Here is a 133556-nt window from a genome sequence, read left to right as displayed (position 1 = left end):
AGTCCAGGTAGGACATTGTGCTTTGCCTGAAAGTTGTGCTTTGCCTGAAAGTTGTTCTGCATTTTGCTTGTTAGAGATATTATCTGGGTGGCAGAAAAATTTCAGTGCAGTCTATTGTTGGGATGGTAGCACAGTCACTTCTGAGAGCTTTTGTCCAGATACATGTTGGAAATTTAGAGCAAAGAGCCAGTAGAGTAATGTAAACGTAAACATTTGGCCAGAAAGAAGGCTCCCGTGGAAATGTGGGTTGCAAGGATGAAACAGAGGAGAACATAGTTGTTTAGAAGAACAGGACAATGGAAAAATGAACTGAAGTCTTTTACCTGAAGATAAGAGTATATATATTTGAATTGCAGGAAATTCTTACATTTTAGTCTTGCCATGCCACATTAAAAGTTAATGGGAAGCAAGGACTGTGATTGCAATTGCGTTTAGTTTGATTTTAATGTTGTTTTTATATGTTTGTAACCAGATTAATTAATCAAAGTATTTTGTTTTAATGTTGAACCTTGGTCACTCTTTGAAATATTTTGTTTTTGGTTCAGGAATAAGTGTAAAAAGAATTGTATATATGTAATTGCTATATTAATGTAAATATGAATAGACTAAGACATATTAACTTTTCACAAATCTGCCACTAAAGACTAGTTTTAAGGAAATGTGTGTGGTTATTAAGTTGACCAGGGGTGGATTGCTGTGGATTAAAAACTGGTGGGCAACTTAACACTAGCTGAATTAAATCAGTATGGTGTTGCGTGTAGATGGCCCACCTGAGGAAAGCTGCCACTGTAAATAAGAGATGTGGAGGAGAAGAGCTAGGCTTTGTGGTTTCTTTAAGTGTTGCTGTTTCGAGCCACTGGTTCTCCTGGAGGAGCTCGTCATGATTAGCTTCCCCAATATGAGTTTGGCCACTATCATCAGAGGAGCTCGGGACCTTGTTGGTGAGAGTGGCTGTGGTTCAGTGTGGGGGACTCTGGTCCTTATATTGAGCATCACTTCCTGGCCCTGGAGGGGAAGACATGTGCCGTTGAATCTCCAGGAGAAGCTTGTCACGCTGACTTCTGGCATGTACTCGACTGTTCTCGTCATCCAAGAAGCTTGGGCCCTCCGTGTCACTGAGGATGGCTGTGGTGTTTTCAGGGCAGCCCTGGCCTTATTTTGAGTATTGTTTCTTGGCTCCAGTGTAGAACCCTCAACCTACCAGCACAGCTACTTCCACCACTGACCTTTGGGCCTTTCCAGCCAGATCTGTAAAGCAGACTGGCTTAAGTTCTTGTCATGGGCTCTAGACATGCAGTTGGAGTCTTGGGGGGCATTGTCATGGGCTCTAGGTTTTCATCTGGACTCACGCAGGACATTGCTGTGGGATCCAGGCCCTTGGCTGAATACTCTGGGTCTTTAGTGTTGTGGACAGATTTCCAGCACTTTCTTGTGTTTAATTCTGGGTGATCATCTAGAATAGTATACATTCTCTGTCCTGATTGTACTTGTTCTCCTCACAACCCTGACTACAATAATACTGAATTTTGTTTTCCCCTCCAGTGCGACCACAGCCTCCAGGCCTTGCCATCCAGCGTGGTCCTCTCGGGTGTCCCCTTCATTCTCAGTGACGTTCTCCAAGGGATTGGGTCATGTGTCCTGTTCTCGCTCTCTTTTGGAGTTGGTAAGGGAGCACAGGGCTGCGGGCCTGCCCTTCAGCTCCCCGCCTTGTCACATTTTTTTGTCGTCTAGCAGCAACATCTTGCTGACCTCGGGCAGTTGTGCTGGAGCCTCTGTGCCTCCTTCCTGCTGCCCAGTCTTGTGCCTGTCTGAGTGGATTCAGTGGAACAGATTAGAGCACATAGCTGGGACTCCACTTCCGGCCCTCAGAGGCAAGCCCATGTTCCTGTCTGGTTGAATGAAACAAAAAATCAAGTTTGGCCTACTGGGACACAGCGTGGGCTCCTGCCTGGGCCTGGAAGGACATTTTGCTGCAGAAAGGATCCGCAGATTTTATTTCTCAAGTAATTTAAAACACCTATTTGTCTTATAAGGGCCCATATGTTAGATGTGGGTAGTCAGGCCAGCCAAGCACTTGCCCTCCTGTAGCTTCTAGACTAATGGTGGAGACGTAACCCACCTTTCAGTGTTTTCTCCACAAACCATCTGAGTGTTCATTTAAAAATTATAAATCGGGCAACCCATTTGGGACCCCTTCTGTCTCTCTCTCAAACAGAAGCTTTCTTTCTCTCAATATTTCTGCTCTTAACCTCCATTTTTCCTAAAACCCATTCTTCAGTTTTAGAGAACACGAACTCGTTCCAGACATATAGTAGGCTGGGAGTTTCATTCCCCCAAATCATTTGGAGGTCTTCTATAGAAATCATTGGATGGAGACATGGCAGCTCAATGCCAAATCCCATTGGAATGCATTCTTAAGCACTGGAAGATGTTCGACCCTTGTGTGTTGAAAAAGAGCCAATTGGTATCTCTTTGCACAAATTAAAGCTGTACAGTCCCCTAAGGTGAAACTGCCTGGAGTCTATCAAGGGCCTTTAGATGGACCTCTGTAGAATACCCCTGTTCAGCCCGAAGAAGCCAGATTGGCCATTGCCCATTTCTCCCTCACTGCAGTTAGGGGTACTTCTTCAGAGGTGGGAATGTTACAGGCAGCTGAGCCGATTAGAAATATTATAGGCAGGCAGACAGGGCTGGGCCCTCGAGGAAGCTGGCACAGAGGATAGATGTCTGATGACCTTAGAAGAGACACACACCTCTTGGCTGTGGGCCAGATCTCAAAACAGACAGCAAAGCAAATGCAGCCACATCTTTAAGTATAATCCTTAGGGATTAAATCTGGGTCGCTTTGAGAAGCCAGGAGTCACCACCCCACCCCCCATAGGAGGAGTCCCTGCTCTCTTAGAATGCCCACTTTCTACTGACTCGCTTCCCCATTTGTTCCCAATTTAATCAGTTTTACCTGAGCTATTAATCTTATTGGCTAAACATAGCAAGTTCCCAGTTTTCCCCAACCTTAGACCCACCTCACCTCATGATTTTGCTCTATAAAAATCTCTAGAAAATACAGAATCTTTGGCAACCCATCCAGGACCCTTTCTGTCTCTCTCAGACAGAAGCTTTCTTTCTCTCATTAAATACTTCTGCTCTTAAAAAAAGTTATAAGTCAAGGACTGGGGTTTAGCTTAGTGGCATAAGCACCTGTCTTATAATTGTGTGATTGTGAGTTTGATCCCCAGTACCGAAAAAAAAAAATCAAATTGTCTCCTTTTCCTTTTAAAGTGGAGCAGTGCCTGCCAGTGACCCCAGCACTTTGAACCCTAGCCTGGACAATTTAGCAACTTAGTGAGGCCCTGTCTCAAAGAATAAAAGGGGCTGGGGATAGAGCTCAGTGTGGAGGACTTGGGTCCACTTTGCAGCAACACAAAAAGCAAGCCCACAGCCACAACCCACCACAATGGCTTGTGACCTATCCTTAAGCTAAAATTATCTGTCCTTGGTGTGGCCTGGGGCCCCCCATAGTTGGGACAGGCCGCCCTGTGGTCTTCATTCCACACTGCAGGGCCTGGGCCTGTGCCCAGCCTGCCTGCTTCCTTGGGGACCTAACTCTGCTGATCCCAACTGGGCCCTTTGCTTTGTTTCTTCTGGCCGGCGTCCCCTAGTGTTTAGGTCCTGTGCTCCAGCTAATGGCCTATGACCTTCTGTTCTTTATAGCAGCTGTCACCAGCTGAAACGATATTGCGCATTTCTTTGCTGAAAAGTCTGTTTTCCATCTCCTTCAAGAGACCATCTTTCTGCCTCATTTTCCCCAGTGTCTGATGTTGTGGTGTGCTCATCAGACATTCTCTGAATGTTTGACAAGGGAGCCGTTTCTGTCACTAAAGGAGTCACTGGGACATCCAGCCCAACTTCACTGTATTGCTAGACACTGCTGGCAAAGCACAGCTGGATTTTTGCTGACCCATCTGTACATTTTGTGGTGCTTCTTAACAGAATCCTTTTGCAGCACCTCAAGCCCTTATTCCAAGCTCTTCCCTCCTCCTTTTGGTCTGGAAAGCACATTACAGATGACTTCTGCAGGTGACCAGGAGTCATGAGTTACGGAATTATTGTACCCTACAAGCACGGGCAGACAGACCCTTGCATGTGCCTGATCTTGATCATAGCAGCTCACGACATTTCCCCTTTTTGAAGCTGTCCATCCTGTGGGGCCTCCAAGAAATGACTTTCTTTTTATCTTCTCATTCAGGAAGAATGTATGACAGCAGGTGTTTGTGGGAAGCAGGCTTTGATAATACTCATGTATGAGAGAGGAAGCAGTCACGGTGAAATTTTACTTAGTCACAGGCAGCTCGCTCCAGGGTTTCCATGGGGACCTGGAGGTTTAGAGGGATTCCTGGGAAGAGCACTGGAAGCCGACAGGGAAGAATGTGAAGGCAGTCTCGCCAGTCTTTTCTGCAGCCAGGGACCGGGGCCCGCAGGTGTGGAGCTGGGGATGGACTTCTAGGGGCCAGGGGTGACAGGATCTTGTCCCTGTGCTCAGATTACAGAAAAAATCAGATGTGAGTTCTTGGCCTCCATTACAGTTCTCCCTCTGCTAGTTATGGGACAGCTGTGGGACAGCTGTCCACCTTTCCAGGCCCTGGTTGCCTCAACTGATAGTTACATTGAGGATCAGATAAGATCTGTGTGTGTGTGTGTGTGTGTGTGTGTGTGTGTGTGTGTGTGACAGAGAGAGAGAGAGAGAGTAGATGAGAGTCATTGTGAGAGGTAGTTTTTTTGAGATAGGGTCTTACTATGCAGTCTAGGTTGGCCAAGAACTCATTATTTAGCCCAGGCTGGCCTCTAACTCTCAGTGATTCTCCTGCCTCTGCCTCCCATTGCCTGGTGTGTGGCACTAGTAAAATGCTTTAAAGAGCTGATATTTATGGCTAGTATGCCCTGGTTATCCCTTCTCAGCTCTTTACATGTGAGATCTCCTTTAATATTCTGAACAACATGGGTAGATGTTTCACCCCCCCCACCCGTTACAGGAACAGAGAGGAAATGCACCCCAAATCATACATGCATGAGTGGCTGAGAGAAGGTTTCAGTCCTGCTGTCCAAAATTCAGGTCACCAGAGAAAGGTTTTCTACGGCTGGGAGGAGCACTGGCTGGACTTAACCATGTCCAGAGCGACACGTCCTCAAAGCTGTACTTGAAAAGTTTACACAGGCGTTACTGCAGAGAAGCCTTCTGTGAGAGTCACAGACGCTGCCAGCATGAGATTCCTTGGGGACTCTGTGCTCTCTCTGGCTCAGGGTGTCTGTTGCTTGCAGGGGTGAACAGAACCTCAGCACCGGACACTCAGCGGCTTCGTCCTCCAGCAGATCAAGCATCAGCACGGCACCCAAGCGTCTGCTGTTCTGGCTCGGGGAGGCCATTGTCCACCCAGATAGTCCAGGGCGCTGGCATACTGACTCGTCCTTTTGCCAAACCTGGATTTATTGGATCCAGAAGAGTGTTGGAGCAGGCGTGGTGATGTGCAACAGGAACTTCAGCTGGGCTTTTCCTCATCTGTCCTAAGCTGTGCTGCTTCTCCCGATGGAGGTTTCTGGTCTTTGAGGGGAGATTCCGGTGGGGGACAGTAGTACAGAATGACTTTCTCGTACCTATGAATTTCAGCTCTTTAACTCTGACGCCTTAGGAGAAGGTAGTGGCCATCCCAAGAGCACACGTCAGCTGCATCCACAGTGCTCTCAGTGACTGTGACATCCATATCACGGGGCCCTGTGACCTGACACAATTATATCTTTGGATAAGTGCTTTTTTATCCTCCTGTTTGTTGTTGATGCTTTTGAATACTGAGGGAATTTACATTTTACAGGAATTTTATTTCAAAATTTGGAATGCAAAATGCACATTTTTGGGTAGATGGGAGTTGGTGTTGGTACCCAGGGGTACTCTACCACTGAGCTATATCCCTAACCCTTTTTGTTTTTATTTTGAGACAGAGTCTTGATAAGGCCCAGGCTGATATTTAACTTGAGATCCTCCTGCTTCAGCTCTTGAGTAGCTGGATTGTAGATATGAGCGCCTGGCCTACTCCCAGGATATAGATCTTAAATATTTAAGGCAGCAGCAAATAAAAGTCACAAAAATAGGGACTAGGGATTTGGCTCAGTGGCAAAAACACCTGCCTGGCAAGTACAAGGTCATGAGTTCAATCCCTGGTACAAAAAAAAAAAAATTGCAAAAATGTTGTATTGCAGGAAGCAATTATTTCTATCAGTTCTGAGCAATCCTTACCGGAATTAACAAAGTCTGTGTCACCGAATATTGAAGGAAAAGTCAGGAGTTTACATTGCCTTGGCACAAAGGATTATGATTTTATTGTTTAAAAATCTCTCTGTTGTCTCTGTCTATCTCTGCTCTGTCTCTCTGTCCTGTCCCCAACTTTTCTTTCTCTATTTCTTTCTGCTGCACTAGAGCTTGAACCCAGGGCTTTGCTGTGAGTATATCCCCAACCCTTCTTAATTACTTCGTGTTTTGAGATAGGGTTTTGCTATCACTAAGTTGCCCAGGCTGGGCTTCAATTTGTGATCTTCCTGCTTCAGCCTCCTAGAGTGCTAAAAATATCATTTGAAAAGGATCCTTTTGCTTTCCTGTTGTTTTATCTCTGTCACTTAAGGGACCTTACTACCTACTGAGCTTCTAGCTAGGCATCTTGGAAACTGAACAACAAATCAGCCAGGCATGGTGGTGCAGACCTGTGATCCCAGAACTCTGGGACTTGTCACGGGAAGATTGCAACTTTGAACCCAGAATGGGCAATTTGGCAAGACTCTGTCTTAAAAAATGAAAATTGGGCTGGCCATGTAGCTCAGTGTGAAGGCTCTGGGTTTAATTCCATGTCACACACACACACACACACATACCCACAAACACACACACACACACACACACACACACACACACACGCAGTCAATTTAGTTCAAGCATTGTGGGGGTTCTTTAGATAGTTATAAAAATGTGGCGTGATCATCCCTTTAAATTAGAAATTCCTCCCCTTGGGTTTCCCTTACAGACAGATGTACTGCACACACACCGAATGGTGGATTAGCAGACCAGTCACTCTTTTCTTGAGTGTAACAGAAGACTGGAAACCACCTACAAATTCATCCACTGGGCAACAATGAAGTTGTTACCATGGTGATGGGCTTCTGCATGAGTTTCCAGGTTCTTGTGTGCCAGGAACAAAAAACTGTGAACATGGAAGGCAACGGTAAGGAAAAAGTAGAAAAGTTTTGATCAGGTGATAGCACACGCAGGGCTTGTGCTGGCAGAGAGGGGAAACGGCACAGGGCTAGCCTTAGGGTTAAGAATTTGAGATGTGCTGGGTCTAGGCCACCTTCCCCTGGGGCTTCCAGACCCCTGCACAAGGCATCCTGGGGGGGCTTTGGAATTTTCCAAGGCAGACCCAGGGGCCTTTGTTTTCCTTATCTCTCCCTCTGGGTAGTAGGCCTTACGGCAAAGTGGTGGGGGGAGCTGGCCCTGGGGTATTGCCCAGGATCAGGAGAATGGCCCTGTAGCCCCAACTGTACTGTCTGTATTAAAATTATGATACAGCTGTAGAAAGTTTGGAGGAACACTGGAGGAAGTTCATTTGTTCATTCTTTTGATGGGGGGGGGGGTGCCTCATGATGTTGTCCAGGCTGGTCTTGAACTTGTGGACTCAAGCAATCCTCTTGACTCAGCCTCCCAAGTACCTGAGATTATAAGGGTGCAGCACTGCAGCTGGAGGTTTGTTTCCTAAGATGAGTAATGGTTTTTAAGTATATTTTTATCTTAAGATTATAAATATTCTTTTGTGTGTAATATTTAAATAAGGTTAAATTTAAAAGGCAAGTGAAAAATACGTATTAAAAGAGAAAATGTATGGTTGTCCCAAATGCCTGAAAGAATGGCCAGTCGGGGCTGGGGGTGGACACCTGTAATCCCAGTACTGGGAAAGCTCAAAACCAGCCTGGGTTAAATAGTGAGTTCAAGGCCAGGCTCTACGACATAGCGAGGCCCTGTCTCAAAAAACAGATACACACGCACACAAATACAAGCCCTAAAAAATTAAGAACAAAAAACAAATACATAAATAGCCCATATCTGACAAAAGAGAGGTGGGTGCTTAGCGCCGGGTCGGAGAGAAACTTCGCTGACCACGCCTCTGTGTTGTGAGAGGGGCTGCCGGCTGTGCTATCTTTTTGATAGAATTAAAATGGAATCAGAGAGACCAACCACATATTCCCTCACACACACATTTTTATTTTTTAAAGAAACATGTGCTGACAAGTGCAGCTTTACCTTTTTCCTATGGTCCAAATCACACTGAAAGAGCACAAGAGCCAGCAGGTCTTGTTTTTTCCTGTCACATTGCCTGCGCCTGGTTGGCAGTTGTTGGATATGGCTGCTGTGAGTCAGGGTGAGAGATTTACATAGCCAGGACCTGTCTGTGCACCAGCCACACGTGGCTCTGAGATGCTATTTGGTGCAGAAAACGGCTCAGGAGCCAGGAGCTTACGCAGGGAGGAAAGCTCATAGCAGATACATGAGATAGAGAAAGGAAGAGGCAGGAAGAAGGCAGGAAGAAGCAAGCAAGCAGAGGAGTCATTTCTATACTTTCCCTCCATGTTCTCAAGTTCCTCTGCTGGAGGGGCAGGGTCATCCCTGCTGGCCACTCTTCCAGCGACACCAGCAGCTGGGTCTCCTAGAATCCAGTCGACTCAGAGCCCTGAGAGTCAGGTCTCACAGGTGAAGGGCTTAGTACCCTATTTCAGATGCCAGTCCCAAGCAGTGGCTGTCACATAGACTTCTGACTGACCTACTATAAATTGGGGTTCTGTCCAGGACCCCCTCCTCAGGACTGGTTAACTTGCTAAGACTGCCACGGAACTCAGGGGAGCATTCTCTGGCTTACAGTGTGAACAGTGTGCAGAGGATAGGGATGAACAGACAGGCAGAGAAATACACAGGGAGAGATCTGGATATACGAGTTTTGTCCCCATGGAGTTGGGGTATGCCACTGCCTAGCACATGTGAGTTCACCAGCCCAGAAGCTCCCCAAAGCCCCAAGTTCAGCAGCTGTCCTGGAGCTGCATCATGTGGACATGGTCCACCGCTGGCTCCATTTCCCGCCTTTACCCCCTCTCTGGAGAATGGGAGGTCAAGGTGGACGCTCCAAGCTTCCAAGCATGGTCTGGTGATTGTGGTGACCAGCCCTACCCAGGACCCACCAGGAGTCACCTGTACTTAGGAATGCTCCTGTAGCTTAGGAATTCCCTGAGGTTCAGGAGCTCTGGGTCAGATGCTCCTATCACTAAGATCTCAGGAGCCCTGTGTCAAGAACTAGGGTCAATGACCAAAGAGGAGGACCAGATTTCTCTTAGTGCCCCTGTCTCCAAAGAGCTCTGTTTCAGGAACCTGGAGGATAGACCAAAGATTAGAACAAGTCTCTCCTAGCACTCTTACTGCTCAGATTACAAGAATTTTGTTAGCTTTGTGCCAGGAACTGAGGACAGAAACTAATATTTATGTTTCTTTTATTGCATAACTGATGTCTTTTAAAAAGTCTTAAAATAGCACCTGACAGTCTCTTGTCGATAGCTAACACTTGGGTACTCAGATTGTGTGAGGCACTGTTCAAAGCTTGTATATAAATTATTAATCCTTCCTCAGGGAAGGAAGGGAGAGGAGAAGGTAGATGGGGCATGGGGTGGGGGTGGGTAAAGAACATCAAGAGGCAGTGCCTTAAGGTACCATTTCCCCAAGATGAATGTAATTATTATGTATAACAGACACACTCATAAAAAAGAAAAGTAGAGGCATGGGTCAATGAAGGAAAAGCAAAAAAATTATTAATGCTTGCAAAAACCTTAGGAAGTGGGAATTACTATTTCCTCTATGTTTCAGATGGGGCAGTGGGCACAGCTGCTGCAGCTGAGGCCCTGCGTTAGAGCCCTGCTCTGACTCCAGAGTGACAGTCTCCTCAGAGGAGGCTGCAGCCACACTGGAGCAACCTGGCGGCAGGACGAAGGTGCTGTTTCACACTGGCTGTGGTCTGCAGAGTGGGACCGTGGAGAAATGAGAACTTTTGGCTTGCGGATGTTGTTACTGCTGGATGACCTCAGACCACGAATGAGATTTAAGGCAGAATCTTGCAGGAATAAAAGGGGCCACAGGAAGCTCTTAAACATGGGGCGGAGGTAAAGTAGCATTTTGCAGTGTCTACTGTGGTTCACAGGCTGGGGCTGGCAGAGCAGGGGGAGCATCTGTGCACACATGCATGGGGGCCTGAAGTAGTCATCACAGGGCGGGCGGATCTAGGAGGTTTTGTTTGGAGGACCTGGTAGAATTGAAATTAGCTGATAGTCACTATTATGGTTGACACATTTTTGTCAACTTGAGAAGTTTGGAAGTTTAGTTGGGTGACTCAGCAGGGGCCAGGGTCTTCAGCATACTGAGCCTGTGCAAGAGAAGGACAGGGAGATTTTGTAATTGCTACTTCGGGGGCCTGCTTACAATAGAGAGAGAAGGGCTTGCTTCCCCCCCTTTTTTCTCTTGCTGCCGTTGCTGTCTTCTGTCACCTTGAAGTGTTGCCCCAGTGCTGTGCACCCTGCCTTGGAGCCAGCTGATTATGGATGGAAACCTCCACAAACTGTGAACTAAATAAACCTTTCCTTCCTTCATTTTGGGTGTTGGGTGTTTTGTCCCAGCAATGAGAGAAAAGTAACCAAAACAGTCTCCAAGGAAGTAAGGAATAGTATGTGTGGCCATCAGAAGGGAGGCTGCCCCCACATGTGGGACATTAGAACTGTGAGGTGTTCTGCCCACAGGGTTTCTATCATTTGTGACCTGACCCTGTTCTCTCAGGTGATGTGACAGAAGCTATCATTCCCCCAACCTGTGCTCTTCTTTGCCAAAGGGAAACACCGAGGCTTGGAGAGGCTGTCCCTGGCCTGGGTACGGTGGAAACGTGGAGGGCTGATATACTCTGGAGCCGCCTTCTGCTGATGGGAAGAAGTAGCTAAATGTATGCTTCCACTTCCTTGTTCTTCAGAGGATCAAACTCAGAGCTGTACCATCTCCCAGGGTTCCCTCACTGGGTGGATCCCCAGCTGCTCACCATGGCATGCCCACCAGTCACCTACTTAGTGACTTGGCTGGCTTCCTTACTCTCCTGACTCTTTATATGTGTGCCCCAGGATTGCCTCCCAATAAGTCCTCTATTTCAAGGTGTGCTTTTAGGGAGCCTATCCCACAGCCATTTATAATGCTAATTAGGTCCAGAAAGGATATTTCACTCTCGTAGTATGTGGCTATCTTACTTTCTCTTAGCTGGAACAAAGTATACCTACAAGTTAAAGGAGGAAAGTTTATTTTAGCTCACAGTTTGTAGAGGTTTCCGTCTATAGTGGGCTGACTCCAAGGCCGGGCGGTGCAGCAGAGGAGAAACAGTCCATGGCATGGGAGGCAGGAAGCAAAGAAGTTTCCTTTCCCTTTTTATTTCTTTTTTTTTTTTTTTTTTTTTTTTTTTTGCAGGTTACTTATCCTTTATTTATTTCGCTGTGGCCATGGAGACCACCCAATTTCCGTAAAAGCTTTCCTCGTACTGCTGCAATTTTATGGCACAGAGGAACTCAAAGGCGCCAAAAGACATAAGGACCACAGGTTTTGTTTGTTAAACCACGACGCCGGTAATGTTTGAATGAGAACATTGGATGTGGATGGTCAGATGAAAGATACCAGAATGTCATCCCTTTTTATTTCATCGAGGCTACAAACCTATTGGATGGTGCCACCCATACCCAGGGTGGGTCTTCCCTCTTAGTGAATCCATCATTCACACCCAGAGCGATGCTGAACCAATCCATGGACTAATCCAATACCACCATGATCCAGCATCCACACACCTATGATCCAGTCACTCCTCAAAGCCCCACCTATGAACTCATAGGCTTTTTTTTTTTTTTTAACTTTTTTTGAGATAGGGTCACGCCATGCCATTCAGGTAGGACTTGAGCTTGCTTTGGCTGGTCTTGAACTCACAACAATCTTCCTGCCTCAGCCTCCCGAGTGCTGCGATTATAGGTGTGCACTACCTCACCCAGCCTCGTGAGGCTTTTGGGAAGACATTTAGATATAAACTGTAACGGTAGCAAATCTAGTGTTTTAACCCAGACTTCCTTGGTCCAAGCTATCTGTTCCTTTCTGCTGCATTGTGTGCCCTAATGCCACCCTCTGACATGTCTGATTTGCCTGCAAGAGTCTGGCCTATTAGCCAATAATAGGTAGATGCTGTGCCCTTGATGACTTTGTGCTCAAAGCCAAGAAGAACTAGATGCATCTTTCAAAATAAATGCTCGGTGGATTTGTCACAAGTAGGAGTTAGAGCAAGACAGAGGGTATGAAGGAGGGAGGGAAAGAGGTGCCAGACTCAGGAAGGTGGATGACAGAGTCACAGACAGCTCCACATAGGCCTGAGGGACTTGCCTGGAGGAGGCCCAGGTTAGAGTGCCAAAAGGAGAAAACCCAGGAGGTTCATGGAGGAGCAGAAACGTTGGAGGAGAACTTGAGAAGTCTATTGTCTTGTGTGAGAAAAGTCCGTTTTTAGTGTATGTATCCCTGAAGGGAAGTTTTTAACACTAGCTTTGTAGGAAAAATATTTAATGGGCCTTCAAGAGTAAAGTCTTGGGGCTGGGGATTTAGCTCAGCGGCATAAGTGCCTGCCTTGCAAGCAGGCAGTGGTGAGTTCGATCCCCAGTACCGATAAAAAGGAAAAAGACAAAAAAAAAAAAAAAAAAAAAAAGAGTAAAGTCTAAAATCAGATACTGAGAAAAGTAAAATAAGATCAAATCAGATAGTGCAGGACAAAGCTCTTAAAAACCTCCTCAGAAGAGATGAGTAGATACCAAGACTGATCTCCCAGCTCACTAATCAGACAGCTGCCGAGGCCCCTGTGAGTCCTGAGCTGCAAATCCTGCGCATCCTCTTTGATCCAGGTCCTCTTTTCATCTCCACTTCACACACAGAGAAGCTAATGCCGAAAGGGACTGCCCAGCCCAGGGCTGTCAGAATCCCCAGCCCTCCTCCCCAGCCTCCGCTGGACCACAGCCAGCACTCACTCTGGCCCGGGAGATGTGTGAGGGCTCAGGAACTGTGCCGGCCGCGTTGGCTGGGGACTCGGAGTGGAAGTTCGAAAAGTCTTCTCTGGCAGTCAGGGAGCCTTCTCCCCAGGAAGAGCATTCTGAAGAGTGTCTGATGAGTGACTTCTGCTGTCCCCACAGCCTGCTTGCTCTGGGAAGGAAGCTCTCTGGCTCCTTCACTCTTTTTGCTGCTCATGGTAAAAATACATTTTTTCCTTCCTGAACAGATTGAATGCAGGTTGCCCAGAGCCTGAGACTTCACCGTAAATACTGAAGCAGGAGTGCCTGAGAACAGAGGCATTATTTTGCCTAGTCTCTGTATTATTATCATGGCCAAGAAATACAACATCGATGCATCAGTGTTACCTAATGTGCAGTCCATCCTCAAATACTTGTTTCCAAATGTCCCTTTTTTAAAAAAAATCCAGAATCAATTTTGTAAATATTAGATTATTTTTCTGGAATGTTTTGGGTACAAAAATAGTGAAAAGATTTTTACTACTTACTCTTCTACAAGGCTGATTTGCTAGAATTTATTAACACATCTTTTCTTTGGTGGCTGTGGTTTCTGTTATGACATGGTATTGTGCGGGACTTTGCCTTTGGCAACTTTTTTTTTAATCGGTACTGGGGATTGAACTCACGACCACCTGCTTGCAAGGCAGGTGCTTATGCTGCTGAGCTAAATTCCCAACCCTTAGCAGCTTTGACTCAGGCACCAGGTGAGTAGCTAGGAGAATCCACAGCGAGTGTGAGGTTGACTGTCAAGTGTGGAAGTCATCAAAGGTTCCCACCATGCAGGGTCCCTGGAGAGCATCTGCTGGAGATTTGTATGTGAGAGGTTTATTGAAGAGTTTTTTTTGGGCTACACCTGTGGGGCAGCCGAGGCACAGGAGGGGACAGAAGAAGCTGGTGGGCTGTCAAGCCAGCTCTCAGGCTTTCAGCCAGGCTCCAGGGCTCTCAGGAGCTGGCATGGTCTTTGGAGTTGTCTTCCGTTGAGGCAGGCACGAGTCTCTGTTCTCTAGCAGGGACTAGTCACCAGCCAGGGTCCCATCTGGAAAGGAGTTAGGACCTTTCTGGCTCCCTTCAGCTAGAGCAATTTTCAGAGAATTTTGGGGGCGGACATGAGGGCTTGGTCCTTAAGGGGAGATCTGAGCTGTGACCTCAGCATTCACCACACTGGAAATCAATGATAAGACAGGAAGCATCACAATCCCTGACTTGGAACTATACTATAAAGCTACTGTGATAAAAACAGTATGGTACTAGCAAAAAAAAAAAAAAAAAAAAAAGACCCGAAGATCAATGGAACAGACTAGAAGATGCAGAAACAACTCCAGATACACTTGGCTACCTTATCTTTGATAAAGGTGCCAAACAAATTCACTAGAAGAAAGACAACCTCTTTAATAAATGGTGCTAGAAAAACCTGCTCTACACGTGCTAAAGATTAAAACTGGATACATATCTTTTACCATGTGCTAAGCTAAAATCAGAATGCATCAAGATCTTAATATTAAAATAGAAACATTAAATCTGCTGGAAGATAAGAGTAGGTAAAACTTGGTGTAGGCAAAGACTTTATGAACAGAACCCCTACTGCACAGGAACTATCACAAAGAATCATCAATGGGAATCTCACCCTACTGAAAAGTTTTTGAACAGCAAGAGAAATCACTAACAGAGTGAAGAAATAACCCACAGCATGGGAGAAAATGTTTTCCAGCTGTGTCTCAGATAAAGGATTATTATTGAAAACATACAGAGAACTAAAAAAAAATCACCCCTATCAGATTTAGAGACCCAATCCAGAAGTGGGCATCTGAGATGGACACACATTTGTCAGATGAAGAAGTACAAACAGCAAATAAATATGTGAAAAAAGTTCAACATCAATGGTCATTCATGAGATGCAAATTAAAACAACACTGAGATTCCACAGAAAGAATGGCTGTTATCAAGAAATTAACCAGTAACAAATGCTGGAGGGGCTGTGAGGAGAAAGGACCCTTCTCCACTGTGGGTGGGAATGTAGACTGGTGCAGCCACTATGGAAATCAGTGTGGAGATTCCTCAAAAAACTAGTATTGGAGGTCCCATTTGACCCAGCTATTCCTATTCTATCTTCCCCAAAGCAGTAGAAACTTCATACCAAGCGATATATGTATACCTGTATTCAAAGCAGCACACTTTGTAATAGCTAGATCTTGGAAACAACATAAAGGCCTATCAAGTGAGGAATGGATAAAAAAGATGTGATACTTTTATACAGTGGAGTACCACTCAGCCATAAGAATAAACTGGAGACTTTTATAGGTAAATGGATGCAACCTGAGACCATACACATTAGTGAAATAAAGAAGACACACATGTAAACATTGTACTGTCTCATTGGTGTGAGAAGCTGAAAGAATATTTGTGTATATGTATGAATATGTTTATAAAAATGGGATAATTATACTACTGATTTCTCTGAGTTCACCGAAGAGGAAGATTTGTGCTGGTGTTATTTGGACAATTGAATGCAGGCGTCTTGTGCTCTGGGTGACTGATTTGAGGATGACAGTGCACAGTGTATGTTGCTCCTGATTGATGTGTACTGACACTTTGTTTTAGTTTTTTTCCTTCTTTCGTTTTCTTTTTTTTTTCTCTTGTGATGAAATGCATTTAGATGGAACCACTTAGCTCTGTGTCTTCCTCCCTGTTGCGCGGGATCCAAGGCTGCCCAGCCGAGTGTAGGAGACTTGTGAGGCAGAGTGGGGAGGGAAGAGCGGTGTGTAGCCCCAGCGCCCCCTCACCGTCCTGTGCTGCCAGGCCTGGCTGAGAAGGTGAGGGTGAGGTGTTTTGAGTGCAAACTGATTATTTGACTAAGATAATGAAGTGATGTGTCAAATTCTGTCTGTGAAGAGCATGTTTGCGACTTGACATGGTCGGCACCGTCAGGATGGGAAGGTGACCACAGCAGCCAGTCGTGTCCAAGTGGGCTCAAGGACCAGCTGCTTCCCCCACACTGGTTCTGCCCCCACTGCCTGAATTGGTTTCATGGGATGATGGGAGAATAGCACCAAAATTGTCTTTTGATTATGTCAATATGGCAGCTACATAAATAGTTTGGAAGTAAATATCTTCCATACATAAACCAGTTTTCTTTTATAGTGTAATTTCCCTAGAGCAAATTCTGGAAATAGGATTAAGAGGTCAAAGCAAAAGGACATTTTTATGGTTTTTAAAATGTTATGTCACCAAATTGCTTCTCTGAAGGTTTTTGCCAATTTCCACTAGAAATTGTACTTGAGTTTTATCACATATTCAACAGCAGAGAATAGTATTATAAAATTGTGTGTGCATGTGTGCATGTGCACGTACATACGTGTGTGTGTGTGTGTGTGTGTGTGTGTGTGTGTGTGTGTGTGTCTTTTTAAGACAGGGCCTCACTATGCAGTCCAGGCTGGCCTTGAGCTCACTTTCTAGCCCAGGATGGCCTGGAACTCATAGCAATCCTCTTGAGTGCTGGGATTACAGGCGTGCACCACCATGCGTATCAGAAAATTGTAATGTGATGAACTTCAAATGCTATGTTGATGTTTAGAATAATTTAAAAAATATTTTAATAATGTAATTTTCCCACCAGGTCTTTTATCCGTTTCCTTAAACTTGGTATTCCTGTCTTGATGCATATTGTCGCCGAGGGTCTGATTTCATGAATTATTTGCAAAGTGTCCACACGCAGCTTCCAGGGGCTCCTTGCGGCGCTGGAAACAGGCTACGCCTTGTAGTTCCTGGAAGCATGCTGGGTACTGAGCCGCAGCGCCTACGTGTCCAGTTCCACCCAGTGGGGTGCGGTCCCCCAGGCCTTGGAGAGGAGTGCAGTGCGGGCCTGGTGTGAGCTTTGCACCCTGCTGTAAATCGCGGTGAGAGGAAGCCCATCTGGGAGGCCTGGTCCCTGCCCAGCGGGCCTGGCCTGGACTCCCAGGTGGTCGGAAGTGTGGCATTCGTTAGGACAAGGTGAACAGATGGCTGAGGCACGGACTTGCTCTGCTCGGGAGCCTCCGTGTGCTGCGCCGTGCAGAGGGTTCGTGTTTAGGGAGCTGCACACACTGCACGGCTGGGCAGTGCGGGGCACAAGGACGCCAGGGCCGGGACGGCCCGTCTGAAGCGGTGTCCGGGTGCACTCCGTTCTCCGACTGACAGAAGCATTTCTGGCGGTTCTGTCACCTGAACTCTCCATGCCAGAGACCGGGCACCGGGCAGCGGAGAAGCAGGATCACTTCTGCCAGGCGCGGACTCACAGAGGCGACCGGCCCGAGGTCCTGGCTTGGGGAGCAGGCAGTGTGCGCGAATCCCGCCCCTGCGCTTTGCAGTTACCTGGAGAGGGTTTTACTCTGCTGAGCTGGGGTCCTTTCCTAGCAGCTGGGCCCTCAGCCGTGTACGACCGAATTCCGTGGCAGAGGGGGCGTCGGATTGCGTAAGAAATCCAGCTGGTGAACAAATTATTTGTGTTTAAGCCAGCTGTCTGTTAACTGAATATAGGTCCCATTCCATGCATGCAGGTCATTTAAACATATCTTTTAAATCAACTTTTTACTTTGGGATATTTCGCAGGATTAGAGGGCAATTGCAGAGTTCCCACACATTCCCTTCCCCAGTTCTGTATTCCTTTAATGTTGAAATTTTGTTTTACTCTAGTACTTTTGCCAAAACAAACAAACAAAAAACCTAACACTGGTACATTGCTATAAGCTAAGCTCTATGCTTTTTTTGAATTTCACTTTTTTTTTTCCTATGACAATTTAATATTTTTGGATGTTCTTTTTTCCTTTTCTTTTTTTATTTACTAATAAAACTGTGTTTCCCATACACAATGGTCACATTCATATGCTCCTATCTAAAATGCCACATTGCATTTAGACATCATGTCTCTAATGCTAAAAAAAAAAACACCCAAACACAGAGACCCGTGGTCACTCTGATGCTCTTGTCCATTTTTGCTGAGGCAGATGGCTGGTAGCTGTTAACTGCCGGCTCCGAGGCACTTTCCTGCATCACCTCCTGTACTGCTTACTCTGTTATGTTCCTGCATTGCCATAGAAACAACTACAATCTTGATGCCTTAAAGCAACGGAAATTTATTCGCTCCCTCTTAGTTTTGGAGGCTGCAAATGTGAAACCAAGGTGTCCTCAGGGCCGCATCCTTCCTTATCTCTTCCTAGCAAGCCTTGGCCTTCTGTGGCTTGTCCTGAGGTCACTGAGTCCGCCTCTGTTTGGCACGGCCTGCAGTGTCCTCTCTTTTTTGGAATGACACAGTTGGATTTAGGGCCCGCCCTTATGTGGTATGAACTTAGTTATGTCTACAGATGAGGTCACATACTGAGATCACAGATGGACATAAGTGCTGGGGCACACACTACTCAGCCTGCCACACTTACTAAGCCTCTGTTTCTGAAGGGAAGGCTATAACTTACCTAGACGCAGAAGGGGGCTGAGCCTGGGTCCCAAGTCTGCCCTCAACCATTAGCTAAACTGTCTTCCTTCTCCCCATCTGCCTGTTCCCCTGCCTGCCCCTGTTCCTTGCCTTTCATTACTTATTGTCTCATTCGAGGAAACCTTAGATCTTAGTTTACCCCCACTTAAGTGGTCAGAAATGCCGGACAAGAGTGTCTTGTTAGTCACTGAGGTGGAGAGGTGGGGAGGTATGCAGGGGAAAGTCGCTCAGGCTCCTTGAGAGTTAGTTTTCTCTTTTTGCGAAGTGTGGAAAAGGAAACTTACCTCACTTAGTGACAGTGCACATGCAGTGAGGGAGGAAATACTTGGGAAAATCATCCATGGTAACCTGAGAGTTTTTATAGGCAAACTTTCTGAAAGTTAATGAGTGAATTATTCACCCAGAATATTGACTAATTTATTTCCTTGATTCTACATTGCTGATATACCTTAAAGTCCTAGGCATATGAACAAGGAACAGAAATAACGTAGCACAGATATTTAGTGTTCCCCATAATTTTAGGGGCTGTTTGATCGCTCCCCAAAAGTAGTAATCTGTTTTCATGTTCTCTGGTCAGGTTACAAGACAAATTGACATCACAGCTCTGTCATTTATAGAAATGTCATCTTTTATTTAATTTTATGCCTTCAGATAGGCCAAAGAAAAGGACACATAACCTCCTGGCATAGCTTATGCATATCAGCTTTTAAAAATCATGTTATTATTATTACTATTAATATTATAAATATAATTGATAGTCACAGATGGAATTATAAAGGCTTAGTTTGTGAACATATTTCTTATTTAAAAAACTTTTGAAATACTTTGAAATGATTTTGAACTTCAAAAAAAATTACAAAAATGGTATTATACAACTCTCACATATTCTTCATCCATTTCCCCCTAATGTTAGCTTATTTAACATAAGCACAAAATAATACTTAAAAAGAAATTTACACATAGCAAATTTAATTTGCTGTGTAAATAATCGATCTCTCTTCAATGTGCTGGTTTTACCATTAATGGTCTTTTGTGATCCAGGATCCAACCTTGAATCTCATGTTGAACTTGGTTATGAGAAGGAGTCTAACTTACTCTTCTCTAATTTAGTTCTCACTCATCATCTCTCAAGCTGGTCAGTTACTTTGGCACAGGTTTGAATTTTCTTTATTAAACAGCAGTAAACTCAGTTTTAGCACAAATATCTCAGAAGTAATGCAAGGCCCTTTCCACACCGTATCAGGAGGTACACATTGTCAGTGTATTTTATTACTATTGATGTAACCTTGATCTCAAGGTTAGAATGGTGTCTGTCAAGTTTCTCCATTGTACGCTGCTATTTTTCCCTTTGTGACTAACAAATACCTTCCAGAGATACTTTACGACTATTCAAGTATCCTGTTTCTCATTCCTTCATTTATTAGTCATAGCATCTCTGGTTAATTTTTGCATGCAACAGTGATTACTGTGGTGTTTGTCTATTAGTGATTTTCCTTCTCCATCCATTAATTGGAATTTTTCTGTAAGGAAAAGAATCCCTTTTTTCTTTCTTTCTTTCTTTCTTTCTTTCTTTCTTTCTTTCTCAATATACGTTTATGCATACTATTTTATTTTACTGTATAAATTATAACCTAACACTGTATTCCACTACTTAAATTGTTATAGTTTTGGCCATTAGGAGCTGAAACAAGTTAACTCCTGTATTCCTTTAACATACCCTATTATTTTGAGTAATTTTCTGCTGTTCGTCATTTTTAAATTTCAGATTTCTTGTTATGGTTTGTGTCTAGGTGGACCCCCCCAATCCTCATGCAGTCATGGCGATGGCTAAATCTAGCATTTGTGATTGGCTCATTGTCTAGCACTGGCATTGGTGCTGAGTCTGCACCTGGCCAGGGGTGGAGCTGGCATGTTATACAATGGACAGGAGAAGGCATGCTTTCCTCTTTTACCCTGTTTGCTCTTGCTGTTTGCAGCCACCATGGATGAGTGTCCCTCAGCCACACTGCCCTGCTTTGGAGCCAGCTGAGTGTGGACTGAAACCTCAAAAAAAAAAAAAAAAAAAAAAGTAAGCTAAATAAACCTTCCCTTCCCTAATTTTGGGTGTCAGGTGTTTTGTCTCAGTAATGAGAGAGAAGTAACCAAGACACTTTTGTTGTATTTTCTTTACCACAACTCTGGAATCAATCTTTTCTCCAGAGAGCTTTAATTCTTTTTATTGGATAAGAGATTTAGATACTGAGATCTTGGCACTCAGTATGCTATTGGAGTCTCATTGCTCTTTGGCAGGCAGAGTCAGGAAATACATACATGTGTGTGAAGACACCTAAGATATCTATATTCATTTCAATATGCAACTATATGAGCATTAGAAATCACATGAATACACTCTTTCCAAAGTAGAGGCATGATAATCTGTCAGGCATTTGTTTTCCAATAACAGAGAGAACAGATAATTTACAATATTGCAGGGCCATTCTTGTTTACTGGGGTCTGTGCCTTGACCCCCAATCTCCCAAACAAGTGCACAGCAAAGGCTCACATGAGTGAGACAAGCAGTATGATTTTTAGGGCTGCAGAAGGAGCAAAACCCTCTGCAGAGTTCTTAACTCTAGTGGCTGAGACAAACAATGTCTGTGGATGGCCCATGTTTATTTAGTGTTCAAACAAGGAAGGGGTTAGAGTGGAAAATGCAGGAAACCTGAGCAGGACTTTGGGAGGGGTTCAAGGACCCCTCCAAGCAACAGACAATGCTAATCAAGGAAAACCATCCTAGGAGAAAGTCCCTCTATAGGAATGAAATGCCTACAGCCGCAGCAATCTCCATCCTATTAATTGGGGTTGGAGCCAGGTGTCCCCAGCTGTGGCCTATCTTGTCCCCTGCAGTGTCTGCTTGTTCTCAGTTCAGCCATGCTTGGGCCACGCCACAGCCCTGCACATATACCCAGCTTCAATGGCTCCAACACTTGTTTACTTTCAAGTTTTATATTGTGATTCAGATAGACGAGAATGTTGGAGAAGACATCTAACCTCATGTAATCCTGGAGGCAGAAACTGAAAAAACTCAAAGAAGCACCCAACTTACATCTCCTAACTGGTGCTCCACGGAGGACTACTCTGGAAGGTGTTAATAGGACTCTGTAATAAGTGAGTCCTATGGTTTAGAGTGTTCGAGGACTCAGCATTTGAGCTTCTCCACATTTGGGTAGCGTTGCCCATGGGTCACTAAAGCAGTTTCAAAAATCGCGTTTACTTTATGGAAAGACTAAGAATATATGTGTCTAATCTATGCCTTGCTTAGGGCTACATGTTCTGGGAAAAGCCCGAAAACATTCCTGGTGGGTGTGACCACATTCTTTATTAAAGGAAGTTGCCATAAGCTGTGTTTTCAAGTGACTTTTACAAGTTAGGGGGAAATTGTAGTCGTATATCAAGGGGCAAAGAATGTCTTAAAAAATGTTCTCAGCTCCAGCTGTTGAAATATAGTTTCGGGGCTGGGGATTTAGCTCAGCGGCATAAGTACCTGCTTGCAAGCAGGCAGTCGTGAGTTCAATCCCTGGTACCGATAAAAATGAAAAAGACAAAAAAAAAAAAAAAAAAAAAAAAAAAAAAGAAATATAGTTTCACGGGACTTATTGGAAAAATTAAAGAGAAAACCAAAAGAATCCTGTCTCAAAGTAGTTATTTTGTGGGCAAAGGTGGAAACCTATAATCTCTCCTCCACCACAGCCTTTCATATTTAAACATTCTATTTTTAACCTGATGGTGGGACTCAGAGTTAATGCTTATGAGAGCTATGTCTAGACAGTCGAGAAAAACAGGAAATGAGTTACACTGTCATAGTTTCAGAGAATTTAACCTTATGTCTTTTGCTCCAGGCTGGACTTTCTTTTTTAAAAAAATCTTTCCTTTGCTCCTGAGAACTTCAGGGCATTTGAGGAGCTATAATTGTTAGGGCTGACGCCGCAGGGAAAGAGACCCCAAGGACTCAACTCTTGGTGAGGGAAAAAAGTTTATTTCCATGCGCATGGGGTCCCCCAGGCAAACAAGTGCGGAGGGCCCCGAGGGGGAATTGTGCAGGGTTTTTAAGGGCGCAAACGGGAGGCAAGCGAGTTTACAGAAGCAGATTGCATTGGTTAATTTTGAGCAGCATAGGATTTGGCAGAAATTGATTGGAGGGGTTTGGGGTTGAGTAACCATGGAGACTGGGGGTCTTAGCCCAGTCACTATGTGCCCAGAACAGAACAGTTACTTGTCTTACTTATCTCGTTGAGACAGAACAACCTTGCAGGTGCATTCTTTCTTTTTTTTTTCTCTGCTCTGATAGCTCTGGGGAGTTAGGGAGTTAACCCTTTCATTCCCCGCTCTGGGGAGTTAGGGAGTGAAACATTCTTTGCTGCTTTTTATAACTCGGGGAGGGGGTTATAGCAGGGGGGTCAACTCTCACATAATAATCCAGGCCTCTTCGGGGAGTACAGAGCTCTATTTTGGTGGAAGAGGAAATGAGAACATGAGTTTCCTGTGCTTGGCCCGTCGACCAAATGCAGCCATTGAGAGAGACCTGTCTCCCCTCCTCTTCTGAAGCCCCGGTGTGTGCCTGCAGCAGGTTCTGACTGCGTGCTCCCCGGTGAAGGAGCTCAGCCTGCTGACTTTTCTCTTGCTGTTTAGTGTGATGGTCCTAGAAGACAGACAGGCAGCAAGCGCTCACGCAGCACTCTCTATGCGGCAGCCGTGGAGCAAGCACATCATGTGTATTATCTCATTTAACCTTCATAAGAGTCCTGAGTAGGGTCACCACTATATCCCCATGCTCCAGCTGAAAAGGAGCAGTTTTTTTTTTTTTTTTTTTTTTTTTTTTACGGAATTTACCAGAGTGGGAAATCTGGTGCTTGACTCCATGCGGTGTAATTCTAGAGCCTGTGTTCATGGTTGTTATGCTTCACTGGTGAAGGGCTGTCATGAAGATTAAATAAGACAAGATACCTAGCAAATTACCCATAGCCCTGGTCCACAATAAGTACCACAGCTAACCTCAGTTACTAGTTACCTGTAAAAATAAGAGAATGTTAAGCTTCATTGTTAAGTAGCTGATGCTTCCATCTTCATCCTGATGTGAGGTACAGGGATTTACTGCCACTAAGAATCTACTGAGTTGAAATGGACTGAATATGGTGGTAAGGTTTGTGCTCAATGCTTTCTTGCACAGAGCAAGGTGGTGGAACCGAAGACCAAGTGATGCTGTCATGGGTCAGGTTAGAGAGTTTATAAACTGATCACACCAGGGTGAAATCTACAGCATTGCAGACTTAGAGTCTGTGAAGTGGTCCTGTCACATGTGTAAGAAGTGGTATTTCTAGGTGCCTGCTCTTCATCCGATGCACTCAGTATTTGTAAAACATCGCTGTCGTTTGTAGCTAAGATGCCCCACAAGTCTCCTGTGTTTGATGGGGGGGCTTTGGAAGGTGATGGTTCATGAGGACTTTGGCTGCATCAGTGGATGAATCATCGATGGGTTTATAATTTGATGGCCTCATTGGGGGGTGGTAAAGACTTAGGAGGTGGGAATTGTTGAAGGGCATGGTCAGGCTCATGTTCTGGGGAGTGTGACCTTGGGGTTATATCTTGTCCCCTAGGACAGGGAGCTCTCCAGCTCTGCCCTTTGCCCTGCCTCCTGCCTGCTGTGCTTTTCTCCTCTACTTCCTTCTCGTGGTGTTCCTGCTTCACTCAGGCTTGTAAACAGTGGAGCTGGCTGACTGGGTTGAAGCCGCAAGCCACAATAAATCTTTTCCCCTTTAAGTTGCTATTCTCATGCATTTTTGTCTTAGTGATGTAAAGTTGACTAACACAGACATAACTGTACCTTTTTGTTCACGGAATTTATAGTCCAATAGGGAATCTATAATGAAAAACTATGCAAATCTGTGTCAAGCATTGCTAAGGAGATAATAAAAAGATTATGATGCAAAATAATGGATTTGGGATATGGTCCAGGTCCTACCATGTGAGGGGTAGGTAGTAAAGGAAGGCATTCTTTTTTTTTTTTTTTTTTAAATTTAAAGAAAAGGAAACAAAAAAATACATGGAGATAAAAAAGGGTAGAAATAATACAAAATTACTGAAAAACAAATGGTAAGAAATCGCTGGTTGATAAGTTACATATTGTCATCTTAGAAATAGCTGTTCAGGTTACAAAATTAAAGTATTTAGAATGACATTCAAAAAGTGACACTACAAACAGTTCTGCTCAATGATCAAACAAAAACTCAGTAATATGGTTATCAGTCCTACACATTTGTTTTACATCTCAGAGAGGGTAAGATTAAACATATCAAAACAGAACAAAACAGCTAAAAAAAAATTTAAAGAAATACAGATTTCAAAGCAAGTCCACTGGAGATCTTCACTGTCCATCTAACTGTCTCTTGTTTCTTACAAATAGTTGTTCCCATCTTCACCCACTTTATATACTTATTGCATATTATAGAACTAATCAAATCATTACAGGATGATGAAGGCTTTTTAGGTCTTTAAGATCCAACATTAGGGAAGACAATAATAACCACCATCGCATCTCTCATTCTCTTTGTGGTAGCTGTCCCCATCTCTACATATGCTGAAATTGAACTCAAGAGACCAGACCAATGTCATTCTAATCAGCGAACAATAGTATTGCTAGAATTCATATCATAATGCTACAAAATTAGCATTGGGTTTCTTAGCGTCTCTTCTTCAGAGTATCTGTTCATTACATCTTGCATTATATAATGGTCCCATAAATAATTAAAAAAAAACCCAAAAAACAAACAAAAAACTCATGTGTGAATTTCTACATATATATTTATCCTCTCTGTATTATAGGGAAAACCAAGTTGTAACAAGACAACAAAACAAATTCCTAGAAAAACATGCAATGGATAAGACATATAAGACCACAATATAGGTGATCTTCCATAGTTACTATGTTTTCTCTTGTTATTTTCAATAGATTTGTCCACAACACCGGCTTAATATAGTTAAACATAGTATTACCTATTTTTATAAAAACACAACTTTGAAAGCATTGTAGGATTTGAGAGCTGTTAATAGTTAATACCAGTATGGATATCCTTTACATCTTGTCATCTTCAGAGTAGTTGCCTCTACTTTTAGGGTTGATACTAACAAGCATACCAAATTCAAATAAAATCAGCCAAAGCCAACCCATGGTCTTATGAATCAGATTCAATTAAGATCAGTCATAGTAAGACAATGTAAGTAATACAGGATTTCAGTTTAAGTTAATAGGAAAGTAAGGATAGTTACCATGGTATAACCTGCTATTTTTGGGTCAGATGTTTGTGCCCTCAAATCTGACATGAGTGGACAGACCAGAACAAATTAAATTCAAACTAAATATGGCGATAAGACTACTGCGTCTTTTAAATCCTGATACACTATTAACAATGACCTCTGCCTTTTTTTTATAGTGTTTCAGAACTATCTATACTAAAGACTATAGCTTACCGTCTCTGCCTCATGTCTGCTACTCCATTTTTCTGCTATAATTTGTCCACCTTATTCCCTCATTCCACTGTCTGCCCCGTTCATTGAGGCCTCTCTGCCACTGTTGCTGGAATCCTGGTATCCCTTTAAAGGAAGGCATTCTTGAGTAGGGGTATATATTTTGAGGCAGGATCTCACTAAGTTGCTCAGTCTGGATTTGAACTTGATCCTCCTGCCTCAGCCTCCCCAAGTGCTGGGATTATAGGCCTGCACCCTTTGGCTGTCTCAGTAGTGACATTTAAGAATTGATGATGACAAAGAGCCTAGCAAAGGGGAACCATAGAGACAAAGACTCTGAAGAAGAAAAAGCTTGACAAGTTCAAGGGCTTTGAAGAGGGTAAATGTGGGATAAGGATGAACCAAGGCTGGACAGACAGGCAGTGCCAGCTCATGTAGGGCCTTCCTGGCTCTTCACAGGAAACTGGGTTTTATTCTGAGTTTAATGGAAACCCTGAACAGCTGAGTGCCAAGCTCTGATTTGCTGCTGTGTGGAGTCCGGTCCGGAAAGAACGAGAAAGCTACTGAGTTTCCTTACACCTGCCAAAAAGTGATGGCTTGGACCACACAGCAGCTACGGAGAGAAAACAGTGGGTGCGTGGAGAACTGACAAGACGTGGCCCCCAGGACTAGAAACGGGCAGGGGAAAAGTTCAGGGGGACTTCTCCGTGTCAGCTTGGGCAAACACAGCCCCAAGGGTTACAGTAAACCAGTGTGCAAAATTATAACCACCTACGATAGCTCTCTCCGGGTCCTGTCCCAATAACAAATTGACCCCGCTTCTCTGTGGTTTATACAACAAATGTTTTCTTCCCATTTGTGCTGTGTGCTCACTCCAGTCTGCCGTGATTTCCCCAAGTGGGATCCAGGCCGAAGGAGTGGCCCTTGTCAGGGACGTGAGAACCCGTGACAGGCAGAAGAGTGGCAGTGGAGACTGGCAGGAGGATTCCTAACTCTCACCAATGGAATGTTCGATGCTTGTGTTACCCTGGCAGGGAAGCTGTAAGTCCGAGTCTGATGTCACTGGGGCAGGGAAGTATTCTCACCTTCACAAGGAGAGCAATTACACCATTGCATACCCTATTGCATCCTATGGGCTCCATCACAAGACATCTTGCTAGGTTAGAAACTAAGGAAATAGTACATTTTCAGGATTTCTATGTGCCTTTCCTAAGGATGGAAAGATGGTACACAGGATTTGGGAATTAACATTTTTTTTCAGATAAAATCATCATTATTATTTTTTGAGACAGGGTCTTGCTATGCAGTACAGGTGACCTTGAACTCACTATGAGGCCCAGTTTAGCTTTGACCTCACAGTGATCCTCCTGCCTCAGCCTCCCAAGTGTTGGGATTACAGGTGTGTTTATCACATTTGGCAAGGAAATCACTTAGAAATATTTTAAACAAGTTATCCATTTACAAGACATTAAGATTTAAAATTACAAGATGCCACAATGAAGAGTCCCTTCTTACACCATGTCCCAGCCAGTGGGTCACCCTCCTCTGCAGTGAGAGCCTGCATGGGACCAGGGAAGCTGGCAGGTGAGCGAGAAGCCGGGAGCAGTGTGGTTCATGCTGTCAGTATTTCCAAGTGAGCAAATCAGTGTAAATATTGGAAGATTACTAAAGACCACCGTAAGTTCAAGAGTAAGTCAGACTGCGGCCCTTCCAGGGGAAGAACCACCAGTGTCTCCTGAGATCCACACCATGTTGGAACTTAGGATGCTGGGAAACCAAGCAACCAGCCTGCCTCCCTGCTAAGCAATAGTGAACCTACTGGTGCACGGGCTTAGAGTCAAATATCCCACTTCCCCTACCCTCCTTTCCTTTTCCCCCGTTAGCAAATGGGAACCAGAAATCTGAGCATCTTTGGGAGGTTGACCATAGCTAATAAGGGGGATTTCCTTCTACCATCTCTTTGAAGGCAAATATTTTTATTAGTGTTTTGCTTTATTCTGATTAATAGTATTGCTCTATTCAATATTCTGTTTTGATAAGTTCTATAATGTTCTGTATTTCATTTTATTTTGATATACGTGATTGAAAGAACAACTATTGTAAAGATAATGAAATATACTATGATACCTATTACTGTTATCCTGGTAACCTGCCGTGAAGTTCTGTACCTATTTCACTAAAAAGAGTAAGTATTATATACAAAAAACTTTATTTTTCTTTTCTATTGTGTTGAAAGAGTACATCGACTGCCGGGGATGTAGGTCAGCGGCCCAGAGCCTGTCTGGCAAGTGTGAGGCCCTGAGTTTGATTCCTGGTTTAAAACAACAACAACAATAACAACAGCAACGACAACAACAGCAGTAGAGAGTACAGAGAAAGGAGAATGCCCTGAGCAAAGATGTCTTGATTCCGGTGGCAGATGGCGCGGGCCCTCATGACTGATGCAGATGTAGAGAGAGGGGTGAGGGTTAGGGTTGTTCCCAGAGCTCCTGCAGCTGCTGCTCAGCCATGTGCTGATCCACAGGGTGAGAGCCTTGCAGCAGATTTCACCCTGGTCTCGTCCTTTTTAATCAATTCAGTTGCCAACTTGAAAAAAAAAAAAAAACCTGCAGGAAAGGTACTTTGCCAAATCTAGATGAAAGAGGACGACAGAGACAAGATCTCAGAAAGTTTTGAGAAGAAGAGATGGAAACTAGGATAACACACAACAGTGATGAGAACGGAGCATCCTAAACCTCGGTGGAAAGGAGTTTGGCCGAGCAGAGCTGGAAGTTCGGGCTTCTCTGGTGACAGGAATCGTGACCTGCCTGGGGCGGGACTAGGTCATTGCTCTACTCCACATTTAATTCCATCTTTATGGGTACATTTAAATATTACACAGTGGAGTGTACCGGGGTGTACAACACATTGGGGTGTCCAGGAGAGGAGGAGGGAATGAGTGGCCCTGATTGGGCCCATTCGGGGTCCCAAGCTTAGAGGTTCTAGAATGCTTTTGGGGACAGAGAACAGGACAGTGCAGGACCCAGAAACTCACAAAGCTCTTGGAGGAGCTTAGTACGGTTAGGAAAACACTCAGGGCCCAGAGCTTGAGGGCTGCGATCATGCATTTGAGGGCCGGAAGTACTGAAGTGGGTTAGCACTATGTCTGTGGCTTCTGGGGTGAGAGTTAGACCTGTGAGGAGCCGCGCAGAGAGGGAGGGGTGTGCGTGGGCCCAAGAAAAGCTTCCTCGTGGAGCTGTGAGCTTCTAGTCATTGGCACTGGTGTTGCCTGGAGCAAAGCAGAGCCTGGCTGTCTCCGGGGAGGTGTGGGGGTTAAAGTCTGCCCCTGAGTGTGAAGGAGGCGTTTCCACAGGGCTGGTCCTGCATGTATGTGTCGCACAGCTGGTCCCCCACGCCCTCCCACGCAGCTCTCGTGTCCTGTGTTGCCAGTGCCCATGGTCATGTTACTCAGCTGTCACCGGGGCTTCCCTTCCCCTCAGAGGTCTCCCACAGTCTCTGTGACTCTGGTTTCCTTCCTGATGTGGAATTCCCGCCCGCAATCTGGATGTGAGGCAGATTTGCAGGACTGTGGGGATGCAAGGGGCTGGGGCATAGCTGAGCCTGGAAATGAGCCCAGTCTGGGCCTGAGTTCTGAAGGAAAATCAGGACTCCAGTTGGGTAATTTATGGGAAGTGTAGTAAGTGGAGTATTTACAAAGGAGCGGGCTGGGTCAGGAGAAACAACAGAGGAGGACGCAGTGAGTAGGGCCCCAGGCTCCGGAGCGGGACAGCTGGCAGCAAGACAGCTCCTCCAGCCTGCAGCCCCAATCACCTGTTCCTGTGACCATGTCAGTTTACATAGCAGCAATGTCTTTATACACGTGATTTCAGGAGAGTGAGGTGGGGACGTGACCCTGCACTGTCCAGTGAGTCCAGGGAGCTCCCATTGCTGATGGCCTGGCATCCTCACGGGTGTAATAGAAACTTTATTACATAGATTTTCAGATTCCCTAATTGAGAGACAGTACTACCAGGAATCTTCATTTACTCAACACTCAGATTCAGTGACGGTTATCGAATGATTAGAAACACAGAGGAGATACACGTACATGTGAGGTTTGGAAAGATTTTTAGAGCAGCAAAGTGGGTGAATGTAGGGTTCGCTGAGAGGCTGAGAAACAGGGGGCAAGTGATGCTGCCGGCGCTGGTGGAGGCAGACAGGAAGCGGACAGAATGAGGCTGCTGAGGGAGGTGTGTAGAGCGGAAGCGAAGGACCACAGGTCTGTGATGCACCGAATCTAAGATGCTTCGGGTTATAAAATGGAAGAAGAATTAAAAGATAATGAAAAAGAAGCAAATGAATGTTTGTCCTAGAACTGGTGAAATGCAGCGGCTGACCCCAGCCGGGACCGCCAGATCCCCATGAGCATAGAGACAGGACCTTAACATCGTGTGAGTGTACCGGAGGGTCAGGTTTTGATGTCCGGTACCCTGGTGGACAGGATGAGCTAACGAAGTCCTGCCGTCCTGCATTAAATAATGGGTTGGGGGTGGGCTTTGTCTGGTTGGGGACAAAGAGCTCCCCAGATGTGATATCGTTTATGAGGTCACGGTCATACTCAGGTTTGTGACAGCCAGATTCATTCTGTTCATTTAACAGAAACAGATGTTTTTAGCAGTGCTGCTCAGGGACCTGGCATGATGCTTCCTTTTCCAGATTTCCTGGGCTTCAGAGCAGCTTGGATTTCACAGGCAGATGGAGCTGTTACCCGTGCTTTTCCTCTGTGGTGCCAGCCTTGCCGGCCTGCAACTGCAGGGTACAGACATCTCGTCTGGGAGCTGGGATAGTTCTAGAAACACTGTGGGCAAGCACTGGTGGCCCAGAACCCACTTGGAGGACCCTGCATTGCCCTTTGGACAGTGTGGCACCCAAATCCAACCAGCCAGCATCTGGAAGGGCAGGACTCTGCTCTCTGCAGAAAGGGGGGCAGAGTTGGAGATCAAATGCCAGGGTGGGCCCAGCTGACATACACCAGCCAGCCCATGTCTGAATCTCCAGGACCCCAAGATGGAGTTTTGTCTTTTCTAATTTGAATTTGAGTTGAAAACTTCGTGTGAATTTTTTTAAAACTCTAGGGCCAGACTTCTATACTGCGACTTGTTTTATTTATTTGGTACTGGGAACTGAACTCACAACCCTGTGCTTTCCAGGTAGGCACTGTGCTGCTGAGCTAAATCTTGGCCTTACAAATTGTTTGAAAACAACATTTTGTCAGTTGCTGTTTTGCAAAAAGTACTACACATTTTGGCTTTGCATTCTTTGAAGGGCTCAGAAAGACCGGCTGCTCTTCGCCTGGTGACCACATGGGGCTGTGGGCTGTGGGTACAGACAACCCAAGTCTGAAACCCAGTCCATGCTGTGTCCCTGGGAAAGCAGCTTATCTTCCTGTGCCTCAGCTCCCTCCTGCAAAGCAGGAGTAATAAACTGTCTCTGTTTTGTAGAATTGTCAAGAAAGCCAAACATCAACTGTGTTCGGCAGAGTGCTTCATCACACAACATAACGTCAGTGACGACACCTACGACAGGAAATGTGAGCATCGGCCATGACACTTTTCACGCTGACTTTCTCACCAATCCCAGCAGCCCTCTGAGTACATGCTGTTTTCATCTCCACGTGGTAGACGAAGACACTGAAACACAGAAAAGTAGCTCTGGGAAATTTATCTATTTAACCATGTGCCTGCTGGACTTGTGCATACGTGATTATGGAACAGGGTCATTATTGCCTTATAAGCCTGGCTGTCCCCATGGGGATGTGTGTCCCTTGAATGTCACCACTGTTGCTGTCCCTTTTGACTTGATAGACCTAGTGCCAGGCACTCGGCAGGTAAGTAATGGAGAATAAACTGGAAGCAGCTTACTGAGAAGTGTCAATCTGGAGTGCAAACATGAAAAGATCTTGTTATTTTTCGATACTGGCTTCCAACCATGCTGTAAGGCTCTTTCTGAGGTTCTATGGCAATAGCTTCCCTGGTAGCCTTCAGGCCACATTTTGCAGCTGTCTGGTTCCTGAGACCTATACCACACTATATGTAGCACTGCTGGGGCCTGAAGCTAGGGCCTTGCACGTAATAGGAAAGCAGTCTGCCACTGAGCTTTTTAAAAATTTTGTACAGGATCTTGCTAAATTGTCCAGGATGGCTTTTAAATTTTGATCTTCCGACTCAGAGACCAAGTAGCTGGGATTACAAGTAGTGCCACTATAAGATGCACATTTGGCTTGGACTTAAAAAGAGTTTCCTGCAATTTGGTTGGAGAACACTGGCTTGAAGAATAAGCCACAACTCTTATTGTGGGCGTCAGTGACAATCATTCAGCTTCTCTTCAGAGACAGGGAAGGCTACATGGTTGCTTTTGCTTGTTCCTTTTTTCTTTTCTTACCCTACATAAAGGCAGACAAAACAGATGAGGACCCAGTGAATAATTATAACATTTCTTCTTGCTCTGTGTTGAGCACTTTTTAAAAACCCCACTGAATGGATCTAATTGGCCTTGACTCAGTTTCTTCTCCCAGCAGTTCCATACTGGGGCACTGTCATCCATGCCCATGGTGTCAAGGAATGATAACAGTGAAAGTGTCATCCTGGAACTCAGGGCTTTGGAAATCTGGGCATCGTTCTCCCAAGTAACATCCCTGACCCCCCAATCTGAGCTCTTGGCTACTACACTACACTGCCTCCCTGAGGGAGCCAGAGGTCCCTTGAAATGATTCTAAAACTAAGAAACAGCTCAGGGTAAAATATAATTAAAACAACTGAATACAAGTTTTAAAAGCACAGGAAGGGGAGAGCCACCCAGACACATTTATGTGGCCAGGAATGCCTCTGTTTGCCATCTGCCAAGTGTGCTTTCTCAGGCTGTTGCTGTCGGCTGCTGGATTCTGCCCTCCTCGGGTTCTCTCTTCCCTTTGGCCCTCTGGAGCCTTCTTTAGACTTTCCTGGCCCTTGTTCTCTTTCTAGGAGTCTGTACTAGGGCTCTGCAGAGAACAATCAGTAGGGTGTCTCTCTGCATCAGTATATGTAGAAGTACACATATTGTATAAAATCTCTACCTACCTATATCCATAGATATTACAGATCAGATATTTACTGATATATATTTATTCCTTAAATGTTTTGTTACTTAGAATCAAATTTCTTAAAGAAAAATTTTATTCCTTCTCATAAATATTGTGTTGTCCGTATATAACCCATTGCTCTTCCTGTCTGTGTTTGTGTTAGAAGCTGGCTGAAGCAGCTGAGGGCCGGGGAGCATTGTCTACGGTGATCACAGTAGGCCGGCAGGCTGCAGACTCAGAAGCTGGCTGACTGCTGGCTCAGGTCAGTGGGCATGGAAGCAGAATGGCCTTCTCTTGCGACGAGTGCTGCATCTTCTGCTTCAGGCCTTCAACAGACTGGGTGAGACCTTGCACCTTCAGGAGAGTCATCTGCTTCTCTCAAGGGTTGATTGAAATGTTCATCACATCTAAGAAGTGCATCTCAGCAACATCTAAACTGACTTTTGGTTGAACAACTAGGTACAACGGCTTAGACAAGTCAGCACTCATGGTTAACTATTGCAGACCTGCCTGGAGGGAGCTGGGCTCATCTGGACTTAGATGAATGTTTTAGGCTTTGGCACTTTGAGGGGACAGAGAGGCTTCAGCTTGGAAGGGGAACCTGTGCAGACTCAGGTGCTCTTCAGTTCTAGGACCCGCACATGTCTCTACACTGAATTGGGGGTAAATGTGGGACTCTGGCTCTTGAGTCACAAGCCCTGACTTCTGGCTTCCTAAGAGGGAGCTTGGCCTGTGCTGCCTCAGAAAGGCTGCACCCCACACCACTGTCCTCTTCAGAAGCTCAAGTTCAGTCCCAACGGGACTCTTCCAGCATGCCTCACCTAACCCTGGGCACTGGGAACCTTGGGTCTCGCATTATAGAAGACACACATTTCCTCACTGTTTGTCCCACCCTGCAGGCAAGTTCCTGGAGGCCGGGCCCAGCTCAGATCCTGGGCCCTGCTGCATTGTGCTCACAGCTCACTGGAGAGAATTTGCATTGCTGACTGACTGTGACATTTCTTAGGCAGGAAGATGACTGATGTCAGAAGCCATGAGGTCTCTGTTAAGGCAAAAGGGGAAAACTGGATCTACCATGGACAGAGGCTGCTGTCTGTGTAATGTTTGAAGTTCTAAAGGGCTGGGGGTAAAAGAAAGTCTTGCTTATATTGTTAATCAATTTTTCATGTCTGTATTTTGTCATCTGATCAACTACTTTGAAGGAAATATGTCAACCATTGTTAATTTCCTATTATCTTGATATGAAATTCTGTATCATTTTTATTGTTTCCTCTAAAAAAGGAAAAAGAAAGTCTTGCTGCTAACTTAGGCTGTGAAGACCACTATGTTTGTTCCCTGCCAGAGCCTTGCCCACCTTGGGCAGAGGCCATGCAAGGTAAGCCTGGGGCTGGGCCGGGAAGAGTGGTCATATAGGTTTCTTAACATGCTGGAAGAAGTTAGGGTTAAGACAACATGAACACACTATTTTAGAGTTTCGAAGGTCCGGTGGCACTGGTCTCCCCAAGCTAATGCCGGGAAGTGTAGGGGAGAATCCCTGCCCTCCCTGTGGACTCTGTGCTCACTCTCAGCCTCTAGACCTCTTCATACTGTCTTTGAAACCATTCTCATTTCTCTCCCTCTTTCAAGGACCTTCATCACCATTTAGCTCATTCAGAAAGCTCACAATAATCTGCCCACTTTAAGATGCTTAACTGATCATATGCACAGTCCTGGTGGAGTTTACAGTTATGTTTCTTCATTTTTGTATGCCTTCTACGTCATTTCCTGATGGAGAATGAGCAGCAGGGTCAGGGTACACTCCAGTGAAAGTACAAGTCAGGCCACAGTAAGAACCTCAGAGAATCACAGCCAGCAGAACAATGCACTTCCCAGCCCAGGCTTAGACTCTTGATCCCCGGGGATATAACAACGGTTAACATTTATGGGCTTCACCTGACGAGTGTATTCGATCTTCACAACCAGTGCAGGCAAACAGATGAGATGGAGAGGCATGAAGGTGGCATCACACAGCCAGCAAGTGGCAGGAGGGTGGTTTGAACCTGGTTCTGGAATGTTCTTATCCTAACTCCTCTGAGGCGGGCTGCTTAGCATGCACCCACCATGCTGCTTTCTCAGCTAGCTTCACTCAGCCTTCCTGAAGCTGGTTCCTCTTGTATTTTGCACCTCAGTCTCTTGCATATTCTTTTCCTAACACTTCTTACAAATTATTTGCCTGCATTTTGGGGTCCTTGTGAGTAGAATCTAAATTCCATGAAAGCAGGGACCATTTTGGTCTTGTGTATCACTCTGTTGTTCTTGGTACTTTGCAGAAGTCTAGCATCCCTGTTTGTCAATGCCTGCTAAGTAGATTTCACACTGACTACAGACTTTGTTTTCCCTGGTCATTGCACAAACAGTGCAAGGAAAATTTAAGTGTAACACTGCTCTGGCTACTCTTTAGCAACAAGCTTACTTTCTATGTATCTCCAGAAATTTTATGAAACTATAACAGTAACAAGTTTGAGAGAAGGCATGTAAGTCTGGATTGGCAAAGATGAACACATTCATTATGATAGAAACCTTACTTAAACTGACATGCACCAAAAATACACCAGTGTGTGTTGTTGGAAAAACATTTATTGCAATTCAGTGTCAAAAATTTTTACAAAAATATGCCACTGTCTGGTACAAACAACTGTAAAAATCAGTTCATCATGCAAGAAAAGTGTGCAAGTAATTTACACAGGACTCGGCTCACACAATAATACACATCCTTGAACGTAATTGATTTAATCGTATACTTTTAGTTACAATGTTCAACCCTGTAGTGTTTCTCATTTAAAAAGTACGTTAAAGCCTCTAAGCCTAGGACATGGACCACAGTATGCATGCCCTTTAGCCAGGGTGCCTGGCATTTGGTAGGATAAAGGTGGTGCCAAAGGTTCTTAAGCTTAGAGCAGGGATTGCAGCATTCTGTTTAATAGACTAGTGTATCTCTAACTAAACACACAGAGCTGTACACCAACGTAAGGAAAGTCACTCAAACTCCACAAGTGACGTAGCAGGTTCAACAAGTTTGGAGTCTTGGAACAGCCATCCACTTCTTGGCCAAATGGAGGAAGGCCTAAATTTTCAGAGGTTTGCTGAGGTCAAGGACACTTTGAGAAATGCCAGCAGTCACCTTGTTGCCTCGTGGAAAAAATCCACTGCTTAGTGAAGATGGGTTTAGCAGAGACTGAACCCACTGGTCTCGCAGCTGAGGTGGCACCAGAGGGAGACACAGGGTGGATGGATCAACATCCCTCTTCATGTAGGCAGAGAGGAAATGTCTGCTTGGCTATTAGAATCTGCTTCTAGAAAACAAGCCATTTGCAGCTCTTATCTCTTTATAGCAGGGCTATCTTGTGATTAAAATATAAATACCCAAAGGAAAATGAATTTGTCCAAATATGCTATGTACTTTAGCAGCTGTGCTCACTAGAACACTGTACTCCCATCGGTTACAGATCCACAGAATGTTACTGGTTCCTTGATGCCAAGGAGAATCGGGGACTGCGAGACTCAACTGCCAGATCACTGGGGGCAGCCTGCCATACTGAGGGTCCTCGGCCATGCACATGTACTTGCAGGTGAGTGACATGCCATGGGGCTAAGGCAAGGCCCCTAACCTTCAAGACATACTTCTTTATTTTGAAAGGCAGAAGTACTAGATCTGTTCTCTCTAACCATTCTTCTGGGTCTACAGACCGGGTTGGAAGTTTGATTTGGAAAACCATAGTTTACCTTCCTTAACAAGGCCAAGAATACCCCCCCCCCCCGCCCCGCAATGTTTAAAGGAATCTTGTTTGTTGGAATCACTGGAGGCCAGGACACATCCCAGTGCGGTGTGTCTGCCTGTGCCTGGAGGTTTGGGGATTTCTGAGGTCCATTTAAGTCTAATCCTCTTTCAGGCCAGCATCCAGGCAGAGAAGATAGTTCACAGACACAAATACTTGGAAACAGATTAAAAACCCCAACAGATGTCAACAGAGAAAATGATGGTAGAGTTTAGTTAAAAAAAGGCACACATAAAATTAGTTAAAAATTTCCCATGTAAAATATAGTGTCTGCACACCAAGAAGTTATTACCCTATAGCCGAGAAGAAAAAAAAATATAAACTCAGATGCTTATAATAAACATTGTATTGAATGCTAAGACAGACACACTGTTGAGTATCTCTTGCCATGATTAAAGTCCTTGTAAACCTGACAACTTGCTTAGACAAAAGAAATTCCAAGCTCTTTCTGTTCTTCTATATAAAAACAGATGCAGGAACCCAGCATTGACTGCAAGCTCCTTGTGGGACAGAGTTTGTCACCCTCACAGATATGGGCTGTGGCAGTGACACATTACATACCTGGTACTGTACTGCACAGTTCCAAGTAGAATCCACTTGTGTTAAGATTTTTGCAGAGTAAACCCGATCCACCTCAAACTGACTCAAGTCCCTTCAGGGTGAAACTGACCATCACCACCAAAAACCATCTCACCACTGGGGAATTTCTAACTTTGTAATTTTAGTTCCTTTTTATCACCAATTCAACTGATTCCTCTGCTCTGAGTAACAACACTGAATAATGTGATCTCATTTAAAATGTCACTGGAATTATTTGCTAGATCTTGCCATAAAATGAGCTCTTCTAAGCTTGATACAGTCTCCTTTCCCCAAAGGCTGGGCATTTGTCTCAGGAGAATTCATGCTTGCTTGCAGTGAACTCTGAATCCCTGTGGACTTACCCACACAGCTGGGCCGGAGCCCTTCTTTCTCTGGAAGTCTGAATTCCTGCACAATGAACACCCATTTCTAGATCTCCTTCCACAGGGTGTAGGACGGGGCAGGCAGGTACAGTAGAGGATGGTTCTACCTCTCCCAGCCGCTTCCACTGCTGTGCCCTGGCTTGCTCTCACACCAGCAGTTCTGAGACAAAGCTTCCTTGTTTTTGTGTAGGCCGGCTGCTCTGGATGAGACGGCAAGGAAGACCTCAGTGCCCTGGGCTGAGGCTTTGCTAGCTCTGTGCTTACAGGTACTCACACACACGAGGCTCTGGCCACGCCTAACAGAAACCACACAGCTGAACACCACACTCTGCCTGCTCTGCTTTTTCCACTGTCCCCACCCAAACCAGTGCCAAAGACGCCATCTCCAGTCTGCTCCCGCTCCCTCTCCACCTGCCGTTTTCTTCCTTGTGGTCCTCTTCCCATGAAAGGGGCCTATGTGTGTTGGCTTTTTCTTTTTCATCTTCAGAAAATTTCCTTGCCTCGTTCACACAGCACATCCAATAACACCTAAGAACATGGGGAGCGTATACAGGCACTATCCTGGTAGAAATTTCAGAAAGTCATATGCTACCCTAGGGTAGGGGCCATTTTGCGAAGATGCGGGCTGTGGCAGGGGTCTGGTGTAGAATGCATGCTGCTCCCACCCTTTGAGACTGGTGTGCCAGCCATATTGGGCTGGAGGCCCCCATGGGTGAAGCTTCTGGGACTGCAAACCAGAAGGTGCGAGCTAAGGACTTTCCATCCCTGGATCAGCACCATGGAGCAGAAGTCATGATGCGGTGGGAAGATGTGAAAGGCCATGAATCCCTAAACTAAAAGCTTCCAGAGTTTTCCATGGCAATGGCAGACACAGCTCTGTTACATACTGTGAGGGAAGAAGTATTAGAAAACCTGAAAATTACAGGAAAAGTAGCTTCCTATTTAAGAGTCTGAGCCTTGAATTCTCGACATAAAATTGATTCAGATAAGAAAAACAAAAACAACCAAGCCAAACAAAAAACCCAGAAATACCCCTGAAATTCCTTAGCGATGACAGGTTTGTGGCCTTCCAAACTCAACCTTGGTCAACAAAACTGTTTTTCACATTTGTTTTTCTCATTAGGGACAATTGAAATGCAATTTAACTTTTTTCTCACGGTGATGATCATGAAAGACGTGGACTCTGCAGGAACCCTGCACAGGGAGGGACCCTGAGAAGTCTGCCTCTCCCCTGTGGCTGCTACAGCACTGCAGGATGTGATCGCCAGTTGCACCTTCCTTGTTCCCCCACACGCTTAGCTGTCCCCGCTGCGGGGTCCACACTCATGGGTTTACTCTTCCTCAGGTATAAATGCAAACTGAGTTCCTCTTTCTGCTTCACTTACTGCCTAGGACATGCAGGGTGGAAACTTCATTTCGGGACATAAACCAAATACAATGGCAAATATACATACACTGTTATAGAAAAGCAACATTCTATAAAAAGAGTAAAGACACAAAAACCTTCCCCAGCCTCCTCCAGGCATGGCTGACAACTAACTGGTTAAATCCTGAGATTTCCTTTCTTCCACAGTGACCCACTAATATTTGCCTCGAAAGGTGCCCTGGGATCTGTATGTTTTAACTCTTTGCTTTTTAACTACCCAGCCCAGAGAGGAACTTATGTACCCACGTGGCTGGAACTGCAGGCTTTATTTTTAATCCCCTTGCAGAAGACCCTAGCTCATGTTGACGCAATTTTGATGCTGGACTCAAATGTAAGCTCCTTAGTTCTTCAGCCTGCCACCCTTGGCACAGTGGCTGGCAAAATGTTTTCTTGGTCAAGATGGAAAGCTCCTCTCACCGGCCTCTGTACCTGGGCTCCAGTCGGTTCAGACATGGCTCACCCGTGAAGATACCCAGGCAGTCTGGAGAGCTGTCACACCAGAAGAAGGAAGTCTTCACACCTGTGAGGTGTGTAACTCTGTTTTCTGCAGTATGAATTTCCCTGGAACGATTCTTAATCAGCCTTCTATATTCCCCAATGAGCTTCAACTTGAAGGGAAATAAAAAGGCACATGTACTTTCAGATTGTTTTAGGAAGGATCAAACTCCAGACAGGGCCCTCCTTTTGCCTAAAAAGGAAGTCTGAAGCAAGACGAGGATCGAGGATGGTTTCCAATATCCTTTCCATTTTAAATCACTTTTTATAGTGATAAAAAAACCTACAAGAAACACAGACACCACCTGCTGGGGAATGCACGCTGGCGGGCAGCGGAGCACGCTTTGCGTTTGGAGGTAGACCACTGTGTGGCTGGCAGGGTGAGCCGCATGCGGGGTGCACTGGTGGGCTGCTATTTCTTTGCCGTTTCAAAACACACTGAATCAAAACCAAAGACCCAAGGGTTTCTCATATGTAGTTTTGTCTGTCTTTCTTCTGTTTTGTCTAAACCGATTTTCACATTTTAAGCAAAGAGGATTCTACCTTGTATTTGAGTTTTGCTATTTCTTCCCAGGGAACAGCTATACAGGAGTGTCCGCGACCATCGAGAGAATTCTATTTCCCCGGATGACATAGAATTCTTGCCCTTATAGTCTTTCTGGTAAGTTGTTAGGAAAAAAGTTTATTTACAGTATTTCTGCTTTTCTCTACCAATTGTGAACTTCACGTTCTTAAATTCCCGTCAGCAAATGTATCGTTCCCCTCCAGCATCCTCTCGGTGACTGACCCCAGGAGTCGCAAGCCAAGGTCTAGAATGTACACTATTTACAGATGAAGTGTCCACACGCTGACTCGGAGCCTTCGGTCAGCAGGCCCTGGCAGGTGCCACTGCGTGCTGGGATCAGAACTTGAACAAGTTGATAAAGTCCTGGGGCGAAAGTGAAACAGAGCAGCTCTCCGGGTTGTTGGCTGTGCATGGATGGTCAGTGCCCTGCAAAGGAATGTTCTGGTCAGGCTCGAGGGTGGACAGGTGTATCATGCAATGTGGGTACCACAAGGCATCGCCCAAGTTCAGAACAATTCTCTAATCAAGCACACTATGGCGCAGGAAAGCTGCGGATGGGTATGTGCCTGGAATCACCCAGCGTCTAGAGCTGGAAGAAGCTAGGGTGAAGGACTACAGAGAAAAATGAGGAAAGGAAGGGTTTCTCCTCCTGTCCAGGCACTAAAGCAGTTTTACCCTTTCCTAGACCCGGGGCTGAGACAGAGGAAGTGAGGAAAGGAGCTGGCCTCTTAGTGCTGGCCTACAGCTCTTGGCGATGGGACCAGGGTCTCTGAGTCATGCACCATCAGCCGACACATACCTTCCAGGAGAGAATGTGGCAATGCTTGCAAAGCTGGAGGGTGTCTCCATATTGCTCTTTCCTTGGGTAACATCGGATAAGCTTAAAATACATCTTCTTCCAATCCAGCTGCCCTTTGTCTGACAAAATTAATCGCTTGCGGATCTAAAAATTAAAAATTGCAGGAAAATTTATCAAAGGGAGGGTCTGTGTTTTCTGCTTCCGAAAAGGTTTATTTATTCCCACCCTCTTCACTCCTCCCTTCCTTTTTTATTTTTTATTTTTTGGAGGGGGGTACTAGGAATCGAACTCAGGACCTTGTGCTTGCCAGGCAGGCGCTATGCTGCTAAGCTATATGCCAGCTCCGCCTCCTTTTTATTTTTGTCTTCCTTTCTCTTTAAAATCTCTACAGTAGTAGGGAGGAACACACTCAAGATTCACACCGGGGAAGTGCTTTCTCAGCTTCCCCGGTTACAGAACAGTTTCTAAACAGTCTTTAAGTAGGTGGCAGGTGACATCTCATTGGTGGCCTCTACTTGATGGTCTTGGATGGTTCTTTAAAGTTCAGATCATTTCCATTAATCACTTCAGTCTTCTTTAGCTATAGAGCTGAGTGATTATTTCTAGAGAGAGAACAGTAACTGCTTGGCAGTGTGTCTCTACTGAGTATCTAGATCTGTGGTTTCGTGAGCAGAACCTTCTGAATTCACACACCTGGATAAAGAAATTAGAAAACAAGCTCAGAGCAGCAAGCCAGGAAGGAGCAGTCCTTGAGCTGGTGTCTATCATGGTTTAGACCTGAAGGTCCCCCTAAACCTCCTGTGCTTAGAGGTGGCGCTTTTGGAAGGGGACTGGGGCACAGTGGGCTAATCTATGACTGTGTTTGTGTTGAGTATTCTGTGAGGATGTGGTCTGGTCAGAAGAGACAGTCACTGGGGTGTGAGTGGGGAGGGTGCATCTCCCTCCCTGGCTGTTCCCTGCTCTCTCTGCTTCCTGGTTGCCATGGCGTGAGTCACTTTCCTCTGCCAGACCCTTCCCTGACGTGGACCCCGCCTGGGAGCCGGCCAACTTCGAGCTGTCTCTGTGAACCAAAATAAACCTCTCCTCACTTAAGCAGTGGATGCTGAATATTTTGTCCCAACAACAAAGAAAATGACAAAGACTGTCTGTAGGCTCAGATTCAAGTTTAGCACCCATTACCTCACCCAGGAGGCTTCTTCGCTAGTGCAGACACCCATGTGACCAGTGGTTGCCTTACTGTCTTCCTGTGTTTAAAGTGAGTGTGACAATATCTATCTTTCCCTGGATTTTGTGAATACAATGAAATAATGTCTGCAAAAGCACTCGAACCATAAAGTGCCATAAAACATAATTATTTTTTAGAAAGCATGTATGTCTATGAATTTTTTGAGTTGTAAAATGTGATCAGGTTGAGAATGCAAGTTGTTTTAAAAATCAAAACGACCTGAAAACAAGAAACCACCTCAGCCCTTCATTTAGAAACTCTTTAGACCAATGGTAGTGAACCTACGACATGCATGCCGCAGCTAGGTGTCTGTAAAGCTCTAAAAGGTTCACCACCAACCACTCCTTAGACTGTCCTTCCAGGCAAGTGGCCCGCAGACACACTGAGAATGATGCCCTGGGGTGGGCAGGGAAGGAAAAGCTTCAAGCGGAGCTGCCGGGCCCACTGACCTGCCGCTCGGAGAAGTGGTACTGGCAGAGATTCTTCCACAGCAGCCGGTCCTCACTGAGCACGTGCAGGTCGGGGGCCACCTGGCCCAAGCTGACAAGGTCACGCCCATCGCTCAGCCTCTGCATGATGTTCAGTTGTAAGCACAGGGGCAGGTCTGTGAATGTGAGGCCTTTGAAGGCGGGCTGTGAAGAGGACAGTTAGCAGGGGTCAGAGAACAGCCTTTCTGCAGGTGACATCCTGTAAGGATCTACTACCCCTAGGCTAGCTTATTGATCGTAGGTCAAAGCTATGACTCTCCTTAGCCTACATGCAGAACCAGGTCCCACGCTGAGACTCAGGTCAGCCTGGTGTGGCATGCCCTGCAAGGCGCCAGAGGAATTTTCCTAGGAACCACAAAGCCTTTTACTTTCACCCTGAAACAGTCTAGAGATGGCACAAACTGGATTCTTAGCTTCACTCCGTTCAGTGCTCCATTAGCAGATGTGCTGCCTTCCCAGAGGCTTCACTCACTGCCCGAGGGCCTGGCTACCCTGGGACTCCTGTCTCACTGTCCCCGAGAGCGGAGATCCTTCCACTCCGGTTTACTCTCCAACACTGACACACCTGGCTCACCTGTGCACACGCACACATGCTGCTGGTCCCCTCCTGTTCCTCAGACCCAGTGCAAACCCAGTTCTCTCAAAAGCCTCTTCTGCCTCTGCAGTCTCCTAGACCTATTCATTGCACTGACCTAGAACTCCTACTAGCTCCTCTGGACACTTTCTGTAACATCTCTTTTTTTATGCAATTCAAACCTTTTCTAAAAGAAACCTGGAATGGAACCCTGCTGCTAGAACTTAAGGTCCACGAATGCAGGAAATTTTATTTCAACCCACTTCTGTGTTCCTAGTTTCCAGAAGGCTGCTTGGTGCCCTGTAAGGACTCAATAAATATGAACGAGCAGAATGAATGAAACTCAGATAATTAAAAAGGCAAAAAAGAACATGAAGACAGTGTGCCACGAGCATACTTGGTGTGTGTGCCAGCCCAGAAACCCCTGGCTGACCCCCGCTATGGCCTACTGCGGGAGCTGCAGCAATGAGCTGTCATGGCGGGTCCCAGCACCTAAGCCAGCCGTTCCAGCACCACATGCTCCATCTCATCACAGCGGGGGACCCACGGGAACCACAAGGTGACCTGCAGTCGAGGCCCTCAGCGGTGGCTGCTGGCTGACATGCCCCTAACAGCCCGGCCCTGTAGACCCTCATCGTTCTCTGCTGCTTTGAGGTGGGTTCTTGATTTTGATGACTGATATTTTTAGTTCAATGCTCTGCCACCTTTAAGAGGTCACAGGAAAAAAGGAAAGTAGGATGCCAACCCTTACCTTAGCTCAGGCGAAAGGCCCTGGGAATGGTATCAGTCTCTCTTGAGTTTTTAAGGAGTGAAACTCCGTAGCAGGTGCACCAAAGGGCCAACACGAGGAGGTCTGCAGGGCCACTCGGTCCCAGCAGTTGCCTGTGTTTCTCCTACAAGGCTAGACTGGCACACAGGGAGACAATGGGCAGCAGCAAGTGGCCCGAAGAAGGAGGGGTCATTGAGAGGGACTATGGGAGGCATGGGCAACACTGCAAGGACGAGCAGCAGATCCGGGTCCCAGGCATCCGGGGAAGATGGGACTCCATTTCCTGAGATCCAGAAAGGCCAGCTGTAGGAGACTGAAGGAACTTCCAGCTCTGACCACTTCAGACCTGAGCGGTTCTGGCCCCCTGTCTAGCGGAAGCGGCTGGCCCTGAGTCTGTCTGTCACTTACTTCTACCCCAGGCTACCAGGCCGAACTTTCACTGCTTCGACACACAAGAATATGCAGACCTGCGGAAAGCCTAGGCCCTCATGTCATTTATCATCTGCTGCCGATCACATGAACTAGTAAAACTGCCATGAGATTTTCTTTTAGTTTCTAGCACTTCAAAGCCTCTACTTTTTTGGTTAAAGCTCCCAGGCCAATTATTACATTAACTCCTATTAAAGGCAAGCCCGCTTGGAAGAGTTCAACTCTGTCAAACTTTCAAACCTGCACTTTTCCAAAATCCTTACCCAGACCCATGCCAAGCCTTTACTCCTGATAAGCAGTTAACTGCCTGCATGCTTTCTTCTTTTTGAATATAAACATGTGCAAGAGAAATACGTCACTCTTGCTCTTCCAGTCACATAGCTGGCCACAGTCCACTCACGCCTGCCCTGCCCCGCATTTTAAAACACTGCCCTGCCTGCAGCACTGCAATTATATTTGGTTTCCCTTCTGTAAACCAGTTCTGTTAACCTTCTCCTTGGCCCATTAGTATATGAATTATATTTGCCAATGAAAACTGCTTCCAAAGATTCAGGTATGAAAATTTTGAAGGAAAACAAGATTATGTGCTGGGAAGATACTGGCGGAACTCTGGCCCACAGAGAACCGAGAAAGTCACCTTACTGTTTCCACGGAATAACAAACTTTCCTTTAGGCCAAACTGTTCAAAATATGTTTGAAAGTACAGTTCAGCCTGGAGTAATTAAATCCTCACTCTCTCCTCTGCAGAGCTGGGCAGTTATGTGGACGGCAATTCGGAGCTCTGCGGGCTCCAGCCCAGCTCTCAAAATAACGCAGCCCAGTGCCTGGGAGGGCTGCGGCGAGGACGGCAGGGAGGGGCAGCAGTCAGAACCACAGCCTCTGCGGACAAGCCTGGCCCAAGCCGCAGCCAGCCCAACTGGTGTTGAGGCCCCAGATGAAAAATGACACTGGACCCTTGGATTCAACCAACCATGGGTAGAAAGTATTCAAAAACGTCGAATCTGCACTGAACACGCTCAGCAGTTTTCTCGTCATTATCCCATAAACAACACTGCACGGCAGCTATTCACACAGGGCTTCAGCTGTAGTGGGCATCACGCATGGTCTAGGGATGACTTACGGTGCATGGCAGGATATACACAGACTGCAAATACTATGCCACTCTACAGGGACTTGGATGTGGAATCTGGTGTTCTCGGGGGTCCTGAAGTCAGTCCGCTACAGACACAACTAAGCACGACGGTATCAACTACTCAGTCTAAGTTTCCTCATTTATAAAACAAGGAAATGCGTATCTTACAGTGTTGCTTGGGGGCACAGAGGAGAATGCAGGAAGTACTTAGCACAGTGCCCAGTTAATTTCAGCGATTTGCCTACCTACAGTTACTCACTAGATGAGTTCCCTAATACATGTGGAGGTCTTAAAGGAGTGTGTGCACAAAGCCAGCCCTTGGTAACAGGAACCCTGGGGGCTGGGGAGGAGCTCAGAGGCAGAGCACTTGCCTGGCGTAAGTGAGATTTTGGGTTCAATCGCCAGCCCTGCGAAATGACACTCAACCCATTCAGAAACCTACAACATGCCAGGCCCTGCCCACTGGTTTCTGGGGCTTAACTGGCATGCTCTCACCCCAGGCTGTCACTGTCCCTATTTTCCAAAGTGAGGCCTGGAGAGAGTGAATAATTTGCAGCTGGCCATCTACAATCCAGGGCTTTTCCACTATTTTCCTTAATGAGCACTTCAGCGGCAGGAGGAGGGTGGCGGAGCCTCATTCACTGGACTAAAACTCTCTAACTGCCTTGTGCTGCAGGCCGCCCCAGGGAAGGTGGGGCTATGGGCCTCCTTTGTGGAGATTACAGACCAGTGGGGGTGACAGAGAAGGGCGGGTGTGTGAGATGGTTTCACAGAACCTGAGGAAGTGACGACAGTGATAGTGACAGTAGCTTTCCCAGCCTGCATGGTCAAGGAAGCCTGGAAGGCTGGAGGCTCTGAGGCTCAGGCTTTGCTGGCAGTGCAGATGCAGCTGGGCTTGGCTCAAACACCTCGAGCAGGAGGGAGGGCGGCATGTGTGTTTGATCTCTTCAGGAGAGGATTTCAGAGGATTAAAACTGTTCAAAGAAAGACTGATCGCTGGATAAAGAGTTGAAAGAAAGCTAGACAGGAGCAAGGCTTGGAAACCACTGGGGCTAAGTGGGCTTTGTCACCTCAGTTCTAGTACTAGCTGCTGTGTGATGCTGGGAACCTTGCTGGGCTCCTCCGTGCCCATCACAGCCCCACTCCATGACGTGCGACAGTAGCAGCTATGCTACCTGCCAAGAATGTTTGCGGGTGGCTGAAGAGGGCTGAGAGGGAGTTGGCACATGGAAGCACAAGGTATGCATGCGTGGGGCCAAGGGGGTCTCTTACGAGATGGCAGAGGACACAGGGTAAGCACTGCCATCTAAATGGTGTCGATGGCTGCTGCAGGGCACGATGTCCCAGGGACAAATGGGACTTGCTCACTCTGTCAAAGGAGAGAGAATATTAAATCTAGGTCATAGAAAACGCTAGAAACCAGGTAGAAGGTACAAGTATTCCTGTGTGTGTGAGCCAGAAGCATGGAAATTTAGTCTCCAATGCCTATTGTCAAGCTAGGCCTATTCCTGAGAGATGGGTAGAAGGTAAACTATTAGAGTAGATCAGGTTACTGTCCATAATAGGTACATTCTGCTAAATAATCAAATCACTGAGACGGTTTCTAACAGGTGATCTGCATTTATGCTCTGTGCCACTTGCACACGTGTGTGTGTGTGTGTGTGTGTGTGTGTGTGTGTGTGTGTGTGTGTGTGAGACCTGGAGTCAGTGCCTAAGGGACTCAAAGGAAGTCATGCAGCTTGGACGCTTCTAATTCTGCCCATGGTTTCAGAGTTTAAGGAATCAAGGCATACAAGTTATTAACAATAAAATCTGAGGGTGTACATCTTGAAAACTTCATTATGAAAAAAGCCACTGACAAGGGGCCAAGGGGTTTCTGCTTGCTACTTGCCCTGATAGGGCACAGCCGTAAGGTTTATCAGCCTTGCTCCTGGGAGCCAAGTGAGTGAGGTGTGACATGAGCTGTCTGAGTGTGTCTGTCCACTAGTGAGGCTCCAGTGATTGCTCCAGCATCTTTTGCACATTTAAAAATTTTGTGTGTGCGCCTTAGTTTTCCTGCTCAGTAAGAGGACAAGAGCTGACGGTAAATGAGGCCGAGTTAGATTTTGAAGCCAGGAGAAACTACCAATACTTGCAGCCACATTTTGTTGGTAACCAGGGCTTTTTTCTCTGCTTAATAACTGCTCATCATTTCCCTACATGCATGAGCACAGTCACAGTCAGGCTTCCTCTGCCATCATCCTGGACACAGGCCCTAGAGCTCTCCATGACTGCCTGAGGTCTCAAGTACCAGTTCACCAAGTCCCCACCTTTACAGTTCAACCGCAGTCAAGGCTGCATCCCAAAGCTGCCAACAACTTGTTCTAGACAAGGGAGCAGGCAGAGAGACCTCTGAATGCCGCGTGCCCATGGCATTTCAGCTGGCCAGCACCTTTCACACACCTTGATCTCCGCTTGTCAAGCTCCCCCTTGCAGGAAGCCCCCAGCCAACCCTAGCACCAGGACCAGCCACGACATCAGAAGAGTGGACTCTTCTGTCAGCCATCATGGTGGTGGCAGGGAACCTAGTCCTAGCTGGGCTGTCCCGCCCCTGGACAGAGGAAGCAGCAGCTTGGTGAGGTGCCTTCCTGCTTACCCTGGTGATCTGGATATTGTTCAGCTGTTGCTGCCAGTGCAAGATGGCCTCCATGCGGTATACCCACATGTTGATGTTCCCCACCAGCACCGACTTGCCGACTCGCTGGACCAGGGTGCACAGGGACGTATAGAGGGTCTGCAGCAGTTCTCTGATTAGTCTAATGTTTTGCTGGTCTTCAAGGACTGAGTGGGAAAGAAAAAACACGAAAGTCAGGATCCTGGCACAGCGCATGTGATACAAGGGGCTCTTTTTCTGCCCTGCCTGCTCCTGTTTCCCAGGCCCCAGCTCCGGGATCAGGTTTCTGTTCTCAACACTTGGCCAGGCCTCTGCACTCAAGGCTGGTGGGTAGGGTTTCTGTTATCTAGGTCCCTCTTTGTTCTCTTCTCACTGGGTTTTTACAAAGCTCCTTTCTACTCCCATTGCTCTGCCAGTGCCAATGGTTCACCCAATCGGAAAGCTGCTGCTTTTGCTCCGCAGTGGTAGCTTTTAGATGGGTATGGGAGAAACCATGTGTGGCGCGAGGAGCTCAAGTCCTGGTCGTCTGGCACATTTCTGTGTGATTATGCACAAATCACTTGTTCTGGAGCTCAGTTTCCCTGTGTGTGCAGTGACCTAAAATTCTCTCTAGCTCAAAGAGTCTATGAATCCATTCTACCTTGAAAATAGTTCAATTTTCTAGGAGGCAGAAGGTTCAATAGCTGGATGGGATCTGAGCCCTCATCAAGACTCAGGAGACTGGGGGCAGACAGAAGACAACTGCCCCCAAACAGGAGTGCGATGGTTTCTCCCTGTGCCGTGGGCATGGATGGGATGTGTCCTGAATTGGACTCTGGCAGCCCCGATGTACAGCTGGAGTTACGCACTTCAATCTGCTTACATTCCTTTAAATCTCACGACATGCCTGCTCTGGAGAAAAGCCATCTGCCCACCCCTGCCTATAAAAAGGCTAAGCCAGTGCAAGGGAGCTCACCTTTCAGTACCACTTTTTCCAAAATGTTCATGAAGTTCTTTTGGGCGATGCCACTCAGGGATGTGAGCTGTGACTTTGCTATCAGTTCTAACAGCTGTGGATAAAAATAGAAGTCGCCAAGCTTAGAATTCAGAGATATTTTTCTCCTCTAATCTTCCCTTTGAGTCACATGACACGTAGATACAGGCTGACAGGGAGAGATAAACGGCAGGCAGGGCCGCCAGGCCATCAAAAGCAGATGCTCAAAGTGAAAGACAAATGGGGGTAACCCAAAACCTGGGAACTGGGCTGAATATTTAATTGCTTTTTTCTTTTATAATGTCGAGTTTTGACTTCAGTGGAGGCTAGTCCATCCTACTTGCCCTACTTGGGGAAGGGATGCTGACGGTACTCTGAAGAGAATGAAGTCTCTGTGACCCGTGAGCATCTGAGTTTCACAGTCACCTTGAGACGTAGGGAATTGTCCTGAACCCCCTGCAGCTTCTTCCTACCACCCCCCACTGTTCCTAAGCCTCCCACAGCTCCTGCTCGCCACGGTGCACCTTTTCCAAGAAGCAGCAATTCTTTTTGCAGTATCTCCCGCTTAGGCAGTGTGCAGAAACACGCCAATCAGAATCTCTCACGACACTCAATGGAAAGGCACAAGTCCAGGGAGAGAACTTAGGGATGTACAGCACATCTGTGTCTACTGTGGCAGTGACATTACTATGGCTTAGAACTAGAATCTCAGGGCTCTTAGCCTTGAGCAAGTCCCGTTCTGGAGACTTATCAGCTCTGTGGTGTGGGTAAGACAGCTACTTTCTGGGGGTTCCAGCTTCTTCATATCTACTGGTAATACCTAGAGTTCCCAAGGTTGCTATGGGCTTTAAATGAGGCAATGCATATACAGTGCACCCTCAGACTAGGTGCTAAATAAAAGTTGCTTTGCTGAAGTCCTATCACTACCAAAAAAAAAAAAAAAAGAAAGAAATGAAGATAAAAACTAGGTCGATACATCATTTTTTCAACCTTTCCTTCTATAGTAACATCCTAACAGGAATAGCATGATTTAAAAAACATCAAAGCACATTGTTGAAAATGAAATTTTATACTGCAAAGGCTCTTCAGATTGGCTAGCTCAACCCACTTCACAGATGAGCACAGTGAGACTCAAGAGGCCAAGCTTTACAAATACTCCGCAACCATCAAGAGGACTCAGCCATGCCCTTGGCACTGGAAAATAAGAGGGCCAAATAAGAGAGTCATTAAATGGAAGACTTAATATAAAGTGAAGACACTTTATTTCTTCAGAAACTAGCAGGTCTAGTAAAACTAATTCAGAAAACTAGACTAGAAAACCAAGACTCCTCATTTCTGCTGAAACTGGGATTTCTGCTCCTAGGAAAATTTCTAAGTGATTTCCACCTAGCCAGGCTTCTGCCTAACTTCATTTGGGGTCAATAATCACCACCTCTGAGCAGTGTTGGGTGCTGGAATACAGACTGAGGGAAGTAGCAAACTGAAGTTTAAAACCTGGGTTGCAGAGGAGAACTGGGGCCACGGACACGGAGACTGGGCTGGTCAGAGCGCCCGGCTTCCCAGGCTCTGGCTGAAATCCTCTGTGCCTGCCAAGCCCTGCAGCTGCCTGTCAAGCCACATACAGACATAATTTCCCCAATGTAATTTTACTTTAATTTGGAAAAAAAACCCCTAACTCCACTAAAATCCTTTTCCTGCCTGGCTTTTGTATCTCCACACACTGCAAGACACAACCACTGGCCTCTAAGGAAGTGGCAGATTGGTTTGCTGGGATTGGGACTGCTGATCTAGGTCACGAGTGGACAGAGCGTCACTAAGAGGCATGAAATCAAGCTTCAGCACAGGCCATGTCCATAGACAGTGACCACGCCAAAGCTCTCTGCCTATCTCGTCTACCTCTGCACCAGCCAGCATGTGACAATCAAGAGAGGAGTGATAGTGGCACAGGGACTGGGCAAACCTTGCATTTCTCTCCCTGACCAGCAGCACATCCAGGAGGCCGAGGTGAGAGTTTATTTATACCTGGAGTGTCCCATGACCAGTACAAAACAAGAGAAAGCAAACCAAAGCCTGGCCATGGCTGCTGTTGAAAGGGCTTGGCTCCCAGCCTGGGCCCATCACCGTGGTATCTGGAGAAGGGTGGAGGGTGGGGGTGGATGTGGGAGGAGACAGGTGCTCTGCCCCACTGCAAACCCAGTGGAGTCCAGGCGACCCCCACCTCCCAAGGGTATCAGTTTTAATCTCCTCTAAAACTGCACCAATCACAAGGGCAAAAAGTCTCTGAAGGCCATGGCTACGCATTTAAGGGAAACACAAACCTTTGAGACTGGCCTGGCTTATCTTCTCTGGCTCAGGAGGGAGGTGGAGGGACACAGCAGCATAAATTTGTCAACTAACAGCAGAAGGACAGGTCAGCCGCTCTGCATTTCACCTATCTTAAGAGAAAGTCTCTTTTTCCACTGCCAGCTGTGGAACAGGAGACCTGGATTCTCCAGCGCAGTGACCTTTACAACTGTCATTCATCTAGCAAGTATTTCTGAGAGTCTATACTGGGCCAATGTCATGGTAGGCAATAGGGCACAACATAAAGACAGCTGATCCCTAGACTCATGAAGTCTCTTTCTGGTCTTTAATCTCTCAGCTTCTTAGTTTGTCAAATGGCAATACTGTAAAAAGGAAAGATCATTGCTTCCTGCATCCTTATGAGAATCAAGGGAGATAAATCCATCAACATCCATGATCAGTTCTAAATCCCAGTCTTCCGTGAAGTTTGAAGTTCACATCGAGGGTTGGGAAACCTCTGTAAAGTGCCCCACGGTAAATATCTTCAGACCTCTGGGTTGTATGGCTTCTGCAGTAACACTCAGCTGCCAATGCAGCCACAGACAATGTGTAGACGGATGCGTTTCAGTAACGCTTCGTTCACACGCGCAGGTGGAGGGCCAGACGTGGCCTCTCCGTCACAGCGCGCTGGCTGCTGGTGCAGGTACAGGGCCAAAGGGTGCGTCCAGCTGCCTGCCTCCCCCCTCCAGTGTATGATGGAGAAGGGAGCTGATTCCCAAACCGCTGTGGAGCAGTCTCACCTGGCACCAAGAACCAGAGCAACACATTATTCCTATTGGCTTTTATCACACCACAGAGAATGCTAAAGATAAAATTATCTACAGGAAGAGAACAGTAAATGAATAGCTCATTTGAAGACCCTCTGTACTTCAATAGTATGTGCTGTTGACTAAACGCTTTCCAGTTTTAACACCCCTTCCTGCCTGCATTTGAGAGCTCCGGCCTGCTGGTGAAGAATGATGTTCCTAACCTTTATATCTCGCTTACTTGCATCTACCGCGAGGTCTCATTTTGCTAAAAAGACGGGGGTTTGCTAAGCACTAGAGACTGGGTCACATGCTTCACATCACGGCCTTCAGTCCTCAGCGACCCCCAGGAAGCAGGCTCCCCACGTGGCAGGTGAAGACACTGAGGTTCAAGTTAAGCATTCACCCAACTCGCTTATACACCAGCATTAGCAAGCAGGCACTCAAGACTGGAGCCTGGGTACACTTAATAGGGAATACAGATTCTGACTCCTCAGTGACTTCTGTGTGTCTAGGCCAACCCCTTTTTCATGTAAGCCCCATTCTTTCTCTAAAACCGGTAGTAACGATGTGTACTGCTATGTGTTGGGGAAACAGTTTGGAAATATTCCATCAATCTTAGGTAGTGGGCTTCTTACAATAGGGGAGAATCAATATCTAGAACATGCTCACAGTGTGCTTAGGAGGAGGGAACTGCGTTAGGTCTGCTGTTCCATTAGATCTACCTTTTCCAGCAGGTAGCACTGTGTGGGACCGGAAGTGTGGAGGGCAGATTAAGGAATCTCACTGCTGTGCCGGAGAGCCGCGTGTACAAGGGAGTAGTTTTGTATCTAGCAATTTGTTTACCAAAATGATTGAGTCCATTAGATTCTTCACCCTTAGCCTCAGAGAAAAAGAGAGCGGAGGAAAATGTCTCTTTTGGAAGACACTGCGTTCTGTGGAGCAAGTTTTAGCCAGGTGCCAGGAACTGGTGGCTGTGTTTCAAGAGACCGGAGGGTAAAGGGGATAGGGGAGGAGGGCTGCGGGCAGGGTGAGGATCTGGCACGTTCTGTAGGGACTCACTCACTGTGCACTAAAGAACAGTGCCAATGGGGCCGAGCCATGGGAGGAAGGGACAACGGCCACCGCGTGCTCAAGCCACATCCTGCCCTTTGGCTTTGGCTCACGCTTATTTTGGAGATGAGCTGGAGAAAAATGTAGTGGCAAGCGAAGCCACAGAGCAAATCTCCATCAGGCGCCTTTCGCAGGGATACGAGGATTCTACTCACATAAAAAGCAGTTTCTTCCCTTCCCCTCCCCTTTGCATGGTGCTCTATTTTAAAAATGTTACCAGTTCGTATCATTTTCTTTCTTAAAACCCTCCAATGGCTTCCCTCTGCCCTCAAAAGAAGCCCTGGGTGTCGCCCTTGACAGGTGCTCCCTTCCCCAGCCTGACTCTGCCCAGCGCTCCCCAAGGTCCGCTGCTCCGGGCACACAGGTCCATGAGCACCCCTCCCCAAAATGCAGAGGCTCATCTCCATGTGCCTGGCTCCATCCGTCCTGTCCCTTGGGTCTCTGTTCAAACAGTGCCTGCCTGGAACTCAGGAGACTGTCTCTCTCAGAGGGATAGGGAAGCCTCCTCGTGCCACCTCCACCGTTGCTCCCATGCCCGGCACTGAGCTGGGAAGCTGCCTGGGACAGCAGGGCCAGTCCTGTTTACCACTCTGTCCCTACCTGGCCCAAGCCATGCACCCAACACCGCTTTTGGTTTTAAAGTTTTAGAATCAAAGAGTTTACGGCTAGAAGGGACAGAGGAAATAGTTTGCCAGAATTTACTCCTGCTTTGGGTGAGGCAGTTTGTGAGGTCAGGTGACCCACTCAAGGTCAAAGATCAATCTTCTGGGCTATCAGGCTGGTGTGCACATGAGACGTGGGGTTAAACTGCCACTTTACGAGTAGCACAAAGACCTAGGAGTAAGTTATTTGCCATGCTCACCCATGGCACACACTTCCCAGCAGGGCGAGGAGCCTGGAAGTAGACCTTCAGAAGTGTCAACACAAACAGCAGCTTCCCCTGCCTGTTAGACTTAAAAGGTCAAACCCACAATGAGGTTAGCCACAAGGCTGTTGCCCAAGCATATGAGATATTATTAAGAACGTAATCTATGCCAGGTTCCTCTATCTGCTGGACAGTGGGGCTCTACAGCTCTATCAGGAAACCTGCCAGCATTGCCAGACAGGCCAGGGGCCCGGCCTAGGAACCCCAGCCCTGTCTCACACGCTCTGTGCCCAACCTGGGCCCTGTAGGAAGTTCGAATTTCTCCTGCAGCAAACCCTGGATTACATGAGGCAGGGCCGCTGCCTGCCCCGGGTGCTACCTACGTCCAAGACCCTTTTTTACTCAATGGATAAACAAATTTCAAACCTGGAAACTTCTGTGCTGCCTTTGAGCTTGAGCACTGACAGGCTGGCAGAGGAAAATGTCTGCGACATAAACCATCTTCGGGCATGTCAGATTGGGTAAATGTTATTTGTGAGTAAAACATCTAACCGAGGGAGTTAAAATACTGAAGAGGCCCAAGTGTACATGAATTACTTATCTCCTCAACTGCAAGAAACCTGCCTCTCCAGCTTTTTCCTGTCTCACTGCTCGCAGTGGTGCCCTGCGCCCTGTGACATCGAGCTTGGTAGCAATGTTGGCTTGGTAGTACATGATGTCCCCGTCTGCCCCAGCTCTCCCAACCTCCGCCCCATGATTATGCTGCATCCCCTTTGCCCCCACCTATCCTTGCTACCCTTCTTCGATTCTTTCCTGTGGCCAGGTCTCTGTCCAGGCCATCTGCCAGGGCAAAGCCTCCCATGTGCTTCCATCTGGCCCTATCCTGGCCGTCCTTCAAGGAAGCAGGATCACAAGCTCTGCCTGTTCCAAAAGACCATCTCCAGTGCTCCTCGAAGCCCCCAACACAGCTTGCTGGCTCAGTCCTTGTGTCTGGTCTCCCAAAAGGGCCCAGAAGTGCACCCAACACTTCCCCCAGTGGGGGGAAGGATTCTCAAGTGGCCAGGGCACATTGGGTAGGAGACGCCACACAGAAATGCCTATTCAGGAATTCAAGTATTTACTCGGAGCAATTTGCCATGCACAGAGACTACAGAAGGATGGTGGCAACTCTCCTAGATGTCGGAGACCCTTTCCCTATGGAATCAAGAGGCTGTTAGGTTCTCAGTCACAGATCCTTGGAGTACAGTGTCAGAATACCCTTGAGAGTATCCCTCCTCGGCAGGCCCAAGTCTGCTGACCTGGTACTGGCACTGGGGTACATACTCATCCCCTCAGTATTCTGGGAGTTGAGGCAGGAGGGTGGACAGTTCAAGCCCAACCTGGGCAATTTAGTAAGACTTTTTTCCAAAATAAAACAGGGCCAGGGTGAAGCTCAGTACAAAGGCCCTTGCATTCAGTCCCAAACCAAACCAAACCAAACCAAACCAAACCAAACCAAACCTCAACTCACCTGCCTGGCATATCTTTCTACCCTTACAAGATAGATTTCAACATAAATGCAATTCTGAGTCAGTTCATGGTAGTATGTTTTTAAGACTTTAAATTCTCAAGGAAAACATACAAAGGGAAAAAAAGGAATAAAAGGGGGGGGGCGCACATTGTGGTCCAGTGATCATTAAGGTGGGATAAGGAAAGAAACTCAGGTGGAGAAATACCATAGCATCACCATTCACAGTGGCATTTCTGAGTCACTTTCCAATGGGTCATAGCTCAGTTCTTTGGTTTTATGGCCCCTGCAGTGGCTGGCCCCTCTCCTCTGCTTCAGATACCATGTGCTAAAGACTGGTGGCAGAAACCACCCTTGCTCACAGGAAGGCCACCAGGCGTGCACAGCATTCAGTGACTCCAAGGTCACTGCGGCACATGAACCTGATGGAGAGCCAGGCTGTCCGTGCAAATCACAACCCGGTTGGGCTTGGCAGCGGCAGGCCCTTCATTTAAGGCGTTGGTTTTGAATCTGAATCATCGGGCCATATTCAGCCTTCTTTTTGCCAAGCCACCAGTCAACTTAAACTGAAACATGTTTTTGGAAAATGCTTTTCAGGAGTGGAGGGAATGCAATAACTTGCTGGAAATATTCAAATAGACTTAGGGCGCTGATGTGAAAAATAAGAATGTGTGTGCTGGTTTAGGCCGCAATGTTCCATGTTGCAGAGGGGCACAGAGTGGAGCTGCAAGTTCTGTTTGCCCTTTCGGATCCGTCAGCATGTGTGGGTGAGCTTCCTCCTGCCAGGAAGTGGCGCTTCAGGCTCTGTGTGATGCTGCGGGCTGACAGGAAGGGGAGAGAGGTGGCAGTGACAATCTCACAGCATTGAGCTGAAGCGGGCTGTTTGTTACACTGAAAGCTCTAAAAGGCCGCCATCACGACAGGTCATCCTGGCCGCAAGGCCCTGTTCCTTTCATGCATGTGACAGTATTTCAGTGAATGTAAGAGGCTGCACTCTGATTTCTCCATCCAGGCGCTGTGATGAAGGAGAGAACACAGGACTAGGAGTCAGAGCACCTTGCTTAGGTCCCCACGTCCTCTCCTCCAGAGTGACCTTGCACATCTCTCTGTTCCCAGGCCTCTGCTTCCTCCTCTCTAAAATGAGTCAGCAACTTGTGCCCACTGTATGGCGTGACTGTGCTCAGCATGGAAGCACAGGGATGATGTCATAAAGTACAAAGAGACAGACTTAGAATTTGACAGCTGACAACACCTGGGAATGCCAGATGTTAGCAATCACAACCATCTGAAACACTTTACCCATGTGCTCTGGTCTGTGTCTTTTCCTGGGGCTCCTTGTTGCCCCCAGGTGATGTCGCACAGAGCAGCCTCACACTCAGGGCTTCCTCTCACGTCTGTGCCCGCTCCTCACCCAGCATCACTACCGGTACCCGTGCATGCTTCACCTCCAGCTGCTCATCTCGGATCACGTTAGCGTCACCTGGTTCTCAGCCCCATGAGTGTCAGTCCCATTCAAAGGCAGCCCCGTGAGGCTCATTCAAGCCGGGAGCACCAGACGCACAGGCACTGGGTTCTGCTCAAGACCAGTTCAAACCCCACCTTCTCCCTGCAGTCTCTCAGATGCCTGTGGTGAGCTGACCTCTGACACTTCACAGGCATCTGACACACACGCTTAAATGTCACAAGGTTCCTCTTACACAAGAAGCCCCAAGCAGGAAAAATTTAAAGAGAAAAATAAAGATAACAGGAAACAGGGAATAGATCTTTGCAAACAGGAAGGGGACCAAGAGATGAGGGGGAGGATATGGGGAGAGGAGAAGGGAAGTGCAAAGAATTAAGATGATTTCTGTAGAAACTCCCCACGATGAATGTAATTATAATGTACCATAAACATGTACTAACAAATATTGTAAAAGTTAAAAAAACTTTCATAGGCAACTGGTTCTACTACATCTCAGCTTTTTCTTTTTTCTTTCTGTGGTAGTTGGAATTAAACCCAGGGCCTCTGCACTAAGCTACATCCCCAGCTCTTTCCAAAGTTTTTTATTTGAAGACAGAGACTCACTAAGAGTTTCCCAGGCTGGGCTGGGCTTGAACTTCTGATCCTCCTGCCTCAGCCTCTCAGAGTGCTGGGATTACAGGCATGTGCCGCCACGCCTAGCCTCAGGAATTTCAAACTCTTGTTTTATGGCATTGGCTTAGGTAACTTCCTTCCGTGCCAGTGTCTCAAGTTACCAATGAGATGGCAGAGCAGGGGTCACTGATCCGACCCTGCCACTTAGTGTGGAAAGAGCTACAGACAATAGCAAGGAATGAGCGTGGCTGGGTGCCCATAGGGACACTGAAATTGGAGCTGCACGTAATTTTTATGAGTTACGAAAGATATTTCTTTTAATTTTTAAAATATTGAAAACATGTACAACACATGTGGCCCACACAAACACGAGTGCTTGCTCAGGCCTGCTGGAGCCCTTAAGGCCAGGTCACATCCATTTCTTTCATTTCCCTCACTGGCTAGGTGCAGAGTCAGAAGAAACACAAGTCTGAATTCAGGTTGCAGCTGCTGTCTTTGCGTTGCACTTGATGAGAACCCACACTTGTCTATGTGCCTCTCACCCTTGTAAGTTCCCTTTTTCACTGGCCCTGCTCAGTGTGGATCTTCATTGTTAACCTACAGTGTTCTCAAGAGACTCACTGTGTAACAGGCAGTCACCAGGGAGATGGTAAGGATTTAAAAACTGTACCATAGTTTTGAGCTCCCGGAAGTCGACCTGCAAACAGGTGAGTCTCTGCCCGACCTGTATCAGGCCTGCACCTTGAGACTTCCTGTCCTGGTCACCTGGGAAAGATGGCTATGTACACTTACATCTTACTTCTCTCACAAAAAGAAGTTGCAGTGCATTTTGAAACTTAGGTGATATTTTTACATCTGTAACTTTTATTTTCCTTTTGGATTTTCCCATTCTTACAAAAATGCTTCAACTGGGGGCTGAGGATTTAGCTCAGCAGTGTAAGTTCCTGCTTAGCAAGCACGCGGTTATGAGTTCAATCCCTGGTATCACAAAACAAAACAAACCAATCAAATTTTTTAAAAAAGCTTCAACAGGTGTGGCTAGCCCTTTTCATAATTTACAGAAGCAAAACGACTGATTTGCACAATTTGTCACAGCTAGTAAGTTCTGAACTTTTGAGCTGGAACGCACACTCTTCCATCACCGTGTTCCTGATGGACTACAGGACATGGGGCAGCAGTAACATTCAAAATTTAATGCCTCAGAGTATTCTGTTTAAAAATTCATTATGCAAAATATAACATTTGAGTCCCAAGTCGTTTTTTGTTTGTTTTTGTGGTACTGGGGATTGAACCCAGGCCCTCTGCACCGAGCCACATCCTCCATCCTTTTTTTATTCTTTATTTTGAGACAAACTTGCCAGTTGCTAAACTGCCCAGGCTGGGCTCAAACTTTTGATCCTCCTGCTCTAGTCTCCCTGAATGCAGGGATTACCGATGCAAGACACCACATTAGGCTTTCAAAGTTATTTCCAAGGTAGCTTACAAACCTGAACATCCACTGAGGTCATTTGGCAGATATTCTGAAAGTAATACCCCCACCTGGTTTAACCAGAAGCTATAGTGGAGGCCTACGTACTCCTTTAGCATGCCCCCATGTGATTCTAAGGGCAGCCAGAGATCACTTTGTCCCCCTGGCCTCTCTGTGCTCTCTCAGTCCCAACCCACTTTCTCCTGGCTACCAGCTTCCAGCCTTCTGACCCGCCCAGCCCCTGGACACCTCTGGCCCCAAGGCCTTCCACAAACCACTGCTTCTAAACAATTTAAATCATCTTGAAAACACACAGCTCAAGTTGTCATTTAATTCACTGGAAATGAATAGAGAAAGGGGCAGGGCCAGTGCACATAGTTTGAAGTTAATTAAAAATAGTATATAAACGTTATTTGAAACCCTTCCCCAATCCCCTGCCATTTGTGTGCTAACTGATACAAAGACAGCATTCTGAGATGGCCCTGTTGGCTGTCTCTTGGTACTTCGACATGCCACCTTCTGAGAGATGGTATGAATGCAAGTACATTTTAAAGATGTGCTCTGGCCTCACAAAACTTTAAACCACACTCCTCCTCCCCGCTGGTTTAGCTCCTTACCAAAACCAAGCAATCAGGAGGCACTAAAGCATCATTAGGTCAAAGTAATGAGAAAAGGATAACACAGTGGCCAGCTGCAGTACTTTGTAGGGTTGGCTTAAGGTTAAGGACAATAAATGAGAAGTATATTGAGTTCCTAAGAAGAAAAACCTCAAAACGCACTGCCTATCATTAAAATGTTTTAAGTTCTCTATAAAAATAACATATTATTTCTCAAATTATAGAGTCCTCAAACAGTAAAGGGGGAAAACTGTTCTTTCCAAAATAGAAGTATTTTTTTCACTATTTCTAAACCTACCAATTTTGAAAGCATTCAGTAGCTTCCTTGACTTTAAGATGCTTTAAAGGAAAGTGCTCGTGATACAACTGGATGCCAGGAGGCACAAGATTTGTGTGCTGAGTCTTAATCGTGCTGGTTCCTGTTAACTGCTATATTTTTTAAGGTACAAAAACAATTTCATCAGCTAAACTAACAAGGCACCTTATGGGGACTCCACAATAGTTCTGGTGAGCAGGTAATACTAAGGATTCGTAGCTAACCTTCCACAGCAGAGCCTCCTTAGCGAAGCATGAGCGTGTCCCATGGACCCCCATATTTCCACAGCTGCCCCATACAGGTGGGGCCAGCCAGTCTCACCACAGCAACAGAAGGCTGAAACAGCTGGAAATCAGTGAAGCTGGGACCCCGTTTCAGGATTTTTTGATTGTGAAGAACTTACTTGATTGTACAGAACAAAACAGTTCAGGGTATGGACTCTACAACTGTCCAGGCTTCACTCTGTGTTTTTTGTCCCTTTTGTAGCTTTGTGACTTCAGACAAGTCATTCACTGCACTGCCATTTGTTTAAATGAAGATAATAAAATTATGCACACTGTGTAATGTTACTGAAAGGATAAAGGATGAGTGATAATTACATGAAAAAGATTTTTGCCATTATGATCCTTGTTCCTTTCCCTTATTTCTTTTGAAAGAAAAAGTCAGGAAGGAATAACACCTGAAAACAGGCCATTGTGATGATCAGTTTGTAATAAGACATCAGACTGAGGTGTCTTCCTCTAACAGAAGATGGAAACTATTTGTATTCTTAGCAACAGAAGTTTCCAGACCTCCCTGGGCCTGTTTCCAGCCTGCTAGACTAGTCTACAGCCCCTGGAGGATGGGGTGACCTCCTTAACCTGGCAGGGGCAGACTGAACGACTTGGACACTTTGCCCCCGAAAGGGGCTCTTTTTTTGCATTGTTTGGACTGGATTAGCTGGAGAGTGGACAGATCCGCCCCACGTCAGGCAGCCTGGGTTTTCCCAGGTCAGTGTACACAGTCCTGACTGCATCTGCCCGATGACAGGCAAATGAGCCAGGTCTCAAGGGGGCTTGAATGTCATCACTCTGGCTGAGCTTCTGCAATCATCTGACTGTAACATGGCACTGAGAAGCCCAACAACCCAGAAGAAAATAAAAACCAAATCAAGCAACACCCACACGGGGAAAATTCCCACCTACTTCACAGCCTAAAACCCAGCAGCTGCTACTCCCAGGACAAATCACCAACACAAAACACTCAAGCGGCCTGGGGCAGGTGGAGTAGGGGACAGGTCACTCGCCTAGAAAGAGCTTTCTCTCTTCATCATTAATATTCTGCTAAAGGTCATTAACTCTTCAAAATGAGATTTAAAACACAAGCAACAGGCCCCAGTGGACAGGTGGAGGCACAAGGTACACAGACCACTGAGCGCTGTTGTCATGTGGGCACAGAAGTGGTCGTGCTGGTGTGCTCTGAGCTCATCTAATGCATGGCCTAACCGAGAGTGCCTTGGGATCACCCAGAGTCGGCTGAAGCAGGATGAGGAGGAAAACAAGAACAGGACGCGTGTGTGTGTGTGTGTGTGTGTGTGTGTGTGTGTGTGTGTGTGTAGGCACACGCAGAAGGTTTTGAAACGAGTCAGTGTGCACAAGGGCTCACTTCCTGCGGATTTCTGTCTTGCTGATGTCTCTGCTCATAATACGTCCCATTTCCCCAGAGTAAGCGGGAAGTGGAGGCACTGGCTATCTGCAGCTTGTGGAGGCCCTGTCTGCTATGGTCACTCACAGACACAATCTCACAGGACCGACCTAACACCCTGAAGCAGGCCAGGGAAGAGGCTGGAGAGGTTGTTTCTACTTGCCTCAGAACCCAAAGGTTTTCTGGAGAGCTACTGTGGATAACTTGAACACACAATTCAATGCATGCATCTATTCGAGCCTTGGGCTCTTGAGACTTACCCGAACTACATAGTTGAATCTTCTGGAATCCAGAATGGCAGTGGAGAAGTCCAGTCTGTTGAAAGCTTCCCCCAACGTACAATAACCATGGCGCTGGATGGGAAACAGAGGCAGGCATGTGACTCCTGCCACATGGCAGCTATTCTCTAGAATGACCCAACCAGACTGCTGAATAAGCTGGAGGGCCATCATAGCTGACCTGGGCACTGGCTTCTTTTCTGCACTGAGTCCCTGGGATGCATGAGATGGGCAACAAATCCCACAGCTACTTTGATCAGGGTCAAACCCATGAAATGTCCCCTTTCCTGACCTGTACCATTTGGGTACATGCTCTCTGCATGGGCTATGATGGGAAAACACATCCCACGAGGTCAGGATGGCTGGTGATGGTAATGCATTCCCACGAGGAAGATGTGGCCCACCTGTGGCAACCATGCCCTCACCTGAGTTGCACTGACAGCGCTTCTTTCACTGGGATCATCACAAGTGGCATTTTTTTTAAGGCTTCGTGAAGAAGCAAAACAAGCTCTGATCTTTTATCTGTGACTACACAAAGAATGGAGAGTAGAGCTCAATAGTTCTGGCTCTGGTCCAGACTCTTAGTGGTTTCAGACTTATCACTGATCCTCTCTGGGCCTCCGATCACAGAGGGAAGTAGATGTTCTCCAAACCTGGTCCCCCATGGTCACAGATGCCCCACTGTTCTATCCTCCTGCTTTGCATCCTAGTTATCTGAGTGCCTGTGCTGAGAGAAAATTCACACCACTGGGTTTTATCCAGTACCAGGCAAATGTAGTTACTATGTTTCCCCCCAGCTCCATGCTGGGTGGGCACAGAAAACCTTCAGACTTAGTGACCAGTCCACAAAACAGATCTTAGAACAGAGGGAGGCACTGTCTGTAGGAAAGTCCAGGGCTAATGATAATACAGTTTGAGACAGGCATATTAATCCTGGGAAAACACTTTCACGTACATTATCTCACTGAAGACTGAGGAGTCCACCCAACAACTTTGTTTTCACTTTCTCTGTAGTCCCAGTCGCTAATGGTTGGCCAGGCAGAGGCCCTGTCACTGCCACCCACCTGCAGGAAGCCAGCAGCACTGGAAGTGATACTGCCCCCCACTTTGTAGCCTGCCTCTTTAGTGAGCTGCTGGTGAAACAGCATGGTTTACTGCATGGTTTACTAGTGCTCACCTCTTTAGTGCTGCCTTTGTGGACATAGATCCATTTTTCTTGATGGAAATCTGCAGAGAGAAAACAAAACAAAAACCACATCTTTAAAAACATGTAACATGGACAAAAATGTGTAACATGACCAAGATTTTAACCTTGAGTCTTTTTCATTTATTCCAAAGTTTAAAAACTTCAACAAAAATTAGACTCTACTGACAATATAAGGATTCAAATTTTTCATTTTTGCAATGAAATCAATTTCTACAGTATTTCTTCTAATACTGAAGCTATAATTTGCTTCGTCTGATGTATTTTAAATAGCTGATAGCCAGATTGAGTATACTAAAGATCCTCCCAAAACTCCAAAAAAAAAAAAAAAAAAATCCCAACAAACTAACACGCAAGTACAAGTTTGTTTTAAATGCCAAATCTAAAACTTATATAAGGCCATAAAAGAATGAACAGATAGCTTGGCGTGGTGGTATGTGCCTGTAATTCCAGTATTTGGTATGCTGAGGCAGAAGGATCAACATCAATTGGAGGCCAGCCTTGGCTCCACAGTGACTGCAAAGCCAGCCTGAACTACAGAGTGAGACCCTGTCTTAAAAAAGAAGAAGAAAGAGAAGAGGAGGAGGAAGAGGAAGAAGAAAAAGAAGGGAAACAGATAACATGGAGAGACCATGTAGACCAAACGATTAAACTAATTTACAGTTTATACTTATTAATAGAACTTTATATACCCTACTAATGCTTACATTCAACATTTAGAAATACTAGCAATATTTATATAAGAAAAGCAAGAACAAATCTATTTCCAAAGCATTAAAACAGATCAAAATCAAAGCACACATGGCATGGATTGACCTGACCCTGTTACCTGTAACAATTGTATCACTATATCAAAAACAAGCGGTAAGCAGGAGAGAAACACCTTGCCCAGAAAATGGGTGATATAAAGAATGCACAGCCAGGTTTGTGGGTGCAAAAGCCTGGTGATTCTGCCATGACACAGTAGACACTAGGAAAGATGTCTAACATGGGAGAACCAAGCCTTGCCTATGTTCAAACAACTTTCCTCTTAAGTTCAAAGCAAACAGCTTACACTGAGTTTTGGTTTTGCTGTTCAGTATGTCCTTTTTTCTCTTCTTGGCTGCAACATCGTAATTCAGGCTGTTGAAAAGATTCTCCTTGTTGTACACCTCCTTGCTGCAGTAGCTGTGAATTCAGAGCACAGGACAGGGTGAGATGCAACAGCTACACCTCCGCACGGGCTCTTTCTGTGAATCACTCACTGGGCTGTCAACTCCAACCACACATAACATAATCACTCAGAAAAAGTCCATGCAGGCACAGGCTTCTTTCTTTTTATTAGGATCAAGTGCTGTCATCCACGTATGGAAGGCAGCGACGGGGCTCCTGCTTCTCTGAGTTTCCTAACAGTACCTGCACTGTAACAGGACACAGTGCTGCAGAGCCAGGTGGGTACTGTGATGCTGTTTTAAACAGAAGTGATGGGACAGGGCTGGGTCCTGGTGTCACTACACCACACAATGGCTTCATTCTGCAAAAGTACCTGGTCTACAACACTGCTTTTTTTTTAAAAACAGCTTTATTGAGGTACGATTTATACACCATGTAATTCTCCGGTTTATAGTATATCCAAGCTGGTTTTAACTAGCATGGTCCTCTCATACCTTTAAAACATAATCACGTTTCCAAGAATTCGACTTAGGTTGTACCAGAATCACTGACAGCCGGGGTGCCATGGATGGTACTGCTTGCTTAGATTCTCTAAACTAAGGAGCCACGCTGGGAGATGAAGACTTGAGTATTAGCCAAAATGAAGTAAATGCAGAATTCTTCAGTTTAGAGGGCTGAGAAGGCACTGAGTGCATGGCCTGACTCACTGATGGATAGGAAGACCCAGGCTGCCCAGTGCGTGCGAATCTCCCTCAGTAGGCTGAGCTTTGTGAGTATGCATGCGTGTGTGGGTGTGTGTTTTATTCTTCTGTACAATGTGACTTCTAAGTAAATCTCAGGACAGTTCCCACAGAAAGGGTTCAAGAAATACTGTGGTATAATAGGAAGATGGGTTCCCCACATCCTTCACCTCCCATGACGAACACAGGGCAGATTTATAATGACAACTGGTAAAACATAAATTAGGAGGTTTTGCTGGCACCAGCAGGATAGGGTCCCTTACTTATATGAGCCCTTTTGCTGAATTAAAAAATTTTTTCTGTACCAAGAATTGAACTCAGGACCTCGGTGTTGCCAGGTCTCCTCAGCCCTAAAAATGTGGTTTTATTATACCTTTTTTGGACTTATACCCCCTGGACAAAATGAAATCCACCTGTTCTTGTCTATTCCATGCTTTGTATACATGGAGAAAGAAATCTGAAAAAGTTCCCACAGCCCTGTCATGGTGGTTTCTCAAGCAGCACTAAGACACTTAGTGTAAGCATCTTCTAAAAGGCTGACAGCAACGGCCAGCAGTGTCCTTGAAGCTGCTTTTCTGGACTGTGAGGGAAACCTGGTGGCTCAAGGTCCCCTTAAGGCCACCTGATCTCATCTCCTGCAGCTTTAGCCACCTCCTTTTCACTCAGGGCACTGCAGGGTGTCTTCTTGAAAGCACTTTCTCAGGCAAGCCAAGGGCAAAGGATGTGGGCCAGGATTTGTGTAACACATGAGGTGTATTTGTCTGCTTGCATGAGGATACAAGTTATAAAACCACTGACCAGTTATCTGCTCCATGGTCAGGGTGAAGAAAGGGGCAGAAAAGACAGAACAGAACTCTGGGCCCCTGAGGCTAACTTAGGAAATGCTGATCAAAGCTGAGGAAAAGAAGAAAAGACAGATGGCCACTTGAGTGGCCTGTGATGTGCCAAAGCCTTAGAAAGCAAAGCTAGAACGTTCTGTGTACAAAAAAATACCACGTGAGGCCGACTGACAAGCCAACTAGCCAGCCTTCCTGGTAAGCTGCCCGAGCCACCATGGGGCCCAGGAAGAGATCAGACAGCACCTCCTGTGAGCATACTGGTGTGCTGCTGAGAATCACCCCCCACACACACCCAGTAAGCAACCAGCTGGTTAGAAGGACAGGCTGAGTAGATAGCAACTGAGGCACAAAATCAACTGAATGTTTATGTTGCTTGGTTGACTTTGTAGGCCTGGGGCCAGCGGCCTGAGCCGCTGATGCAGGCCTGAGGCCAGCACCGAGCCGGAGGATAACATTATGCAATATAGCAAATAAGGGGGATTTCCTTTTATGTTGCTCTTGAAATCCAATAGTGTTCTCAGTGTTTTGTTTTGTTCCAATTAATCATTTTGCTTTATTCAATGTTCTATTTTCATTGGTTTTCTTGTTTTTGTTTTGGTTTTGCTATATCTGATGGAACAGACAGCTATTGTGAGGATAACAAGATATCATATGGTAGCCATTGTTTTTCTAGTGTCCTACTTTGAAGTTCTGTACCAGTTTCACTGCTTTGTTTTGACTGGATTTATTGTTTTGTTTTGTTGGGCTTTGTTATCTTTAAAATAAAATAAAAACATTTAAAAAATACCATGTGAGCCATGCATGGTGGCACACGACTGTCATCCCAGCTTTTCAGGGGGCTGAGGCAGGAGAACTCAAGTTTGAAGCCAGCATGGGCAATGCAGTGAGATTCTATTTCAAAATAAATAAAAAAGCCTTGGGGATGTAGCTAGGGTTCAATCCCCAGCACTGTAAAAATCAAAACAAAACCAACCAATAACCATACAAAGGCTTATTTAAAGAAAAATCACACGGGCATATTCCCACTCCCACACTACAAACAACAGAAACCTACAGCACCAAGTCCATAGACAGAAGACCATAAAATGGAGCCATCTTAGCCACACACTGCAACTTCTAGGGCCAGGACTACAGACTACGACTGTTTCTTACAAATTGTGAATCTTTATATTTTATCTTTTCTAATTGAAAGTGTTCTTCAAGGGAATCTGAGCACTTGGTCTCTACCCAGAACTTATAATAACCTACTTCAAGCCCGAGGTGACTCATTTCAAAAGTAAGCTTGAGAAGCTTTTACATAATTGGTGATGCTCTCTCACTGCAGAATGTAAAAAAGTTTTAATGCAGGGAAACCCTACACTTCTTGCTTGGTATGAGCTTTGGAATTATGGAGGTAGGACGTGGAAGGAAGGGCTGTGTTGTCTGCTTATATGTTTTCTTTTAAGCAATAATGTATTCAGTTAGAGGCTATTCTCAGAGTTCAATTCTGTCCATTTCAAGGAAATGCAAAACCAATGGAAAATTTTTACTGTAATTTTTAGCAAGAAAACCCACCACCAGTTAGGAATCGTAATACTGAATTTTCTTTATTAAGCAAAACCATCTTAAGGAGGTTGCTTTATTCAATAAATTCAACAGGCAGCCAGCAACTTACTATTTTGTAGTCAGGTCTTACTAATCTTGATTTTTATAGGCACAGGACTAGAATAAGAAAAAGACTCCTGTACCTAGTCACAAACTACTATAGAACACATGCCAGGATACTTGAAGACGTTTTTGGAAAAGGTGGATAATTTCAAAATAAGACCATTTTGGCAGTAGATAAAGGAAAGAATGGAAAACAAAACAAAACAAAACAAAACAAAAAGAGTTCTATTTCTTATTTAATTTGCAGTAAATGCCATTTAATAAAACCACGTCCCATCCCAGAGTAGTTATGTAGCCTTGATTAAGGCCAAGCAGATTCTGATGCTAATTTGCCCTAAGACATACCTAGACTGCCAAACTCACAGAAGCTTGTACCAGATTGCTCTGGTAAAACAAATATCTAGGTGCATAAAGCTCTTCACATAGTGCCTTGTACATAGTAAGCACTCAGAAAATCTTAATGATTGTTTTTATCTGAGGCACCAAGGCACACTTCCTGCTTCCTGGTCCAGCCTCAGCTGCGTGGTAAAACATCTCCAGTGTGTCTACAGCTGCAGCACAAGGGCTCAGAAGAGAACTCTGGGATTCCTCATCCTGGGGATGGCGCTGGAGAGGAGGGCAGCATGGGCTACCTCAACCACCACTTCCTCCAAGCTTTCTCGGATCACTCCAGCTCAGGCTCTGTTCAACCCTGACATGTGGCCTCACCAAATTTTACATTTGCCATTGCTCTTCTGTCCTGCAAGGTGGCGGCTTGTTGAGAAGAGCCTTAAGCTTATGTGCAAGCCTCCCTTGGTCTCAGGGGCCCTCCGTCATGCAGGATTTGAAACGTTCTCACAGGGCTCTGGGCCACAAGGAGAAAGGCTACACAGTCCAGCAGTGTGCTCTGCAGGTAAGCTGGGGATCACCCAGTGTACCTCTCAACCCTTGCATGTGTTAGGCAGTGCAGATACACATGGTCTGTGGAGGCATGGCAGGTCTCTGGGGGGCCCCCTTCCTTAAGAGAGGTCCTTTGTCTCAGAACAGGCGAGGACATTCAAGCTCACCTATGCAGCCAGGCACTCAGCCCAAACCTGACATCACAGAGAAACCTGAGAGCAAAACAGTGGGGCTATCTGAGATTACATGCCCAGACCTCAGAAGGCCAACTGCTGTAAAGAAGTTGGCAGACTCCTCCTGCTAAGTAAGGAAGGGATTGTTTACAACTGCTGGGGAAAAAATACCCAGCAAACCAACAGCCAGCTGCTCTGCTTAGGAGCTTACAAATGACTCCTAAACTGTGACTCATCAGGGAGCCACAGGTGGTCACTGCATTGGTCACGATGCCTGCTGAGTGTGCCAGCTCTGGCTCAGGTGTGAAAGGGCAGGAAATCAAGGAGTCCCAGGCAGGGGACAAGCTGGGGAGTCATCTGAGCCCAGCCTAGTCTAAGCCTCTGGGGCAGGTCTCAAGGACCCGCACAGTGGAGAGTGAGGCCAGCACTTCTCCAGAACAGTGTTGAGGGAGGTCAGTGAACAGCCTTGTTATAAACCCTCCCCTGCTGCATACAACTGAGTGCCAGCCTGCGGGCCTATTCCAGTGCCACCAGCACACTGCTGCTTGGATCCCTGTGTACCTTTGTAGAGAATGCCGGAGCTTTTAGAGAAAAAAAAGTAGCAAACTATTAGGCCATTGGTCCTTAGCAATAAGGATGGAAGAAGGAAGCTTCAACTTCTATCTCTCCCCATTTAGTTGAGTGAGAATAACTAAGACATAATTGGTAACTAGTCCCTAGAAGACAATACAGTGATAACAGGTGGCCTTTTAAATTTTCCTGTAAATAAATGATTTGATTTTCTGTGAATCAGATTTCTTCATTATGCTTCCAAACCCCACAGGACTCCCTGGGAGCTTCTCTTCAAACAGAAAGGTTAATGTGCTCTTGTCTTTCCTGACAGCCCTTGGCATTATATAATGTTTCTCTTCATTGAGAGACAAAAGGAATCCGATGCATTACAAATCACAAACAAATGGCAGGCTTGGAAGTCAGGCTGCCAAAATAACCACATTTTCTTGATATTTTTCTTATAATTTATTGCCAAGCTTCCATCCAAACAACCACTGGTAAATCTCAGTCGGTGGGAACTTGGCCCAGTTACAAAATGCTTCCTTGATGTCAATTTAAGGGTGCAGCGGCCCGTGGTTTTAAGCATAAACACTAGGAAAGGGTGACCTCTGCGGGGCCAGCCCCTCCGGACCCATTTCACGGCCTTCGGAGTCCAAGTGGGCGCTCACTGATTCTGGACCATTTAACTGACTGGTCTGCACTGAGCCGGGGAAGCTGAGCGCCAAGACTGCTCAGGTGGGACCCCAGTTGATCTTTCTGCAGGTGGTCGTTCTGCAGCTGGCTTGCACCGATAGGAAAAGGCGTCTGCTGGGGGTGCAAAACTGCGGGCAAGGACCCCCGAGGAAGCAGGTGCAAGCGCCGGGAACTCAGAGAAGCGAGGGCTGGGGCTCACCTCCTGCCTCTTCGCAGCCTCAGTTGTCACCACCGCCCTGCCAGTCTGCCCTTCGCGGCTGCATCCCCCGCACCATCGGGCCGCCCCTCTGGATTACTCATTCTCCCTGCCCACTCGTGGCCGCCCGTGTGTGGGCATAGCCTGGAGGCTCTCGTCGTGCGTGACCCATATCCCTCGCGATCGCCCGGTCTGTGGCAGCCACGCTGGGCGCTCCATGTCCCGCCCCGGTACCAGGCGCGCAGTTTCCAGCTCAGGCCCGGGAGCGCACACCCCGAGGCTCCCGTATCCGCGGTCGGGGAGGGCCTGGGCTGTGTGCTCGTGTCTGAACGTCTGAGGACCCTCAGATTCTCACAGGGCCCGGATTCCGTAGGGACCGTCCACTTGGAGCCGTTGACCTTGACCCTCTTGTAAGCAGCGAGCCCCGTCTCCGGGCTCGGGCGACCTCCGCAGACCCTGGGCCCTCCCGCCGCACCCGCCCCGCGCCCTCTGGCCCGGCCCTGCCCGGCCCGGGTGGGTTCCGGGCGCCCTCACCTGCTGAGGTCGCTCACGAAGCCGCCGCTCCTCTCGTCCAGGAAGCGCTTCCAGCCGTCGGCCGTCTTCACCCAGCTCTGCCCGGGGGAGCGCCAGTCCTGTCCCAGGAACGGCATGGCAGCGACGCGGAAGCGCCGGGGCGCGGGGACCTGGGGCGCGCTGGGGAGTGCGGCGCCGCGCGGGGCCCAGTATTTATCCGGGCCTGGCCGCTGCGCTTTGTTGCCGGAAGAGCCGCCCGCGCCTGGCCCGGCCCCCGCCAAGCCCACGTGGCTTTGTTTATGGGCCCGGCTGGCTTTCCGCGCCCCCGAGCCCCGCGGTTGCACAACGCGCCTGGGAGCTGAAGCCGTGCGCCCTCCGGCTGCGCCCCGCGCAGACCCCGAGGCTCCTCCCGGCGAGGGGCAGGACCGGGGCGCCCAGACCCGCGCCGGCCAGGGGAGGGGAGCTGGCGCGCCGCGGGGTTGGGGAGGCCCAGCCCCTCCCCGCGCGCCCTGAGCTGTCACCAAGCCGGCGGCCTGACCCGGGTGGCGCAGGAGCCCGGGCCCAGGGCTGGGCGGGCAGGGCTCAGCCCAGGCGAGCGGCGCGGCGCCCGGGGTCGCCCGGCTTCCCACGGCGGTCCCTCCCCCTCCCGCAGTCCGGCGTGCTCTCTGCCCCAGCCCTGTACCGGAAACCCCAGGGCCCAAGTTTTGTTTTCATTTCGGTGACAGCGAGAAGAGGGGCCCAGACTGGCGGCCCGAGCCTGCGGCGCGCAGTGGCGCCCGGCCGCGCCGGTTTATCCAGCAGCCCTCCTGGGGCACTGCAGGTCACTGAGGGTCACTGCGGGGTTGCCCTGGCCAGCTGAGAAAGGGACTGAGAGCCTTGCGTGCAGGCCCCGGTTTCTCCGTAACACCCAGCACACGCTCTGAAGGCGCAAGGCTCAGTGTTTTCCTTTTGTTTTTGGTAACGCTCACTGCTCTTAGACCGTAATTCCATGAGAGTCGCTCCTCTTACTCCAGCGCCCTGCCAGGCCCAGAGCTGGACTTCGCAACTGTTTCTTACACAAATGGGTGGCAGTGGCCTTTCAGGACACTTTAACCCAGGGTCCCTGTGGTGATTGGCCGGCAGCTCCTCCAGCTCCACTGGAGGATCAGGGCAGACCGGGAAACTCTGGGCCTGTGGAGCTATGTGTTGGAGAGGGAGGAGAGATGTTTTCATTAAAGTTTATTTTCAAGTAGCCAGAGTTTTCTAATTAAGATTTCCCACCATAAATAATGAGGGTACAAACAGTAAAAATACCTTGTAAGAACACTGCAGAAAGCCCCAGACAAATGTTAAACCCATGGTCACGCAGAGAGGAGACAGTGTTAGGCCCCCATGTTCTGAGGAGAGTCGGTATCTGCAAGGTAGCAGCTCTGGGGGTGTGATTATTAGAGATGGATGCTGTGACAAGTCAGCTACATTTTGTAGAAGTCACAGGGGCCAGGAGCTAGAAGATTCAAAGGCTGTTAGAGCTGTGTACTGACTGCCTTATCTTGGCGAATGACAAATTCCTGAGGCTTCCTTTACTCAGTGTCAGAAACAAAGGGTGCCAGTAATGCCTGCCTTCCAGGGCAGAAAGTGTGGGGGACTGGCTTATTAGTGACAGAGCTCCCCTCCTCATGCTCTCACACCCTTGCCAGGCCTCTTGTGAGACATGTGTGCGTTCCCAGTTCTCAGGTTGGGTTTGGCCTGTGTCTTGCTTTGGCTGATGGGATACAGTAAATGGGATGTGAGCAGAACATGGGGTCTGTATTTGCCTGAATGGGCTTGGCCTGTAGCTGGTATTCCTTGAATGGTTTGAGTGACAAGTGTCCTGGCATGTGACACATGGAACACATACTCCAGTTGTCCCATAGTTGTGTTGGCAAGAAATGCATGTTTCTTGTTAAGTGTCTGAGACTTTTTTTGTGTTTTTGTTACACAGAATGATTGCATTAATAGCTGATTACTACAAAGGGTTAAGTGGACCAAAGTTGGTGGAAGGTTTTTTTGCCATTTAAAATTCAAGCACAAGTAGTTCTTGTCTTTTTGGCTTTTGAAATTATTACCACATATCTCTTGATTTAAAGTCGTATGTTACACTAATTAGTTATTTGAAATGAAACTATAGTTCCCTAACGAAATCTACATCCCAGCTGGGTATTCTGGTGCATATATGTAATCCCAGCATTCTGGGAGGCTGAGACAGGAGAATCACAAATTAGAACCCAGCCTGGGGAATTTAAATGACTTAGGAAGAGCCTGTACTAAAAAAATTTTCAGAGGGAGTGGGATATAGCTCAGTTCAAAGATCCTGGGTTCCATATCCACGAGGACAACAATAGCAACAACAAATGGTGACTTCTTAACTCAGATTTCTTCTAAAATATTATTGACTGCTTTAGATTTCCTCTGTAATCCAAAGCTAACATTTTTTGAACACGTGGTTTCACTAGGATGTCTTTTGATGCAGGGGCCCTCAAGACAGAGACTGTGCGGCATGGAGCTGGCCTTCCCAGCTGATGCTGGCTCGATATTTCGAAGACCCTGTGAACAGAAGCTGGGCCCTCACTGAGCATGTGAGTCTCTGACTGTGAAGTGTGAGAGTTCCAGCTTCAGGCTGAACGTATGGGGCTGGTGGACGTGCAGAGGGTTGGAGGCCAGTGAGGGCCTAGTGTCTACTGACGGCTTGGTGGGTGTGAGCAGTGTAACTGCTGTGATCTGCTGAGTCCACACTGAGCCAAGCCTGCATAGCCCCTAAATCGGCCATCCAGATCGCAGGGAGCGCATTTGATTTCCCACTTGTGCTTCCCCAAGGGGCTGGGAGCTCAGAGTAGCGCTGTGCCTCGGTGGTTGGAAGATGACAGTGCCTGGCCCAGTGCACACTGGATGGTGGGCAGTGAATGAGCTGAGCTGACCTGGGAGCTGTTACCCCGTTCATTACCTGTGGACCTAGTGTCACTTCTAAGGACACGGCAGTGTGCAAAGGAGGAGGTGCACCCCCCATCTGACAGAGGCGCCTTCACAATTGGTGAGATGAGTAGGGAAGGTGGACCGTGCCTGGACCTTAGGAAAGAAGTCGCTTCCTGGAAAGTTTCTGCCATGGATGGCAGGTGCTAAGCACTCTGCAGATGTGATCTTATTTATGACCTCTTGGAGAGCTGAAAGCTGAGGGCTGTCATTCCCTCCCTATAGAGGAAGAAACTTAGGCTCAGAAGGGTAAAGCAGCCTGGCTTGGATCACCTAGCTCAGAGATGGCAAATCTTTGAGGGACCGAGTACCCAGCCTGCAACCTGGGATGCATCTATGTATCACTGCGTGCCAACACTGCATAAAGCCTAAATATTAAGGTTTAATTTAGAAAACAGCAACTCATTCATGAACATGTTTTGTCTTAAGATAAAAACAATAAGTCCCATGCCATAGGTTCACCGGCACTGACCTCCAAGTGTATAGTAAAAACTCAGAGGGAATCTAGGTTTGTCTGTAGCTTTGGCTGGAAGCAGATCATCAAGGTTAAAAACAGGTGTGATGTTGGGTAAGTCATTTAACTTGGGTAATACTTTCTTCATCTTAAAACAAGAATAATTATACAGGAGTACGTACCTCAAAGGAGGAAGTTACGAGGATTTATTGAGATAAGATATTAAAGTGCATCTCAGAGCCAGTGCCAACAGTAGTTATTGTCCTTGTCATCATGAAATTTCCTAAGCTGCTGTCTTTTACTTGGTTAAGTCCAATGTCTTCTGTCAAATGCTGTGTTTGGGGACATGGAGCACAGCTCACTCAGTTCACTCTTACATGTGGGAAAAGTGTCCTCTGGGGTGAAAGGGTAAAATGGCACAATGACTTGCATATGGTTAGTGACTAGTTATTGGACTTGGACACTACACAGGACCATATTCTGTAGGAAATGTGGAAGATGACATTTCCAGAGGCACCCATGGCAGAAATCTGGCCTGTCTGTCTCTTCCTAGGACTGTCTGGGGACATTGTAGAAAGGGTTGTGAAAAATTAGATGCATATGAAGGCCACTGCAGCTTCCAAACCAAAGTGACATTCATTTAGGGCTTTGTACTTCTCACTGAGATGCAATGGCATTTTGTTGTTTTCGTGGTTCTTTCTGAAAGCTTTTTTTTTTAAAGAAAATACTTCTCAGTGATAGTTATGAGTTAAAAATAACTTGCTTGTAGTATGGGGCAGGGACAGGGATCAGCTAAATTTGTTCAAGTTAGAGTGAATTTTACACAGCAGGAGCTGAGGGAACTCAGGGTACTAAATTCCACCTATCAGTGTTGTCACAAGAATGTGTGTTTAATGTCACAGCAATTTGCATATGACCTTACACCCCATCTGCCCAGGGCGGGACATCCTTGGAGCAGTGTGAAATGCATTTGTGAGGTGCATTTGAGCAGGAACTGCCAGGCGTGCGTTATTTTTGGGTCTCTGGCTGTCACAAGTCCAACCAGCTAAAGGCGGTCAGACGCATGTCACTGCAAATATGCTCATTACTTTAATGAGAATCATTTGGCATTCCTCAAGTGTGGTCTGGTTCTTTTTTAAAGAGAGGGTCAAGGGCGTTCTGCTATAATACTTTTTCTTTCATAGACCAATTGCTCAGTTGCAATGAAAATTCTTTTGGTAAGTAGCAAAAGGGATTTGGAGACAAAGCTGCTGACTTTTGTATAGTTTAAGGAAATGAATGAAACAGCAACATGTATACCAGTGGAAGGCCAGACTTGTGGTGTCTTAACTTATAGGTTTTAAAATAGGGATGTGAAATTGGTTACAGACACACAGCTTTCAATACAAAACGAATGCCTGAAATTGGTTAAAGCCAGGCTCAAGGGCTATCTTGAGTGGCTGAGCAGTGCATTTTAGTCCTAAAATTTCACATGTGCCAGTAGAGCTTGTACTGAAATTCACCTGGCCATGAGTTTGGTGGCTTTCTTGCTTATCACACAATTTTGTAAGGTAGGCACTTTCTCATCTCCATTTTTTTTTTTTTTGTCTTTTTTCTTTTTATCGGTACCAGGGATCAAACTCACAACTGCCTGCTTGCAAGGCAGGCACTTATGCCGCTGAGCTATATCCCCAGCCCGTCTCATCTCCATTTTATAGATGAGGAGACTGAGGCTTGGGTGTGGCAACGGTTCACTCACAGTCCAGCTTCCAAATTAGAGCGGCCTGAAAAGATGACCCTTACCCACAAGAACTGCTAAGGCTGAAAGAATGGACTCTATAAGAAACACAGCTGTGTCATAGCAGTCCTGCTACCTGGGCAACACGAGACATACCAGGAGGACTAGAATATCCCATGATTCTCTACTGAGCTGCTGGGAGACATAAATTGTGAGTTAACATCTAAATCCACCAACTCATGCATCCCAGGGGCAGGATTTTATCAGAGCTGACATTTATCATCCAATGAGCATTGTTTAAGAGGAGACAGGAGCAATACCAGATGCAAGGGCCTACCGCGGTTGGTCCTCAAGGGCAGCAGGAGCCTGGAGCAGCCAGACATTTGCAAACTCAGGTGCCCATGAGTCCCGTCTACACCTGATCATAAGGCTGAGGGCAGCTCAGATCTGCTGCCTGTTGTTTTTTGACAAACTGTCATTGCTGCCTGTTTTGGTTGGTTCACCCTGGTGATCAGAGGATCCCTTGTGGGTCATGGGAAGTGTATTTCCCCATATGAGTCAGCTCCCATTCTGTCAAATACCAGAGAAGCCATTCAGCCTGTTCTGTGTCCTGCTTTTGTGTTTATCCACTTACATGTGTGCCAGAGGTGATTGTGTGAATTTTTGATCTCATCAAAAGGATAATCATTAATAATCCCAGTTTTTCATTGGGTAATAGAAAAACACAATTTTCTCTCGCCCTTTCTCCCAGCTGTTTTGCATATGTATTTCTACCTGTAGGAACTGTCACTTTCTTCACAGAAAGCTACACTCTGTAGCTACACTCTGCTCCCTGAGGTGTCCCTGGTGCCCGGCACATCCGAGATCTGAAACTCCAAGTATAGCCGGGCAGCAGTGGCCTATGAACTGCAAGCCATTTCACTGCTTCTCTCAGATGATTCAACAAAAAGAAAAAGAAAACAAGCCCGTGACTTCTTCTGCACAACAGTATGTTCACTTCAGGAGGAAGAAAATGGTTAAAGGGAGGTACAGAATGTTCATCTTCTTTTCCATCCTGACGACTGCCTGAGAGATTTGGTCCCTTAAGGAATGTCTTATTTTCTTCCAGGCCTTACTAATGATAGTAACTTAAGAAATAATTTAGTATTGTAAACATCTGCTTTGCTAAAAATGGTATTCCATAAAAGCCTTTGCTACGTGTCTTCAAATTGTGTATTTATTTACAAGATGATGGTTCATAAGAGATTCTCTCATCTGTTAGCAAAGCCAAGGACAGCTTATCTTTAGTTCTGCTTTGGACCATTTTACAGGTAGTGAAATTTCTTATTCACTATCACTTGTCCATTGTCTCGGCAGGGAGGCATCGTACCCTTGCCATTCTGTTCCTGGCAGTGCTCTTAGCAGTTTCAAGACCGCACAGATAAACACAGACCTGCAGGGAGATTGTAGGCCATAAAGAGAGAAAGCTATGTAAGTGTGTTCCCCTTAACCCTGCGACGGGGTAGCGAGAGAGGGTGAACACACTTACATAGCTTGAAAACAGTAATAGTGACAGTGTAGACCTTTGATGTGGCAGATTCCGAGGTCACACACACAACCTGCCTTCACCTCTGCTCCTCTGAACTCCCCACCACAGTTGCATTTGGTAGAGGAGATGATTTTGTAAGTATTAGGATTTACCAGAAGAAATCATCTGCTGAGAAAACTGGACATAATCTCAAGGATAGGTTTCACCTTGCACAAAGCTGGCAGGTTTAGAAATACCAAGACGGAGAAGAATGTTGAGCCATGGTTGTGTGACAGTCAGAGATGAGTGACTGAAAAATTCAGAGCTGCAGAATTTGCTGATAAACTGACAACACGAGTACAGTGACCCTGAGCCCAGGAAAAGTCATCTGGTGGTATTTTATAAATTTGCCCAAGGCATATATTTTGTTATTTACAAATTTATAAAATACTGTTCCAGATATGGAATTACCTGGAAGGCAGGAGAGAGGTTACTCCCATTTATTAGTGTCTGTTGTGTGACTGAGTTTTTTTTTCCTACATGATTTCTTTAGCTTACTCCAAACCACCGCAAGGTCGGTGTAAAGTCCCTACTCCAGATGAAAAGGAACTGGGGTGGCTTGCTCAGAATCACACAGTTCACAGGTGGCAGAGCTGATATCGGAACCCAGGACTTTCCACTCAAAGCTCATGGTCTTCCTGTGATGCCATTCTGTCTCCCAGAGTTTGCACAAGGCCGACAGGAGAGAGAAAGGACACACGGAGAGACGTTAGAGCCTTTGGGAGAACATTATTCCATGTAGAAGAGGGTTGGGACCAGACACACAGCTGACTGTTTTTAGCATTGTGTGGTCTGTAGGAGCCTTGCGTGTCGGGTTCCTTCAGCATATTACCAAGAAATGCATCAAGGGAAGTACTCACGTGGTTCCTGCTGATGGGATTAACTATGTTTAGTGTCTGATACATTATGCAGAAGCTTTTAAAAATCATGGAATCATGGCAGGCAGGAAGCATGGAAAAAGTTGGGGGTCCTGTCCTACAGAATGTAGCAAAGACAGGGTAATTTCCCTTTGTCTAGAATTCACAATATCAGAGCAGAGGGAGACAGGAGCGGTCTCTCTCACGCTTCGCCACTGCTCACAGAATCTTGGGCTGTCAGTGCCACAACCTTGGGCTGGAGGCATCTGGGAGCCTGGGTTGCTCACAGGGAGCACAGACATGGTTCCTGTTACTTCCAGCATTTCATGGCGCTGTGTCAGGGGAAGGAGTGTTTGAGTGTTTGATCCTAATCAAGGGAAACTAGGTTACTGCTACCCAAGAGTGGTGACATAAACATCCTCAGAGCCTGGAGACCTCACTGGGGCATTTGGAAGTCTCTTGCACAGTAATTATGGTTCCTGGGAAAACAGTTGCCATGCACCTGCTCTCCCTGTTGGGTCTGGAGGTTCTTTCCTCCGCTTCCCCACTGACCTGCAGCTGCCAGTTTCTGGTGGGTCCCCTGAGCCCCACCCACATCATTTAGTTTAACCATCCAAGTAGTCTTATAACCTGGGGGGCCCTGTGTGATACAAACGGGGAGAATTTCATCTTACTGAATGGAGTAGCTTCAGCTTCCCCAAGTGCTGGGGTCTGTGCCTAGATCCCCAACCCTCCAAAGGGGTGCACGGTGAAGGCCCAAAGGAATGAAAAAAAGCATGATCTTTAGGGCTCCAGGAGGACTAAAATCCTTGGCAGAGCTCGTAACTCTGCTATCCAGCTGGCCAACTGATTCTGGGCAGCCTGTATTTAATCAGAACAAGCAAGGAGTTGAATGGAAAACTCAGGAAACCTGAGCAGGATCATGGGAAGGTTCAAGGACCCCTCAGGGCAACGGAAGATGCTAATTAAGGAAAACTATCCAGAAAGTCCCCAGGTGGCCTCAGCTGTGGCCTGTCTGCCCCCCCCCCCCAGTGTCTCCTCCTTCTCAATTCTATCATGCCCGGCCATGCCACAGCCCTGCACGTGTACTCGGCTTCAATGACTCCAACACCACAGGATACAGAATTCTGCTTTTTGAAAAAGCAAGAGTCCTTTTGATGTTTAAATCAATTCGCTCTATAGACATCTGATTTATATGCAGACTTAGAAGAGGACGTTATTTCAGGAATAATGCAAAATAGTAAAGAGAGGCTATTTTAAAAGTCCATTTTACTTGAGAAACTAAGGCAAATGCACAGTACTTTTCCCCAGCACATGTGGGACAGAATGTCTAAGTCATATATATTTTTCAACTGGTTGTTATCAAATCATACTCCTTTGGAATTTGCAGTCACCAAACAATGATTTTTTTCCTTTTTCAATCTTTTTTTTTTTCCTGAGGTTGCACAAAATCCCTGCCACTGAGAAGCAGATGAGTGGGGTGTAGCTCTTACCAACCCAGGCATAAGCTGGCTGCTATGTGAGGACCTGTGTGAGACTCTCACATGACCCTGACCAGCTTTGTGACCATGTGCAAGCTCAGTGAATATCTATTTTTGAGTGTTGTCATATGTAAACACAGTATTAATCATTTATTCATTTAGCGTATACTTGTTGGCATTAGAAATATAAGACTAAAAAGAAGCAAAACCGTATTTATACATATACCAAAAATTTTTCAAAAACAAAAATAAAATTTTTAAAAAGCAAAGGAATCTACTTCTAACAAGTAAACAAACATTCCATTTACCAGATGGTCTCTGAAGTTGAGGCAGTTGTTGGTCTAGAAATCTACTGTGCAGATTGTTCTGAGAATTAATTGAGATGTTTGTGATTTACTGGACACATAATGTGATAGTTTGTAGATGCTGGAGATTATGGTCATCTGCGGGGGGGGGGAACATTGTGGTGGATTAACTCATGGTCAGCTTGTAACACTGAATTGTGGTGCTGCGCATGGAAGGCCCACCTGAGGGTTGCTACCAACAGCATAAAAGGAGAATTGGTGAGAAAGAGGTGGTGCTGTGGGTTCTCCCGGGGAGGCTTGTTGTCCTGGTTTTCCTAATGAACTGGGTTGTTCTCATTATTGTAGGAGCTCAGGTCCTCACTGAAACTGAGGAAGGCTGTGGTTCTCTTTGGAGAGCTCTGGTCCTTAGCTTAAGCATCGCTTTCTGGCTCCAGTGCAAATTCCTCAGCCTGCTGGCCCAGATCCTTCACCCCGCTGGTGCAGACTTTCTAGTGTCCACTACTGACCTCTGGGCCTTCCCAGTGCAGATCCTTGATTCAGACTTGCATGAGGCATTGTCATGAGTTCTAGGCCTCCAGTTGGACTGTGGAGGACATTACCCTGGGCTCTAGGTCTTCAGCTGGATTCGGGCAGGACATTGCCATGGGATCTAGGCCCTCAACTGGATTCTTTGGGTCTCGAAAGTGTAGACAGATGTCTTACATTCTTCTGCATTTGACTCTTTGGATGAATATTATAAAATTATACTATAAATTTGGTGTCTGTATTCAATCTGTTCCCTTGCAAGCCCTGACTATAATGTCCATGTCTATGATGTAATACTAATGTGTGTGAGGACAGAGGAGGAGCTGGCTGTGTTGCAGGGAAGTTGTGGAGGCTCCCATGCAAAAGGTGACATTTGAACGATGAACCTGATTCAGACCTCTCTTTGGCTGGGGAGAGGCTGCATCTCAGGAGACAGGAGATGAGGTGGAAGCAAGTGGGGCCTCTGTGCAGATGTCCTCAGCCCTGTGAAGCTTAGCAGGAGGCAGGTGCAGGCAGCCCAGTGGGCAGGGGTGCGTCTCCCCCACAGTATCAGATCCCGGCCCCCACATGTTGGCACCAGCGTGTGGCCATTCTTGTGGGCGTGTACTGCCTTCCTGTGCCTAGAGAGTGCTGGCGGGTGATACTGTATTGTAAACCATTAAGCAAAAGAAACAGATGGACCAGAGTACTGTTTCAAAGTACAAAGTCCCCAAAGAGTGCTATGGGTTCCTTGTTTAGATGGCATTCATCATGAACAGTGTTCTTTCTAGAGAAACGCATGGAGCAATGTGACAAAGTCAGTTTCCTTGTGCAAGGTGTCACAGATGTGACAGGACACAAAGGACCGGCAACTGTGAGCTTCTGGGGTTGATGGAATCAGGTGGCCAGTCTCCAGTGCTATTTTATTTTTCTTCTGTTTTCAAGAACCAAGGGAGCGGGCAGCAGGAGATTGGTGCCATGTAAAATCATGTTTGATTTTACTGGAGTGTACTATGCTCATTGAAATAGCAAGTGCTGCAAACCTGTGCAAGCATCAAATGAGCTGGCCCAGCAGAGGACAGGGCTGGGTCCACAGGCGCGTGTTTGCTGAGGGTCAGGCAAGTGGGTACTCTGGAGATGTCTTCTCACGTGGCCTCAAGAAGTCAGTGTAGTTATTCTCACCATCAGTTATGAGAATCAAGGTTCTGAGAAGGTGAGTTATCTGTCTGAGGTTTCCTAGCTGAGATGCCAAGCAGGGTCGCTGGATGTGGAGCTGAGAGCCGTCAGCGAGAGGACAGCTTGTGAAGTTGTGGACGATGAACGAAGGGTGGTGGGGCCACCAGGGGTAGCAGTGTGTGTGGGGTGAGTGGAGGGGCTGGTTACAGGGACCCAGAGAGGAGCTGCCCTGCTGGGGGAGGATCTCGTTAAGAGCTGTGGCCTTGGGCAGAAGAATGAAGTCGAATCCCAATGATCAGGAGAAAGGAGTCAAGGGAAACAGATTCTTTGGTCTCCCTCTCCTGCTGACCGAATCAGAAGTGGGAGGCCAAGCGAGCCCATGGTTAGGCTTCATAGGTCAGTTTCCTGGGGCACAGACCAAGGCAGGGCAGCTCTGGTATTGGGTTTGGAAAGGACCAGCCCAGCCAGTAAGAAACAAAGAGGAGATGGGACCCCCAGCTTTCCCTGCCCTTTCTACAGTGCCACGTGAGAGCTGCTTTCTCTGCCATTTCGGGGTTATCACTGTCACAGTTTTCCGAGGGTGATGAGAAAGGTCAGCAGATCTAACATCATGGTGGGGTGACTGGACGCGTGCTGGTTTTGACCACTCTGACCACTTTTGAGCACTCTGTCTCCCCCTTTACTCGACAGCAGCACTCAGCTCTCACATTTTTGCGGTGAACCCTCCCTCCCAGCGCCTCAGGTTCCACCTGTGGAGGATGAGCTAGGCCTGTGGCTGGGGGCGGGGGGCAGCTTTCCAGGAGGCAGGCTTGGTGAGTGAGCAGATGATCCCAAATCTTCCAGGTGTCACAGTGTGCTGTGCAAGCACAAGGGGCTCCCTCTCAGCACAGCGCATCAGCGTCTCAGCCTGGAGGGTGACCTGGGAGGATTGCTGCTTCAGGTCACCTCACTTCCTTCTAGGACACCAGCTTGATGTTTGTGGGATGGGATTCTGCCTGTCCACAAGGAGTCAGTCCTGTGAAAACCATTGTGGTGTCGATTTTATGTGGTTGCAAAAGTGTCTTTGTCAAGTTGTATCATCTAGACCCGACTCCTAGGCTCTGGGAACAATTTCTTACAGGGCCAGTAGTGCCACTTTGTTATATAGTTGCATATATCTTGTATTCTGATATATGTATTTTATAGCAATAGTAATGTGGTTCTGATGTCACCCATGGAGATCACATTACAGTGATAGAATGTAACAGTGAGCAGAGTGTGGGCTTCTGTTTTCATTTTCTAGATGTTCTAGGAAGGTATCTTAGTTACTTTTCTTGTAGCTGAGACAAAATACCCAGTATTTACAAGTTAAAGGAGGAAAGATTTCCTTAGCTTACAGTGTGTAGAGGTTTCAGTCCATAAATGGCTGGCTCCAGTAATCATAGAGGAGAAACAGTTTTTTTAAAAAAAATTTTATTTAAGGAGAAAAAGAAAAAAAAAACAGAAAAAGGGTACAAGTTATACAGAATTTCAGAAAAAAAAGTAGCAATCACTAGTTAATAGATTACATATTGTCATCTTAGAAATAGTTGTTCAAGTTACAAAATTAAAGCATGAAAGTGGACATTCAAACAGTGAGACTGCAAACAGTTCTGCTCAGTGATCCAACAAAATTCAATAATATGGTTATCTATCTTATACACTTAAATATACATGCAGTTATATCCTTTAGAGCACTTTCTTTTCCTCTCTTTTTTACAATGACAATTACACATTTTGGGTTTTATTACTCCCACAGTTCTTACTATTTTTTCTGAAGAGAATAAAATCAAATGTGACATAACAAAACAGAGTCAGTCAAATCAAAAGGCTGGACATAATACATAATGTAAAAACAGAATACAAGGTGATCAACAATGGTTACCATAATGCCTCTTGCTATCTTAAAAAGAATTGCCTATATCATCAGTTATAATGAAATTGAACAAAACAGTAAAGAACAAAAACAATAAAACCAAAACATTGGAGACATTACAGGACTTCAAAAGAAGATAATAGTCAAACCAGAATGGGCGTCATAGTGAATCTTATTGTCTTCACAGTTGTTGCCTATACGCTCAAACTTGGTACTATCAAGCAAAACAGAATAGAGGAAAATCAGTCAAAACAAGATGGTGAGAGCAATACAGGGCTTCAAATCAAGTTAATAGGAAATAAAAGTGGGTTATTATAATATATCCTGCTATTTTTTATTTATTTTTTCCCTTAATTAAAAAGATAAAAATAAAGAAGTAAATAATAAAAAAAGGAGATTGAGATAAAAGAGGACATAACAACAAAACAGCACAGGTCAGAACATAACCATTTAAGCAAAATAGTGTTTCACCACAAGATATCCCGACATAAAAGTAGTTACCATAGTGTCTCTTTCCTTGAAATCTTTGAGTATAATTTCATATACTGTAGCATCAAACATAACAAGACAATGTAAAACCATTCAAGAGAATGACAGTATTACAGGGTATTTAGAACCAACTAACAGAAAATGAACAATGGTTTCTGTATAATCTCCTTGTCTATAAAAGTTTTTGTTTATATTATCACATATAATAAAATCCAATAAGATACAACATGTTAAGACCGATGGAGACAGAAGAACAAAAGCTTGATGCAAGTTCAAAACAAGATGATATTAAATTAGCACTAGCTATTATGATGTATTGTTTTCTCCAAAATAGCTGTTCCTACCATCCAACCTTCTCTGCCTCATTTCTGTTGAGCTCTTTTTCTGTCGTTAGTTGTCAGTTTATCTTCTTCATTTCGCTTTCTGCTCCATTCATTATGGCCTCTCTGCCACTGTTTCTGGAATCTTGGTATTTTTCTTTTTTAGAATGTCCTTCAGTATTCTCTGTAGAGTTGAATTGGTGGTTGCAATTTCCCCTAGTTCCTCTTTATCCTGGAAGCACTTTGTGTCGAGAAGAAACAGTTTTTGGCAGGCAGAAGGCAGCAGATCAGTAAGGGACGACCACAGCCCTTCCTGCCCTCATATCTTAACCAGGCTACTGAGGGTGGCAGCACTCATACCTTTAATCCTAGTGCCCTGATCCTAGCATTGCACCATGAATCAATCCCACACTTTAGATCCAGCAACCTCTGAAAATTCTTTACCTGTGACTGCATGAGGCTTTGGGGGACATCTGGACATAGCCATAACAGAAGGACTAAGTGCAAGCCTGACCAATGCCTCTCTTAAATACACCGAGTGAGGCGTTCAGGACACATGGCCCAAATCAGGCCAGGCAGGCCTGTTGCAGGCTTCTGCTGTGAGACTTATTCAGCAGGAGCAGCTGGCAGGCAGGACGCAGCACTCAGCCTGGGGCAGCCTGGGAGGACAATGTGAGGGAAGACCCCACACAGAGCTGAGCCAGAGGACAGCACAGCTGAGGTGGAGGCAGGGAGACCCACCTGTTCAGCAGGGACTGTCCTGGGACCCTCTTAGTCCTAGCCAGGTGGAGACAGCTGATACCCACACTAGAAAGCAAGAGGGTGTTCTGCTGGATCATTGAGCCCAGATCCAGGGCTACCTGTGAACTTTCCACTGGTTTCTTTTTTACAGTACTAGGAATGGAATCTAGGGCTTCAAACATGCTAGGTAAGCATCCTATCACTCATTAGTCTTTTAAAAAGTTTTACCTTTTTACTTTTCAGTTTTGAGACAGAGTCTTGTTAACTTACGCTGGCCCTGAGCGTGTGATTCTCCTGCCTCAGCCTCCCAAGTAGCTGGGAATTACAGGCATTCACCAGCTTATTTTTTTCTATTTGCAACCAAATAGGTCTTTAGTGACCCAGAATGTCAGTTCAGAGGAGAAACAGAAGCATTTGTGTGGCTTGGACTAAACCGGCTGAAGCCCTCCAGACGGTTCTTGATTTTTCAATGTTTAACATGGGCCACTGAATCATTCTGAATGTTCTAGTGTGGTTTCATAAAGTCTATGCATCTGTATCAGCTCACTCTTGGAACTCACCTTCTCCCTGTTCACCATTAAAAAAGAAAAAAAAAAAAAAAAAACCAATTGCGCAGAATGTTCCAAGATGCAAGCAACAAGCTGAGCTGATCTTATCACCCCTCAGCACAGTTTTACCTAGATGAAAGCAAGGACCATTAAAATATCTGTTTGTAATTTTTATGTGAGAAGAGGCCGGAACACTGGGCATGAAATAGCGCTTATTGTGCCTGTGATACTAAACAGCCGAGAGCCTTCACGAGGCAGGGCGGGGCTGGCTCTTGGGGTCGGACATCTGCAGGGCAGGATGTGGAGCAGGCTGACTGCTAAGTCCCAGCTCCCCAGCACAGAAAAGGTCTTGGTCTGGGAGCCGAGTTTCCTGGGTCAGGAATAATGTATTCATGCATTCATGTTGATGAGTGGACATACTTTGTTCCTGTACTGTGCTGTGTCTATAATCCTCCTCAGGTACTCATCGTTTCTACTTTATTCCCTCTGGTTTGTCTTACCTATCTTGAGGAAGGTTTTGTGGCTTCCAGAAGCAGGCTTAGTTTCTGTAGCAATCATGGTGCCTTGAGATAGTAGTTAAGTACAGCATATCACTTACCTTTTATGGTAAAAACGCCTCCTTACTTTTTAAGAAACTTTACCCCTTTCCCACAAGGTTCTGATGGGCTGTTCATCACAGTACCCTTTCCCTCTCCACATTGGTTGCCAGGAAATCAGAGGAAGCCCATATGCTTCCTCCTTCATGCAGTAATTGGTCCATCTGTGGACACATGACCCACGCAGGGCCAATGAGAGTTTTCTTTGCTATTGATCTACAGATCAGGATAAGGGAGGGTGTCTTTCTGAAAAGGCTAAGTGAGAAGAACCTGCACCAAAGATTACCAGTCTTTTATAATGCTATTGAGGAAAACTGTGAACAGTAGCAGAGACAGAAGCTGGACATGAAGTGGTGAAGAGGAAGATGTAATATAATATATATAGCATAAAGCATTTATCCTTTTAGATGGTACCAGTCAGTGGTTCTTAGGATATTCATGTGCAACAATCACCATTACCTAATTCCAGAACGTGTTCACTGCCCCAAAAGGAAACCATGTAACAGTTAGCAGTCACGGCCCCTTCTCTCCTCACCTAGCCTGGGGAAATCACTGATCTTTCTGTCTGCGGATTTGCCTGTTCTGAACATTTGATAGCAGTGGAATCTTGTGATATGTGGCAGGTCAGTCTGCCTTCTTTTCCTTAGCATGATGTGCGCACAGTACAGCTGTCTTGAATCATATGCTAGCATTTGTCCTTTTGTATGGCCAACAATATTCCATTGTAAGAATGTACCACGTTTTGTTTCACCATGCATTGGTTTGGTTCATGTTTGGCTTATTTGGGGCCATTATCAATAATGCTGTTAGGAAGTTTTCATTGAGCATTGTGTAATGGCAACACATTATTTCTGTGATGATTTAATATTCCTGTTTGTCTTTGCTATCAGGATATAAATTTGTGAGTGCAGAGGAGCCTGGACAGTGTCTGTCAGCTGGTAGGTGTTCAGGGATTATGTATTTGTTAAGTGAATAAATGGAAATCAGAGTATGATCCCATTTTCCAGAGATGGGAACTGAGAGTTAGAATAATTAAGTAACTTGTTCAAGTCACATAATTAGTACATTTAACAGATTCTTAAAAATGAAGGACAGAAATCAAGTCTGAATGATTTGGAGGGAAAAAAGGGGAATGGTACTGGCAGCTCATAGAAGAAAGAGTCTTAGCAAATGAGTGGGGTGAGAAGGGGAAGATGGCCCTTTGGACCATGGGTGAAGGGATTTCCGAGAAGCAGCCTGGTGAGGATACTGCTGACATCTGCTCAAGCAGAGGACCTTGCAGGTGCACTGCTCTGGCTGTCACCGTCCCTGGATGTCTCCTGCTGTTTCTGCTGCTGGCTTCACCAGGATGCCTTTGCTATGATTCATCTCCATTGCCCGCATCATTAGCTTCTGTGGGTCCATCTGCTTGACCACAACTTGGCTTCGAGGGGAGCTGGGAAAGTGAGTATCTGATCATTTTGGCACCAGATGGTGGGTTCATCTTAACCTAAGACAGATAAATTTTCTAGGAAAGATTAGTGTTAGGTAGAAAAAGTTTTTGTCCATCTAACTATAGGTGGAAACCAGATGTCTCCAAATGGAATGCATCATAGTTGTTTGATAGTATTATAGCTGTTTGGGCACTTCATAGAATGCCCAGTTTGCTGAACCTTTTGATTTGGCGAGAGTCTTAGGTTGCTTTCCATTTACTCAGCTCTTCAAAAGTCAGATGTTGAAGGTATGTCAGCTCTTCACATATTCAAGAGATCTCTAATAATTTCTCATCTATCCTCCACCTTTGTTTTTAAAGCAAAGCCTGCCATAACACAGTGCCCTTCTAAATATAAGCAGAATTGATTGCCTTGAAAAACAAAAGCCAAGTCAAAAAAAAATCTCAGGGGAAAACACTGAGACTTCAGCCTCTGATGTCATGTGCACAAAATCAGGAGTCCGTCTGTTGCTTCAGACCTTGAGTTATGGTCGGACAGCCCTGCCCTTCTCTCACCCCTGTCCCAGAGGGGAATATATGGAGAAACACATGATTTTTCTTAGGTTAACGCTCTAGGACTTCTCAGGAGTCATCACCTCAAGGAAACTTGCTCCTGTCAACCATCTGTGCTCATGGAACAGAGATGTTGCCCTGAGTTAAGCAGCCTTTGATTAGATCAATGTAAAAATGTACCTACTGTCCTTGGCCGCTGGGCACCTGGGCAATTAAGGTGCATAGTTAACCATGACAGACAGAAAGCTGCCAGCATACTTGCATTTCAACCAAGACACCTCAGGTTTGCCAAAGAATTAGGAAAGGACATTCCAGGGAACAAGGTCATCTCTTTATTATCTCAGGTATTGGAGCCGGAGGGACCTTCGAGAGAATCCAGTTCCAGCTCTCCCACCTGACAGAGGAAGAAATGGGGGCCTGATGAGGCAGGATCCCTGGTTGGGGCTCCATAGCTCTACAGTGGCAGGATGAAAGCAGAACTTGGGTTCTCTGTTTCTGAAATGTAGAAAGGATAAAACATGTTGCAAATAAAAATTTCCTATAACATCAGATAATAAAGCAAGAAGAAGTCCTATTGTATGAAAGTTAGGTGAATTTAGCAGAATTGAGCAAGTGCTTGCTAGTTCTGCACCTCAATTTGCTTACTTGTGCAATGGAAATATTTCAGCCCCCTCCCACCAGGGTGAGTGAGGATTCACTGAATTAAAATAGCTCAGGACGGAGTTTGGAACACTGTGTATTCCGTGTTAGTTGCTGCATTGGTTTACTGCCTCCATCATGCAAAGGAATCTTCAAATAGGCCCGCTATGTAACTGAAAACTTAGAGAATTCAACCAAGGGGTGAACTTACTCCCTTCAAATTTTCTTATTGGAAATCTGTCCAAAAATAAGTTCTCACTGCGCTATTTTTAATGAGTCCAGGAACAGTAGGAAAGCGCATTGTGGGAGATAGGAGCTTGGTTGTAGTGTCAGTTCTGTGACCTTGGGAGAGTTACTCAAGCACCAGGAACCTCTGCTTTTCACGCCCATAAGATGGGGTAATGGGAAGATTCAGTTAGCATCTGTAGACCACTGGGCACAGTGTCTGGCACCTCATGAGCTCTTCGTAGTGAGTGGCTTTTTTTTTAATTGTAAAGACAGAAAAGTAAACAAAATAATGCAGTGTTTCAAAACAGGATAATAAGAAATTAACAATGGTTAATATATTGTGTATTGTCTTCAAAGGAGTTGCTCAGATTACAAGATATAGGCCTGTGAAATTAATCAACCAATATAAGCACCAACTGATCCCTTCAGTGAACTAAAAGAAATTAGTAGTATAATTATGTTAGCTATCTTGTATGTAAATGAATATATATTTTTTTCTTTTCCCTTCCTTCATTTCTTCTTTCTGTCATCCATGTTTTTCTTTCCTTGTGAGCAGCTTCTTTCCCTTTCTCAATACCCATTGCAGGTTTTGTGTTTTATTTACTCTTTTAGTTTCTTACACGAGGGAGACAAGACCATGCTTACACATGCACATTCCATTTATTTCACTTGTGTGAAATAAATGTTCAGAAACAAAAACCTATTGATAGCTGAGTAGTGCTCCTTTATATAAAAATACCACATCTTTTTTTTATCCATTCCATGGTTGATGGGCATTTGGATTGTTTCTAAGATCTAGCTATTACAAATTGTGATGCTATAAACATGGGTGCACATATATTGCTGTGGTGTGATGTTTTTAATTCTGGGAAAATACCCAGATGGGGAATAGGTGGGTCAAATGGGACCTATAATCCTAGCTTTTTGAGGATTCTCCATACTGATTTCCACAGTGGTTGTACCAGCCTACACTCCCACCAACAGTGGAGAAGGATTCTTTTCCCCCACAGCCCTTCCAGCATTTGTTATTGGTTGATTTCTTGATATTGGCCATTCTTTCTCAGGTAAGATGGAATCTCAGTGTTGTTTTAATTTGCATTTCTCAGATGACCAATGGTATTGAACAGTTTTTCACGTATTTATTTGCCATTTGTATTTCTTCATCTAAGAAGTGTGTATTCATCTCAGATGCCCAGTTTTGGATTGGGTCTTTGAATTTGGGGGGCCTGATATTTTTCAATTCTTTATATGTTCTAGATAGAAGTCCTTTGTCTGAAGGACAAGTGGCTAAAATTTTTCCCCAGTTCATAGGTTTTCTTTTCACTCTGTTGGTAATTTCTTTGGATGTGCAAAACTTTTTAATAAGATGAGATCTCAGTATGGTTTTTGTTCATGAACTCTCTGCTACCCCGTCTTCAAAATTTCTACCTATTTTGTCTTCTGGTATATTTAGTGTTTATGTTTTAATATATAGATCTTTGATCCATTTTGATTTTAGCTTAGTGCAGGGTAATAGACATGGGTCTAGTTTTAGTCTTCTTGACTGGATATCATAATAATAGCTGCTGGGAAGATTTTTGTTTCTAAGGCTCTCCACTCCTGTCAGCTTCTTTGTTTTTGCCTTTGAAGTCAACTACACAGCTTTGGATAATTGTGAGCTCTGGTGAGCTGAATGCTGGTTAATCAAGAGGTGGCTCTTCTCTCACTTAGTTGCTCGTGTGCATGGGTACGCGCATGGACAGGATTTGCAAGGAATCTGCTGGGTTTCAGATGGTGCTTGTCTGGAGTGCATCCATTTTGAGGGATGGAAGCAGACATGCTTTCCCAGGCAGTGGTCCCTTTAAGACTCTTAGGGAAAATCAGGTCTGGGAGACCCAGGTCAGTCAACATCCTTCCAGCTATAGAAGCACCTTCTTTAGATAAAGATAAAATGGGGTTTGGAAAGCTGTGACTTGCCCCAACACGTAAATACTTGGCTGTCCATGAAAGAAAGTTAGATTAGGAGAAACAAAGAGCAGAGAAGATTTATTGGCTCAAGTACTTGGAAAGCCCAGGGGTGGATATGGGCAGTGGGCCTGGCTGGAGGGCCTGCATCTCTGAATCTTTCTTTCCATCTCACTCATGGTGACTCTCTACACTGGCTTCAGCACAAGGAAGCTTTCTCAGTCTTGATAAAAAGCAGCCACTGGTGTTCCTTGTTGTCCACTGTCCTCAGAGCTGGGATTCTAGAAAAAGAGGGAAAGCATCAAAATTCCAGCCAAGGATTAGGAATTATATGATTGACCTGGCTCAGGTCACACACATTTCCTGAGGCAATGGCTCCCCTGGGAGAGTTCAGATTAGCACCTCCTCTGAGATCATCCCCTGTTGGAAGTGTGGGTGTCCTTCTGTCCTTCTTCTAGACCAGGCATCCTATTTGTGAATAAGCCAGGTGAATTGATTTTGTCCTTTCTGGAAGAGGATCAACTGCTTAAGATCACAAATTATGGCGATCTAAAACTATGTTTGAGACAACATTAAATCTCTGGATGAGAATCAAGGCAGAGTATCCTAAGGTTACCAGAAGAGCACTGAAAGGTCTGCTTCCATTTCCAACATCCTGTCTTTGTGAAACAGGGTTTTCTTAGGAGCAGCAATAGACTTTGGGTGTCGCTGTCTCTCATCTCCCTTGCTTGGGACTGTCTAGTTGCAGAAAATCAGGCCTTGCACTGATTCTGCACTATGATGTGTTATACACTTACTTTGTTATATATTGAAATATAATAATAATAGCAATGAAGTACACAAAAAAATGCAATGTGCTTGAATCATCCAAAAACCATCTTCCTCCTTTCTGTGGAAAAATTGTTTTTCATGAAACTGGTTCTTGGGCCAGAAATATTGGAAGTCACTTTCTAGAGTAGTAGAATTTTTGCCATGGTTGCCTGAGGTGACAGAATAGTTCCTTCTATAACTCCAGAGATGTTCACATCCTCCTTCCCAGAGGTTAGTGAATGAGGTATGTTCTGGGGCAAGGCGAGCATTAAGTTTGCAGTTGAATTAGGAAGCTAATCAGCTGACCTTAAATTTGAGTGTGCTGGATTGTTCAAGTCGGCTCAGTGTAATGTTGCCAGGGCCCTCGAGTAGGAAAGTGGGAGGCAGAAGAGTCAGAAAGGAGAAGTAACATGGCGTGGGAGGAGGATTTGCCTGGTCATTACTTGTCCTGAAGACCAATGAAGCCAAGTGCTAAGGAAGGCAAGTGAATTAGAAGCTGGAAAAGGCAAGATGATGGATTCTTGAAGGAGAAGGAGCTTAATACTGGGTCCAGTGAACCCATCCCTTAATTTTCTACTGTAAATTTGGATTAGAAGATAATGGTAGCTGACTATGCATCTCAGAACCTTTTCCTGAGGGACACAGGAAGTAATCTATGTGTTTCCCACTTGCTATGATGAACTTGGTGTGTGTAAAAGTGGCAAAACAGGATTTTTATCCACATTATTTTGTGTATGTTTATTGGAGCATCACAAAGAGTCTAGGAGACCCACAACATTACAGGATTTATTTTTAAAAAAGTTTTCTTTTGATTTTTTCAGGTAGAAGTGGCCCAGTTCAGTACAATGGCATGTGAAAAACCAGACTGAGCAATTTTGGAGGAGGTGAATCACTGGATTACTCATGCCTAGATGATGAAGATGATCCATTATGGTAAAGTATATGCTTTCCTAACAGAAGAGAGGTGTGGGTGGATGTTCATGATGATGAAGATGATGATGATGACTTTGATGCTGGCCATGTGAGCCAAGGTTCTCATGACAGTGAAATGGAGTAAAAATTGACTGATGCAGACACATGGAATGCATACCTCTTTGATTCAGGTGACAAGGAAAACAGTAATGTTAGCACATATTGACTACTTGAAATGTTGCAAAATGGCCACACAACCAAATGGAATGCTCTAATATTAGAATTAGGTCCAAATGGGCATCTGAGATAAATACACAGTTCTCAGATGAAGAAATACAAATGGCAAATAAATACATGAAAAAATGTTCATCATCATTAGTCATTAGAGAAATGCAAATTAAAACAGCACTGAGAGTCCATCTCACTCCAGAAAGAATGGCCAGGATCAAAAAAACCACCAACAAAAAGTGCTGGAGAGGCTGTGGGGAAAAAGGAACTCTCCTGCACTGTTGGTGGGAGTGTAGACGTGCAACCACTGTGGAGATCAGTCTGGAAACTCCTCAAAAGCTGGGATTGGAAGTCCTATTTGACCCAGCTAATCCACTTCTAGGCATATTCCCAGAAGAACTGAAAATATCATACCACAGTGATATATGTGCACCCATGTTTATAGCAGCACAATTTGTAATAGCCAGATCTTAGAAACAACCTAAGTGTCCATCAACTGAAGAATGGATAAAAAAGTTATGGTATTTTTATACAATGGAGTACTACTCAGCTATAAAGAATGATCACATTGAGATATTTATACATCAATGGACACAACTTGAGACCATACTCATAAGAGAAATAAATCAAACTCACATGTATAAATATAATATAGTCTCCCTAGTGTAAGAAATGGTAAGAGTACATAAGAGTTTTTGGTAATCACGATTCCCCATAACATTTCTTTGAAGCCTTATAATGTTTGCATTCATTAGTTGGAATGGTTTTATCCTGGTTTGTTTGATTTTATTATCTGTGATATTATGAACAGCTATTTTGAGGAAAAGAAGACATTATATTAGCCCGTGGTGATTTAATATCATCTTACTCTGAAGTCCTACTATGCTTTTGTTCTTCTGTTTCCATTGGTTCTATCATGTTCTATCTTATTGGATTTTATTATGTATGATAGTATAAACAAATTTTCTATGGAAAATGAAATAATATAGTAGCCATCGTTTGTTCTCTGTTATTTGGTTCTGCAAGCCCTGTAATGCTTTATTCTCTTGAATGGTTTTATACTGTTTTTTTATGTTTGATACTATCATATATGGAGTTATGTTCAACTATTTCAAAGAAAGAGTCATTATGGTAGTTACTGTTAATTATGGGTTGTCTTGTGGTCAAATGCTGTGTTTCTTGCATTGTTCTGATCTGATCTGCTTTGTTATATCCTCTTTTGTCTTAATCTCTTTTATTAGGTCCAGAAATGTAGTAAGGATCTGTGGTGGTTAATACATTTTGTTAACTTGAGACGTTTACAAGTTTAAGCCACTCAGCAGAGCCAGGATCCTTACTACACACCCTCATCCTGTGCAAGAGGAGGCCAGGGAGATGGTGTGGGTGGGTAGTCTGCTACCGTATGAGGGAGGAAGAGGCTTGCTCTTCTCCTCTTTTGCTCTTGCTGCTTTTGCTGTGTTCTGCCACCTTGCACTGTTGCCCTGTGCCGTGCCACCTTGTCTTGGAACCAGTTTATTATGGACTGAAACATCCACACACTGTGAGCTAAACAAAGCTTTCCTTCCTTAACTTTGGGTGTCGAGCACTCTGTCTCGGCAATGAGAGAAAAGTTACTAAGACAGGGTCTTGTGGGGTAAAATGTGTTGGACAGATGCAGGACTGCCGTTCAGTGTGTTGTGAGACAGAGTCTCCCTGTGTAGTTTAGGCTGGCCTTGAACTCATTATGTAGCCCAGGCTAGCCTCAAACCTGCAGTGATTCTCTTGCCTCAGCCTCACAAGTGCTGGGATTTGGCAGTTGTAACAGATGAAATGCTGCAAGATTCTATGAAATACACAAAAGCTGAAATGCAAGTAAAACGTTCTGCATGCACCGCTAACCGTATTAAAAGCATAGTGTGACCCCTCATAGGTGAACTGAAAGCTCTGGTAGGTCTGCTGTGCTAGGCATGATTTCTCATGGTGATCACAGGAATGTAAAAGAATTATGGAAAAGCGATGGATCAAAATATGTCATAAAAATTTATGCTCTTGTATAGAGATTCCATTCCTGTCCTCATTGAGGTCTGGGAAGTTTATATTTATACCATGGAAATGTTATTGGAATTCTAGCAAATTAATTCCAATCTGCCACTTCCAGTGAAACCCATGGCAAGATTAAAGACACGAAGGCATATTTATAATTATGGGGAGCCAAGATTTCCTGAGTCTGGCCCAGACGAAGGTTCATGGAATGAAGGCCTCGACCTTGGGCCTAACCCAGATTTTATTAATTTGTGAAGAAGGAGGTGGCACATCTGCTTACGGGTGGCAGGAGGATGAGTGACTGTGAGAACGGCAGGATGGACTTGAGTGCTATGAGCTGGGCTATGTAGCAGGCCTGAGACCCCCTCTGCAATATGCAGAGAGAAGGATATGCACAAGAACCAACTTGTACAACACAGTTGAGGTAGCATTTAATGTTTTGGGGCTGGTGCTTCAGCCTCTGGTGTGCACACATTTTCTGCCCTGGGTCATATCCTCTTATCTCAAGGCTGAACCCAGTTGACAACCCTGGAATGGTGGCTCTGTATCCCACTTGGCTCAGCCTTGTTTTGATGGCAGTCATGGGGCGGGAAAATAGGACTGTTGCCTAGCTTCAAAGATTACACACTAGCACCTCAGCTGGCCCTATTTACATTGCTCAGAGCCAATTGAAGGGAACAGGAAATGGCTAAGCCAGCTCTGTACATAACAGTTCATGGAGACAGGGCCAGGGTTAGCTAAGGTGGAGGTAACTGCTCTGTATTCAATGAGAGTCGTCCAGGTGGTCCTCCACACACTTGTAGGTGTGAAGGCTTACTGTACTTGCAGTGTAGACATTTGTCCTGGAATTCAGCCACCAGGTCCTTATTCATATAGTAATAAACCAAACTGTGTTGTAAGCAGACTTGCAGCTCCCACCTCCAAACTACTCGGAATGTGACGTCTGACAGTTGGTTTACTGGTTGCCCATCAATGTTACATTTGCAAACACAGCACAAGTTGATCAGCACAGCAACTCTATGCAGGAGCAAAGCAGAAAATCCAAATGAAATATTGCAATTTCAAAACCGAGAATTGTATAGCACAATCTTAGGATTTCAGAAAAACATACTGTTGGCCTTGTAGATGGCAAAGAAAGGCAAACTAGTGCTGCTGATGTCCCCATTTCCCAGTGATGCAAATACTGATAGGGAAGCCTTAATGAGACAGACGCCTGAGATGAAAACTGTCTCCAAAGAACCAAAGGTGGAGTAGAAATGGTGATGACTTAACTTGTGCAGCAGCTATGATGTCACCTGAAACACAAGGCACTGGCCAAGGCTCGTGTTTCATTTGATCCTAAGTATGTGTGGCATAAACAATTTGATAGTTGACAAAGAAAATAAAAGTACAAACCACGATGGAGAAGTTTTCTTAGAGGATTGGGACTGGAGCTTGTAAGAGATCATTTGTAACAGGAAAAATAAAATGTTTCTGCCCAGGGAACCATGGAAAAAATTGTGGCGCATACTGGAGAGCTGACAGTGAACAGGCAGGCACAGCACCACGAAGACCTACTGTGACAACAGGAAAACAGAGAAGGTGTCGACTGTGCTCGATAAGAAAGGACAAGAAAGAAAACGGGTGCCATCAGTGCAACACTTGTGCATAGGACATGCAGTTATATGTGGGGCTGCCTTGGGTGTGGCGGTGGAAGCCAAGCTTGTTTTTGTGATAGAATTCTGTTGGTGTTTTCGTTGTAGTTCACACGGGAATTTACTTCTGATGTTATCTTTTGGGTTTTGTGAGCAAGTACAAGCTGGTTTGAAAATGTTGATATCTATTCTAAACGTACAATACATTGAATTTAATACTTTATTTTATTGATACTTTATGTTTCTGTTAACTACACCTTATACAATATAACAAGAACCTCCTGACAAAATAGGAAGGGCACTGAGGTGTCAGGTGTGGCCTACAGACAGGCCAGGAAAGCTAAACACATGTGCTGTCAGTGTAAGCGATGTGTGTGTGGGCCGCCATGTGTGCAGACTGCTTTAGCTGTGGTAACTAAAGATTATTTTTGTGTATCCTGTATTGATATTTTTATTGTAGCTCATATAAGAATTTATTTGTGTTGTTCTTTTTTCTTTTTTTTTTTTTTCTGGTACCTCTTTTTTCTTTTTTTTTTCTGGTACCAGGGATCGAACTCATGACTATGCACTTGCCAGGCAGGCACTTACGTCACTGAGCTAAATCCCCTGCCCTGTGTTCTTTTGTAGTCTGAGCACAACAAAAAATTCAACGTTGGAAATTTTGATGCTTTTTAAAATAAATGTTCAATAAATATTAGAAATTAAATATTTTTGTGATTTTTCTTCCTATTTGGTACTCATTGTTTAATAAAACACATGAAATGAAAATTACTATTCATCAGTAGTAATATTCTAAAGAATAAATGTGGTCTGACAGAGCCATGTTTCTGCATCCTTGTCACAAAATTAGTGTCACGCTCCGTGTGAGAGCCTCCCCTGGATCTCAGCCCACGAGACTCACGTGGACTTCTGACCTCTGGAAGTACACAGTAGGCTTGTGTTGTTTGAAGCTCCAAGTGTGTGTCAGTTTGCTCCTCAAAGTGCCCAATGCTAAGGACCTTCTTAGGCTTCCTGTGTGGGTATGACTAGATCCTAGGTGTAGGTGGCACAGGCTGGTAGCAATTCCTGGGAACCTGATTGCCCTTCCCCTCTTTTCTACCCTGCTGCCCAGACGCAGGGGCTTTCTTGGAACCCAAGATGAGACCCCACCCTGCGGGAGGTGGAATGTCAACTGGAAGAAGTGGGATCCCAGGCCAGCCTGGAATTCCTGCCTTTAGACTTTGCCCATTGTAATTTGGGGTGTGTTCAGTGCTATACCTGGAGCCACTCCTAATGACTTAAGAGGCATGACAGTGGTGTTGAAGGCTTCCCTAGAGACCTTGCATCCACACTGCTAGGAAAGGGCATTGAGAAGCTAGGGAGCGCTCCCTGGTCCCTAGTCTCCCCCCACAGTCTTGGTCTTTTGTACTGGTTGCTGCTCTGTCACCTGTCGCTTGACTTTGCTGCTGGCAAAGTCTGTTTGTAGGCAGCAACTCTAACCATCGCAGAGCAACTGAACCCTCTGGCTCTCTGCACTCTCTGTGACCTTGGGGAGCAGCACTGGCCCAGTTCTGGCACCCTGGGACTCACTCATACTCTGCCTCGCCTCTCCTCACATCTCACCCAGGGAGAGTTCAACAAGAATGTAAGATTTAGTTAGCACGGAAGACCCTGTCTTAGGTCTCTCTGTGTGGTGAGAGGAAGTCATATTGTGGTAGCTAAGACTGAGTGCTCCACTGTGAGACAGAAAATCCAGTGCTTTTGCTTTAAGTTCACTTAATTTTCAGAGCATTTGTAGGTGGCTGTTGGAATGATCTCCCTGTTCAGGTAACTGAGGTTGGATTAGCAGAGATGTTAACTGCACTGAGGCAGGCGTGTTCAACCTGCGGCCCACAGGTTGGACACACCTTTTTATGTGTAAACATATATATATAGAAAGGCAATTTTGTTACTTGTATACATTAACTATATTATACATTTTATTTGTGGCTCAGGACAATTCCTCCTCATCCAACACAACTCAGGTGAGCCAGGTGCACTGTGCTCATAGCAGCAGGTAGGGTGAGGTGGCAAAGAAACTCAGCTGCTAAGTAGGAAACCCAACGTATGCCCAGGCAGGCTGAAGCCAGTGTTGTGACACATAGGTGTCCTCATTGCCAAGCCCAGTCACCTTCATTTGTGTAGCACTTAGCAAAATGCCTTGACAATTACAATAATGGGCTCGGGGCACCAGGTGGGGCCACTCTGTATGGGTGTGTGGGCCACTCAAGCAGTGCCACTCACAGTGCCATCCACATTCATCAGAACCTCTGGGGCTGTGCTTCTCTGAGGCTCTGAGAACATCCTGGGGAAATGCAGGAGCCTGGCTGGGGAGCTGGACCAAGCTGTGATCCAGCTGGCGTTGATGAGTAGGAACCGGGAGGTGAGCCAAGGTCATGGGAGACAGGAGTGCAGAGGAGCCTTTTGGGGCAACCTGACCACAGCTGTTGGTTTCTTTCATGCCCAGACCTGCATCCAACGACTCTTTCAAAAAGGGACTGGTTAATTTTGCCTTTTTTGTATTATAAAAATAATATGTGCTTATTGCAGGATATTTAGAAAATACATATTTGAATAAGAGAAAATCTGTTGTTCCACAACCTGGAGAAAACCACCACTAACACTTCACTGTGTTTTCTCTTTGTCCCTGTGCATACCCAGCAATAGAGATATCTGGGTACATAGAGAATTAGATGTTTCCTTCTCTCTCTATGCATCTGCTGACAGATCATCTCTCAACACTTCTCTGTGAATACATCTGTAAGTTGATACCCTGTATGTCATTGAGCTGGAGATCCACGTATGTGCCAGTTGCCCAACTGGCTTGTGGACTGGTTGTCTTCTTTTCTTCAAATGTTATTATAAAAAAATATACGAAGGGAGTTCTGTTAACTATGTAATTAGCCAAGCTGCGTATTTGATATATGGCCAGGCAATTCCTCTTCACTTGGGGTAGCTGGCAGTGGAAGCCTGGATGTTGCTTTTTCCCTCTTTCTGGGGTTCAGTGTTGCTTGCGCATAGCTGAGGAGGTGAATCATCCCTTCTGTTTGTGCGATTTCCCGTGGCCACATCACTTGGCCTTGTGCAGCCCTGGGTTCTCCTGGAGCATCTCAGAGGCCCCCATCTTTCACGGCCCAGGCTCCTGATGACTTTCTAGAGGGCAAAAGGACTAGAGTGGCTGTGAGCATAGTCACCAGGGAGAGGCAGGGGCCACTCTAGGGGTGAAGAGTGCATTGCGATCAGAGGTCCAGGCCAGCCTGAGTTAGCGCCTGCTGTACTCCCAGGGCTGAGTCTGAGTCTCCTGGTTGACAGAGTCCCTCTACCTCTCCCCTCCTCTCCTTTGTCCTCTTATCCCACCTCCAGCACCACAGTCTCATCTCCTAGACGAGCAAAGGAAGCCCTGGGGAGGCAGCGTGCCTTGCTCGCACAGTGCGTTGGTGGCTTTCTGGGACCAGAATCAGAGCTCCTGATGTCTTCAAGAAGCCAGCGTGACTGAGCTTGAGTGCTGGAGCGAGCAGCATGCGAGGTCTGAGGCCCGAGCAGCACAAAGGCTGCAAGCTGCTGTACCCTGTGCACTGAGTCCCAAGTGCCTTCGCTTCCCCAGGGCTGAGGAGCCTACGGAAACCTGCTTGGCTTGGTTCAGGTGACTGTTTCTGGGGTTTGCATGGATGAGGAACCCTAACCCGCTGATCACCCAGCATATCTTGAGGCATAGACTTGAGGAAACAGAGGCTGTGTTGCACCACACTGGTTGCAACTGAAGCCAGAAAGGATAGCTGAGGACATTAGAAAAGCCACCCTGGGTTACAGTCACAATCCTTCCCGCTCAGGAATTTGCTTTTGGCTAGGGTCACCAAGGAAAGTGTTGTCAGCGTATGTGCAGCTGCTCCTCTGTGGGGCCAGGTTTATGGCTGGAGAATGGGTTTTCTGTTAGTGTTTTTCCATGCAATAAAAGAGCAAAAATATAAAAGTAAAAAGTAGCCTTTATTCCAAGGATGCAGAGAGGAGCCCACAACCAAAGGCGGTCTGGCACCCTCTGACTGGAACTTGGGGTATGGAATATATACATAACCTCTGATCAGGGGTGGTGCGTAGGGTGGGCATTGATGACGCGTGAAGAGCTGATTGGAACTTTTTTTGTGCACACTGGGAAAGGAAAAAAGAAGTTGTAATAGGGAAAGGAGGAAGTGACTTCAGGGTAAACATCCCGCTTCAGCCTCCCACCTCCATAATGTCCTGTAACTTAAAAGAGTAAAACTTTTATTTTCCTGGTGGTCTAATAGCTCTATTCAACGCTGTTGTCCCCACATAGATTTTAACTTAAAAATTTCAAGTGGCTTACATTAAACAAGTCCCAGGAGAGCAAGTTCTTGTGTTCTCTTTCATCTCTGCATCCTTAGTCTCTAGAACTGGGCCTGGTACCAGCAGATGTTCAGTGAGGATTCACTGAGTAGAATTAAATTTCTAGTTGCTTTGGGGGATTACCAGGTTCCAAAATCAGTAGCCTCCGAGTGATGGCAAAGCTTTCCCTTTGCCTCTTCCAGATTTGGAGAATGACATCTTACAGTTCAGATTTAATGAGTGAGTGTTGGTTTAGTGTTTAAGGAATAGGAATCCTGGGGTAGACAAGTACCCATGGAAGTAATCTTTTGTAAAGTTTGGCAGTCTTGATTTTTCCACATGAGGAGGACTGAGGCTCGGAGGTGTGAGGTGACTTCACGTTGGTTTTAATAAGCGGCAGAGCTGATGATTATGTCTCCATGGCAGAGCCAGGAGGAGATTGCCAGTGGAGCTGGCTGGGGTGACAAGATCAGATCTGAGACGAATTGCGGGGCAGGGCCTGGTGAAGTGTCCTCCAGGAAGGAAGGGACTCCCTGTCCCCTACACTTGTCTGCAGCAGGGACTGACTGTGTCTTGGTCCGTCCTGGGTATTGAATGGAGCCTGAGGCCACCTGTCATGTGTCTTTGTGGAACATAATTCTCCTTCAGGCGCAGTCCTCTGAGAACTGAGAGACGTGAATAGTCCCCAGCTGATAGAGGAGGCGAGGTGCTAAGCCTCCTGGCCTTGGTTACGGCAACACAGCACCACAACAGGGCAGTGTGGCCAAGACCTGTCCTGGCCACTCAGCAGGCTGATGCCACCCTTTCCGCCACTCGGGCCTCGAGACGCCCAGGCACTGGTCTTACTAGCACTACAGTAGCAGCTTTCAGCTGAACTTGAGAAGTGAAAAAGGGCAACTATGACGACGCCCTGTTATCCTGAACACAGCGTCCACCGATCTGAGCCTGCAGGGTGCTGCTGACTGCAGTTGCTCAAGAGGGTCTGGCTGGATGGGAAAATCATGTCGTAATAGATTCATAGGACACGGTGCTGGGAGGAGCCTGGGGTCATCTGGGTCCTTATCTTACAAAGGAGGAAAACGAGGAGGCTTTGAGGTTACTTCCTGTTAAAACTGGGCTTCAGAACTGCGTCTCTTGATTCTCAGTCAGTTTCTCTTTCATCCCAATTCTCTGCCATCTAGAATCTCTTAGCTCCCTCACTCATACTGTGCGGCTGTAAGTGAGTACTGTGCTCAACCCTTATTCTCTGGGTTAAAATTCAGGCAGTGATAGTTACCAACCTGTGAAATGCATTCCCAAGGGCCAGGCACACATGGCTGCTCAGAGAATAATACCAGTCTTGCCGTTTTACACCCTAGGTCTGTATGTTTGTCCCAGTTGTGTCTGCCCCATGTGTGCCTGCTGTCCTGGTGTGTCATCTACCCCCCACACAGTGGCAGTCCTGCCCAGCAAGGCGGGGTTCATGGTGGGGAGTGGAAGGGACCGCCGCACTAGGACGTGGGTGGCACTCCCAGGCCAGACAGGTGACTGAGCACTCCAAGGCTGTGTTGCCTCCTAGACTCTGCCCATGCTCAGGGTCAGTGTCAGAAGCTCCCCACAGATGAGATAGGCTAAGTACAAACCCAGTGCACGTGTTAAAAAATAGGTGGCCCCCCGTGAATGCAGAACAATTGCTTCGGCATTAGTTAAATTGAGTCTTGTTTCCATGCTCTGATATGTATATAGCTGGCTATGGTATTTCCTTCTCCCTCCAATTAGCTATAAGCTGTGCAAATAAGGTTAGCCAAGGTATTGATATGTAATTTTTAGGGCCATCCAACATTTTCCTCATTCCTCGAATTGTTTTCCCTGTTAAATGGTTGAATGTAGTGGGGTGGCAGAGCCAGTCAGCTCCAGGAATGTCAGCTGGGTACCACCTCAAAATAAAAGGCCATGACTTCCCAGGGAACAAAAATTTATATATCAGAAATTGAAGCAACAGCCTCCTAAAACCATTCAAATGTTACACTAATTAGATGGGCACACCTGTAATCCCAGCACTTGGGAGACTGAAGCAGGAGAGTTGTGACAAATGTGAGACCAGCCTGGGCTACAAAGTGAGCTCAAGGGCAGTCTAAACTGCACAGCAAGAGCCTGTCTCAAAAAGACAAAAGGAAGAAAAAACCCAGCAACAAACAACAAACAACAACAAAAAAACAAATGCTACCCTAATTGAGTTGTGCACACTGGTCCTTCTGCATATCATTCTCCCTGCATACTGCAGAGATGCTTTTCTCCCCAGCTGGCTGACTTGCTCAAGTACTCACCTAATTCCTGCCATCCTCACTGTCACTCGTCTTGAACCATTCCCTTTATGATGAGACAATAAATACTGGCATGGGCCTTGGTTTTTTTTTTTTTTTTTTAAATTTTTATTTTGAAGGTAGTCAATTACAACAGAACAAGACAGAACAAAGCCAACTGAGACAGTGTGGGGAAACTGGTGCAGAACTTCACAGCAGGTTACTGAGATAACAGTAATATGTATCACAATGTATCTCCTTATCTTCACAATAGTTGTTCTCTCAATCACATATATCAAAATAAAATGAAGTACAGAACATTATAGAACTTATCAAAACAGAACAGTGAATAGAGCAGTACCATTAATTAGAATAAAGCAAAACACTAATAAAAATATTTGCTTTCAAAGAGATGGTAGAAGGAAATCCCCCTTATTTGCTATGGTCAGCCTCCCAAGAGATGCTCGGATTTCTGGTTCCCATTTGCTAACGGGGTATTGGGGGGGGGTGGAGGGCAGGAAAAGGGGGGTAGAGGAAGTGGGATGTTTGACTCTAGGCCGTGCATCAGTAGGCTCACTATCGCTTAGCAGGGAGGGGAGCTGCTTGCTTGGTTTCTCAGCGTCCTAAGATCCAACATAGTGTGGATCTCAGGAGACACTGGTGGTTTTTCCCCAGGGGCGGCTGCAGCCTCTCCGAATTTCCTAATCACATGTATTTCTGAGCATCCCAGTGTGGTTGGATGCTGTCTGAAGTATCCAGGAGCCAAGCCAAAAGCAGGACCTAGCAAAGGTGACTGAATGTGAAGTGTGACTGAGTATGAAGACAAACCTCTGGCATGGGCCTTGCATCAAGCCTCTCTTGGCTTGGCCTTAGGACCCCTTGGCTGCCCAGAACTTTGAATCTGTCTCAGTGTCTTTAGTCTTGCCGTGGGTTGCATTGGAGGTGGTAGATTGAAATTAACTTGCTGGGATTCCAATAACATCTCAATGGGATTACAAATATAACTTTCCAGATTGTGAGGAAGACTAGAAAAGGGATATAATATTTAGATTTCAATATATAATATTTGGATTACAATAGTGGGTGAAAAGCCAAAGCAGAGAAAATATCACCATCAACACAATTAGTATGAGCAAGCCATTTACATAGCACAAGTAGGTTTGAACATTAAGTCAGTGTGCTAACCCAGCACAACACTGGGGTAAGTACATTTTCTTTGTCTAAGGCACAGCTATTTGCGTGAGGTTCTTCCTCATCCCCATGTTGAATCTAGCTCTGAGCTGTGATGCACTTGTAATTAAATCCTACATCCACTGCTTCTCCCTGTGGCCCAGGGGGCTTCCTGAAGGTGCTTTTGGAATCCTTCCTGTCAGGCTTTATGCAGTGTCTGAGATTCTGCATATAGCAAAATTCACCAGAGTGCAGGTGGAAGCAAGGAGAAATTTTATTTTTATTTATTGTAATGGTGCATACCTGTGATCCCCGCACTTGGGAGACTGAGGCAGGAGGGTTGCCATGAGTTTGAGGCTAACGTGGGCTACATAATGACTTCAAGGCCAGCCTGAACTACATACTGAGACCCTGTCTCAAAAAGAAAAAATTAGGAAAAATAAACTTGCCTGATATTGAATGAATGATTGGTTCTGGCTACTTGTCTAATCCTTAAGGCAGCCAGTGACCCCTCCTGTTTGTTCCCGGGGTCTCCAGGGGCTCCCAGACATTCTGGAATTCTCGGGAGACCCTCATGGTTTTGTTTGCTCTTAGTATGTGACATGTTACAGATTATTCTTCTCCCTGAGCAGCTCGTTCATGGATTATATTCAATAGTTCTAATTAAATGATCTTTCAAAAAAATAGACAAGCAACTTGGAAGGATTCCTGCCTCACTCTGCCGATGAGGTGAGCAGCGGGGAAGGTGAGCCACAGTGGTGCTGTCCCGCCTCCTGGGTCCCTGTCTCCTCCTGGGAGTAGAGACAGTGGTGATCTGATCAAGCCTGACGCTAAGTGGGCCTCCACATTCAAAATTACTGAAAATACCGGGTGAAGTGTGGACAAACTGCTGTTTATTGATAATAAACAGTCTAAATAATAGCCCCACGTCTATGCTGTGCTTTGAGTTACACACTGATAGCAGCCTGCGGCCATCTTAATTTTCAGGAGTTAAAGAAAACCTTTCTATCAGGGGACACTTTCAGATGTACACAAAATGAAAAGATGACCATGAAAGCCCATTTGGACTTTGTCAAGAGAAGACTTTACAACTATTTCTTTTTCTCTTAGCTTCTTTTAACAATTCCTATACTTACATGTATTGTGATGTCGGTCAACTACAGAGTATATATAAATACATAAATGCACAACTATTAAACTTCTGTAAGTTGAGGATGAGTACTCAAAACCTTTCTACCCTGCAGGAGGAGTGTGAAGTTAGAGCCCGGAGGCCTTTCCGTGTGCAGAGCCTCCCGCTGCTGTGTGCCCCACACCCTTTGTGGCGTCTCCTCTCTTCGAGGAAGGTGCTGTGAGAACTTGCCTCCTTGCCCTTCTCGCTTCTCTGCTCTGTTCCTGTCCCCATGCAAAGTGTCAACCTGCGCACAGTACCCACACTGACCATCTCCTCCTGTCCGGCTCTTTGCACATTCTTCTCCCTTTACTTCTTGGCAGCTCCAGCCCCATGGTCCCAGGGACCTCCCAGGCCAGGCTGGGTTTCCGAGTGACCCATGTGCGTGTAACTGAATTCTGTTCCTTCACTGCTCTTGTGTTAATCTGCTTCAGCAGACTCATCTCTGTGAGGGCTGATGTCTCCCCCTTCCTTTGGATTCCCTCACTCTCTCCCCTGTAATCTCCCAAGAATCCTGATTCCCCAGCATCCAATGAGTTACCCAGCCCAACAAACTGTACCAACTGAAGGCTGCTCCGTGCTTCAAGGTTAAAACGGTGCAAGGCGAGATGTGACCCAGAAGCCAGGTGGTGGATGATCATCGCAGGCGAAGTTCTGCACTGGGGGATGAGGAGCCCCCAGGAAAGCAATTCACACTCACGGGCAGTGTATTGGTTATGGCCAAACAAGCACAGTGGATGTCAAATGCACCGGGTTCAAAGACAGAACACTTTGTGGGGTGGGCTGGGCTGGCTTTGGATTGTTTTATCTTGGGAAATATAAAAGCCGCATGTGAATAAACACGCACTGACATTCTGGAGCTTGAAATCCTTGCTTATGATACTGAAAGCCTAATTTAATTTTGATTTACAAGCGTCTCCGATTAGGCCCTGCAGTCATAACGGTAATGTCACCCTCCGGGTCATTCCACGGTGAATGAACTCTTCCCTTCTTTCGGGCCACATGTGTGTCGGCCTCGGAGGAGAACCGCCTGCTGAAGCGGCATCTTCCCCTGGGGCTCGCAGTAGCCCCCTTCTCCGACATCTGCCTGGGCTCTCACGTGGTGTTCGCTGAGGTTTTCTAAGGAAGTGACTTGTTTTATGGGATTTGGTAACTAGAGAGCCAGTGCTTGGTATTAATTTAGCAGGCTGTGGGCTGGGCTATGAAGCTCAGACTGACATCATATGATCTGAGTTTGTTTCTGCCCAAGAGCAGCTCTGCTTGCATCTGTCTTCATTTCAACACACACTTGTTTATGTATTTCTGTGTCTCCTTACTCATCTCCTCCGTGAGAAAGTTAGCTTCCTGAATGCAAGGCCCTCAGTGGTGCTGTCCCATCAAAACCCCAGCACGTGGCACAGGGCCTGGCCAGGATAAGTGTTTGTGCGTTTGTGGGACAGATGGTCCTGAAGGAGGGTGGGGGTCAGGTCTGATTTGAGAGCCCGCAGGCTGGCAGGCTGTGAATCATGATTCCAAAACCCCTCGAGCTTGTGAGTAACTTGAGGGCAGAGGATGAATTTCCCTCATCTCTTCATTCTCGTGACATTACACAGTATCAGGTGCTTGTTCTTAGTAGGTGTCAAGATGACATCAACTGAATGAAATCAAAGAGAATTCCAAATAGTCATTGGACTGTGGAAATGGGAGAGGGTGGTTTCAAGATTAACAGACCTAGAACGAAGTTCCCTTTCCCCTTCTCATTCATTGAGCAACCTTGGGCGAATATTGGACTCTCAGCCTCAGTTTACTCCTCTGCATAATGGGACTATTAACAGCAGTAGTCCTTGTCATGGGACTACTATGAACATCCTGTCTGGGAAGGGCTTGGTAAACTATGAAGTGAGGGGGGATGGGACTTCTGGTGGACACTGGCCCAGGAGATTTGCAAAGGCAGGGGAAACCATAGGGCAGTTGAAAGTTTTCCTGGCCTTCAGATGGACACTGGGTTCAGAGGCTGAACCTGCTGGGTCCTCATCTCCAGGTCTTGGTCAGCTCCACCTGTCCTCACCTCCCTCTGTGACCCCGAGCCCAGTCTGGCTCCCTTTTTGCTGGCTCATCCAGCCTACATGATGTGCCAGACCAAATGCAACTTGATAGCTGGAGCGACCTAGAGTTATGTTCCAAATTTGTCTCTGCACTTCTTCAGGGGAGGAAGGAAAGCAGGGCCCAGGGCACAGCAGGGCACAGCAGGGCACGCCAGTCACACGCTGTCTTTGTCTTCCAACAGTTTGGCCTGTGCCGTCCTAAAGAGCTGTTCTCAACCACTGCCAGCTCTGTAGGTGGAGTAAGGAATATTAGATGAGGGGGATCCGAAGACCCTTCCCAGTCTGAAATTCTTGCATTACCTGGAACACACAAGGCAGCACTTTGGGAAGATACCACCAAGAGAATGGCTCCTAGGAAGGGCACCCTGGAAGGGCAGGGCGGGGAGGGCACAGGGAACCTCAGGGTGGGAGCCTGCAGGGGAAGATGGACAGCAGAGGCTGGGAGTGGGAGGTGGGAGTGCAGGGTGGGTCTGATACAGTAAACTGATCACATCGAGGATCCAGCCCTAGTAACTGCCTCAATGGACTGTCAGCTATTGATTGATTTTTAGTAACATTAATGGAAGTATAGTTACTTTTATTTAAGTTTCAGGTGCTTTTTATTTTGTCTGAATGAAAAACAGTCCTGTCGATCAGTTAGATTTATTTTTGTAATAATGTCTTTCTAATTTTATCCCAGTGGCATTGTAATAAGATGATCTGGAGACAGCTGTGAAGCCGTGGTACGGGTCCCTGGTTTCCCTGCCCTGTGTTTCTTCCGCAAGCCTAGGGTCCTGCCCTCTGCCAGTAGCACGCCACTGCTGCACCCCTCTCCTGGAAAGCCTCCCTGTCCACCTGTACCTGTTGGAATCCTCAAGGGCAGGCTGCCTTCCTTAGCTCAGGGTGTTTCTCAGTTTCTGTGCCATGTCCAGGGCATCACTTGCTCCTTTGTTTCTGTGAACCCTCTTTACTCCCTGCTGGCGTGGAAGAAAGGAGAGAGTCCTCTTGTGTTTCTGCTGCACTCCAAGCCCTATCCCCCTGCTGAAGACAGGAGAGACTGTCTCCCTCATCCTGGTAGCCCTCAGTGGGCTCTCAGCAGTATCTGTTGGATTGGATGGTGTGCGGTTAGTGCACGATGCCTTTGGGTAGTGACTTGGGAGCCCCAGAAGAAGATACCCAGCTCCTAGCCTGCTTCTTGTTTGCATAAGGCCTCCATCAGTGTTTATGTCTAGATGTTCCTCCAAAGCCCCCTGTGCTCAGAGGTGGCTTCTGGGAGGTGACTAGAATGTCGGGCATGGCTTGGAAGGTATGGCCCACCCTTCTCTTTTGATCTCTCACTGCTTCCTGCTGCCTGCCATGAGCTGTTTCTCCTCTGTGATGCCCCTTGGCCATGCCACCCTGCCTTAGCCCCAGCCAACCAGCGACCAAAACCTCTGCAAATGGTGAGCCCAAATAGACCTCTCCTTTCAGTTGTGGGTGTCAGGTATTGTGTCTCAGTGTCTCTATTTCATTAGCAATGCAAAGATTGACAGAATGCAATGACTGTGAGGTCCCAGCTCTCCTGGGAGGGGCTAGATCCAAGCATCCTAACCAAGAGTGCAGGTGGTCTAATGGAAATGTATGCAGCTAATCTAAAAATGACAGACTGCATCCCAGATTCCAGTACCAGGAGGTCAAGTAGAATCACTGTCAATCAAACATGGGCTCTGGAACCATCCTGGCTGGGCTGTGATGGGAACAAGTTGTTGCTGGTCTTTGTCCTGTCTTTACCTTGAGACCCAGCTCAGCACTTGACTGTATCCTTTCTTAAATCAACCTGAACTTCAAAATCTTCTATGAAAAATGCAACCAGAAATGAAAATCTAGCACAGACATCATATGCATGTGTCTTGAGCTCCTTTACCTCTTCCTGCCTCTCTGCTGCCCAGCCTTCTGTGCTTCCCAGGCTACTTGGAAGGTGCGAGAAGCTACCATGCAGCTCCTCTGTTACATCACCTCAGTTAAGTGACAAAATTAAATTCAGCACAACTTGCTTGGTTCTAGTTCCAGGTCACAGAGTATTATTGGTTCAAACTGGTTCAAGTGTCCCATCCTGGTTCACTCCATCAGCTGAGGGGACAGGTTATGAGGTAAAAGTATACACTCCAGGAGTCCTGGGGGAAGAAATGGCCCTGAAGGGCCACAGTGAGCTGGGCAGATATGCCCGAAGGTATTCACCATAGCCCACACGGAGGACTCGCTGTCAAAACCAAAAATTAACCCGTGAGTGATGGAGAGGCACTGGAAGGCTCCAGAGTCAGGTGGGCCGGGGGGCTGAGTGAATACAAGGCACCCCGTAAAGTGAGGGGTGGGGTGGGCAGTTAGCTTGTCTCCCTGGATCAGATCATAAAGCTCTAATCCCAGGTCCTTGAGAGGCCAAATATTCCCAAGACTGATTTCTTGGCTGCCTCTGGGCCTCTCATGCCAGTGGAGGGGAAAAAGCAGATGGATTGATTCCCAGTCCACAGAGAGGAGCTGGCTGGCTCCAGCATGCGCTGGCATCACCCAGCCCTCTGCCAGCTCATGTGAAGCTGCTGACCGAGGGGAAGGAGTGAGGGCAGGAGGGAGGGAAAAGGAAAGGGGGAGAAGGGGAGAGGGGAGGAAGAGAGAGAGGGAGAGGGAACCATAAGGGCCTGGAGCGTTGAGGCACAGTGGGCTGTGAGTCCCCGCTACCAATGAGAGGGCAGGTCTGGCCCGTCACCGTCCTGTAAGTGGTAATCTACTAAGTCCTTACTGAGCCCAGAGGGTGTAACAGAGAATTCGACCCAGCCCCTGCCATCATGGAGCACAGAGGACAAGCAGAAGACAATTGCACATCTCAGAGGAGGAGGGTAATGGGCTGTCAGGGGGTCCTGGAGGCACACGGATCAGGGTACTAACCTATGGGTGTCAGAGTAGGTTTCTTGGAAAAGGTGATTTTACAAGGTAGAATCAAAGAATTGATGGACATTTAACTTAAATATGTATGACAGTGAAAGGCACATTGCTATCCCTCCCCCTGGGACACCCCTTTGGACATGCGCATCCTACCATTCTGGCTGCTTTCTGAAGAACTTCTGTAGGTCCTTGTCCATGTCTTTTGTTGTGCTAGTGTGGTTTCCTCAGTGTCCTGAACTGATTCAAAGCCTTTACCTTTTATGGTCATTCTGACTTTGCGGAAGAGCCAGGAATTGCCAGTTCCAGGCCCAGTGAATGAGGTGGGGGAGGACACACCCCATTTCTGGAGCCTGCCTTTCTGTTGGGTGGTGCTTGGCAACAGCATTCACTGTGTTTTTGATCACAACGAAAGCTTTCCAGAACTGCTCCAGAAGTGGCAAGAACTGCGCAGTGTGTTTGAAGCAAGGGAGAGTATTTGAGGGGATCACGATGATGCATGCTACTGTAATCCATTCTTTAGAGTTAAATTTCACTATGTATTTTGATCACATCTCCGAAGTTAGGGCTAAATAGACTCAGCCAAGGGGATGACAGTCGAGGTGCAAAGAAGGGAGGGGGCTAGGAAGGATTCCGTGAGGGTGCGTGGTGTTCACAAAAGCCCACTGAGGAAAAGGACAAAGTGGAAATGACAAAATGTCCCAGGCTGGCACACTGACCACCACGGTCCTACTGGAGGACTGTATTTTGTGTAGTTTCGCATTGCTTCTTCATGGCTATGAGCCTGTTGTCCACCCAAGGAAAAGGCAGCCCCAAATAGCCCAGGCTTTTGTTGGGGTCTGTGCCTAAGTCCCCAACCCCCTAATTCTCCAAATGGGGTGTACAGCAAAGGCTCAAAGGAATGAGACACACAGCATGGTCCACAGCACAGGTGGACCTGGGGCTACAGGTGGAGTGAGATCCCAGGCAGAGCTCAGAACTCTGCTAGCCGGCAGCCAGCTGACCCAGGAGGCCCATATTTAATCAGAACAAGCAAGGAGTTGAGTGGAAAATGCAGGAAACCTGAGCAGGATCTTGGGAGGGGTTCGAGGACCTCTCAGAGCAACAGAGGATGCTAGTTAAGGAAAACTATCCAGAAAGTCTCCAGGTGGCCTCAGCTGTGGCCCATCTTGCCCCCTGAGGTGTATCCTCATTCTCAGTTCAATCATGCCCGGCTACGCCACATCCCTGCGTGTGTATTCAGCCTCAACGCTCTCCCACAGGCTTTGACTTCTGTGAGAGCAGGACAAAAAGGAGTCATGACATCTTAGCCCCCCCTTGGGCTTTCATCATCCCCTCTGTAAACTGCCTGGGGCCACAGACATGAGAGCGGTTTGGAGAAGGCAGGAGGTCTTGCTGCTTTCCCTGGGATCTGCCCTCGGTCTGCGTGAGAGTGGTGACCGTCAGGCCTATTGAGCTGTGTCTGGACCATGTTGCCTTCTAGGACCACATTCTGATATCTCACTGGCTGTATTTGAGGCCTGTCCACCAGTGCCCTGAAAGTGATAATCCTGTGGCCTCTCTCTATCCCCACAACCCTCCCCAAAGATTCTGACCCCTCTGAAAGACCGTATATACTGGAGCTCCCTTTCTCTGGGTGCTGAGTTATTCCCACTGCAACATCTGGAGTTCACGAGTCCTTTGTGGACCGTATCTTGTTGTCTGTGAGTCCACGGCCTAGCTGGGCAGGTGTCTCCTCTCTGTCATGCAGCTCTGTGCATGGCACCCCTTGACCTGCGGGACAGACAGAGGGGAGCCAAGATGGAGAAGGACAAGCTTCCCAGGCAGAGGTGCAGTCTTCTGCGGGAGCGCGGGAGAGGTGGTGACCCTTGCTAGAAGCTCAGGACTACGTGGGCTCCTTCCTTCTCTGCATCACAGGGAGAACAGGCAGCTATTCTTCTGCTTGGCTTCCCACATGCTGTTAGGACCCCAGCACAGCTGGACAGAGGGCAGAGTGAGCCTGAGGATGGCTCTGGGCAGGCTGGGGAAGCATCAAGCCACAGGGCCTCGGCTAACTCAGAGAGCTGGGTACGCCTTGACTCTGTACTCTCTGGCTCCCTATGGTCCTTCCTATGGTTTCCCCCACCAATCTTTGGTTTCATCTGGCCACCTTGGTCAAGGCCATGCAATCAGCTCTCTGGCCTCGGTTCCCTCCCCGATGCCCTTGACATTCCTTCTCCCAGCTTCCCTGTGACCAGACTCCTGGACTTTCCCACATGCTGACTCATACGGGTACCCACAGCTGTTGAGTAACTTCCATGTGTTGTGTCTGGCTTTGTACTGAGACTTTCCACACTGTGTCTCACTGGGCATTCATGAAAGACCCTTCGAAGGGGATCACTGTGAATGCATCTCTCTTCTTCATGTGGCTGTTGTTTCTGTGATCGATGCATCAGATTCATTGATTTTCCTTGTGTTTCATTGCCTCCCCTCTGTCACTTTCTACCGCACCACCGTGTTTTATTTTCTGAGTAGCATTTTTCATGGAAATCATCTTTCTTGTTGCTTTATTCTTTGTCACTCCTTGCTTGAAGGTGAACTTCCCACAAGCAGGAAACTCGTCTCCTTGCTCACCACTGTCCTCCTCTTCCCTCAGGACCTAAGAAGAAACCTTGCTACACATGTGACAAGTGAGTTAGCGCTCTGATTGCCATATCAAAGATGAAGAAATCAAAAAGAGCAAGACTAAGTAGCTTACAGTTGATATAGTGGTGGAGCTGGGCTTTAAGCATAAGTCACAGGACTCCAAAACAGACACTGTTGTCCCTGAGACAGACTGCTTCGTGGTGGTGTAACTTTCTCCCGCCTGTTTCCTTGATGAGATGGTGGCAGGCACTATTTTTTCTGCTTGGTAGGCCACCAAACTGGTGTTTGGTCTTCCTTTCCTGACACTGGACATGGTTTCCCAGGACCATCTCTCTCATATCTCTCTGCCTCCTTTCTCTGTAAATAATCCCCAGCCAGACTGGGCATTTCTTTTTCCTGAACCAACAACACACTCCTCTCTCCAGAAGCCCAAGTTTCAAGAGGGCTTGGATTTTGCTGTCACTGTATGCGTTCCTACCCCATCCCTAGCTAGCGTGGCTCTGAGCTTTTGGGAGCATGCTGAGGCCCAGTTCCTTTGCAAAAAGCAAAATTTGGAGGGAAGATGTGAAAATCCACAGCCTATTTCTTTTGGTCATTTTTAAAGGGAAATATAAAAATAGAAAATCTTTTACTGAGAAACTCTCTATGAGTGGCTATGCAACAGAATCACACATAGAACTAGGCAGAACATGAAATTCCACTCCAGTTCTGGGAAGAGCAGAGCAAAAAGGACATGTCTAGCTCTGTCCTTTCTCTGATTTTATATTTATAGTACATAAAAAAAGAAGTAACTGAAAGATGGGAGGTGGGAACAAGAAAAGAATCTAAGCTTCTAAAAAAAATTCTGAAAGGTGGTGTATGAAATCCTGACGGCAACCTCCCAATGTCTGTGTCTTGGAAATTCTAGGCTAATCTCAGGACTGCAGGATTCACCTGGAATTTAGCAACACTGTCAAGGGAAGATCAAACTTTCTGAGCACTGCTCCCCTCCGTCCAAGTCTCCCCTTTGTCTCATGCAGCCTTAAGTCCTCTGTCCTCCGTGAAAACCAATCTCTATCCTTCAGACGAGTCATGATTAAAATGTATTTCTATTTTTAAAAGTTGTTTCACCTTGAAACATGAAATCCCTTAAGCAAGAAAAGGTAAAGCCCCAAGGCAGTCTGATTCAGAAATAGAAGCTCCCACACTGTTGTCTCTCCTCCTTTCTTGCGAAGAGAAACTTTTAAAAAAATAACCACAGGAAGTGATGTAGCTTGAAAGTTAAACAGGCGTCCCGGTCACCTCCGCTGGAATTCTGCCCCACAGAGAGCTAAGGCCTAGCACATCAGCTCCTTGCTGATGTTTCTGCTGGGAGGCAAAACCGTGAGCCTCTCATCAGAGGCTGTGAAGGTCAAGGGCTTCGAGAAGCCCTGGAGGGCGGTGTGCAGTATGTGTGAATGGATCCAGTATATGCAGGAGGAACCCCAAACTATTTATTCCTTTAAACTATTCAACGTCATGTGGGCTCTGGGTGGTACACAGGAAGAGCCAGAGATGTCTATTCTTTGTGTCTGGGAATGTCCCTGGAAGTACATGAAACCACAGGACAAACTTGGGCGCCTTCCCAAAGTTCACTCTTTGAGATTTGGGAAATTGGTCTTTTGTTAAAGTAAATTCATATACCACAGAGAGCAGAAAGGAAAATCAAGGGGACTGTTAAGCGGAACACAAGTTCTTAGAAATGAGGTGCTTGCCGGGGGTGGTGGGCTCTGCCTCCCTCAGCGTTGCTTGCTTCCATGGGTTTGTGTGCCCTTGTCCTTGGAGGCCATTGGCACACTGGAGAGACATCAACGCAACTGTCACTGCAGGTGGCTCTGAAGATAAGTCTCCATCAAAAGGGAAGAACTAGCTAGTGTGTGCCAGACAGGAGAAGCCTGACAGTACAGGACAGAGCACTGTCCTGGGTTAGTGATTTCTCAGCTGTCACAGCTCAGTACGTTGTAGTTTGGGGTTTGCAAGGAGAACAAGACAATACAGGACACATAATTCGTAGGATTATTTAAAATGGTCACCCAAGGAGTCAGAGACAGAGAGTGCAGGAAATCTGTCCATAACCAAAGACCTAGAAAATTCAATGTGGGGCCTGTATCCTATGGCAATAAACTGCATGAGTTCAGCTGAAAACCTAGAGCCCATGACAGTACTTCATGAGTCCAACTGGAGGCCTAGAGCTCATGACAAGGACTCATGCAAGTCTATTTCATGGATCTGTGTTGGAAAGGTCCTCGGTCAGTGGTGGAAGCCAGAAAGTCCATGCCAGTGGGGTGAAGGATCTGTGCCAGTAGGTTGAAGGTGCTGCACTGGAGCCAGGAAATGATGCTCAAAGTAAGAGCTTTCCCAGAAGGCACCACAGCCATCCTCAGCAACGTGGTCCCAAGCTCCTCTAATGATGAGGAAAACTGAGCTCATCTCAGGAAGCCCATATGACACATGTCTCTTGGAAATTGAACAGTGCACACATTCCCCCTCAGGTGCCATGAAGTGATGCTCAAAGTAAGGACCAGAGCTTCCCCAAAGTGAATCACAGCAATTCTCAGCAGCAAGGTCCCCAGCTTCTCTGATGGTAACAGCCAGGTTCATATCAGAGGAACCAGCATGACAAGCTCCTGTAGGAGAAGCAACAGCTCCGAACACCACTCACTTAGGAGAAACCACAACACTCTGCTGTTCCTCTTCACTTCTCCTTTTTATGCTGGCAGCTTTCCTTAGCTGGGCCATCTACATTCAGCATTACACTGATTCAGTTCAGCTAATATTTGAGTTGACCACTAATTTTTAATGGGCCATACAATGTCATCGAATATGCATATCATGCATTTGTAAAACATTACCTTTGTTCTGCCTTGCTGCCCTCCCAGAACCCTCTTACAGTGATGTGACTGTCCTTGTCATTGTCCTGCAGTGAAAGTATCTGACCTTCTTGTCAGCTGGATTCCTCACTGCAAATCAGTGGTTCTTAGTTATGGGCAGATTTGGGCAGCATCCCTGCAGAGGACATTTGACAATGTCTTCAGGGTGTAAAGGCCAAGAAGTCACTAAATATCTTATAATACTGAATGGCATAGACTTATCCAGGCCCACAGTGCTAGAGTTTGAGAAATCCTGCTGAAATGACAAATTGTTATTCTAATTTGCACATCAGTCTTTTGTGAAGTTGCTTTGAATATGCTGCTGAGAGACCAGACCATTCTCACATACAACACGGTCAAGTCTCAGCCCGGCAGGATTGCAGTTGGCTTTCCATTGCTGAGACACCACAACACAAAGGAGAGGGTTTTAATTTGGCTCATGGTTTCAGGAGATTCAGTCCATGGTCAATCATGATGGGCGGGCACAGGGAGGCAGAGGTGCTCGGTTCATGGCAGCCAGGAAGCAGAGCAGAACAGCATGAGGTTGGAAGAGGTGAGGTCACACCTTCGTTGCTCACCCAGGCACACCCAGGGGTGTGTGATCTGCTGGGTGTTTCTTAATCCAGTGTAGTTGCCATCTCAGGATTAATGGTCATACAGGGCAAGGACTTCACCTGGATGTGGCTGAGTTTACTGATAGTAAAGCAGTCAGCTTGCTTTCCTAGACATGGAAATTCCCAGCTTTCTATTGTGTTTAAAAATGCTCCTATGTTTTCTCTACTTTAGAAAAGATCAGTAAGTGAAACATGAGTCCTGTTGAAAAGTCTCATAACAAAGGATAAGCAAACATTCTCTCTCCTATGTTTGCATCCACGCCCAGGCATACAGATTGAACAATAAGCCCTTGGCCTGTATGACCGTGGTCAGCATACCCGGACGAGACAGAGCCGCCTCACTCTTCACTGTGTACCTGCTGACCCCCAGTGTGGATATGCCACGGTTGGTCTGACCATTTCTTTTCTGAGGGGCACTTAGTCTGTGTACACTTTTCCACTCTAAGAGCATCAGTGAGCTCCTCTGTCCTGTGTCCCTGTACGTGTGCACAGGTGTGTCTGCGAGAGGGTGCTGCGGGTGGAAGGGTTTGAATTTGAGCTTTCTGTGGGTGCTTCCAGTTGTCCTACCAAGAGGGTAAGGTGTTTTATACTCCACTGGTAGTGATTGTGTATCCATTCCTCACATCTTCGACAACAATTTTTGTCAGTTTTTAGAAATGTAACCAATCGGATGAGGGAAAAAATGGAAGCACCAGATGATGTCGGTTACTATGGAGATGTCCATACCTTTTATAGACACAAGGCCACTTATGTTCTTCTTTCTTTTTTTTTTTTTGTGGTAGCCAAGGAAGTCTTTTTTTTTTATATTATTATTATTGTTTTGAAGGTAGGAAAATACAACAGAACAAGACAGACCAAAGCCAATTGAGACAGTGCAGTGAAATTGGTAAGGAACTTCACAGCAGGTTACCAGGATAACAGCAATAGGTATCACAGTATATCTTGTTATATCACAATAGTTGTTCTTTCAATCACATGTAGCAAAATAAAGTGAAGTACAGAACATTATAGAAGTTATCAAAACAGAATATTGAATAGAACAGTACCATTAGTCAGAATAAAGCAAAACAGTAGTAAAAATATTTGCCTTCAAAAAGATGGTAGAAGGAAATCCCTCTTATTTGCTATATTGCATATGGCCAACCTCCCAAAAGATGCTCAGATCTCTGGTTCCCATTTGCTAAAGGGGGGCTGCGGAAGTGGTATGTTTGACTCTAAGCCCGTGCACCAGTAGGCTCATGGGCTATTGCTTACTAGGGAGGGGAGCTGCTTGCTTGGTTTCCCAGCGTCCTAAGTTCCAACATGGCGTGGATCTCAGGAGACGCTGGTGGTTCTCCCCCTGGGTTGGCTGCAGCCTGCCACACCACAGCCACTTACCAGGGAGGGGAGCTGTTTGCTTGATTTCCCAGTGTTCTCCCTCTCGCTTTCAAAAACCCCCCTGTGAGGCTAAAGAATCTGACTCATTTGCCAGTTGATTTTCAGGGATATAGGTCTCAGAAGACTAAAACTGTTCTCAAGTCCTCCGTCTCCTACGACCCACTGTGTGAAACAGAGATGGAGGCGGGTTTCTCTGGGTGTCAGACCCTCAGCTCTGCTTGTCTGCTTGCTGGCGGGGGATGATGCGGTGGGCACACTGAGGAGACGCTTTGGGTCCTGACCCTTTGGACAAGAGGAGGTAATTCAAACTCTGTGCCCCGCAGACTGGGGGTCCTGTCCCTTTTAGAGGAAGAGGCCACACCTACGTTTGTGCTTCTTTCTTGAATCAATCACCCTGTACTTCAATTCTGTCTCTCACTGCATTTCTGTTGCAATATAGTCACATGACATTTTGGCCTCTGTATTCATGTGATCTCTTGGAGTAATTCACCCCTGCAACTCAGGGCTCAGCTCTGTGTCTCTCACTTGCAGCTGCTCAGTAAGTGTTGAAAAAGGGGTATTTCTCTTTCCCACTTATGGTGAGAGGAGCTTTGAATAAAGTTTCAGAGCCATCTCTCCACAACCATCACCTTCACTAACACTAGATTCAGGACAATCCTCTGAGGCCAGATAAATTCTAGGATCATCAAGTCACTTGGTAGAGATTCTGATTGGTTCCTGTTTTCCATCCCTTTGAAAGTGACAAGAAGACTATTTTTTGTTGTGATTTGTTTTTCTTCACTCATAACACGATCCAACTCAAAATACCTTCTTTATTCAGGCAGCTGTCTGCAAATAAAATCCCACCAGCAGGTGTGCATGCTCTTGGTGTAATTAATTTCCCTTTATTAAAGCAACCCAATTGTCCTGACTATTCATTCAGCACCTACTAATAATTCTGCTCTGCTTCCTCTAGGTAGGCATAGTAAAAATTTTAAGGTGGCTGGGCATGGTGGCACACGCTTGTAATCCCAGTATTTGGGAGGCTGAAGCAGGGGGATTGCTGTGAATTCAAGGCCAACCTGGGCTACGTGGTGAGTTTGAGGCCCACCTAGACTGCATACAGAGATGCTGTCTCAAAAAACAAAACAAAACAAAAAACAAATACAAACAAACAAAAAAGAAGGGCACTTGATACTCTAAAAGGTTTCTTAAAAAATCTAAAAGTAATGATCAAGGATCATATCAGACAATGAGACAGACTTTCAAGTTGAAAAACTGGTGAACACTGTGGTTAAGTATAAGACAGTTTTAGAGGAACTAATTCTGCCAGCCACAAAGCAAAGAAGCTCAAAGTGGTACTTGTTGTGGGAATGTGAAGAATCCCGTTTTTGTTGTCTGGTGGCTGGAGGCACGTGACAGAGCCAAAGGGAGTGTGCAGGGTCCGGGGACAGAGCTCCTGGATTAAATCCAGCCCTACTGGCTGCGTGAAATGGAGGAGGTTATTTAGCCTCTCTGAAACTCAGTTCTGATCTTGTAAATGTTAAAGGAATCCATGAGTTTAGTACAGTGCTTGGCACAGAATGAGCCAGTTTTGATGTCAATCTTTTTCTTGCTGAAGAAGCTAAGACCAGCTGCCTCCAATGCAGAGCTCAGAACTAGCTGAAACACAACTGAGGTTGATTTGAACTTGGCTGGATAACTGTTTAGTGACAAGGGCACTTAAATTTATATGGGATTTGTTCTAACATTTATGATGTTGTTGCAAGAAGACACTGTGATGAATTAAAAGGTTGCACTGTTTACTGAGTAAAGAGCAACTCTATATTTGGTTAGGAAATGAACTAATTCAGGGGTGGCGTGCACACACCTGCTTCTCCACGTTCACCATGCTGATGTGCCCAGCCTAGAAACTAATGCACTTGTAGCAACTACTCAGCTGCTACTCACTTGGATGGGACGGGTGAGTCTCGGTCAGTCTTGGGTTGTCATGCTCAGCCCTTTGAGTCACACCCTGGAGCCCCCTTCACTAGGAGACAGGAAGGAGTTTGTCCTATCCTCTTGGCAACATAGCCCCCTGAGAGAATAGCTCCCTGGACAAAGAACCCCCATAGGTCAGGGGTGCTAAAACCAGGCTGGCAGTCTGTGAGGAGCAGGGATTACCTTGGGAACAGGCAGACCAGAACACCTGGGTTGGGGGTATCGGAATCTTTGGTCCTGGATTCATGCAACAAGAAGGAGAACGGGGGTGGGGGGGGCGCCGCGGGGGTAGGGTAGGGGGAGGCTGGCGAGGGATAAAGCCCGAGTTTTCTCAACTCGCTGTCTACCAAGAGGTCTGCGAATTGAGCCTCAAATGTGGTTGCTCCTATCTCTGCTGGTATCAGCCATCTTTCAGTGTCTACTTCTGTTTCTCTTGACCAGCAAAGTAATATTAGCTTATTGTAAAAAAAAAAGCATGGAATAGCTGTTAAAAAGAAAAAGACTTCCATCACCTCATCAGGAGGACAGCCCCAGTGAACACGTGGATAGTTTTGTTTCAATCTCTGTTCTAGTATAGAGACTCTTTTGTTTGTCTGAGGTCCAGATCTATATTGTACATGCAGTTTTGCATATGGCTAGCCTTTGCTGGACATAATGTCTCCCATGCCTTTTTTTTTGTTTTGAGATAGGGTCAATCTATGTATTCCACGCTGGCCTTGAACTCCCAGAAATCCTCCTGCCTCAGCTTCCCAAGTGCTGGATTACAGGTCTTCAATACCATGCCCAGCTTCCCCATAGGTGTTTTAAGAATGTCTTTTAATAGCTGTCTGTCATATTGCAGAGACAAGTTTTACTTAGCTATTTCTTTACTGTTAAACATTTAAATTGTTCTAGTTTTTTCCTGGTTATCAGTAACATTAACATGACTATATTTGTGCATACTCATCATCCATATTTCTGAATGTTTCCTTGAGCCAGACGCTTGCAAGCAGAATTAATGGGGCAAAAGAAATAGTGGGATGATTTTTGGAAGACTTATACCCATTATATCCTCAGATGGTTTCCACAAAGCCTGGGAATATTACAGGCTGTTTGCTTCCGAAATCTGCGGCTGCCTGTCCTTCTCTTTCTCTGTAACTATTCAGGCCATGTTCCTTTCTTCTCTTGCTCTTCCAACTCTGACCAGGAGCTAAATTAGTCTAGGAAGAAAGGTTGGTTAGCAGCCCACTGCCCGGAGAGTGTATAATATGCAGACTTCTCAGGGCTTGGCCCTAGATGTCACACTGCCCAGACTCTTAGGGAAAAAAGGAGGAAGTTAAGGAACCCACTACATATGGAAACCTTCCGGAAGAAACAATTACTTTTATTCTTCTTATTACTCAAATTTATATGAGAATTTCAACTACGAATTAATTTAAGCACTGTACTTTTTAACCAAACTATAAAGTACAAATATTTATCTAATTAAACTATTTTAGAAGAAACATTTAAAATCTCAAAATGGAAAAGCTGACTAAATTTAAAATATTACTTACAAAATGAATAGTAATACAATATTAGAACATGACAGATAAATTATTACATAAATGAATGTATGCTATTTTAAAGGCATTTCCCAGAGATATCAATGGCTTTCATTTTGAAAGAGAATGCTATGGAAGATGCTAACCCCTTTTGGTGAGCCAGCAGCAGCATCCTGGGAGGAGAACCTTGAAGAAACAAACCCCTTCCTGTGAGCCAGCCGGTTCAGGGGCTGGGAGACAAGAAGTGTCAAGATCCCCCCACCCCCAGGTAAGCAATCAACTGATTTGGAGAAACACAGGCTGAAATGATAGCTACTTAAGTAAACAAACAACTTAATGCCTTATTGTTTGACTGACTTTGCAGGCCTAAAGCCAGCACCCTGAGCATCTATTTAAAGGATAACAATATGCAGTATAGTAACTATGAGGGATCTCCTTCTGAAGGTGGTAGCCATTGTTAATTCCCTATTATCTTGTTTTAATGTCCTATATCATTTTCATTGATTTGTTTTATTCTGTTCTGTTTCCGTTATTATGTATGATGGTATGGGCAGCTATTTTGAAGATAACGAGGCATTATGGCAGTCATTATTGATTTCCTATTATCTTGTTTTGAGGTTCTGTACCACTTGCACTGTTTTGTTTTGCTTGGCTCTATTGTTTTGTTTGGTTTTATTATTTTTGAAATAGTAACAAAAATAAAAAAAGAGTGCTATGTCTTTCAAGAAAATTGCATCTGTATGATGTCACACTTCTGTAATATAATCATTAGTGCAGAACAACTATGAATAACCTGACCCTTTACACTGTTAGGTCTATAAGAAAATCTTTTATGTACTGCAAATAAAATGAAGGGAAACAAAAAAAGTCCACCTGGTGAAGAAGTAGGGTTCCTGAGGCCCCACGTGTGCAGGAATCAGCTCCCCAGCCCCCGCGCCCTACTTGGGCGCTCTTCCCTCCTCCTTTCTGCATTCCCCGTTTTTTCTGCCTTCCCCCTTCTTTCATGGATGCACACTGTCTGTCTACGAAGTACCGAGCCAGCCACCTGGCCAGGTGCTAAGGAGGAGCCAGATGAGACTGGCTATGTCCAGCAAGGGACTGGGGTCAAAGCCCAGCAGCTGACTCTAGTTAAACTTACGCATAGAAAGACAGTGCAGGGTTGATGGTAGCTGGAGAGCGGGGCTGGGTACAGGCAGAGACCAACAGAGACAGACTGCAGAGAACCGCCGAGGCCCTGCCCCAGGGCCACCTGCCTGGCGGGACTCAGGGCGCAACCCTGGGGCAGCCACCCTCCACCAAGGCTGAACCTGCCCCAGGTTTCGCTCCCCTGCTTTTCGACTCTGGGTGCAGGCCTCCCCTCACCGACTCTCACGCAGGAGGACTGTGCCACAGGCAGAAAATGGGTGACTGGTGCAGAGTCTGGGGCAGCCCTGCCCGTGAGCACGTGTGACCTTCCCACCACATCGTGGCCACCATGCGCCTCACAAGCTGACTGCCCTCATTCCCCAGTCCAGCCGGGACAGCAGTGGAGAGGCAGCGTTCTGAGCTGCTACCTCAGAAGCAGCAGTCCGGGCCGCCCGCCTCCTCCGACAAAGTGCTGCACTAGACCAGGCCGAAAGGTTCATCTGAGAAATGCGGGAGAAACCGCTCTGCAGAGCGGACTCAGGCTGAGCAAAGAGAAAAGAGGGTGAACGCAGACACAGAAGGACACGCTAAGGTCACACCGCACGTGCAAACCCACTTGCCACACACGCGCGCCCTCGGCCCCTCCCCACGCCGGCCGTGTCCATCCTGCGAGCTACAGAGACTACATCCGGGTCCTGGCGTTGCCTGGGGAATTTGTGATTGACAGGTTCCGCTCCAGTCCCGGCCTGCTCTGCCAGTCTGTAGGCTGTATCGGTGAGAGGCCCAGAGAAGAAGGGTTTGGAGGTGCCTGGAAAGCAGAAGGCAAAGGAGAGACACCCGGATTCCAGTACGAAGCAGCCGGGTTGTGCAGGGTATCAACCAAGGGGCACAGAGGTCTGGGTTTCAAGGGGACGACTGGGAGTTTGGTTTTCTATACGTGGAGCTGGGTAGAGGGATCCAGAGGCTGCCCGATACATTCGTTTGTCAGCTCAGCAGCTACTTGGTGCAGCACCAGTCTGGTTCCGGGTGCCGTGGACACCAAGAGCCAGGGAGCTGCCCAGCTTCAGCTGGGTTTCCACTTCTGAGAGCTCAGGTGCACAGTGGCAGCCAGAGGAGGGCATCTGGGTTTGGAGTTCGTCCACATGGGAGGAGGCGGGGAGCTTTGGGTATGGACAGGACTACCTGGGATACAGAAAGGGAAGAAGAAAGGGCGGGAACCTAGACACACAGAACAGCGGGAGGAAGGCCAGCAGAGTAGGCTGAGGCTGCACCGCCGTCTTTAGTCTCCGGCAGGCCCAGTTTAGGGCTCTTCGCTTGCAGCCTATGAGAGGAGAGCAGAGTACAGGGCTTGGCATTGGGGGAGGCCTGGCATGGGACGGGCTCTGGAGGGTTGCTGTGTTCTCAAGTGGACTCAGTGTCAGGGCGCACCCCCATCCTTCCCTCCTCTTCCCTGCATCCAGTTTTTGTCTCCCCTGCAACTCATCCATCACCAACCCCAAACCCTGCTTCCCGTCTCTGGGAGGATGACCTTGTCATGTGTCAAGGTGTTGGGGAGGTCCCATGGCCATGGTACACTTGGTAGAGTGCAGAGCAGTCTTCACAGCCTCCTGTTTTGGATTTTCTCTCAGATGCATTCATGCCAGTTTACCCCACTCTGAACTCAGTGTACCAGTTCTGGAACTACTGGTATTTACGACTGTGCCAAGGAGGCCCATTGCACAAGTCCTCTTCAAAGTGGACATTGTCCTGATGACTTCAGCATCGCTGTGCTGAGGAGCTGAAGGCTGAGCAGGGCACCCACCTTCCCTTTACCACCATGAAGACTCCCACACCTCAGAGGTTGAGTGAGGGTTGGGTTAGGTTGCTCCAAAGAAGCAGAACCACAGGACCCACTCCTGTGTGCATGCACACGTGCACGAGCGCGCGCGCGCACACACACACACACACACACAATTTAAGAAACTGGTCCATGTGATGTGGTACACAGGAGAATCTAAACTCTATGGAGTGGACCAGATGTTGGAGTCTTGTGGGAGAGTTTGAGTCCAGTCACAGGTATCTGCTGGCAGAATGTCTTCTCTCAGAGCGGTTAGTCTTTGTTCTGGTCAGGCTTTCAGGTGATTAAATGAGGTCCCCTCTACACCGTGGTAGGTCTGCCCTACTCAGAAGCCCACCAGTTTGAATGTAACCTCATCCACAAAATACCTTTACAGAAACGTTCAGAATGTTGTTTAGCCACATAGCTGGGTACCATGGCTGAGCCACCTTCTCACAAAAACTCAGGAAGGCATCACGGGCATCACATCCTGCTCCTCATCGGACAGCTGGGAATCTAGGGTAGGGGTGGGGGCCTCAGTGAGCCACGGTGGAACCATCCAGCATTCAACCAGGTGGAGATGAAAGGCTCCTGGCTGTGATCCCATCCTGTCTGCACCAAGGGGCTTTGTGGACAGACACCCAACATTTGGGGGTCACTCTATCAGTCCACACTGCAGGAGGGTGCAGCCCACTGTGTCATTTCAGAGGTTCAGATTGATTTGCTACAGAGTCCCAGGAGACATCGTTGGGAAGAGTGATGTGTATCTTTGGGGTCCTCCAGTTTGGCAGGATTTGGTTGGAATCCCAAGAAAGCAAGGGGTGGAACCCTGAGGATGTTTGCCAGCAATGAATGCCTCACACCCAGTCACAAATCCCCTCTGCAGCAGGTGCCCTGCTGTCTTCCTTGTCTTCTGGGAATTCTTCAGCACAGTTCTGAGCACCTGCCGTGGACTGGTGAACACATGCTGGGTGGTGAGCAATGTAAAATACAGCTCAACTCACAGCTCGAGTTGAGGAAACAGAGTCTAAAGCTTTGTCCCATGGCCAAAGTCCTGCTGTCTTACGTAATTGCTCAGGGGCCTGGTAGCCTAATGACTGTTTCTGGGAGTATCCCAAAGCAGAACGAGTGCTCACTGCTAGGTCGCAGAGGGTGAGGGAACACAGCAGCAGTGGGTCTGTCTGTTGCTGTGTGGACCATCTGAACTCAGAGCCGAGAGCTGTGATGGTGCATGGTGTTCGTGAGCAGGCAAGTTGTCCTCAGCTGAGAAGCCAGGAGGTTCTGGCCACTGTGCAGGCATTTCCTGAGTACCCCCACATTCAGGTCCCTTCTCTGTCCTCAGGGATAGCGGGGAAACCTAGTTCTCTGTGTCAGGAGAATGTTTTCCCATTCTGGCAGAATCCCATGTCCAGGACATGCCCAGTACGGTTACATGGCATGGAGGACAGGGAGTGGGGGTGGCCAGGTTGGCTGTACATGCATTGTAGTGGAAGAATCTGCTAGAAGCATTTTAGGACTTTGTGTTGATTCTGCTGGGGTCTTTGAACAGAGGAGCTTTATAGAGAACTTTATGAAAGGATTTTGGCCTGGTTCAAAGTAACGCTTCTTTTAAGGCCCTTCTGGTACTGAGAGATGCACTTCTCATCACATCTGGAAGGGGCAGCCCCAGAGTGTTGTGAATAACAGTAGGTGATGCTCCTTAATCAGTGAGTCAGAAAACCTGATAAACAGTGGTTTAAGCGGTCAGTCTCACTTAACTCACTTAACTCTGAGGTAAACGTTTTTAGTTTGGTTCAGTATCTCTAATGTATGTGTCACCAAGTGTTCACGGTCATTCTTAATTTTGGCTTCTCTGTCCTTCACTTTTGCTTATTGCTTTGATAATTGGCACTTCATGATCATGAGATGGCTACCACAGCTCTAGACATTGTATCTGAATTCCAGGAAGAAAGACGAGAGAAACAGCATTTGTGTTGAGGGTGGGTGAAATGAAAGTGGGAGCATCTGCATGATTTTGTTGGTTCCATGTATAAGGAAGCCTTCCAGATGACTTCACTTTACCCCTCATTGGCCAGAACAAGGTCGAATTGACATTCTTAGGTTCAAGTGCAGCTGGGAAAGTGAGTTTCCGGTAGAGAGGAACAGGCTTGCCCTGACCAAATCAACCGATTTTAATTCCTAGTGTGATGGCAGGTGCAGTGCTGTCCTGAACCAATCTGGGGTCTGTTGGAACCGGGGGGAAGGCTGCCTCCCATCATGCCAGCTGTCACCGTCTCCTGGCGTCTCATGCAAATGCTTGTACAGGGTGCTATCGCTGCCCCTCTTCACACCCAGGAAGCCCTGGCCGGAAAGAGGAGGGGTTTGGCTGTCCAAGTAGGCTGTCCTCTGTCACACTTCCTCTGCTCCCTCTGTGTCTCCATATCCTGGCAAACCTTCACCAGAACCGCACTGGTTGAGTACAGAACACTGGGGCATCCCCTGAGGGCATGCGCCCTGTATCAGGATCTGAGGTCAGGGGACCCTCATCTCCCTGACTTCATGGGCTAGTTCTTGGGAAAAGCTCTCTCTGTGAAGTGTTTTCAGCAGTTCCTAGGGGCTCTGAAGGAGCTTATGCCCTTCAGACCCCGAGGTTCTTCTGCACGGCCTGTTGCCATCTGTCCCAGCTGTCCTAGCCAGGCAAGGGGACAGTGTGGTCAGCGCCCAGGAGAGTTTGCTGTGCACTGAGGGGAAACTGCTGTGGGGAGAGGAGCTCACTTCCCGCGGGTCCCTCTGAGAACAGAACTAGAGCCAATGACTGATGTATCAGGAGGAAGAGAGTTGCGGTTTGGAATCAGTGAAGTAATACACTGGGGTGCTTCACCAACGGAAAACATAAACGCTTCCTGCCTCGCATCTGATAGAGGTTGTCCAGCTCTAGGATGCCGATGAGATGAGACTTCCTCAGCGCTGTGGTATTTACCTCCCTACCAAGGGTCAAAAACTAGCAACACCACCTGTGGCCCTCACATCCAGTATTTATTGCGTACTTCCCAAGTGACTATTATTTACTGTGCGCCTGGCGCCTGACTCAACCTCCTGCACGAATTTTTTTATCTAGTGCTCATGGCAACGCTAAGAGGTAAACACATGTGGATGAGAAGAGCTAGGCTAAAAGAAGCTGAGAGAGCCGAGCAGAGCCAGCTGGGATGGAGGGGGTTAGAGACCGGGCCTGTCTGGGTTTGTCTCTTCAGGGCACTCAGCTCCTCCGAAATGCACCTTCCTGGGGGGGAGGAGCCATGGGTACCCAGACCTCCTTGTATCTTACCAGTGGTGTCTTATCAGGAGCTTACCAGACAAATTCAGCAGGCCCACTTTCTGCAAGGACTTTCATGTCTTTATAGACATTAAAGAATAAAATTTAAAAGCAGATAAAACAGATAAGTCTTACTGTAATAAAGCCTAGAGCTTTAAAACACCAGCTAAAATAAAGCAACATTGGTGTTATAAGCAGTGTTTATAGTGAATGTGAAGTCTGCCACTGTCTCGCCCCCTTGGGGATCCAAGGTCCACAGTCTCCCCATCCCCCTCTCTGTCTCTCTGTCTCTGTTTCTGTCTGTCTCTGTATGTCTGTCTTTCTTTCCTATTTAGTTGACATAGTTCCAATCCTCCTCCTATACTTTATACAAATAGCTGGATATAGATGGAAAAAAACAGTCAGAGATATTGACTAAGCTTACATTGAATTGAAGATCACAATTTTAAAAGGACTGTGATGGGTAATTTTATTTATTCATTTGTTTAATAATGAATTTAATAACTGGGGATTGAACTCATGACCTTGCGACTGCCAGGCAGGCGCTTATGCCGCTGAGCTAAATCCCCAGCCCCTGGGTAATTTTAGATGTCAACTTGATTGGATTAAAGCATTCCACATAGCTGGTGAGAGGTACTGTCTGGGGGTGCTTGTGAGGCTGTTTCTGGAGGAGATTAGCATTCATTCTCTCCCCTTGAGTGGGGCTATCTGGCATCTCCTATCCTGTGGTTCTGGTTCTTGCAACTTTATACCATGCATGTTCTTGGTTCTCAGGCCTTTGGCATTGGGTTGAATGACAGTCAGTTTTTCTGGGCTTCCACCTTGAAGGTGGCAGATCACAAGACTCCCCAGCAGCCCACCTTAGTAAAATCCTATCTATGTGCTGTTGCTTCTGTTTTTCTAGAGAACCTGATAGAAGGGGACCGGGCTCAAACACAAATCTCTGGTCATTTTCTTCCCTCGGGTGTTTTCTCACTTGGCGCCTTAGAAACAGCCTTTCCTTTAGTTTCATTGTGAAAATAGGAAAATGAGGCGAGAACTCCTTCCTTGCACTGGGAGTTCATGCCCTGCTCCCTTCCTCCCTGTCCTCTCTCCTTGCTAGAGCCAGCCCTTGCCCGCAGGCTGTGGTCTCCGCAGTCGTCTCTTTTCCTTCTGCATCATGGCTGTCCCTTCCCCGACAGACGCACCTTGACATACGCCCTCTTAGAAAGGAAACAGGCAGGAGTTTTGACTCCTAGTGTGTGTCTTGCTGTATTTCTAATTCTTTCTTGAACAAAACCATGGACATAGTTGTCTATTTCACCACCTCCAATGCTTCCATCTCTATTTCCTTCTCCTGACGTGGGGAAGATAGACTCTTACCAAGTGCATCGTGAATGATCATAGCAGTCAGAAGCATAATGAAAAGTGAAATGGAGGGCCTGGACCAGTGTAGCCTGAGGGGTCCCAGAGGCCTCCTGAGGAAGTGACTTCTCTGCGTGGTCCATCCAACAGTTGTAGGGACTGAGGCCAAACAAAACCATGCTTTAGTCTCATCATGCTTTAGCCTAACTCTTCCTTAGTTCTGTTTATTTTTGTGGTGCTGAGTGCAGAACCTAGGATCTCGTGCATGCAATGCAAGTGCCCTACCACTGACCTAGACCTCCAGCTTCTCAATCCTTTGTATTAGGAATCAAACATTAGGACCTCAAGTTTGGTAGGCAGGCACTGTGCTGAAAAGCTATGTCCCGGGCCCCTCTCAGTTCTGTTTTAAATGGTAAAGTATACCATGCATTTAGCAGAGTCTTTAAAATACATATAAAATATGTATAATTTAAGTAATGATTATGTAGCAAGCTTCCATGTAACCAAAATCCAGGTCAGGAATTAAACACTACCAGCATTCAGAGTCACTCCTGTGTCTTTCCAAAGTACCCCTTTTCCTCTAAGTTAGCCACTAAGTTTTTTGTAATAAATTTCTTGCTTTTGTTTCTGAGTATGCATCCTTCAATAATATAATTTGGTTTTCTCTGTTTTAAAGTTTTATGAATCAAATAGTTATGTATCCTTTCGTATCTTATTTCTTTTTCCATATATTGTTACTAGTCCATGTTTGCAGCATGTAATGAATATACTCATGGTGGGGGGGCACTGGTACTGGTACATCGCAGACTTAATTCTTTTCTGTCCCCTTCCCATCCCATCCCACCCTGATCCTGCCAACTCTTGTTCCCTGTCACATTTCCAAAAGCTCTATTTCAATGTTTTTCAATTCCCTTTTTTAAAAAAACCCCCTTTCCCTTTCTTCCCCCCACCTTCTGTTACAGGGCCATTCCTTTAGAAATGGCTCATCAGTCAAAAGTATTCCAGGTCCTTCTTGTCTCAAAGAATCAGACGTGACAAGACACAAACAGTGCCCAGGTTTATTTGAAAAGCGCAGGGTAAATGGATATGGGAGAAAGTAGTTCTGCAGAGTGAAGTTGTGCTGAACAAAGAGAAGAGAGGGTAAAACAGAAATAAAAGTACATGCTGTGTTCACAGGTGGCACAGGCTGCTGTGCAGGCTCATGCAGGGTAGCGGCTGTCAGTCCTGGCCGTCGTCGGTGTCTCCTGGGAGCTCTTGAGGAGTTCTGTATACAGGGTTCTGGTGCTTTCCTGGGGTCTTGTGATTGACAGGTCCCTCTCATCCTCCCAGCCAGCTTTGCTACACCTTATCTCCTATACATCTTCCAGCTTTCGATCCCCATCCCATTTGAAAAGCCCCCTTTCACTTTTTCTTTCTCTTTTTAAAATGCTTTTCCCCTCCTTCCTCCAGTTCTCCTACTTCTTTTCAAAGTTCAGCATTATGTATATATTTATTTATCTTGTTTCTGATAGTTCATTCACTTTCATGGCTGTGCACAAGTCTGTTGTCAACACACCCTGATTTATTAGCCATTCTAATACTGATGGGCATTGGACTGCTTTCCATTGGGGGCTATTGTGAACAATGTCACCACAGATTCTCTTGGACATTTTGAGGTGTGTGTACTAAGTTCCTCTTCGGTAGATACTACAGACAGAATTGCTGAGTTTTGAGTAATGAGAACCTGTAAGTTTGATAGTGATGCAAACTGTTTTCTCCTTTTTATGTTTTAAAACTGCTCCAATGTTTTAAGAATATTTTTGGTCTTAAAATACTCTCTTTAAGGCCGCCAGCCGCTTCCATGTTGCCAAGCCCAGTGGCGAATTCTGAATCTTCAGCTTGACACCTTAGCAGCCGTTGACACAATTAATCCTTTTCAAAATACATTCTTTGTATGAATTCTTTTGTCTCTTTGCTGTGCTGGCGCCCTCTTCCCAAACTGGTACATATGGGGGTGCTCAAGCTCAGATCTAAGGCTTCTTTTCTGACTGTGCATAATTACTATGACATCTTCTCTGGTCTCCTGACTTTAGTCACTGTTACTTTTTTGTCATTGTGACAAAATACCAACAAAAATCAGTTTAAGGAGGAAGGATTTATTCTGGTTCATGGTTTCTGAAGTTTCAGTCCGTGGTTGGCCTGCTCTGTTGATTGTAAGCTTCTGGTGAGAAGAAACACTGTGGTAGAAGAAAGCTGGTAGCCAGAAAGCAAACAGGGTGAGAGGCCAAGCCAAAAAGGAAGGGGCTTGGAACAAAGCATAGTCCCCAAGATCATTCCCCGGTAAGATCTACTCACTTCACACTTGAGCCCCAATTCCTGTTTCCATAACCTCCCTGTAAGACTGTCAAATTGAGAGCTCATCAGTGATTAACACACCAGTGAAGTTAGAATCCTTACGATCCAGTTAATTGGCAAACGACCATCAGCTGGTGTGTAAGCTTCACTACAACGAATGCTTTGTGGTGGGGGAGCATCTAGATAACAACTGTAACAGACATGTTCTATTGCTCATCACTCAGACTTGCATTTAAGCTTTATGTATGCCCCTGCACTCCAAACCCACACACCCAGCTGTCCTCTGATATCTGACCACCCATCACATCCAAGGTGGAACACTTTAGTGTCTGACCCAGTTTCCAGAGCAGTGCTACTTCAATGTTCTTTTTTTTTTGGTAACAGCTTATTCAGGGTAAAACACAAGACTCATCTTCACCTCTTCTCTTCCTCCTGTACCTCACATTCCATCCATGAGCAAATCCTGTGAATGTTCAGAATCCTCCCTTTGCTTTTCCTTGGTCCCAGCCACCAATACTTCCCAGCTGCATCCTGGCAGGAGCCTTTACCTGGTGTCCTGGCTTTTACTCTTGCCCTCCTATCATTTCCATGCAGCAGCTTGAGAGATCTTTTCAAAACTTAGGTCAGTTCATGTTACATCACTGCTGAAAGCCCTTGACTGTTTTCCCACGTTCTTTGGAATAAAATCCAAAGCCTTTTCAGGGTCTTCCAGGTCTCTCCTGCTCTGGCTCCTTCGTTCTTCTCTGATTTGTCTCCTAAAACTGTCTTGCTACATCAGTGGACCTACCTGTTGAATGTCCTCAAGTCCCTGGCTTCCTCTCTACTTCTAGGCGTGCTCTGTACACTTTATGACCCTTTGCACTGGCTGTTTTCTTGCCTGAAATGCTCTTTAAGATATTTGGACAGATCGTTTTCTCTTTTTCCAATGCTGCCTACTAAGAGACTCTTCCCTCTCCTGCAAGCTCCTTTCCCTTACTTCCCCTTCTTTTGCTTCATAGCATAAGCTGAAGACAAAAGATCACATATATGTTCATTATGTCTGAAGTTGGGAGTCTTTGTCTGATTTGTTCAGTGTTGTTTTCCCCCCAAATCTAGCAGATCTGAAATACAGTAGACAATAAATACTCATTGAGTGAATGAATATATGAATGTATCTCTTATAAACCACATAAAGTAAATTTTATTTATTTTTCATTTTTTTTTTGAGACAGGGTAATGTAGGGTGGCCTTCAACTCACTATGTAGCCCAGGTTGACCTCAAACTTGAAGCAATCGTTCTTCCTTAGCCTCCCAAGTGCTGGGATTATAAGGATGTACCACCAAACCTGGCAACTAATTCTTGTGGGCCAGGAATTTAGCTTGGTGGCTCAAGTGCTTACCTGGTAAGCATGCGGTCATGAGTTTGATCCCTGGTACCCTTCCAAACCTAAACAATAAATTTTTTTTTTTGGACTGGGGATTGAACTCACGACCTCACGCTTGCCAGGCAAGCGCTTATGCTGCTAAGCTAAATCC

At 46.2% G+C, this 133556-nt stretch overlaps 1 protein-coding gene and 1 long non-coding RNA gene across 2 annotated transcripts; one reads left to right on the top strand and one right to left on the bottom strand.

Moving 5' to 3' along the window:
- Positions 1 to 35849: 35849 nt before the first annotated feature.
- Positions 35850 to 71574, bottom strand: Fbxo32 (F-box protein 32). Its single transcript, XM_003467360.5, has 9 exons — positions 71176 to 71574; positions 64825 to 64937; positions 63744 to 63793; positions 62549 to 62641; positions 49539 to 49632; positions 48566 to 48750; positions 42988 to 43170; positions 41314 to 41457; positions 35850 to 40940 (listed from the first exon to the last, which is right to left on the bottom strand). Exons 1-9 carry the CDS (start codon positions 71289 to 71291, stop codon positions 40851 to 40853), a joined length of 1068 nt encoding a protein of 355 aa, XP_003467408.1. The 5' UTR covers positions 71292 to 71574; the 3' UTR covers positions 35850 to 40850.
- LOC106027134 (uncharacterized) lies at positions 70300 to 97895 on the top strand. The gene is made up of 4 exons (XR_001200711.3): positions 70300 to 71051; positions 73643 to 73748; positions 93215 to 93326; positions 97037 to 97895. It is a non-coding gene; the product is annotated as an uncharacterized LOC106027134 (long non-coding RNA).
- Positions 97896 to 133556: the final 35661 nt, after the last annotated feature.

The sequence above is a fragment of the Cavia porcellus genome, unplaced genomic scaffold, assembly GCF_034190915.1.
Source record: "Cavia porcellus strain 051 isolate PalLab524CR breed Dunkin Hartley unplaced genomic scaffold, mCavPor4.1 scaffold_19, whole genome shotgun sequence".
Taxonomy (NCBI): Eukaryota; Metazoa; Chordata; class Mammalia; order Rodentia; family Caviidae; genus Cavia; species Cavia porcellus.
The sequence above is the reverse complement of the archived record's forward strand: the minus strand, read 5'-3'. Positions and strand labels throughout refer to the sequence as shown.

Bases quoted from the DNA above. Each gene is read 5' to 3' on its own strand.
- Fbxo32 (XM_003467360.5), bottom strand. From the start codon at position 71,291: ATGCCGTTCCTGGGACAGGACTGGCGCTCCCCCGGGCAGAGCTGGGTG. The intron at 49,633-62,548 runs GTAAGTCTCAAG...TTTTATCCACAG, and splicing joins GATTCAACTATGTAGTTCGG to CTGTTAGAACTGATAGCAAA. The intron at 40,941-41,313 runs GTATGTGTCGGC...ATTCCTTTGCAG, and splicing joins GCCACATTCTCTCCTGGAAG to GGCACTGACCATCCATGCAC.